The following is a 144,179-nucleotide window of genomic DNA, read 5'->3' as shown; positions in this document are numbered from 1 at the left end:
GCAGGTTCGAAGCCAGCCTCGCTGGCTTAAGAGACCCTGTTTCCAAATAAAAATATAAAAAATAGGTCTGGGAGTGTAGCCCAGAGGTAGAAGGGTTTCCAGGAACCCCAGTACCACCAATTAAATAAATAAATAAATAAATAAATAAATAAATAAATAAATCTTCCTGAGATTCTGATGTTCTAGTTTAGGGGACAAGCACCTCACTTTAGCAATTTGTGCTTCTCTCAACCTCTTTTTTTTTCCTTTAGCAATCTCTTAAAAATCCTGTCTTTTCCATATATTTTTGTATACATCCTCAATTCAACATGCAAAAATATAACTATGAAGCTACTGCTGATGTTTATTTTGCTAAATCTGGATTTGGCACCTGTTTATATATGTATTTTTAACTAATAGCTTAGGCAGTCTAGGTTTTTTTGTTTTTTTCTGATGTTATATCAATTGTGCTATATCATACACTAGTCTGCATAATGTACTCTGTTACTGCTTTCTGATGATGATGAACTATGTACATAGAGAGCCATAATATTTTGGGTTTCAGTGCAATATTAGATTAAGTTTAGTTATATTTAATCTCATTGAATTTACTCCTTAACCTTCATTGTTTAACTTCATATGGAGTTGCAGAAGCTTGTCTTGGTTGTGTATGTGCACAGTTGCATATACACATGTGTGTGCCCCATGTGCATATGTGTATTTGAATTCAACATTTTTAACTAAAACTGTTACTAAAAATTAATTTGTGGCAAGAATTTAACATTTCTAGGAACACCTACTAAGTAATTAGGAAAGATGCTTTAAATAAAAAATGCATTTAGCCGGGCGTGGTGGCGCACGCCTGTAATCCCCGCGCTTGGGAGGCAGAGACAGGAGGATCGCGCAGGTTCGAAGCCAGCCGCGTGCGCTGCCTTAGGAGACCCTGTTTCCAAATAAAAATGTAAAAGTAGGTCTGGGAGTGTAGCCCGGAGGTGGAAGGGCTTCCAGGAACCCCAGTACCGAAAAAAAAAAATGCATTTGATGATTTGTCTCTTAAGGTTATTATGGTTTGTGGAAAGCCTTATCCCTAAAATACAACTAAATAGTGTCGTTCCTTTTTTCGTGGTACTGGGGATTGAACCCAGGGCATCATACCTCTGAGCTACAACCCCGGCCCTGTTTTTAATTTTTATTTTGAAACAGGGTCTCACTAGGTTGATGAGATTCTTACTCCTTGCCGAGGCTGTCTTCCAACCTGTGAAGGTTGGGATTACAAACCTGCAGCACCAAATGAAGCTTGAATAGACTCTTTATAAAGTAATCTGAACGAAACATTAATTTTATTTTTAATATTTAATTTTATTTTTAATTCATCACGTGAAAAATCTACCTAAAACATATTAAATAGTAAGGCAGCTACATGTAATTCCCCTACTGGTATTGATTGCTTCCTTGAAAGGGCCAAAGGAGCACAGCCAGCCGGGCCAAGGAGCTACTATAATACAAAACAGAGCAACCTTTGTCGTCGGTGTTTCTGCGAGTAAGAATGTCATCAGCTCTGTGGTGCTGCTTTGCAGAGGCATCAAATGTTTGATTATTCTTTATTTTTTATATATTTATTTTTTAATTTAAATTTTTTATTGGTGTATGGTATTCATACATCATAATGGGATAAAAAACTTGTGTACACATATTGCACACATCGCCCAGTTAGCCCCTACCCAGTCCCCACCCCATTCTCTCCCTACCTTCCTTTCATGCTTGGCTTAGTGGTTAACATTTTTATGTTTAAGTACATCATGTGCTTCAGAGAGTTTCCCTCTTCCCCCCTCCCATCCCCTCTTTTAGGTTGCCTTATTTGCTGCTCTATAGGATCTTCTTTTTCATCTAGAGTTCCTCCTTCACCCATTTCTCCTTAGCTTTCACATACTAGGGAAAGCATCTGATTTCTTCTTTTGTGTGACTGACTAATCTTGCTTAGACTAATGCCCTCCTTATATTTGGCACAATTTGTTGTGACACACGATGCTGTGGTCATGGGTGGTTTGAGCATAAACTCTGGAAGAAGACAACTTTTTTCTCCAGGCTAGATCCTAGCGTTATCTTTTAAGCCACACTTATAATAAAGCTCCATCTCCCCCTCATTGAGAAGTGTGCAGAGGCTTACTTAGAAGGATCATTCTCCTAATCTGATTTTGTTCTATTCATTACTTTTAAACTCACATATGCCTTACATTTCCCTACAATGAAGAACTTCCCCTGTCATACTTTTTAAGCACTTAGATAGAATTTAAAAAATTCACCATGCAGTTTTTCTTAATGTTTTACTTAACATTGTCTTACTGTATCTTAATTTTTCTGCTTCTTATTTGCTACACTGATTAATGAATTTTCAAGGTCTGTCCTCCCTCATTTGACAGCAATTATCCTGCCTCATCAGTCATCTTTTCTTTCTTTTTTTTTTTTCTTGAGTGTGACCAGATATCTTACCCTTTAATCATGAAGCTTATTTTGGGAAACTTATATCGTTAAGAATTAAATTTAAAAAAAGATGTGAGCTCTGTGTCTTTCACTTTCTTAAAAGTTTCATCTCCTTACCTCTGCATATTGTCTCAAATGATAATTAAGCCTTGGAAACAGAGATCAATTTCTCAGTTCTTCACTGCAAGTTAGCAAGTTGCTTCTTTTGTGGGTATTTATAATGTCATCTAATTTATTTCTAAGAGTCTTAATTTCAACTTTACATGGTATATAACTTTTATATATTTGAGAAGTTGAGGCCCCAGTAAGGAGTTTATGTCATACAATAAAATGGTATACATAGCATTGGCACATACATTTTTTTCATATATAGAAATTTATGTATTTTTATGTTTTTCATGTAAATGACAAGTATTTTTCCAAGATTGGCATTTGCCATTTAATATTATTTTGGTTTTCATTTGTACTTTTATTGATGCACTGTAATCATAACATAGTTCTTAGTGATGGTGACACACATGGACACAGCACTTGATGGGCTTTCCCCGGGCTTCCTCCTCGCTTCCCCTTTACCAGCAAAGGGTGTGAGACTGACATTGGTATTCTCCCATATGTGCACAATGTCAGTGGAAGTGTTTCGTTCATTAATTCTCCCTCTTCCCACTCCCTCCCCTAAACTACCTCCCTGGCTCCACTGAAGTTTCTCTTTGTTTAATTAAAAAAAATTTTATGTGGAACATACTTAAAATGGCATACATTCAGACTGTTCTTGGTACCCTCCACCCTTCCCCTTCCCCCTCCCAACAGTGAGTGTCCAGGTTAACCATGCTATATTTATATTTTTACACAAATTCGGATTTAGCTCCTTCATTAATCAAACTCAGCCTTCTCCTACCCTTCCATTCTAGCTTTGCTGAGGTTTCTCCTCCATTTTCTGGAGTCCCCCTGATATCCCTAATACTCCCTAGTTTGGGCATATTAGAGAAAACGTTAGTCCTTTCTATTTTTGTGCTTGGCTGGTCTTCTCACTTAACATAATGTTCTCCAGGTCTTTCTATCTTCTTGCAAATGACATGACTTTGTTCTCTTTGTAGCTGAGTAGAATTCCATTGTGTGTATTTCCCATAATTTTGCAATCCATTCATCTGCTGATAGAGACCTAGGTTGGTTCCATATTTTGACTATTACGAATTGTGCTGCTATGAACACAGGTATGCATATGTTACTGTAGTTCTCTGATTTCAACCCCTTTGGAAAGATACCCAGGAGTGGTATAGCCAGATCATATGGTGGGTCCATTCCCAGCTTTCTAAGGAATCTCCACACTGATCTCCGTATCAGCTGAACTAGTTTGCACTCCCACTAACAGTGTAAAAGAATTCCTCTTTCCCCAAATCCTCACCAGCATTTGTTGTTATTTGAGTTCTTTATGCTTGCCAGTCTGATTGGGGTTAGATGGAATCTCAATGTATTTTTGAATCTCCCTGATGTCTAATGATGTTGAACATCTTTTCATGTATCTATTGGCCATTTATGTCTCTTCTTTTGTAAGTGTCTATTCAGTTCAGTGGCCCATTTCCTGATTGGGTTGTTTGTTTTGCTAGTGTAGAGTCTTTTGAGCTCTTTGTATATTTTGGATATTAGCCCTCTATTAGAGTGGTGGCTGGTAAAGATCTTCTCCCATTCTGTAGGCTTTATTTTTAGGTTCTTGATGGTTTTCTTTGATGAGAAGAAACTTTTTAGTTTAATGCCACCCCACTAGTTAATTCTTGCTTTAATTTCCTGTGCTTTGGAGGTCTTGTTGAGAAAGTTACTGTCTGTGCATATATGTTGGAGTGTTGAGCCTATGCCCTCCTCTAATAACTCCACAGCCTCAGGTCTAATTTCTAAGTCTTTGATCCATCTCAATTGATTCCTGTGCATGGTGAGAGGTAGGGATTTAGTTCTATCTTTCTACAAAGGGATAGCCAGTTCTCCCAGCACGATTTGTTGAAAAGGCTGTCTTTTTTCAACATTCAGTTTTGGCCCTTTTGTGAAAGATCAATTGACTATAGATGTGTGGATTTGTTACTGTATCTTGTATTCTATTCCACTGGTCAGTCTGCCTGTTGTGCCAATACCATGCTGTTTTTACTCCTATTACTCTATAGTATAACTTGAAGTCTGGAATTGTGATGCCTCCTGCCTGGTTTTTATTGCTGAGGATTGCTTTGGCTATTCTGGGTCTTTTCTTTCTCCATATAAAATTCATGACTGATTTTTCTAGGTCTATGAAGAATGTCATTGGTATTATAATAGGAATTGCATTGAATCTGTAGATAACTTTTGGCAGAATGACCATTTTGATGATATTTATTTTGCCTATCCCCGAGCAAGGGAGATCTTTCCATCTTCCAAGGTCTTCTTCAATTTCTTTCTTTAATATTCTATAGTTTTCATTGTAGAATTCTTTTAAGTCTTTGGTTAGATTTTTCCTAGGTATTTTATTGGTTTTGAGGTTATAGTGAATGGAATTGTTTTTTTTTAAATTTCTTTCATTGTGGATTCATTGTTGGCATATAGAAAAGCAATTGATTTTTTTAGATTGATTTTATATCCTGTTATTTTGCTGAATTGGTTAATCAGCTCCAGTCGTCTTTTGGTTGAGTTCATTGGGTCTTCTAGACCCAATGATCATGTCATCTGCTAACAAGGATAGTTTTAATTCTCTCCCTTTTCAAATTCCTTTGATTTCCTTTTCTTGTCTTATTGCTGTGGCAAGAGTCTCGAGGACCATATTGAAAAGCAGTGGTGATAGTGGGCATCCTTGTTTTGTTCCTGATTTTAGAGGAAATTCTTGCAGTTTTTCCCCATTCAATATGATGTTGACTTTGGGTTTATTGTATATTGCCTTAATGATGCTGAAGTACTTTCCTTCTATTCCAGTTTTCTGCAGTGTTTTTAACATAAATGGGTACTGGATCTTGTCAAATGCTTTTTCAGCATCTATTGATATGATCATGTGTTTTTTGTTCTCAGTTCTCTCTATGTGGTACATAATGTGTAATGATTTGCATATGTTGAACCAGCCTTGCTTTTCTGGAATGTGGTGTACAATTCTCTTGATATGGTTTTGAATGTGTATAGCTAGTATTTTGTTTAGAATTTTTGCATCTATGTTCATCACGCATATAAGTCTGTAATTTTCCTTTCTTTAGATATCTTTATTTGGTTTGGGGATTAATGTGATACTGGTTTCATAGAAGAAATTTGGGAGACTTCGATCTCTTTCAATTTCCCAGGACAATTTGTGAAGTATTGCGATTAGTTCTTCACTGAAGATTTTGTAGAATTCGGCTGGAAACCCATCTGGGCCAGAGGTTTTTTTTTGATGGAAGAATTTTTTTCATTGTTTTTATTTCTTTGGTTGCTATTGGTTGGTTTAGGTTTGCTATGTCCTCTTGGATCAGTTTAGATAGGTTATATGTGCTTAGAAATCTGTTTATTTCTTCTATGTTTTTCAGTCTTATTACAGTAGAAAATTTCAAAATAGTTTCTGATAATCCTTTGAATTTCCTCACTGTCTGTGGTGATGTCTCTTTAATTTCTGATTTTAATAATTTGAGTTGATTCTCTCTTTCTTTTGGTTAGAATGCCCAGGGGTTTGTCAATCTTATTAATCTTTTCAAAGAGCCAGCTTTTTGTTTTGTTGATTCTTTGAATTGTTTTTTTATTTTCTATTTCATTTATTTCTGCTCTGATTTTAATAATTTTCTGCCTTCTGCTGGCTTTGGGATTACACTGTTGTAGTCTTCCTAGGTCCTTGAGATGTGTCATTAGGTTGTTTACTTGGCAACTCTCTCTTCTTATGTGGGTAATCAATGCTATAAACTTTCCTTATAACACTTCCTTCAAAGTGTCCCATAAATTTTGGTAAGTTATTTCTCTGTTTTCATTTAGTTCCAGAAATTTCTTTTTTTCTCCCATAATTTCTTTCTTTTTTTTGGTGGTAGTGGGGTTCCTAGAAATCCTTCTACCTCCGGGCTATGCTCCCAGACATATTTTATACTTTTTCTTTGGAAACAGGGTCTCTTAAGCCAGCAAGGCTGGCTTCAAACCTGCACGATTCTCCTGTCTCCACCTCCCAAGTGTGGGGATTACAAGCGTGTGCCACCACGCCCGGCCATAATTTCTGAACTTATTTACTCGTCATTCAATAGTGTATCATTCAATCTCCATGGATTTAAATATTTTCTTTTGGGTTTCCTGTTGTTGATTTCTACTTTCATTCCATTATGGTCTAAAAAGATGCAGGGAATTATATTACATCTTTTGAATTTGTTGGCACTTGCTTTGTGGCCCAGGATGTGGTCTATTTTGGAGACAGTTCCATGGGCTGCTGATAAGAATGTGTATTCTGTTGTTCCTGGTTAAAATATTCTGTATATGTCTATTAGGTCCATTTGGTTTATAGTTTTCTTGAATTCTGAAGAGTCCTTACTCATCTTTTGCCTTCAAGATCGATTTAGTGGTGTGTGAAGTTTCTCTTTTATTGTCTAAAGTCCCTCTTGTAATCCTAGTTACTCCCTACTTTCTGCTTATGAGTGAAAACATATAAACCCTTATTTTCTCTGACTGGCTAATCTCACTTAGCATAATGTTCTCCAAGTCCATCCACTTTCCTGGAAATGACATAATTTTGTTTTTCTTTATTGCTAAGTATAATTCCATTGTTTATATATCCCATAATTTTGTAATCTATTCATCTATTGATGGACACTTAGGTTGGTCTCACAATTGTGGTGCTATAAACATGGATATGCACATATTACTATAATATTCTGATTTCAGGCCATTTGGAAAGATACTTAGGAGTTGTATAGATGGATTGTATGGTTGATTCATTCCATGTTTTCTGAGGAATCTCCTCACTCATCTCCATAGTGACTTTCTAATCCCAACAACAATGTAGAAGAGTTCCTATTTTCTCAGATTCTTGCCATGATTTATTGTTTGACTTCTTGACAATTGGCAGTCTGATTGGGGTTAGATGGAGTCTCGGTGTAGTTTTGATTTGCATCTTCCTGATTGGTAATGTTTAAGTTTTTCATGTATTTATTGGCGATTTATATTTCTTCTTTTTTAAAGTGTCTATTTAGTTTACTTGCCCATTTTTTGATTGGGTTATTTGGCTTTTTTGGCGGTAACTTTCTGAAGTTCTTTGCATATTCTGGATATTAGTCTTCTAACAGAGAAGTAGCTGGCTCAGATCTCTCATTTTGTAGGCTTTCTTTTTAGATTATTTATGGCTTCCTTTGCTGAACAGAAATTTTTAGTTTAATGTCATCCAATTTATTAATTCTTATTTTAATTTCCTGAGCTTTGGGAGAGTCTTATTAGGAAGTTTCTACTTGTGCCTATGTATTGGAGTGCTGGATGTATGTTCTCCTATAGTAATTTCAAGGTTTCAGGTCTAATCTCCAGGTCTTTGATCCATGTTGAGTTGACTCATGTGCAGAGTAAGAGGGAGGGATTTAATTCCATTTTCTATAAACAGATGTTTTCCCATCATCAATTATTGAAAAGGCTCTCATTCCTGTAATGTATATTTTTGGTAACTTTGTCAATTTGAAGTCAGGATTGTGATGTCTCCTGCATGGTTCTTATTGCTGAGAATTGCTTTGGCTATTCTGCTATTCTGGATATTTTTTCTTTTTTCCCATATGAACTTTAGGATAGATTTTGCTAGGTCTGTAAAGAATGACATTGGTATTTTTATAGAGATTGCATTGACTCTATAGCTCACTTTTGGTAGAATGGACATTTTGTTAATCTTTATTCTGACATGTACATTTATGAAGTTGTTTTGTACTGCTATTTGTTGTTCATCAATTATTTTACAAATAGTCTTTGAACACCTCATTCTTAGAGAATTTTCTCAGGAACTGTGAGGGATGTGATGATAATTCAGGTAGGAAGGGTATCTTTAAGGTGCTTGCACTGAAGAAGGACAAATAAGACATGGCCACAAATAACTAGACTATGAGATTTAACAGGACAATAATCATAAAGGGAGAAATGGTATAATTTTTATGGGATTCTTAGGAGAAAGGAAGACAATTCTGAGGTGGAATAAGGAGTTAATTTTGTAGGGAAGGAGGCATTCACTGTGTTCTTCTAAAGAAATTAGGCTTGGTTGCTCCTTATAAATGGTGGGTGGAGAAAGCAGCAAGAACAAAACTGAGTTTTTCACCACGTTGCTGAGGTTGGCCTCAAAACGGTTTCAGCCTCCCAAGTGTTGAGATCACACGTGTGCACCACCACACCCAGCTGTTCTGATTTTGTTCTTTGTTTTTGATGATCACTAATAAGGTTGTATGTGAGGGAAGAGATGGGCTGTGCATTATTTACTTAGCTCTCTACACTCTAATTCAGCTTCACGCCCTGTCTTTTGTCATCCAAGTTGTTGGCCCATGGAATGACAGAATCGTAATGGTTCTTCTATATTTTATGATTTCAATGTTATCAGGGAAGCTTGTTTTGAATTCTCAGTCTCTAATACCTGATATTTTCTTATACAAATTCCTTAAGGACAAGTGATTGGTGGCTTGATGTATTTTCCCCATTAAAATGCAAAGGTCTTGCTGGGTATGGTGGTGCACACTTGTAATCCCCGCATTTGGGAGGCTGAGACAGGAGGACTGCACAGGTTCAAAGCCAGCCTCAGCTACTTACTGAGGCTCTCGGCAACTTAGACCCTGTTTCCAAATAAAATATAAAATAGGTCTGAGAGTATAGCCTGGAGGTAGAAAGCCTCTGGGTTCCACCACCAGTACCACCAAAAAAAAAAAAAAAAAAAAAAAAAAAAGGCCTCTAGGTGTAGTTTCACAGTTCTTTTTAGGGAAAGGATACCTGTAAGGTGAAGCATGTGTCTGGAAGAATATCTAGGCTGAAACAGTTGTTTAGTGTGGGAGACTGACCCTTGAGCCTCACACATGCTGAGAACATGGTGTGCTACTAAGCTTGTGTCTTGGACTCAAGTCCTATATATGTTAGGCAAATGTTCTTACCCCTGAGCTATAACCCTAGATCTATGATTTTTATTGTATTACTGACTATAATTTTACCTGCCCCATTTTGGTATATATTAGAGATATATTAAACTTAAAAATATGTATATAAAATATATAAATATAACACAATCTTCATTGGTAGTTTGTATATACTTCTGTTTAACAAAAATTAAATAAATAATCAGTGTTTCATGCCTAAAAGTTGTTTTCTAGCACATGAAATTAGGATCTATACCCGCAGTAGGTAGTTGCATGAGGGATTCTTCTCTGGAAGAAGAGTGGCTGTGGTTTCTTAATGAATACCTTTATTTCTGTTAATGAGCTATTCAGATGTATAAAAGAACAATGAAACTTGCTTCCAGCCTTCTGGTATATTATTTCAATCATCTATAAATAGTTTTTAATAAAGGCATTTTATTCTAAATTGATTTTATTTTATGCAATGCTGGCTTTTTACTTGGAAAATGCATGAAGAGCTAGCATATGGTTACCGTATGCTGCTCTTCTCTCGCCTCCCCAATCCCTGTAGTTCATGCTCCTCTCTGGAGTTGTTTCCGCCTCATTCTCTATTATTCTGTCTTGTAAGACTCATAGTCTGCACGCCTTTCTTGGTTGCTTGGGCTCCCCTCACTGTCCTGTCTTACCTGGGCCTATTTGTCTTCAGTCTCTTGTCTGTTCTTATTCTTTTTTTCTTTTGCAATACTGGGAGATGAACCCAGGGGCATTTTTACACTGAGCTACATCCCCAGTCCTATTTTTATTTTTTATTTTGAAGCAGGGTCTCACTAAGTTCTCAAGGGCCTCACTAAGAAGCTGAGGCTGGTCGTGAACAAGTGCTGGGATCACAAGCGTGAGCGCCATGCCCGGCTCTGTTGCTCCTGATAGTGCTTGTTTACTGTCCCTTTCCTCCCTTTCTTCCTTGTTCCTTGCTTTCTCTCTGGTGTTCCCTAGAATCTAGAGTTTCAATATGTGTAAAGGACCAGCTTTGTTTTTGCTGACAGTCTCTGCAGTGCCATTTTTTGCAGTTTTCTATTCTATTCATTTTTTGTCTTATCTTTATCAGTTTCTGTCTCCTACAGTGTTTGAATTTAATATATTTTCAGTTATCTCTATTAAAGTTGAATGTTTATTTTAAATATTTGTGTTTTTTTGGTGCAGAGATTTTCCTTATATCTTCTGCTCCCAGACATGAATAGTTTTTCCTACTCTTAACATCCCCCACCTGACTGATCCATTTGTTACAATCCATGATCTGCAGTGACACGTCATTGTCACCCAATGCTCATAATTGACACGAGAGCCCAATACTGATGTTATACACTCTGTGAGTTTGGAAAATTACACACTCACATGTATCCACCACTATAGAGTATACTGCCCTAAAAATCATCTGTGCTCTACCTACTCATCTCTCTTCCCCTTCACATTTGGCAACCAGTGATCTTTGTACTATTTCCAGAGCCTTACTCTTTTTAGAATGTTACATTTGGGAGCATATGCCTTGTGGCTTTTCCAGATTGGTTTCTTTCACTTCTAAGTATGCATGTAAGTACTTTCCATGATTTTTCATTTCTTTTTAGTGCTGAATAATATTCCATTTTACTGAAGGAAAACTTGGTTGCTTCTATTTTTGCAATTACGATTAAAGGTACTGTAAACATTCAGGTGCAGGTCCTGGTATGGATGTAAGCGTTCAACTGCTGGACCATATGGTAATAGTATCTGCCAAGCTATCCTTTCAAGTGGCTGTACCATCTTGCACTCCCACCAGCAATGAATGTGAGTTCATGTTACTCCACATACTTTGTGTGTTATTAGTGCCACCCATGTCCTGGATTTGGGCCATCTGGAGGGTGTCGTACTTGTCCTCCTGGTGAGTGGTATTTCCTGATGACACATGACATGGAACATCTTGTCATGCTCTCATTTTCCATTTGTGTATCTTCTTTGGTAAGGTATCTGTTAAAATATTTGTTCCATTTAAAAAGTGGGTTTTCTTATTACTGAGTCTTAAGAGTTCTTGTATGTTTTCGAATAATAGTAATATATAAACATTGTCTCCCAAACTGTGACTCGTCTTCTCATTCTCTAGACAGCATCTTTCACAGAAATGTTTTAAATTTTAATGTAGAGCTTATCAATTATTTTCATAGACAATGCCTTTTTATCTAAATATCACTAAACTGAAGTTATCTAGATTTTCTTCTAAGTTATCTAAAAGGGGTTTTATAGTTTTACATTTAGTTTTATAGTTTTCTTTTTTAGTTAACTTTTGTATATGGAGTAATGTCCAGTTGTATTGCCTTTGCTACTTTGTCAAAGGTTAGTTGACTATGTGGGCCTGGCTTTGGGATGAAGAGCATGATCTTATTTGTGATTTAATGGGGTAATTCTGGTTACTGGGTTGAGAATAGACTGTAGGTGGGGGTAGGGAGTAAAATTAGAAAGGGCCATTTGGCAGCTACTCTAATAATCTGAGAGATAATGTTGGTTTGAGCTAGAGTGTTAATAGTAAAGGCAGAATTAAGCTATCAGTTTCTGATATGTTTTTAAGGTAGAGCTGGCAGGCTTTGCTAAGGAATACATGTGGGATATAAAAAAATGTGAATAGACAAGGACGAGTGTTTGGTCTAAGTAACCAGCAGAGTGGAGATACCATTTATAGATGTTGGGAGCAGTCTTGGAGGGAAATCAGGAACTCGGTTTTGATGTGTAAAATTTGAGATGGCTTTGTAATATCCAAATAGAAACCTGAAATAACCAAGGGTAAAGGGTCAGCTTGAAAAAAAGTGTTTGCCAGTTATTAGCACAGAGATGATACTTAAAGCCATGGGGCTAGATGCTATCACAAGGTGAATGAATCTGATAGAAAAGAAAAGAGGTCAAGATTTGAGCTCGAGGCATTCTGACCCGTTAAGTTCAGTGAGAGAAGAAAGAACCAACAAAAGAGAGTGAGATGGAGTTTAAGGAAGGTAAGAGAAAACCTAGGACAGTGGAACTTCCTGGGAGCCGAATGAAGAAAATATTTCAATAGGAAGGCAGTGGTAAAATATCTAGAAAGTTCTTAACGACCTTGATAAAAAGGAATGGCAGGTGTTTTCTCTGGGAAGCACAGTGTGGTGAGAGTGAATAGGAGGCTCACTACTGAGTGCTGGGATGGCAGCCTTGTGGAAGGGTTGGCAGAGGCTGAGCGGGGTTGTGATAGTCCAGGGCAAGCTGAAGCAGACCCCAGGAGGAGCTCCGGTGTTGGGATGGTCCTTCACAATAGTGCCGAGTTGAGACAAGTTATCCAGGCCTGCACAGCCCTGGGTGACTAGTGACTGAAAGAGGACCGCCGGGTGGAGGAGCGTGGTTTTGGTCACGGTCAGTTCTGAGGAATGTTCATACTGGAGGGCTGCAATCTGTCTAGCAGCTGGGGAACAAGTTCTTCCAGGGGTCCTGGGTGGTACTTCTCAGTGTCCACAGAAGCAGTGTAGATGGAACAGCAGAGAAAAAGTCCTGAAGAGACTTCAGAGAACAGCACGACAGGAACTGGAGGCAAGGAACTGGGATGCTGTTTTCCTCATTTCTGTGGTTTGTGATGAAGTGTCTCAGTGTATGGATATATATTTTTTATTCTTGGGTGGCTTCTGGAATGTACTTTTAGTCTCAAGAGTCACATCATTTTTAATACATTTTAAATATTGCCTTTTCCATTTCCTTTTTCCTTGGAACTTCCTTTATATAAATGTTATAATCTTTCAATCTTTCCTTTATATCTTCTAATTGTTATGCAGCCCCCCCCCCGTCTGTTTTTACTGGCTTCTGGAAAATTCCTTAGTGTTATCTTCTAATTCACTAGTTCTCTTATACTATGCCCAATCTAGATTTTAATCTGTATATTGAACTTTCATATTTTTCAAAGCATATATTTTTATTTCAAAGGTTCTGATATCATCATATTCCTGTTTCCTATTTCTGTTTCATTTATGGCTGCTTTGTGTCATACTTTGGCATTTATTGTAGGAATATTTCCTCCTGTCTCTTAGTGAACTCTTATTTTATATTCTTTTTCTTACTCTTTTTTTGTTTTCATTCCCTATGAAGTTTGTTACTATTCTAATTGTTGACATTATTGACTGTCTGTCCTAGTGTTTGTTTTGGATATGTTTTGTCACTTTAAAGTTATTTTTATAATTTTAAGGCTTATGTAGAGTAGAAGTGTTATTACATTTTTACATTTTATTTGCTTATACTTATCGCTTCCTGATTCACAGTATTATAGTTGCCACCATGTTTCCAAGTTCAGAACCAAGCCCTTTCTTGGCTCCTTGAGGCGTCTGCCCCTTGTCCTTGCTTTGAGGATATTTCACATCCTGTTTCTGAGCCAGCAGCTGACGTGGCTGGGTCCTGGTGGTGAAGCATGGGTGTATTCTATGTCTCTCCACATAAGGAGCTTCTGATGAGCTCTTGCCTCAAGCAACAGTTGGAAGTTGTATTTTATTTTTTTTAATAGAAAAGAAATAATACGTACTTGTTTTATTGCCATACTAGGCTGACACCTGTGTTTAACAAGCAAACCCCATAACAGCAACCTGGTTAGACTCTAGCTTGCTTTTCATGCCATCATTTTACAACTTCTTGAGCAAAGAAGGGCTCAAGTGTCTCTCACCCACCGATAAAACCTTTTTAATACAAACAGTTCTAGTAAGTCTCACTTGGAATAGCCAAATATCTTTCAGCAAAAGCTTTAAAGATGAACTCATGGACTTAGTTTAAGTTTCACCAGTTAAGTTAGGTCCAATTGAAGGAACTCAAATGGGTAGTTGCCTAATTAGAGGCCATTATTTTTAAGTCACCAGTTTACCCCTCTTCCCAAAATAAAACCCCTTAAAACTCCACTTTTGACTTAATGATTTAAAACTTATATAAAACAAAGTGAAAGGGTTATATTTCATTCCATAACCTCTCAATCCCAGATTTTCAAAGGAAAACCTATCAGAGGAATATTTACCAAAATCAGACTGGAAAATTAAAGCCTGCATAGTTACGAATCAGATCTATAGGCAACTAGGCTGCCTACAGTTCTATCAACTGGTTCTGTATAAACATCAGAACTGACCAGGACAAACTTTAGAAAACCTTTAAGAATTATATTACTAACTACAGAAGTTGTGAATTACAAAAGGGTATGAAAAAAATCTCATGTAAATTTGGGACCTCCTTCTCTTTACGTTCAAATAGACTTTTTAATAAAAATATATACAATTTTACAGATGTTTACAAGTTACTTTTGTCTTTTAAATTAAGGACGTTCCATATCTGGGACTAGTAAGCCCAACTGGAACAGGTATAAATCCTGGACACTTGGGTTTTCTGTTCTGAAGTTATACCTAGGAAAGTTAATTACAGAGAAGCTCCCATCTCACACTCCTGTGCAGTACTGGGGCTTCTAGGCCTTGTGCAGCTGCTTACTGGTAGCTTAAATCCATTTTCTATAGTTCGCCGAATTGTAAGTGCTTCTCTTTTAACACTAGGAAATGAATTCGGTGGGCATAGTTAATGAACTCTATGACTAGCCAGGATACAGCCACACTTCTGGCTCCAGGTGAGTGAATCGCGTCTTTCCACTCTACCACCTCCCTAAGTCCAAAGATCCTGTTCCGTGGCCTCCCAAAGCTTGCTGTTGCTAAAGGCCAACCCTGCTTCTTTCTTAGCGACTCTTCAAGGGAGACCTCTTTCCCCATGAATTTATTCTTGTTCACCACAGTTCTCTTGCCTCTTTCTTTCAGGCTAAGTTACTAGAGTGGAGCTCTTGGAGGTTACAGCCTAAGCAGCTTGAAGCCCAACTTCAGAAACACATCTGCTGTCACAAAAGTACGTGGTTTGGTGGCTGGAGTTAGTTAAGACTCAACTCTTGAATTTACAGGGCTGTCTTAGGGGCTGTGCCAAACCGGTGCCACTCCAGCATCACCGGCAAGAGCCGGCACCGCAGTTTTGACATGGCCTTTCAGGTCCTCGTTGTGGAACAACTCCACAGACCGTCCCAGACGCTTTGGCCAGCCCTGCTTTTATCCTGTGAGATCACCTGTGATATTTTCTGCTAATGGTTTGGTACAGATTTCTTGGTTTATGCTCTTCAAGTGGCCACAGAGACACTAAAAGAAATTAGAGTCACAATCCTGCCCCAGTTTATTAAGCCATCACTGAAAACATGGACCGTCACCCGACACAAAGACTTGAGATTGTCTTAGTTTCTGAGGTCGAGTTTCTGAAGCAAGCCCTGGAGGCCAGCAAGGGTTTGCGGTGGCTGCTCGCCTCGCAGCCGGAGGTCCTGAGCACCCCTGGGCTTCGCTCCTGGCGGGTCTCCTGCTCCTGAAGGCTGGGTGATGCTCCCCAGGGAGGCGGGCACAGCGGTCCTCCGCCTCCTCCGACCCTGGGGCCCGCTGCTGGGCTCTTACTGGCCTCCCCACCAACTCCAGCGAGGGCAGAGAGCGGTGCTCCCGGGCGCAGCTCCCAGGCCCAGCTCCTCGGGATATGTGATGGCAGCAGGGGCTTCCTCTGTCTCCTCCGCTGGGCGCCAAGAACGGCCGCCTCGGGGTCGGTGACGTGGGGGACCTGGGAGCCAATGGCCTCCCACCGGCCTCCCCGCCCCGGCCTCCACCTTGGAGGCCACAAGCCGCCCTCCTGGGTGGCAGTGTTGCGGCCGCCCCGGCCCGGCCCCCCGAGGGGGTCGGTCCTCCCAGCGAGCGCGTTTGAGGCCGAGCATCGCCAGCCGCCGTCGCCACTCCATGAGAGAAAGAGCAGGCCCGACTCCTTTAGGAAGCGGAAGTAAGGGCGAAAGTTGTGTTTCCTGCCTCTTCTCAACCAGTGGCTTTTTCTAGGCTCGTGTTGGAGCTGTCCAGGTGGCCTCTGCCTGCTGCTAGACTGGGGTTACATCTGCATTTTAGTCTCAACAACTTCTGCAGTTATTTTCTGTTTTTGGTCCTCAAAGATGACTAAAAGTTTATCTGTACCTTATTATCTCTTCCTCATTTCTTAGGGGGCGCTTCCCCTCACTTTTTCTTTTCTTTGCTTTAATTCTTTATTGGTCAACTTTGTGTCACAGTGACCAAATTAGCTGACCAGAACAACCTAGAAGCTAAGAGAAGTGGTGCATACCAAGAATCCCAGTATTTGGGAGGCTGAGACCAGAGCATCGCAGGTGAGGTCAGGCTCAGCAACTTAGCAGGCCTCTAGCAACTCAGTGAGACCAGGTTTCAAAATAAAAAATAAAAGGGCTGGGGTATAACTCAGAGGTAGAATTCCCTTGTGTTCATCCCCAGTACCCAAAATAAAATGAAAACAAAAACAACACAGAGGCATAACATCTTGTTTGGGCTTGGCTTCAGAGGAATCAGTTCATTGCCCTCTAGCTCCATGCTCCAGGCTTGAGGTAAAACATCATGGCAGGAGGCTGTGACAGAGGGAAGCCACACAGCTCAGGGTGGCTGGGAAGGGGAGGGGATTAGCACCAAGGGGCCAGGGAAGATAAACCCTTCCTAGGTGGTGCTCAGGGACCTGTTTCTTCCAGTGTCTGCCAGGAGTCCACCCAGCGGTCAGTGAGTGACTGCTGATAAGGTCAGGACCCTCCCTGCCTGAACACATGAGCCTTTGGGTGACATACCAGTTGCAAACGTAAAAATTTGTTATGGGCCCATGTCTAATTGCAGACTTAGGAGAATTTAGTATTGTGCTAAATTAGATACTAAATTAGGAGAATTTAGTATCTAGTGCATGGCCCTGGAATCCCCTTGGTTTCCTGTCTGATTATGTTGACCAGTATGGTCTCCTGGCACTGCTTCCTTCTTTTGTATTCTTTCTTTCTCTCTTCTTTTTATCCTGTTCCACCTTCCTTGAGTCTGTGGCTTATCCTATTCCTCAGAGACCTCATTCTTTCTCTTTGCTTTACATATCATCTGTTATATCTCCAACATGAGAAGAAGGAGAGAAAGAGACAGATATGGAAATGAGCGCTTCCTGGGCCAGGCCCAGACAACCTGCTGCGTGTTTTTATATATTTATTTCTTTGGCTTCAAAATAGTGCTTTTAGTAATAAGGATTAACATAGTTTAGGCCAAGAGAGTTACATAGGGAACTGGATTAATTTGTCTGGGACCAAGGTGGTTCCCAGGGCTCAGGGTTCTTAGTTTTAAGACCAGGAATGTCTGGAGAAATGGGGATAAATTGGTGACTCAAAGCCCAAGGTCGATGACAGAAAGTCAGGAACCCTGAGCAGGAACCTAGGCCTATCTCTGTACAGTCTTTCTTTTCATCACGATGTCATATTGTTTCTATTAGAACGAAGCAGAAAAAAGGTTAGTAGCATTTGGGAGACTGAGATAGGAGGTTCACGGTTTGTGGTCAGCCTCAGCTACGTGAGGTCCTTTGCAACTCGGAGAGACCCTGTTTCAAAATAAAGAATAAAAAAATTGGGTAAGGGGTGTATCTTGGAGGTAGAATGCCCATGGGTTTCCTCCCCAGTACTGAAAAAAAAAGGTTAATTTAGAGAGTAGGGAGAAGGTAAAGAAAGACATGAAAGAATTCATGGAGAGGAAATACTGATTCTTGTAAGAAATTTGTCAGGGAACATTGTACTTATCAAGAGTCAGGAGACCAGAACTCTGGTTCCAGTTCATTCACAAGCCCAGTGTTAAGTTGAAATCATATTTCAGTCTGCTTTTTCCTTACCTGTAAAATGAGCAGCTAACAAGACAACTCCTAAGATTCTTTCTGATTTTAAAATTGTATTATTTAAAACTGTTCCTTAAATTTGAACTTTCCGAAACCATTTCAAAACCCATAAAAGTAGTTTTATTAAGGTCATTGAGAAAAAAGAAAACTGAAGTAGAAGGCAGGATTTACAATATTTCATGAAATGCTCATATATCTAGATCTAGCTACTTAACATCAGTTAGTATTTCTGAACACGTCATAATTCTTTTGAAACAGTTCAATAGTTTTTGGCCTTTAATTATATTTAATTTGTTATAATTAACTTTACAGTGTTTTCATTGTTGTCTTTAACTGTTTACATAGTGTCCCAAACATCTCAGTGGGGAACTGCTTTATAAATCAAGTTTTCACTTTTTATTGTTATTTATAAAACGTTAATGACTTCTATTTAAGGCAAGTGTGATTAATAGCTGAGAGAATGTACTTTTATAATGGCGCTATTTTAATCTGTGAAAATCACAAGAAAAACACAGTCACAACATGCCTCAGCTATCATTGAAGGCATAGTTACATGTATTGATACAGGAATCTTCATAAAATATTTTGAAATCATTTCTGATATATTAGAATGATTAGGAAACAAGGGAGTATTACTTTTTTAGTTCCTGGACATGTGTTCTTACTGATAGATTTCTAATAAAAATTTATCAGAAGTAAAATTTTATAAGCATAGCTTTCAAATATTTTAATATTTTATTAAAGAAAAGCCTGACCTTCTTTGTTATCTCCATCTCTTCCTCTTTTCTACCAGCATCTGAAGGTGGAATTCAGAGATTAAAATAGGAATTTGAAGTGAGAATAATGTAAAATAATTTTTCTGAAACTGGTAAATAAATTTTCTGAAACTAGTTTTTGGTATGTGTATGTGTGTGTGTGTATGTATGTATGTATGTATGTATGTATTTATTTATTTATTTATTTATTTATTTATTTATTTGTGGTATGGGGATGGAACCCAGGGGCATTCTACCTCTGAGCTACATCCCCAGCCCTATTTTTTATTCTTTATTTTGAAACAGGGTCTCACTAAGTAGCTGAGGCTGGCCAGGAACTGTGATCCTCCTGTCCCAGCCTCCCAAATGCTGGGATTGTAAGTGTGTGCCACTACACCCAACTCTATTTTCTAATTGGGTGCATTGTAAGTTTATATCATATTGGAGTACAGAGCTGTGTGACTCTATTCACACAACTCTTGTTGCCCACCATACCGGGTCTCCCCCTTCATCCTCAACCCAGAGACCCCTCAATCCACAAGTCTTCGAAATTTGAGTTGGCAGTTTTGTATATGTTCATGGCTTAATTTCTGCTGTGCATTCTTTGACTTTGTCTCCTCCCCCTCTTTCCTACTCATCCTCAGTCTTACCCCTGAAGTCCCTGCTCATCTGATGTTGCCCTTATTTCTGAGAATCTCTCTAGCTTCTGTGTATAAGAGAGAACACACATCTGCTCATTCTTTATGACTGGGTATGCTCACTTCGTATAATATTCCCGGCTTCATCCGTTTTCCTGCAGATGGTGTAATTTTACTCTTATTTATGGCTGAGTAAAATTTCATTGTGAGTACACACCAGGGTTTTGTGATCCTTTTACCCGTTGATAGACATCTAGGCTGATTTCGTGGTTTATCTGTTGTAAACTGTGCTGCTATACACATGGATATGCAAGTGTGATGACAGTATTTTGATTTCATTTCCTTTGGGAAGATCCCCAGGCGTGCTATTGCTGGGTCATATGTAGTTCCATTCTCAATCTTCTGAGAAATCCTCACGCTGATTTCCAAAGTGGTTGCACTAGTTTGCAGTCCCACCAACAATGTAATAGGGCTCAGATTTCCCCATATTCTTGCCAGCATTTATTATTATTTGTATTCTTGATACTTGCCATCCTAATGGGAGTGAGATGGAATTTCAGGGTAGTTTTGATTTGCATTTCCCTGATTGGTAAAGATGATGAATATTTTTCATATACTTGTTGGCCATTTATATTTCTTCTTTTGAAAAATCTCTATTCATTTCAGTTGCTCATTTAAAATATTTTTTTACTGTTAAGCTTTTTAAGCTCCTTATAATAATTCTACATCTTAGACTTTGTCAGATGGGCAGGTGGTGAAGATCTTCTCCCACTCTGTAAGCTCTCCCTCTACAATCTTGATGGTTTTCTTTGCTGTGCAGAAGCTTTATTTAATGTTATCCCATTCATTAATTCTTGTTTTGATTTCCTGGGCTTTCAGGGTCTTACTGAGGGCATTTCTGTCTGAACCTATACATGTTGGAGTGTTGGTCCTATACCCTCTTCTAGCAGTTTCACAGTTTCTGGTCCCAGTTTCTAGGTCTTTGATCCATCTTAAGTTAACTTTTGTGCAGGATGAAAGATTAGGGTTTAGTTTCATTTTCTATATTTGGATGGCTAGTTTTCTTAACGTCATTTGTTGAAAAGGCTGTCCTTTTTCCAGGATATGTCTTTGGCAGTTTTATCAAAGATCAACTGGCTGTAGATATGGGGCTTTGTTTTGAGGCTTCTTTTCTGTTCCATTTTTCTGTGTGTCTGTTTTTGTGCCAATACCATGTTGTTTTATTATTATCACTTTGTAGTGCAGTTTGAAGTCAGGTATTTTGATGCCTCTGGAATGGTTCTTATTGCCAAGGATTGCTTGGTCTATTCTGGGAGTTTTGTTTTGTATATAAATATTATAACCTATTTCTCTAGAAATGTGAACAATGTGATGGTATTTTGGAGGGATTACATTGAAGGTATAGATAGCTTTGGTAGGGGGCATTTCGGTTATATTTATTCTGCTTATCCAGGAGCATAAGAGGTCTTCTAAAATCTTTTAATTCTTTCTTTGGTTATAATTTTTATTATAGAGGTCTTTACTTCCTTGGTTAAATTTACTCCAACATATATAAGTTAAGATAGAAACATCCTCAATAAGATTGAAAGCCTAGGATGAAGTCTATTTGGTTATGATGAACTATTTCCTTAATGTAGTTTTGAATGAAAGGTGATAATATTTTGATGAGAATTTTTGCATCTATGTTCATCAATGATATTGATCTGTAATTTTCTGTAATTTTATTTTCTTGTATTTTTATTTGGTTTGGGGACTAAGGTGGTGTTTACTTCATAGAATGAATTTGATAGATTTTCTTCTTTTTCTATTTCACAGAATACATTGAGGAGTATTGGAGTTAATTTTTCTATGAAGATCTGGGAATACTTCTGGGCCTGGACTCTTATTTGATGGAAGACTCTTTATTACTCTTTGGATTTCTTTGCTTCCTATTGGTTTATGTTTAGGTTTTCTGACCTCTTGGTCCATTTTAGCTAAAAATTTGTCAATTTCTTTTTTTTTTTTTTACTTTATTGGAGTATAAGTTTTTAAAATACTTTCTTCTGCTCTGATTTTGATTGTTTCTTGCTTTTTGGTGGCACTGAGGTTAGTTGGTTCCTGTTTTACCTGAGCTTTGAGGCTTTGACAAACCGCGATCCTTTGGTCTCAGCCTCCCGGATGCTGGGATTACAAGCGTGCACCACCACGCCCAGTGTTTCCTCTCATTTTGAATAGTTTTACCTGAGATGATAATGATTCTTCTGGCTTAGCTATTCATGCCTTCTTTGGTTTGGATGTTTGTTCTTCATTTCTTCCTCATGGTTCATTTCTTTGCATGTTCTCTCAAATGTCAGAGTGCTGCTTCTGTAGAACCAGTGAGCTGGCTAGGGAGCCTGCAGCCCTGCGGAGGTTCAAGGCTGTGCTGCCTTTGCAGCTGGGAATGAGCCAGGTGGCGTCATGAGCCAGCTGGGGCTGAAGGTCCCTCTGCCTCCCTGTGAGTGAGGCAAGTGCAGTGGAGCTGTCCACAGCTTTGGGGAGCGCTGGTGCTGGGCTCAAGCCAGGCCCAACCCGCTTCTGGTGAAGCCCTTTTGTGAAGGTTTTGGGGAGCCCCTGTGGGGTTAGTGGCAGTGCGGGCTAGTCCCCACACTGGCTGGGAGTGCAGGGCAGGGCTTTCCTGTGGCCTTTGTTTGCTCCACCAAGGGGCAACAGCACTAGTTCTGGTTGTGATTGTGGAGCTCAGTGACCCCAAAATGGATGGGGAAGTTCCGTAACAGCCTGGGACTGTGGCGCTAGCTGCTGGCCTGCCCTGTGCCTGCCCACTGCTCCCTTTACCTTAATGCACTGTCTCTATAGATCAGAGCTTGTCAGCTATCATACATGATGAGAAGTTGTCACTTGTTCCCAGCGGCTCACTTACCTCAGAAAGGCTAAGGGAGGCTTCCTTCAGTGGAATTTCTTCTGTGTCTCTCCTGCGCCATCCTAAGCCAACCTGTCTGTATTTCTTTACCATTCACTTTGCACCAAAGTACTGTTCTTATTTTAATAAGTGTAGTGTTCCTACCAGAATAACTAGATGAATAAAATTAAACAAGCACAACCCATTAGCCACACTGCAAAAGTTCATGGCAGGTACAAGGAAATTTCAGGAGTGCAATTTCTAAATATATATTAGGAACTCTGAGAAATTTCAGAAAACTGTAAAGCTTTAGGACATTCTTACAGGAATTCAAATCAACAGTTTGGCTAGTTATGTGCTTAGCCTTAAGGAAGGCATAAAGGAAATTTAAAAAGCTAGTTTCTGCTTTGGTGGGCTTATAATCCAGCACTGATATTGGTGGCTTTTAGCAAAGCTCTGTGCTTCATTTGAGAGAGAGTTAAAAGAAAAAAATGAAACTATCTGTAGTCACTAGGGTAATATTTTTAGAATTTTAGTGAGTTACTTTGAAAAAATATGATGTATGTTATTTTTAAGTAAATTTTATTTGATGCATAGCATATCAGAAAAGTATACAAGTCTTTAATGTATAGCTTAAGGAATATTTAAAAAATGAACAAACCATGAAATCTCCATCTCATAAAGAGAGAGCATTCTGGACCCCAGAAGCTATACTGGTGACCCCGCCTGAAACATGGCACTCCTTCCCCAAATGTTGCCATTATTGTGTTTTCTGTTGCTGCTAGTAGATTATTCCCATTTTTGAACTTTATATTAACAAAAGCATACATTATATCCTCGTTACACTGATTTCTTCCTTTTAAGACTATATGTGAGAATCATTTATACCTTTGTTCTTAGCAGTTCATTCTCACTGCCATGAAATATTCCATTGTACAAATAAAATACAAATTATTTACCTGTTCTATTAGCAATGGATATGAGATTGCTTTCAGTATTTGGATGTTACAGTGATGTACTATGATCATTCATATATGTCTTTTGATAAACACTATTAAGCCTTTATGCTGCAAGTCAGAAGGGTTGGTCATAGTTATAGATTGAGTTTGTAAAAAATTTTTATTGGTGCCTTATAGTCATACATCTTAATGGGGTACAAGATGGTGGAGGCATACATGCACACATCACTCATTTAGCCCTTCCCCAGTTCCCACCACATTCCCTCCCCCTCCCTCCTTCTCATTCATGATTGGCTTAGTGATTGACTTTGATATGTTTGTGAATTACATCATGCACATTAGGGAATTCCCCCGCCCCCTGTTAGGCCACCTTATTTGCTCATCTATGGTTTTTCCTTTTTCATCTGTAGTTTCTCAAAATTAGTTTCCCAAAGATTACCAGTGAACACTTCAATAGATAGTGAATGAGTACTGCAGAAGCTCTATATCCTCACTAACACTTGGTATTTTTAAAAAGCCATTTGTTTGGTGGTTATGATCTTACTGTGTTTCCTAAGTGGAAGACATTATGCCAAGTGAGATTAGTCAGTCACAGAAAAGAAGAAATCGGATGCTTTCCCTCATATGCAAAAACTAGGAAGAAGTGGGTAACAGGAGGAACTCTAGATGAAGAAGGAGATCGAATAGAGGAGCAAATGAGGTGTCCTAACTGAGGGGATGGGGGGGGAGAGGGAAACTCTCTAAAGCACAGGGTGTACTTACACAAACATATCAAAGTCAATCACTAAGCCAAGCATGGGAATGAGGGATGGGGAGGGAATGGGGTGGGGACCGGGTAAAAGCTAATTGGGTGATGTGTGCATGTGTGTCTCTGCAAGTCTTTTATCCCATTAAGATGTATGACTACAGTGCACCAATAAAATTGTTTTTAAAAATTGTTTTTAAAAAGATATGAGTTTTGAGCATCTTTTTACTTTATTTCCCATGTGTCCTGTCCTAAAGTATCTACTCAAATATTTTGCCTGCTTTTGTATTAGATTTTCTGCCTTGTTCCTTGGTTTGTAAGTGTATTTATATTGTATATTTTATGCATGTGCTTATAAATTTGAATGATGTAGGGACTCCCTTCATCCTCTGCTGGTGATCTTTGATTCTCAATGCTCTTCAGTCTCCATGTTCATTACTGTCTGATCATATTTTATACATCGCTGTATCGAAATCCTAAAATAAGATCACAGAAATACTTGATGGCTTATTGAATATGACAGAAAGTATCAGTTTTCTTTTATCCATTAAAAGAGGTAAAGGTAAAAAGAGTATACTTTAGCTAAGTAGCATATTTGAGAGAATTTTAAAGTACAATGGGAGAATTTCTCAGTTTAGCATCTCTTTTCTGATTGAGAACTGAACTTGTTGTCTTTTGTGATGTATTTTATATAAGACTGGAAATATTTGGGATATCTTAATTAATGTGTGTTCTCAGGCTTGACCACAAGAGAATAGAACCTAACACCTATGGTATGAAAGAGCCAAGTCTTAAACCCAGAAAGCCCCTGTGAAACTGAATTTCTCTGAGCCTACAGTGTTGGGATTGGGAGTAGGTGAAAGTGCCGGGGCTGTGGGGGCGGGGGGGGGTTCAGGGAAGGCTCTAAGACCTTCTCTAATCAGAATAGCCAGATGTTCATCTAATATTCTCATTTTCTTCTGAGAATTCATTTATGCATGGGGTGAAACTGTATTTGTTAAACTGTGCTTCCATTTTATATCTGTCACTTCCAGTCAAGGACACAGGCCTCAGAGAGTTTGAATGGTGTGGCCAAAATCACACACTTTGCCAATAGCAGGACTGGGGCTAAAATCCAAGTTTTCTTTTGCCACAGTGCTCCTAGACTCTGATGTTTTGTGTTAGAGGCAGTAATATCCTAATGACTCATTTATATTATTTTTGTTTCTACCTCCTTGCTCTGGATAATATCAACCTGAGTTACTTGGAGAATCAGAGTGTGTCTCATCAGGAACGGTGTTCTTCCATGTGTTGGCCACTGTTGCATGTGAGCCCTGGGCTCCCATCTTATTTGATATTCATGATCACAAACTCATACCCTATCTTCTTTCCATTTCATTTTATAGTCCTCTGAATGATTTGGTTCATAATTTTGATTAAACAAATATAAAGCTATTCTTCTCCGGTAGTTTAGTATACCTCTGCCTATTTTAGGGAGCTAATATGGCCCTGTTGCATTGGCCATAGTTGCGACTCGATTATGTTTGGCTTCTTTGCCCACTCTGCCTTTTCTTTTCTTATTTCTAGTGTTTGCATCTATCAGGTATGATGGCCAGGTCAGAGGGACTAAAAGACTTGACAGAGAGGAGTCAGTCATGCAGCAAATCTGGAAAATAATCTACCCGGGAGTTCTTGTTTACTTGAAGAAGAAAGAGTAGAGGGGTGTCATCCTTAGCAGAGCATGGAGACAGTCACAAGGACAGGCCCTGGAGAAGGTCCAGCTAGTACAGACTGGAAGAGCAGTGATCAGGCCACAACTCGGGACCTGACCAGGGAGGCCTGATCTGGCCTGCTTCCTTGGTGTTCTGCTCCAGACCTGCCAGAAAGTGGCAAGGCAGGAGCTCTCTCTCTCTCTCTTTTTTTTTTTTTTGTGGTAATGGGGTTCCTGGAAGCCCTTCTACCTCCGGGCTACACTCCCAGACCTATTTTTACATTTTTATTTGGAAACAGGGTCTCCTAAGCCAGCACGCACGGCTGGCTTCGAACCAAGGCAGGAGCTCTTTTAGGGGAGGGGTAGTGGGGACAGGAACCAAGGGCTTTCTACCTCTGAGCTACATCTACAGCTCTTTTCATTTTATATTTGAAACAGGTTCTCACTAAGTTGCAGAAGTTGGTCTTGAATCTGTGATCCTCCTGTTTCCCGAGTACTGGCATTACAGGTGTGTGCCCCCATGCCCAGCCGAGAGGCAGGAATTCATCTTGACCATGCAGTTGGTTCCTGGCCAACAAGTTTTTAGTATGCTGTACAAAAGCGATGTACTAAAAGGGTTTTAGAAACAGATGGGGCCTTGGCAGTCTTCTTGCCCAACAATTTTAACATGTAAATGATGAAATAGAGGCCAGGAGAAGTCCAAATAAGTCCTTTGGCTCATTCTGGGAGGAACTTTGGAATGCCAGCCCTATGCTTCTCATACATAGTTACTCTGTTAGGTGAAAGAAGAGACTAGTGCAAGGGACTGGGATTTATTATAAATTCAGTCAGAAGCCATGAAAGGGTAAGGATATAATCAGATTCCATAATTAAGATAGTTCAGCCAGGCGTGGTGGTGCACATTTGTAATCCAAGTACTTGGGAGGCTGAGACAGGAGGATTGCAGGTTAGCAGCCAGCCTCAGCTAGTTAGTGAGGTGCTCTGCAACTTAGTGAGCCACTGTTTCAAAAATATAGAATAAAAAGTAGGGCTGGGGAAGTAGCTCAGAGGTAGAATGCCCCTGAGTTTAATCCCCAGTACCGGTGGAAAAAAAATAATCCATTTATGTGAAGAATTAATGGGAATAGGGAAAGAGCTGAAGTCAGGAGGCCAGTTAGGAGGTGATTTCAGTGGTCCAGGTATGAAATGACTATATCTGGAAGGGAGAGAAGGTGGGGATACAGGTGTATTTTGAAATTAATCCGTCTAGTAGAAGACTTGATGGATTGGATGTGTTAGGAAAAATATAGAATGAATCGAAGGCTCATGACTTAAACAACTGGGTGAATATTGGGAAAGTTTCTGAGATAGAAAAGTGGAGAGGGAGCCGGCGTGGTGGTGCATGCTTGTAATCCCCGTGCTTGGGAGGCCGCGACAGAAGGATCATGCAGGGAGACCCTGTTTCCAAATAAAAATATAAAAATAGGTCTGGGAGTATAGACTGAAGGTAGAAGGGTTTCCAGGAACCCCAGTACAACCAAAAAAGGAAAAGTGAGGAGGGGTGAAAATGTGATTGAAAGTTAGGAAGGTTTGGAAGAGTGGGAAGAAAATTTGGGGTTGAAAATAAGATTTGTTCTTATTTGTCCTTATATCAACTGCTGATACTGTCTGAGAAAATCCCTGGAGCATGATCTGTTTTCTTGTATCCTACTACATACCTACCACAGGGCATTTCTCTGCCACCGGCATACTTAATTATAAAAGATACTGCAATATTTAGCTTTCTATTGCTGAGACAAAATAGCTGAGCTCATAGTCTTTAAAGGAGGTTTTTATTTTGGCACAGTTTCATGGGTCTCAGTCATGGTTGTGTAGCTCCATTGTTGTGGGTCTGTGGCGACACAGTAAATCTTGGTAGACGTGTCTGGTAGAGGAAGTCTGTTTACCTTATGGTGGTCAGGAAGGAAATGAGAGGAAGGGGGTAGGATCCCAATATCTCATTTAGGGACAATCTTCTTCAGACAAGATTTCGCCACTTCCCTGTAGCTCCACTGGCTGGGGACCAGGCACTTTGGAGTCCACTTAAGATCCAAATTATAACAGATGCCATGATAAAGTCTTATCAACAGTCTACTTTAGGAAGGTCAAGCTAAAAAGATAAGGTAGGAAATAGTTTTCACTTCTGTTTGCCTTTTATCCATGTAGAAATGGAATTAGAAATCTCTAGCATTCCTATAACTCAGTTTAGGAGCCTTAAGCTGCATCTACCAGAGGAGAAAGGGTGAAGACCTCTTTCATAAACCTGCTGATGGAGGCAGAGGAGGAAGGGCAGCCCTCCAGTGTGCTCTTGTCACATGTACTCGTTCAACAAATGTATTGTGAGCTACTTTTGCATGTCAGGCCCTGATCCAGACTGTAGGGGCATGGTAGGGAGGAAAATAAAGTCCTTGTCTTCATGGGAGTTACATTTCAGAAGGCTGGTCATGTCAGCACCCTCTTCCAAAACTGAACAGTTCACTGTACATTTCAGGGGCAGAAAATTGAATCCTCTGTTCAACTCAAACAGAAACACTACGTACTGTTCCCCAGACCCTGTGCATCTCCAGTCTGTGTGTTTGCTGTGCGGTTTCTTTCACTGGCCTGCCTTCTGTGTTCTTAGGTCATCCAGTCTGTCTTACCTACTCAGGACTGCTATTCAGTACCATAGGACGTGTTGGCTCCTGTCTGGATCTGATTGGTCCTTGCCCTGTTCTCACTAATACCTCTGTGCCCACCCTCCCAGGTATAGCTCAGTCCCTCTCGAACCTTCTTCCATTGCAAGCTTAGCTTTCAGTGTTGAAATTTTCATTTGAACTCATGGGACTCAGGTTTATAGTCTGTCTCACAAAGCTCACAGGCCTTATTATACCTGCATATAGTTGTTTGTACCTTTTTCTTAACATTTGATCATATATATCTTTGCCTTTTCTTTCAATACAGATGGCAAGTCCCTTGTATAACTCAGGTACCATTTAGGCATTTATTAATTGATTCACTGATCAGGAGGGGCTCAGAATCTCCAAAGTGTCTGTGGGGGGCTTAAAGTGGAGGGGGAATCCTATTTCCTCATACTCTGTGTCACTGTGCCTATCTCTAAGTAATTCAATTCTCTCTGGCTTCCACCCTCCCCTCCCATCTCCTGTCTCAGAGTTCTCCCCTAATACCTCAGGTTTTCAGGGCCACTGACATCACCCCTTAGGATGCTTGACTGGTTTTCTGCATTAAAAGGACAGTGGGATGCCTTGCTTGCCAGCCAATTTAATGCAAGATGACACTCCTGGCATACCGAATTAAGATGGAGGAGCCAACAGCCCTGGAAAAGAGTCTATTTCTATGGAGATTAATGCAAGAAAATGATGGAGTACAAAACATTTTATTTTATTATTATAGTTGAATGCAAGAAGACAGTAATTAAGCCAAACTAAAAGATGAGTTCTGATTGTTAAGTGCTGAGGGAAGTGCTGTGTTTTAATTTATCCAGGTTTATTTGCAAAACTAGGCAGACAAGGTGCATGTTCTGTGCTCTTGCCCTTGCTGTAAGTGCTGACAAGATGAGAGTTAATCTTTTTGGGTGTTCCTGATTTGTTATTTTAAAACCATAATTGCAGTTAATCCACCCTCCTGCCTGTGCCCCATAGAAGCTGAGGAAAAGTGTTGCAGACCTTTCCCTAAATGAGCAGGCCACTCTATTCAAGGCAAAGCTGGCTTAACATCTTCACTCTAATAATCCCCAAATTATTTAACAAGTCTTCAATATTTCAGTCATAATTTGTTGCCTGAGTCAGCCAACAGAACAGTTTTACTTAGAGTTTTAGAATGAGAAGCTCCGTGGGGCTACTTAGAGCATATAATATTCCTGTTTCTAATTATAAAGCCCTGTGAGTGTGCGGTAATATGCTTCAGTGTAACTGACTCCCTGGCTGCAGAGACATTTGATGTATTTCAGAATTACTATTTGGAAGCAATGGTTAATGTAAAATGTAGGAGGAAGGGCTCAGCTTAGTCAACCCATTAATCAGCCCTTTACGGAGCACCTCCAGAGTCTGATGAACTGAGTTGGGAACCATGATGGTTGAGGTACAAGGCAGGAGTTTTCTTATCCAACCGAATATCTAAGCCTTCTGGGAAACTTTTAAAATTGTGGACGCCTAGGCCCACCATAAATTTTGATTGATATATATATATATATATATATATATATATATATTTAAACTTCACAAGTTATTTTAATATTCATCTAGGGTTAAGGACTGCTGATATAGTATAATTTTGATTTCAAGGCACTTGGAGTCTATTTAGGAATATATGACTTTTGTAAATAGTTATCACTTTGTCTTTTTATTTTCTTACACAAAGAGACTAAAAGTTCAAGGGAGTTCTATGGGCAGTATTACTACTATCTTCAAGGAGAGCCAGATCACTAGAGGCTGAGGTGATCATGACGGAGGTAGGATTTGTACATAAGCTTAAGGACTGGTGGGGTATCACTAAATAAATGGAAGAGAACAGAGCATTCAGATAGACGATTAACAGAAACCCAAGCTCAAAGGGAATGTATAAGGTTCATGTCAGGTGTTAGGCAGATATTATTTGGAAAGTAGTGAGAAATCAGATGAGCCTCTGTAGGATCTTAGGCACAAAAGCCTGGATTTGAGTTCTGTACATACTACTAACTAGCCGTTTATGTTGACAAGTTAGTTCACTTATCTCTGAGCCCTGGTCTTCATATCCGCCAAATTTGGGGCAACAGTTTTTATCAGGCTGTATTAGTCCATTTTTCATTACTGTAATAATATGTCTGAGGCAGGCTAACTTGATAAAGAAGAGAGATTCCCTTGGCTCACAGTTTTGGGTGAAGGGCACAGTGCTGGTGTCAGCCTAGCTCTGGCAGGGTCCTCTTGGTTGTATCATATCACTATGAGAGTGCAGGTGAAAGCAAGAGATCACTTCCTAGACACGAGAAGTCAGAAAGGTGGTAATGCCTCAGTCCCATTAAGTGGCATTCTCTTAGCTGGCCTAGGCACCTCCCATGAAGTTCCACCTCTTAAACAGTCTACACCATCATTACCACACTAAGGATCAAGCTTCCAGGATACAAACCTTTAAACATATCCAAGTCATAGCACAGTTTATTCGGAACAAGTAATGTGTAATCAAGTCGCCAGTAAGCTCTGGAGCCCAGTAAGCTCTGGAGCCCTACCAATGCTAATTATTGTTACTGTCTTTTGAAGGGAGCAATGTACAAAGTTCTGGAGTACAGTAATGAAATAAAAGTGTTAATTGTTCATCTTAGTCACTTATGAGTGAGTGAAAGAAATTACTAAAAATAAACATTCATCATCATTGAATTACTTCCTATAACTGTGTTTAAGGACTTGGAGCTCGCTCTTCAAAACAGAAGGTCACCATAACTGACCATGATGGCTACTGTAAATGTCATGCCTGAGGAAGCAAAATGTGAGTATCCATGCTTACCCGAGTGTTTGATGTACAATGTACCATACTCCAACTGTTTTAGAGAATCTTTTCTGTTAATTAATGATCCCTAAAGCACTATGCTTATTGCTGTATCTTACAGAAATGCACTCTATTCTCTTTATTTAAATGTAACCAACATCTGAGAGATCTATGTAGAGCCATTTTTATTTTAGCATGTTATCAAATTTGTTATCTGCCAGTCATATATAGCTACTCCATGTTTGAAATGTGGTTAGTGAAAATAAGAAACTGAATGCTTAATTTAATTTTAATTTCAATTTAAAAATGGATGATTCAGTTGTTGGAAAACTTCTAAGTATTTTTGGAACAACTTGACTATGTGAATTTACTTTTCAAATGAACATGTTATAAAATCAAATTATAATTTATATGTTTCTAGTAAAAAACACGAGTTGAGATATGTGTAAGCCAAATAGATTTTGAATTGAGAACCAAAAAAGTTTCTCATTAATTTGTAATATCAATGTCAAAATGACATTTGTATCTTTGTATTTATTTAAATTAAACATTTCATTACAATTTATTTTTAATTAAAATTTTTTTATTGGTACATTGTATTTAGACATCATAATGGGGTAAAAACTTGTGTAGACATACAGGCACACATCGCCCAGTTAGCCCCTACCCAATTCCCATCCCATTCCCTCCCCAACTCTCCTTCCCATGCTTGGCTTAGTGGTTGACAACTATATGTTTGTTTTAAGTACATCATGTGCTTTAGAGAGTTTCCTTCTCCCACCCCATCTCCTCAGTTAGGTTGCCTTATTTGCTCCTGTATAGGATCTCCTTTTTCATCTAGAGTTCCTCCTATGACCCATTTCCTCTCAGCTTTCACATATTAGGGAAAGCATCTGATTTCTTATTTTTTGTGACTGACCAATCTCACTTAGCATAATGTCCTTCAGTTCCATCTATTTCCCTGAAAATGATTTCCCTGAAAATGATTCTGATTTTTTAAGATTGATTTTGTATCCAGACACTTTGCTGAATTTGTTGATCAGTTCTATAAGTCTTGGTTGAGTTTGTTGGGTCTTCTAGTTATAGTATCATGTCATTTGCAAATAGTGAAAATTTTTCTTCTTTTTCTCTTTGTACTCCTTTGATTTCCTTTTCTTGCCTTATTACTCTGGCTAGAGTCTCAAGTACTATATTGAAGAGAAGTGGTGATAATGGATATACTTGTCTTGTTTCTGTTTTTTAGAGGAATTCTTGAAGTTTTTCCCCATTTAATACGATGTTGGCTGTGGACTTACTGTAGGTTGCCTTTATGATGTTGAGATATGTTCCTTCTATTCTGATTCTCTGTGGTGCTTTTATCATAAATGGATGTTGGATTTTACCAAATGCTTTTTCAGCATTTATTGAAATGATCATGTGATTTGTCTTTGGTTCTGTTTATATGATGAATTACATGGATTAATTTTCATATGTTGAACCAGCCTTGCATCTCTGGGATGATGCCTACCTGGTCATGGTATATAATTTTCTTGATGTGGTTTGAATGTGTGTTGCTAGTATTTTGTTTAGTAGTTTTGTGTCCAAGTTTATCAAAGATATAGGCTTGTAGTTTTCCTTCCTTGAGCTGTCTTTATTTGGTATTGGTATTAATGTGACGTTTGCTTCATAGAATGTATTTGGGAGAGTCCCGTTTCTATTTCACGAAATAGATTGAGGAGTATCGGGATTAGCTCTTCTATAAAGGTTTTTATAAAGTTCACTTGGGAAGCCGTCTGGTCCTGAGCTTTTCTTTGATGGTAAGGTCTTTATTGCTGTTTCAATCTCTGATTCCTATTGGTTGGTTTAAATTTTCTATGCTTCCTTGATTTAGTTTAGGAAGGTTGTATTTATCTAGAAAGTTGTCAGTTTCCTCCAGATTTCCATTTTGTTGGAGTATAGTTTTTCAAAATAATTTCTGATAATCCTCTGGATTTCTGTACTGTCAGTTGTGATATCTTCTTTTTTATCTCTAATCTTCAGAATTTGGGTTGATTCTCTCTTTTTTTGTTTTAGTTAAATTGGCTAGTGGTTTATCTATCTTGTTAATTTTTTCAAGGAACCAGCTTTTGGTTTTGTTTATTTTCTGTTTTTTTAATTCTTCATTTATTTCTGCTCTGATTTTAACAATTTTCTGTCTTATGCTAGCTTTGGAGATAAGAGTGTTCCTGTTATTCAAGGGCTTTGAGGTGTGTCATTAAGTTATTTATTTGATAATTTTGTTTTTCTTATGTGAGCATTCAGTGTTATAAATTTTTCTTTTAACACTGCCTTCAATGTGTCCCAGAGGTTTTGATATGTTATATCTCTATTTTTGTTTGTTTTTTAGAAATTTCTTGATTTCACCCCTTACTTCTTCTATGATCCATTCTTCATTTAGAAGTGTGGTGTTCAGTCTTCACATGTTTATGTGGTTTCTCTGAGTCTTCTTATAGTTGATTTCTAATTTCATTCCATTATGGTCTGAAAAGACACAGGGAGTATGTCACATTTTTTTAATTTGTTAGTGCTTGCTTTGTGGCTCAGGATGTGATCTATTTTGGAGAAGGTTCTGTGAGCAGTTAAGAAAAATGTGAACTCTGCTTTAGTTGGGTGAAATATTCTATATGTGTCTAACAGGTCCATTTGATTAATGGTGTTTTATAGGTCTAAGGTATCTTTACTGACCTTTTTTCTAGAAGATCAGTCTAATGGTGTGAGAGGTGTGTTGAAGTCTCCCAGTATTATTGTATTGGGATTTATATGTGACAATATCACAAAGAGTTTGTTTTATGAAAGTAGCTACACCTAAGTTTTGGGCATAAGTGTTGATTATCGTTATTTCCTCATGCTGGATTATTCCTTTTACCAGTAAAAAGTGACCTTCATTGTCTTTTCTAATAAGCTTAGGCTTGAAGCCTAACTTATCTAATAACATAGTTACAACTCCTGCTTGTCTTCAAGTTCTATTGGCATGGATTACCTTGCTCCAGCCCTTTATCTTAAGTTTGTTTCTATATTTACTTGTAAGATGTATTTCCTGCAAGCAGCATATAGATGAATTCTGGTTTTTTATCCATTTTGCCACTTTATGCCTTTTTATTGGGGAGTTGAGGCCATTTACATTCAGTGTGATTCCAAACCCTCTCCCAAGCTTCTTCCTCCTTTACATACCAACTCTCTTCTCACTATTCTTTTTCTTTTTTTTTTGCTGCTTTTTATCTCTCCCTTGTCTTATATTAAATATACCCCATATCATTATACCACAAACTCTACATTGGTTACTAGAATACTACTTCATTCTTACAATCTCTAAGCTCTAGTATATACTACTTTACCAAACTCATACTCTCATTCTATTCAACTCCACCTGAGATTTTATCCTATTCTTCCATTTACTTCTGTACTTTTCTCTTTCCTCCACCTTCACTGTTGAATACAATACACACTGCCCTTGGATATACCAGCTGACAACTAGAGACTGAGGGAAATCTATCAAAAGCAACAGAGGCAAACTTCTGATATCATGAAAAGGAGGAACAATAAGGGAGTAATGAGCTTTCACAACTCCAAAATTACAGAACCTGATAACACAGAATTGCAGAGATCTCCAGAAGGTTAAACCAGGAATGTAACTATAGAAATAATACAGGAATTCCAAAAAGAATTTGGACAGAAAGAAATAAAGGGATGCAATCATTGAAGTAAAGGCATCTATTCAAACTATAAACAATCGCTAGATAACATGGAGAATAGAATCTCGCTCCTAGAAGATGATCACTCTAAAAATGAACAAATAGTTTATAACCTAGAAAAAACAATTTGACAGCTGGAATTAGACATTAAAGAAATATAGGCACATCTCACAAGAGCTAACCTAAGAATAATTGGCATACAGGAGGGAAAAGAGGGTAAAACCCAGGGGCTCAACAATCTTTTCAAAGAAGTAATAGCAGGAAATTTTCCAAACATAGAGCAAGAAATTGACACAAAGGTACAGGAAACTTATAGAACCTCCTTTAGATGAGACCAGAGAAAAGGTTCCCAACGCCACTTTATAGCCAAAATGACCAACGTAGAAGCCAAGGAGAGAATCTTAATGGCAACAAAAACAAAAGACAAATTGACATTCAGAAGGAAACTAATTAGAATCACTCCAGACTTCCCAAACCAATTCATAAAAGCCAGAAGGGCCTGGAGTACCATATTCCATACTCTGAAAGAAAACAACTTGCAGCCAAAATTTTCCTACCCAGCAAAACTATCTCTCAAATTAGAAGGGGAAATAAAATTCTTCCATGACAAATAGAAGCTGAAGGAATTTAAGTCTTTAAAACCAGCACTAGAGAAAATACTCAGAGAGATTAACTACAAGGAAGAAACATGTAATACACACCAGAACAAGAGAAACAAGAATTTACATCCAACAGACAACTAAGAAGAGAAGAACAAACAGTATTTCAAACAGAAGTAAAATCTCAACATGTTAGGAATTAAAAGTCATCTCTCAATAATCATTATAATTATTATGTTGTGAATTCAATTTTACCTTTTCCTTACTTTTAATATGTCTCCTAGAAAAATTTAAATTACATACAAAACTCACATTTTCAAAATCTTCATTGATGTATCATTAACAAAAATTTTATGTATTTAAGTTATAAAACATGATGCTTTAGATATGGGTGAACACTGTTAAATTATTACCATAATCAAGATAGTGAACATACCCATTGCCTCACATAGTTATATTTGTGTGTGTGAGTGTGTGTGTGTGTGTGTGTGTGTGTGTGTGTGTGTGTGTGTGGTGAAAATACTTTAGATCTATCCTCTTGATTTGGCAAACAATGGAACCAGTCTGACATTTAGAGTTAGGTATATGAGAAACACACAGTACTACACATACAGCTGAGAGTGCTACTCTTCTACTAGCTTCTCATGGCTCTTGTGCCCCCAACAGTACAAGGTACCAACCTCCTGTGTCTCTCCAGGGATGCCTGTAGAGCCCAGTGAGGATCACTTCAACTTTTTTCCATTTGGATAATTAAGCACACTGTTGAAGATGGAGAGGGGAAAAAAGGGAGAAAGAACATGGAAACAAAGGAGGAATGTTCTCACGTTTCATTTTGCCTTCGGGTCATGCCATAATTACTTAAATTATATTTGATGTCACAATGCTTTGAACTTGGAATTTCTCTACATTTTCTTAGCAAACTACCCTCAGCCTGAACAATTTCATAGAGAGATTTGGGGGAAGGGTATACTGTGAAATCTCTCTGAGGTGTGTAGGAAACCTATTAATCATTTTTGTTGCCTAGAAGGTAAGATGCTTTGCTAAAGATGGCCAGGGTACTGAGGAGGGAAAATGTGAGGAGCAGAGTGTCAACGCAAGAGTACACCTGTAATGTGGAATTGAAGAGTTAGGTTTTAATGCAGAATGTATTGTCGAAAAGAAAATGTTGAATATGTGTTTTTATTTATTTATTTATTTATTTATTTATTTATTTATTTTGGTGGTACTGGGGTTCCTGGAAGCCCTTTTACCTCCGGGCTACACTTTAAGACTTATTTTATATTTTTTATTTGGAAACAGGGTCTCCTAAGCCAGTGCACACGGCTGGCTTTCAACCTGCGCGATCCTCCTGTCTCCGCCTCCCAAGCGCGGGGATTACAAGCGTGCACCACCATGCCCGGCTTGAATATGTGTTTTAATGGAAGATTAATTGTATGCCCATTAGAATTTTGGTTTAATTTGATTAATTTTGGAAAGAAATTAGAAATACTTCTTATTTTCTTCAATTATGTGTACATAAAATTGAATATAAACTATATTATTTGAATTTTTTGTTTATAGAGCTTTTATTCACTTCCCAGTCTCTACCTTAGAATTAATGACCTTAGACTCAGCTTCTCCTCTCTGCAAAGTCTCCTCTAACCATAGCTTCTCTACACAATTCCTTCATATTTCTGACCTTCCTCACCATCTGAACCTGAAAATAAAAGCAAATTCTTTTTGAAGATCTCGATAGGAAAAGATCTTTCTGTACATGCACTTATATTTGAACTTTTGTTTACTTGTCTTTTACTTGTTAGGTATATGTTTGTTATTTTTAGCCAAGGAATTCTTTCCTGCAAAACAAAATTTAAGAAGAGCTCAAATATGTAAAACAGAGAAGGTCTAAGCTGTTTTGATTGAAAGAAGGAAGAGCCCCCAAGGCACATGAAATTAATGAAGCACAAATTTAAAACCATTACCTTAGCCTGGATTTGATTCACTGTATTATTTCTCTTGGGATATTTCTGATTTTAAACCTTATCTCTAATAATACAATGTAAAGCTTTATCTCTTTAAAGAGACATTTATGCATTAGTGGGCTGGATGGTGGTGGTTTATGCTATATTCTGTTTTGGTATGTTTCTTACTGAATGTTATGGCATGTATTACAGATGTTACTGGCACTAAATTGTTAAGTACCTCAAAGATGGAATAGATAGTATCATATTTATTTTAGTACATTTAGCATCAAACAGTACCTACTACTTAGTAGATTCTTAATGAATTTATGTTGATCTGAGTCCCATGGTACCAGTGGGGGAGGAAGTTCTTAATTTGCGAAATCAGACATCAGGTAGTTAAATGTTTATTCTGCTTATATGTATGAGAATGGCCTTACCCATGTGGCCATACATCTTGGTTCAGAATTCTCTTCCTAGCAAAATTTTGCAGAGCCGTTATAGAGAAATACAATTTTTTTTAATGGGAACAATGGAAACCCGGCTGGGCATGGTGGCACATGCTTTTAATTCCAATACTTGGGAGGCTGAGACAGGAGGATTGTAGGCTTGCAGCCAGCCTCAAACAACTTAGTGAGGTCCTCTGCAAATTAGTGAGACCCTGTTTCCAAATAAGTAATAAAAATCGGGCTGGAGGTTTAGCTCAGAGGTAAAATGCTTCTGGGTTCAATCCCCAGTGCCATACAACAAACAAACAAACAAACAAAAAAAAAAAAAGAAAAGAAAAGAAACCTTCTGAGTTATTTGTTATGATTATGAGAAACATATGTTGCAAGCCTCTGGGTCTTTCTGAATGCAAACAAGTCTTGCTCAATGATTATAATCAAGAGATGTCTCATCCCCTGTCTTAGTTTCTGTGACTTGACTCTCCTTCTGTAGCTTCACTTCAGAGGTTTATTGGACAACTATCAGAACCCCTAAAGCAGTAAGAGGAATCTTCAGTTTATGAGCCATCATAGGAATAGCATTAAAGTAACAATACATAAAGAATGAGTTTTTCTTTACAGATAAATATAAAAATTACTTTAGGCTTGTGAAAGCCTTTGGGATTAGAGGTACTCACATTTTCTTTCCCTGTGGAAATGTTAATATTTGCAGTCATTTTTAGGTCAGTTTAATATGACCATTTCAACTTCTTCATGAACTTCATTGTAAAACATTTGTTATTGCTTATAACAGTCTATAGAGATTTAGTAAATGAATAATCTAAAGGATAAGGATATTTTATTACCTATTAACATATTAATTAACTACTTTTGGCTAAACAAAACTGTAATAAGGCAGTTTGTTCAGAGTAAATTGGGAAATCATTTTTCTTTTTGCTATTAAAATAATGAGATTGACTAATGAAATTAATTATATGAACACTCTTGGGGAAAATTTTATTTCAATGATTATAATTCAATAATATAAGTAGTAATAATAATAATCGCTCACATTTATTGAAAGCTTATTATATGCTGGGTGCTGTTCTGAGTATTTTGTAATAATATCTAAATTCATCCTTTCGAGCCTCTACACTATATATTATTATTACTATTATCCTCATTTTACCAATGAGAAAACTAGGATTTAAGATAATAAAATAAGCTTCCTGAGCAAACTTGAATACAAACACAAAATAGTGTGACTCAGGAATGAGGTTCTTAAGCATTCTATATGCTATGGAGCTACGTATTTACAAATAACAAAGCCTTATGTATAGGTGCATTCATGGAAAAGGAGCAGGCGTGGCAATTTCCTTTTAATAAATTGTTATGTCCACTGGAATGTAGAAAAGTTGTGTGCTCATCCTTACCTCGTTATGAACAAAGAAACAGAAGCCTCAAAGGTTAGCTGGATGAAACCTTAATATCGGAGTTACTTAATTTCCCATAATTTTAGTCAGAATAGCTCCCCGAGCACATTATATGACAAGGATGCAGGAGTGCAGACTTCAAATGCTCGTGTCAGTGAAATATGCTTCACGGGGTGACCAGCCAAGCCTCAGAAGATCTCCCGTACTTTAGGGAGTAAACACCATCAGGAAAGGCAGTGAGTGCCCCAGGAGAAGAGAGCCCGGGCAGGACCGCAGCCCAGCTGTGTGGACTTAGCAGGCGCTCGGCTTCTGCATCGCAGAGCTTTTCCTATAAGTAGGGACCAGATCACCTCTGCAGTCGTGACTGCAATGAAGACAGCATGCTTTTCACAGGGCTGTATTTTCAACCAAACTCAGCAACTTAACATTCATTGCATTGCTTGTCAAGTGCATGACAGTTGACAATATTATTATAAGTAATTATAATTAATTATAAGGGAAATTTGATTAATCAGAAGAAGGGAAGTTGAGGAGGAAAGAGTTGTCATAAGAGAAGGAAGAGAACAGGTGGAAGCCACATCTGGGAGTCGCTCCTAGCCTTTCCTCCAGGAAGGAAGTGCTCTACCCGGAGGCCTCCTCAAAGCAGAATTACATTTCGGTTGAAACTTGATTAAACGGACAGTTCAGATTCTTAACTCTCATCATTTCCCTGTGAGGACAGTGCCTCTTATAGCTCTGAACTGGGGAATCCATGTAAACCACTTTGTGATACACATGGAGAGTTAGCTCTTGTTTCTATACAAAGAATACACAAACTTCTCCAGAAATATGTGCATCAAGTCTTGACAACCATTCTTTTACTGAAAAGAAGAAAAATTCTACCAATCCATATACTTGGAAATATAGGCAGCCCTGAATGTGGGGCAGTACAACAGCAAATCTGGGAGGACAGGAAGATCTGAGTTTGGCAGTGACTTCAAAGCACTACCACTGTTAAGAGTGGAGGGAAGAGAGGAGCCAAGGATCAAAGGAGGCGGTGCTCTTCCATGTCACGGAGGAGCGTCTCCGATGTTGTGCATCTTGATGGGCATCTTTAGTAGCACTTGTAAGGTAGACTGGAGACTGTCCTTCTGCTCCTTTATTGCTGGGTCTCCTTCCTGTTCATTCTTCATGACCTCGTTGTGATAACCTCCTGAGGCCTGAGAGTTTATGTGGTGAAAAGCAAGGGGATATTTCATGCAGAAATGAGAACAGAGTTTTGCCCGAATACTTTATTATGGAAATTTCAAACAAAGTAAATGTGGAAGAATTTTAAATTAATACTCATAGACCAACCACACAGTTCATACTATTAATATTTTACTGTATTCAGTTGGCCACCTATCCACCTATCAGTCAAAATTCATCCAGTTAGAATTCAATATTTGCTTATAGTTTAAATATATATAGAATTTAGCTATAATCATATAACATTTTACCTTATTCCTATAGCATTTTATATAAAGGTACATAAATGTAGAAACCTTAGGCGTACATTAATGAGTTCTATTACTTGCCTGTGTAATCCATGTTTCTGTCAAGCTATACAACAATACTACTATCATAGCAGAATCTTTTTTCATCTTCCTTCTCAATTAATCTTTGATATACCCAAACAGAAGAATCATTGTTCTGTTTTTTTTCCCTATCATAGGTTAGTTTTGTCTGCTCTAGGATTTCATACAAATATATACATACAGTGTATATTTTTTGTGTAAAGCTCTTTTACCTTTTCCAAACTTTGACCTAGTTTTACATTTCCATGTGCAACACCAGAGTAGCTCCACAGGCTCACCAGCATTTCTTGTTATCAGTTGTTTTTAGTTGTTCCGGTGGGTAAGTGGAAGTATCTCATGGTTTTGATTTGCATGATGATGCAGTTTGTACTGGCTTAAAATTTGAGTGGATAAAAGGAGAGAATCTTAAAGGAGGTAGAGTTTAAAAAAGTGGGAAGCCCACTGAACACACTGAAAAAATATGAATAGGTATTAAATACACTTAAATTTTACTGAGTTGAGGTTAAGAGGAGGAAGCCAAGAAGCATGTATAAATATTAAAAGTAGTAAATAATAAAGGGAATATATAGGGAAGAAATCTTAGGAAAATAGAAATGATAAAGAGTTTTTACTATGAAACTATTTATTTGTAGGTATGTATATTTTGTATTTTTTTTTTGTACTGGTAATGGAACCCAGGGGCATTCTACCTCTGAGCTGTACCCCTATTATAATTTTTTAATTTTTATTTTGAGACAGGGTCTCTCTAGGTTGATGAGAGTCTCATTACTTACTGAGGCTATTCTCAAACCTGTGATTCTCCTATCCCAGCCTCCCAAGAACAGAGATTACAGGCATGTACCACCATGCCAAGCTGTATATATTTTACTTCAATAAATTCTTAGTAAATTTATCAAGATATTTTATTTTGAAATTGTAATTTTATTAACAAGTTTTAAGTTAAATATTCTTGAAGAAATATACAGCCACATGCCATAATCATAAAGCTCAACAAACACAGGAGGACTTTTTAATGACTTTTGTGTCCCAAATGCATTGTTGTGTCTTCTAAAAAATAGTATTTAATGAACTTTCAAAACCAGATGGGTATTTCAGTTTTGTATTGACTTTGGTTTCTCTGGGCTTTAACAATTTAGGGTAACCTATCTCATCACTCTGATTATTATGAACTGAATTTTTAAGTAACAAAATATTATATTAAAAGATAATTTTATTAACTTCTTTTGCATCTACTTACAGTGTTTTCTTACAAACTTCACTTTTATAATGCCCTGCAAGAATTTGCATATTTAATCTCATAGTTTCATCATTGTGATAGAAAAAGTACAAGTAACGACTTAAAAAAACCATGAAGTATTTCTTTGTTTCTTTTTAGGTTCTGCATTAGAGATCACCAGGCAAGATTTTTTCCAAGAAGCAAAAACTCTCATTGCCCAACATTATGAGAAAATAAATGAGGCTAGTGCTTTGCATTTGTCTATCTTTGTTTTTCAGAAAATGAGACCTATATTTGTATACTACAATGGTTATTCCAAAAGATTGCATGAACTAGGGTGATAGGTTCTGAATAGAAGAGAAAACGAAATTCTTAATTTCGCCAGGTGTGGTGGTGCGAGCTTGTAATCCCAGTACCTTAGTAATTCTGAGACAGGAGGATCACAAGGTTCGTGGCCAGTCTTAGGAACTTAGTGAGGCCATCTGCAACTTAATGAGACCCTGTTTCAAAATAAAAGAATAAAATAGGGCTTAGGGTGTAACTCAGGTTAGAATGCCCCTGGGTTCCATCTCCAGCACCACACACACAAAAAATTCAGATGTCATTCAAAAATAGGATTTTTCAGTTGGACAAATTAATTGTACACATGTATGTAGTTTGCACATTTAAGATAATTTTTATGTGTTCTTTTGAAGAATTATAGCAGGATTCTTTAACTTCATCATATCAAGCAGATGTCTCTTTAAACACTATCTTTAAGATAAAGCTAAAGTGAAAAATACCATGAGCTGCATCTCCTTGCCCTCAGCATGACATGCTTACCTGTGTCTTCTCCCGTGTCACTTTGCATTGGAGCTGTCTGCCTGCAAGTCTGATGGCTCCTTGAGGGCAGAGACTGGCTTTTTTGAATGTTGCATCTCCAGCAACAAGCATTGTGCCTGGCTCAATAAATATCAGCGCAGGGTAACATTTTGGAGGAGAGCATCTACAGAGCAGGAGGAAGATTTGGGGATGGAGTAGCTATTGTGGCAAGTGGACTTTTGGGGAATCAGGTGAGGAAGAGGAATAGCAGGATGGTTACTGCTCTTCTATTTTGCTTTTGAACACCTAAAACTTTTGAAACAAAATTTTAAATGTCTTAAAATACTTCTTTTGGGGAGGAGGAGGACTGTAATATTATGTTTCTTTTGAATGGTGCTCTATGCTGACACTGGCCATAGGTGGTTTTAATCTTATAATCAATGTTGTTAATATAACTTAGCTCTTTTTCCATAACAAATTTAAAGTAGTTTTCAGTTGTGCTGGTTTTACTAGTAGGCATGTGGAACGGAAGCTTCACTGGGTTCAGTTAGACACATTTACCTTAGAAACTTGACCTAAGTTAAGAATTTTGGTAACAGCCTAAGATTGTTTGGCAAAGCATATTACCAGCATACTAAAGATTTTCTTGTTGGCACCTTGAATTGGAAACAATTCGAAATGGCAATGATTTGAATTTTTCTAGATTTCTTTGGGGGGTGGTAGTGGGAGGAGAGAACTATAGTTGTATCTATAGAGCAATTATAGTTGTTTGGATAATTACGTATCAAAGACCTGGAGCTGTATTAGTTTGCTATTGCTCAAGTCAATCAAAATAAGAAGCAATTAAGTGACTGAAAGAATCTGAAATATGTATCCTATTATCAGTATGGTTTTATTGAGATCTACCTTTATATATGTGCAGTTATTTCCAGTTTAACAGAGAAAGAGGTCTGGGAATGTTAGCATGTCATAGACATTTAAATGTTCTTCAAAGATGGATGAAAATAATCAATGGCTTCTATACCTATTTGAAAACTCCCGATTTAAAATGGACTTTGAACTTGTATTTAAAATATCACATTTGAAGAGAATGTTACTCTTTAAGTTTAACATTTCTTTAAAAGTGGAATATAACCCTGTGTCTTGGGAAGGACTTTTGCAGAGCTACATAAAATACCAGTTGATTTAGCTGATTACTGTTATGTGCTTAACGGTGAATTTCTTATACAATAAGGTACTTTGTCAAATGTGTTTAGTGCAGATTTTATTATTTACTTAATTTTATAAAATTTATTATGAAACTCATTTATTAATAATTTTTTGGGTACTGGGGATTGAACATAGGGACATTCTACCTTTGAACTATGGTCCCAGTCCTTTTAGTTATTATATTTATCTATTTATTTTAATTTTTTTTATTTTTATGTGGATCATATTGAAAATGGCATACATTCAGACTGTGCTTGGTGCCCTCTCCCCCCCAAGTTTGTCTCCCCCCCAACAATGAGTGTCCAGGTTGACCATGTCACATTCATACTTTTACACATATATTAATGTAGCTCCTCCATTAATCAACCTCGGCCTTCTTCCTCTCCTACCCTTCCATTCTAGCTTTGCTGAAGTTTCCCCTCCATTATTTGGAGTTACTCTGGTATTCTTCTCCCCAAGTTCTAGGGTCACAGGGCTATGCCATAGATCCTGGCTATTAAACATATTCTATGGGGATGGTGGTGCACCCCTGTAATCCCCAGTACTTGAGAGGCTGAGACAGGAGGGTAGCAAGTTCTAGGTCAGCCTCATCAACTTAGTAAGGATCTCAGCAACTTCCAGAGACCCTATTTCGAAATTTTAAGATAAAGGACTAAGAGTATAGTCTGGAAATAGAATTGACCCTGAGTTCTATAATTATTACAAAAAATCAATATTACCAGGCATAATGGCACATATTTGTAATTTCAGTACTTGGGAGACTGAGATAGAACAATCATAGGATCAAGACCAGTCTCAGCAATTTTACAAGACCCAGAAACCTAGTGAGATGCTGTTTCAAAACAAAAAATAAAATAGGACAGAGTGTAGCTTGAAGATAGAATGTTCCTGCATTAAATATCCAGTACCAGAAAAAATATATTATACAATTTTAATACTCTCTTGATAAAATTCATATATAATTCTATTAAATAGTGAATGCTATAATTAATTTTTTAAATCTTATTTTTTTCTTATTTATAGAATAAATTTCAAGGTCCTTCTATAAATGTTTTTAGAAATAAGCGTCAAAAACTGAAATCTGGCAAATATATACCTTTGGAGATTAACAAAAAGGAAGATCTTGATGTTGTCCAAGAACATCGGACAGCACTTAGAAATATTGGTTTACCCAAGAAGCTTTCTAAAAGTGAACAATCTGAGGAGCTCTCACAACAACAAACTCCTTTGAAGATGCCACACGTTTTTAATATAAAAGAAAAATACCAGTCCATCGATCTTATTACGAAAGGTAAGTTTTGAGCATAGTCAAGAAATTCAACAAACCACCAGGCAAAAGTGTTTGATTCTCCTCCAGTTGTAGTGAAATTTTCTTGGCTAGATAATACCCTAAATTTTAAATTGTAGCAATGGAAGGGAGGAAAGCATAGTTAATAGAGCTGCTAACTGCTGGGAGCCACCAGAAATGGAGAAGAGAGCATCCTAGTGGGAAGGGGAAGTTTAGGGGACAAAAATTGGCTAGTGTGTCTTCCAGCAGTGATATTTTTTCTTGTACAAATTCTCAGAAACTGAATTTTACTGCTACTGAAGTGATTATCAGTTTACAGATTATAGTAAACATGAATCCTATGGTTGAGTGTGATAGTTAGGGCAGGCAACTCATTTATAAATGTGTTTCCCCCAAATCCTACAAATATTCTGGGGACCTATAGAGTTTTCTTTCAGACATTTTGTAGTAAAGGTATACTATGCAACAGAAACTTAGTAAGGTGGAAACTGAGGGTTTGTTTAAGCAAAATGTTCTTTTTTTTTTTTTAGAGTAATGGCTTAAATAAATGACCTCCTGAAACACATATGGCTTTCAAAGCTTCATCTTAATTTTTTCCTCTTATTTATTTCTAAGGATGGCAATTAATTCATTGTTCATTTATTCAATTTTCATTTTGTTTACTTAACAAAAAATACCTGCGATGGTCCAGGAGCTGTATAAGTAACTGGAGAAACAAAAATTGAAATGCTCAGATGGTGGGGTTAAACACAGGGTAATTTCTTATACACAATGTGATAATTGCTAGGTTAGAGGTAAGTGCAGAATGTTAGGGAAGCACTGAAGAATAACCAACCAAGGGCCAGAATGAAGATTTGTCAGAAGAGATCTCATTAGAAACGGGTTTTAGGAGAAGTTTTAGAGGTAGGGCAGGAATTAGAGAGGCCATATTGAGTAGTAGAAGCAAACTGCATTGAAGGTATGAGAGGTAAAAGATCATAATATATTTTATGAAAGAAGGGATGTGATAGAAAATGAAGGTGTGTATGATTAGGTTTTGTGGGAACATAAGCAGGTCTAGGATTTGAACCTCTATGTGATGAAAAGCCCATGATGACTTCAAAGCTGTGGGTAAGAAGGGGTGAGCATGACTAGATGTTTCTGTTAGGAAAATAAAACTAGTAATAGAGGCTGTGGAGAGAATTACGACAGAGAGAAAAGTAAGGAGGCTGTTTGAGAAAGACATAGGGCAGCTAAGAGATGACAGGGCCTCTGCTAGGGCATTGAGAAGCATTATGTATGGGGGAGAGGTGGCCCATCAGTATTTCTCCAAGTGTAGTCTTCAGAGCACTAATCCTGAGTGATTTACCTAGACAACATGTTCTTTGGATAACTTTAAAAACATCCATATTATATACCTTCTTTGAGATTCATAATTATTAATATATTAAAAGCCAAAGAAGTATCACAGAAACGATATCTGTTTATGATTTTTAACCTGGATATCTCCAATTCATTTGACCAAAGAATACCCATTTTTCACATTATACTAATTAGTATCTTTGAGACTTGTGCTGCTTTTAATACATTTTGGTAAATTCAGACTTAGAGGGCTAGTTTATGATGAAAACAAGTTTTTGGAAGATCAACTGAGTAAAGCAAATGAACATGTTGAGAAAGTTATTGAAGTTTCTAGACTGAGAAACTTGAGTTCAGATGGGTAGTCATGGGGTGTGATAGTCCCTGTCTCTGCAAACAAAACAAAACAAAACAAAACAAAAAAACACTTGAGATTGAGTAATATATGGATGTTATAGATTTATTGATCACAGTTATAGAGGCTGGGAACTCAAAGATCAGGGCACCAAAAGGCCTTGGTGTCTGGTCAGGGCCTGATCTCTGCTTCCAAGCTGGTGCCTTGAACACTGCAGTCTCTGGGAAGTGAAAGCTTCATCCTCACATGATAGAAAGGATGGATGGAGAAAAGAGCCAGGCAGCTCTCCGAAGCCACTTTTAGGAGGGTATTAGTCCCTTATGAGGGCCTCATGACTTAATTACTTCCCTAAAGGACCCAAAGATTGGATTTTATATTTCAAAGTTAGTTTTGGAAGAATACAAACATCAGAGCAGAAGAAACAGGCATTGAGCAGGCGGTAAAAGAGATAGAGAAAGTTAAAATATTCCATTTTGGACCTATTCAGGCATGCATATGGAGATAGCCATTGGAAAGTTGGGAAAGAGATACAGCACTTAGGAGAGAATCAGAATGAGATCGAAGACAGAGGTGTGTGTGTGTGTGTGTTTGTGGGGTTACTACCATGATGAAATTGTGAGGTTCAGGCATTTGTTCAACCATAGCCACTTATTTATTATGTGAGGTATAGACACAAAAGATATGCTACTTCCCCTCAAAAATTTCAAATATTTTTATATTTTTTTCTGGTGCATTATAATTAGTTATACATCATATTGAGGTATAGAATGATAGGAATTTACATGCAGAGGTACTTGGTATATTTCCATATCATTGAAATTGGCATGGATAACTTCTTATAATTACGCAGTATTATTTAACCTGTTACCTTCTTCACATCTTTATCCCCCATCTCTTTCCTTGAACCCCTCCACTGCTCCTTTTCAGTCTCTGCTCCTTTATCTGAGGTCTCTTTTGTTTCTCAGTTTCTGTCTAGCTTCCATGCATCGTAATCCTACATCATAATGAAGCTCAGTGTGATAGGAACATAGATGCATCAGTACTTGGTGAAAAAGTTCAGGTTTTATGTATATGATTTTTATGTTGTAGGATGAAGAAGGATAGATAATTAGTATAATAGTATGATTTATACACTATACAGAAGCAAGCTCTGTGCTTTGAAATCAATAAGAGACTACTTCATTCAGACTTAGGAGTTGGAAATGGATTCCCAGGGAATTTTAAATCCTTGGTAAATTCTGAATGGTGAATTAACTCAAGAGAAAAGGAATATTCTTTTTAGTTAGAGAGCCTATTATTTGACTAATGATAAACATATGAGAACATTGTGATGGTATATTTGAAAGAACTAACATGAATTATGTAACTAGAACATGAGAATTGGGGATGTAGTTAGATAAGATGTAGATAAGAAAAGATACTGAAGAACATTGAATTTTAACCTAAAAGTATAGGAACCACCCACATGTTTTCAAGGAAAGTTATGGTGATCACATTTGCATTTTAGAATGTTTACTGGACACAGAGATGGAGTACAATGAACTTTGGAAGCATAGAGACCACTAGGGAAGCATTAATTCACAAGAGAAAGGATGACTTAAATTAAGGCAGTGATTCTGGGTGTGGTAATGCACACTTGTAATTTCAGTACTTGGGAGGCTGAGACAGGAAGATCACAGGTTCACAGCTGGCCTCAGCAACTTGTGAGGCCCTCTGCAACTTAGTGAGATCCTGTTTCAAGATGAAGAATAAAATAGGGCTCAGGGTATAGTTTGGAGATAGAATGCCTCTGGGTTCCATCCCCAGTACTGGAAAAAAAAATTAAGGCAGTGTACTGAGGATAGAACTATATTATAGGCATTAGTGAGGTAGAGTGATTTAGACTTGGTCAACAAGAAAATAGAGCATAATAAATGGGGGAGAGCTGTGGCATTGGGCACAGTGGTTTCTACCAAGAGGCAGCAGGGGGCTGTTCACATTTATATAATATGCAGCAATGTAGGAAGCTGGAGATGTATCCTATGTAATGATAAAACTGCCACCAGGAATCAATTGGAATGTAGACCTATGTGTATGTGTGTGTGTGTGTGGGGGAGGTTACTACCTACTGAGCTTTGTAGCTCTAGGTGAAGAAGTTCAGAAATAGTATAATTAACATACATTGATGATTTCTGGATGTGTTTGAAAAGTATTGCTAGTTTGTAACAAGAAATGAAAATGCACAGAGAGATACCAGGTCTTTGGGCCTTTGTTTTTCAGCAAATATCCACCACAATTTAACACAGCAGCAAAAATCATATTAAGGATATGTTTTTTTTTTTTTTTTTTTTTTTACCTCCTAGCTCATTATCTCAGATAACCACAGGTCAGTCACCTTTAAGAGACTAAGTCAAGGGGCAAGAAAACAGAGACTTTCAAACAGTATTTTAAAATTTTACAAATTATTTTATTAGTACACTGCAATAATACATCATAGTGCAGTTTAGTGAGATACAAACATACATGTGCACAACCCTTGATGCTATTTCTTTCTACATCCCTCTCTGTACCCCTTTCCTTCCTCCCCATGCATATTAGTTTTTTGTTTGTTGTTTGTTCATATGTTGGTATTGAAGATTTTACTGAGGGGCTATCTACCTCTAAGCTACACCTCTAGCTCTTTTTAACTTATTTAGAAACAACGTCTCGCAAAGTTGCTGAGGCTAGCCTCAAACCTATGATCCTCCTGTCAGCCTCCCAAGTACTGGGGTTATAGTCATGCATCACTGTGTCCAGCTTATAAAAAAAAAGACGTTAAACATGGTTATCAGCATGTAGGGTTAATTGGAAGCAAATAGGTTTTAAAAATACAGAACCTTTAAGAAGATTCCATTGCTTTAGAAACTGTGATCTTTGATTTAAATGAGTATTCAAAAAGTAAAATAACCTTCAGGAAGTAAACAACCTCCAGGGAGCATCATGCTATGATGTGAAAAAGAAGCAAAAACTTCCCAGGCACCGGATCTGGAGGACATAAAACAAAACAGCAGCAAAGGGTGCACTTCCCCGAGCAGAATCACTGTCTGTTCAAAGAATTTCCCTGGGGGTTTTCTTGGTGACTTCCCAGCAGCCCAGAAGAAGCAGTACCTTATTTGGACAAGTGATTGCTGGGCATCTTTTCTTCTTCCTTTTCCCTAATGGAGTTTGGTGAGGGTTTTCTGCACCTTCTTCATTACAGTTATCGAGTGCTTTATCTGTGTGTGGGGGAGTTGGAGGTAACTTTTGTATTTGGTTCATATATTATTGGAGTGGAGAAGATTAGAAATCAACCAGACATCCTGGAGTCAGAGCTCAGTGTGGTGCTGGGACAACTTTGGGTTGTCTTGCTGGGGGAAGGGAAATGTGTGTTCTGTCAGAGGTGGAAAATGAATGGATATTTGGTGTCCAAAGGGAAAACTATGGCAGAGACTAGACACATGCTCATCAGACTTTTATTCTTTTCTGTGTTGGTATTTGGTTAACATGCATTTATCATGTCCTTTGTAGTTAGGTGCGGCTATGTGACAAGTTTTACTCAGTGGAATATAGATCTAAGTGATGTGTACCCATGAAATTATCTTGGGTTTCCAAAATGTGGCTCCCCACACTTTTAAGTATGAGGAATCCTGTTCAATATTCTTAAGACAACTATAGCTGAGTGTGGCGGCACACTTCTGTAATCTCAGAACTTGGAAGGTTGAGATAGGAGGATCACAGGTTAGAAGGTAGTCTGGGAAACTTAGCAAGAACTAGTTTCAAAATAAAAATTAAAAACTAGTTTCAAAATAAAAATTAAAAGCTAGGCATGGTAGTACATGCTTGTAATCCCAGTACTTGGGAGGCAGAGACAGCATGATCACATATTTGAAGCCAGCCTCAACAATTTAGTGAAGTTCTCAGCAACTTACCAAGACCCTATTTCCAAATAATAAAAAAAGAATAGGTCTGGGGGGTATAGCCTGGAGGTAGAAGGCTTCAGGGTTCCATCCCCAGTACCACAAACAAACAAACAAACAAAATCTAGGTATGTGGCTCAGTGGTAGAATGCTTCTGTGTTCAATCCCCAGTCCAAAAAAAAAAAAAAAGAAAAAAGAAAAACAAGTATAGTTTTAGTCACATGAAAATAGTAATAATGCTTTTAATATATGTTGGTTTCAAAACTTTTGTTCAGACATTAAGTAAATATACAAATATCAGCATAGAGAATATAGAGAAAAACTGGAAATGAATTGTAATCTCCTGGAACTTGTAGGCCACTTGTAGAAACAGATATCAATTACATAATCACATATATACAGACCAAGAGTGTATAACAAGTGAACTGGACCTGGAATGAAGGTCAGGAAAGCCTTCCCAGAGGAAATAACATTTGAGCTAAGATGTCAAAGTTGAGTGGGAATCACCTAGACTAGCAGTGGAAGTTTCTATGCAATGGGAAAACAGTTTGCAGTGAGCCAAGCTGGGAGACACTCAGAAGTGCTGTCAGAGTGAAGGAAAGAGTTAACGTGGTTGCAGTCCTGAGAAAGAACACAGTGAGCCTTTTGTAGTAAGTGGCCTGCTAGTGGATGTGTCACAGCTGGCTCCGTGGAGGCAGGGAGGAGGCTTTGGTTTTGGAGCATTGCTGATGTCCGTGGTGCAAATACTCATAGCTGCCAATTACAGATTTTCAAGGTGGCATCACTGGTGGTAGGAGTTGGGAGGCGATGCCTACAGCCAGCTCTGCTGAGCAGGTGAGAGCTAGCCTCAGCACAGCTCTGCATGTAGGGTGTAACGTCCAACATCTTTGATACACAGCATGAAACCCTCTCAGCCTCACCTCTTATTCCACCTATTCTAGCCACTGCTGTGGTGCATGGTTTTTGCTTCAGTTTCCCTGACTCCTTCCTGGCTCGGGATACTTGAATTTAGCCCTGGCACATGAGCAACCAGAGAAGGGAATTACAGCTGATGGATAAACGTTTCCTCCTTTCTTTCCCTGAACAGAATGGTCTCATTAACATTCCATAGAGCTTCTCAGAAGGTGTCAAGTAGTTAAGCAACCAGTGTCTTACCTTGACCAACAAAGACCCTAAAATTAGCTCCTCTTGCCTTTCCTACTATATTTATCCCCCCTTTATTCTTGTTTGTTGAGATGACTTCTTTAAAAGACCGACTTAAAATATCTTGATGGTGGAATGTTGTCTTTACTTGCTAGAAAGTTTAGGTGTGGGGTTTGAAGGAAAGGAAGAGTCAAGGGTGATTTTTAGTCTTTAGGCCTGATGAACTGGAAGATGTTAATTGCTACTTTATGATATGAAAAAAAGAGGGAGATGTAGCTTTGATGGGAAGAAACCCAAAAGTTAGGGTTTGAACATGATACATTTGAGATGCCTATTATATAAACAAGTCAAAATGTTAAACAGGTAGTATGTATTATAGGAATGGGTTAATAGGAATGGTTGGAGTAGTTAATGCATAAGTCAATATTATTCTATAGAAATACAATATAAACCACAAATTTCATAACTGAAAAATTTCTAGTGACCACACTTGAAAGGTAAAAAGAAAAAGGTATAATTAACTTTAATAATATACTTGTTTAGCCTAATGTAAAATTGTGTGTAGATTATTGAAATGGTAAAATACTTAAAAGAAATTAGATTTAAAAATACCAAATTTGAAATGATAAAATATTATAATTTAATAGTCACTATAAAAATTATTGATATGTTTTACAGTATTTTCATACTAAGTGCTATAGTTGAATTTATTACCCCAAAAGCATGTTAGAAACATAATCCTCAGTACAAAAGTGTTGAAGGTGGGACCTTTGAGGAGTGATTAGGCAAGGGAGGCTCTGTCCTCACAAATACATTAGTGGCAATTATGACAGGGATGGAGGCTGCAAGTTCTGTCTCTTGCTCTGTGTCTTGATCAACATGCTCACTGCTGTAATCCAAGACAACTGATGGCACAACTTGAAAATTTGTATACTCGCCTAAGATGTGTTTAGAGATGTTGAAGTTTCAGTCTGTGTCAGGTGGGGTCTGTGGAGCTCAGGGTGGCAGGAACCAGAGAGAGGAAGAGCAAGGCTCTGTTCTCACGCTGAGGAAGTCCTTGGGATTCAAAGACACAAGCACATCACCACCGGAGACCCATCTTTTCCAACAATACCCCACAGGCCTGGATGTCCACACAGATTAGATAATATCATGTAGGGAGTAAATGCAGGTGGAAAAAAAATCTAAGGACTGAGTTCCAGAGATTGCTAACATTTACAGGGCAAGTAGAGGAAAGTTCCCAGCAAAAGAAGTAGAAAATAAACAGCTATGAGAGAAGTCAGAGGAGCATCAGTCTCTTGCTTGTATTTTAATAAAGACAGAGCAATGCTTGGAATGTGGGATCACATGTCAATAATCACAGATACTTGGGAGGTGGAGGCAGGAGAACTGCAAACAGGTTCAGGGCCAGCTTGGACCACGTAGCCAGGCTCTGTCTCAAAAGAACAAGGGCTGGGGGTGTAGTCAATGGTAGAGCACTTGCCTAGCATGTAAGAGACCATTGGCTCAATCTCCAGAATGAGTGTTGGGAGGAGCAGTGCCTTAGGGGCAAGGACAGTGCACCCCTCGTCCCAGGAAGAAGGCAAGGGCATGAGCACAGAGGCAGACAGATTGGTAGATTAGGTGATGGAGTTGCTTCTGTTTTTCTCAGTGAAGTTAGAATTGAGGGTGGGATGGGACTGGAAATAGAAGAGTTTTTGAGAAACAAAGATGAAGGTAAAATAATCTGGAAGAGCATGGAAACAAGAAAATAGTACATTGTGAGAGTTTTTTTTTTTCAGAGAAAAAGATAAATCTTTGGAGAATGTCAGTTAGGGTCAAGGAAGAAAATGACCTTACCTAAAGCCCTAGAGCCTATGAAAGGTGGGAGAAAAGAATAAACCAATCTAGGAGAAAACTGCCAGAATAGCTTTGTCCTTAGGAAAATAAGGGTAGTTATAACAAGAAGATGGGAAGAGAGATATAGAGAGAATGAAGTGAGAATATTAATTTAGCTGATGAAAAGTCTTGAGTTTCTTAGGGCATAGGATAGAGTTTGAGGAGTTTATTTAAGAATGGATGAAAATTATGGATCTATGAAGACTGAGGTAAATAGTAAAAAAAAAAGAGAGAGAGAGAAGACAAGTTTTAAGGGTTTCTTAGAGGTGAGCCTCTTTTAGGGGGATTGTTCTGTTTAGCAGTTTGTATTTATGAGGCCAAGGATGTTGAGGATGAGGGATTTGAGAAGGGAGTGCAGGATTTATCAAGAGCATGAGGAAGACAGTGTCCTTCTGAAAATCCTATTATAGGCTCTGTTGAGGTCAGAGACATTTTATTAGGAAACTTAATATGTGTCCCACCAGGCAGCTATGAAGTGCTAATCTTAGAGTTTATATGTGAATTAAAGTTTCAATTCATTTCTCAAAGTTCTTATCTTAGAAGGCATATATTAAGTGTGTACCTTACATCTATTTTTTAAACATATTCCCAATAGTCACTTCAGGGTGAACGGAAGCATGATCTAAGATATCAATGGCATTAATTCCAGAACTTGATTAAAATTTGTGAGATTAGAACGGAAATTATGTCCTGGGTGTGTTACGTGCTGCATGCATTCTCTCTCTCTGCAGAGGCTGACAAATTCAGTTGCATTTTCTCCTGTAACCTAAATATGTTATTTGAGGACAGGTCAAGGATTCCTTGAGTTTGATCAAAGCATATCAACTTTAAAAATACATTGTAACAACTATAATGATCAATTATCTTTACTAAATATGTTCTTTATGCTTGCCTATTTGTAACAAAGTGAAATAAGAAAAATATAATTTCTTCTTTCAAGTATATAAATATTCTACAGTACTGTTAAACCAATTTCTATTTAGTTCAGTCAAAATTTTTGAATCTGGACTATTAGAAATAAACAGAATTGGAAATTATTAGGTCACCAGATCATTGAATATTAGAAATTAGAAATCAGGTAAAATTGTTTTTGTAACAAATTAATATTAATGCATAGTTATCAAGACATATATTTCTCATCGCTATGCATTCCCTTGGGAATAAAAATATTTAGGTTTGGTGTTGTGCTATTTAAATTGGAAAATAGTCTTTAATTAAATGAGATTTCATGATAGCTATGTTAATTTAAGCACATATATTTATGGCTGATATTGTGTGTGTGTTTGTGCTTAGTCTCCCAATCACAAGTCTTTTTCTTTATATATTAAATGAAATCAGAGTGAATTTTAATGCTTTAAAATCACTGTGTACCTAGAAAGCACTGAAAAACCTTTCAAGAAAAATGAATTTGTGCTGTGCTTATTTCTTTGCCCATATTCGTGACAACTTACCAAATGGTTTTTTGATCAATGATGTTTATAAAATATTCTACTTTATATTTTAATGATTTCAAGAACACATATGATAGTAGCAAATGTTTTAACTATTTTTTACTTATTTCCACAAAATTACTTGGAAGAATTTAAGACTGGGATCCATAACAATTTATAAGAAAAGTGGAAGATAGAGATTTTTTTCAATGAAGTGGAAAATTGCATTTAATTTAGTATCACAAAATAATTTGATTTTTAATGCTTTGGAACTTGAAACATACTGATATTTCTCTAGGCATAAAACAGACCCTTATTGTGAAATTTCTAAACGGAGGGATAAATTTAGGGTAATCTCTTAGGAGATCATCACACAGTATTTTACAAATTTTTTTTTTTTTTGGTCCTGGTTTGGATTGCATTGTTTCTTCCCATTTCTTGTTAGGAATTTTCTTTTTCTTGCCCATGTTCTGGCTAGTAGAACCTAAAGAGAATCTCAAAATTAGCAAATAAATAGAATTTCAAAAGTGAATGACATATGTCTGGATCACAGTCTTCCTTACCCTTTTTTTCTTTCCTTTTCATATTGACCTGGTAAGCTCTGAAATAGAAGGATTCAGGATTTATGACTCAGAGTAAGATGGGAGATACCTTGCTTTTGTAGTAACAAGGATCTTTTTAAAAATATTGAAGTGGTTGAAAAGTTTACTAACTTTTAATAAACCAATAGGATTTTAAGTATGTAAAATATCACAAGGATTTTAAAACAGGCAATCTGCCATCTACCAACCTTGGTATTACTGACCCAGAGGACAATTTAGGAGAATAAAGTGGTGCCTTTCACCTCAGAGGTTTTCTGAGTAAGTACATTTGTTCCATTTGTTTTCCACTTAGTGAGAAAAAGAAGCATGAGAGAGTTAAGTTTATCCAATGTTTTACAGTTGGGTCAGAGTCATGCCATGAGCTTTATACATGAGTAATAATATCAACTCTTCAACTCTTCCTAGGAAATAAAATGAGTGGTACTTTCCTAGATAGGATTTTCTATTTGTAGTAAAAACCTTCTTCAGTGAACATTTGTTGCTTTGGGCTTCCCAGTATCCTTCAACCTTAGTTCTAGTAACAATATTCTGATTCAATTTGGAGAAATGCCTGCCCATTTTGAGTCCATGAAGTTTGGATAAGGTCTGTTGAACTATCTCTGAGTTTCAGGCATGTGATTCAGGCATAGCTAATGGATTATCTATTCCCTTGACCTAGTGATGGGCTAAGATTGTTCTGATAGCAGCAAGTATGGCATGAGCTGGGAAGTACCAGAGTGGAATCCTAGAATAAAGTCAACAGGAAGAAGGAGCAGAATGATGGAGAGATGTCAAGTTCTGATGACAGTACTTAGGCACTTTGGACCAAGCGTTGCTGAAGACAGTTTACTTGGACTTTCCAGTTTATGTGCATCAGTGAATTCCTCCCTTTTGAGCAAGCAGTAAAAATGGCTCAAAAGATCAAAGTTTGACTGGGCTCAAATCCCAACTTTGCCATTTGGTACTTTCTTCTATTTGCTAAAGCTCATTTTTTTGTTGTTGTTGTTGTTATTGATGATTGTCACTGGAGTTCTTGTGGAAGCATATCATTATAGGAAAAATTTAAAGTGTGTATAGCAGACTAAGAATGGCTACATAAATATATCAAATTGTAATTCTGAGAATCACTCATCTTTATTTCCAAAAGAGATCTTTCCAGATGTGATAAAGTGAAGGATACTGGGGAAGGGCAGGCTATAAACACTTTCACAGGTGTCTTTATAAAAGACACAAGGGGTTTGCAGAAACAGAAGAGGAGAATATAGTATGACCATGGAGGCAGGGTTGGCATGAAGCAGACATTAGCCAAGAATTTCTGGCAGCACCAGAAGCTGAAGGAGGCTAGGTAGGGATTTGCCTCCAGACCCTCTGAAAGTGAGCAGCCTCCTAGCACCTAGATTCTGGACTGAGGATATCCAGAATTGTGAGAGGATGAGCTTCTACTCTTTTAAGTCACCAAGTTTCTGGTAATTTGTAACAAAGTTTTAATTAATTTGTTAAAACTAATATAGTGTACTTCCAAAAGTAACCTTCAAGTATAGACATCATTTTCCTAAACTGTTTCTTCTTGACCAGGATAGGTATAGATGATCAGTAGGACAATTGTTTTACTTTTCATTTTTCTATTTGTATTTCTGTGGAGTAGATATATTGAGACTGTCTACCATAGTCATGGAATTTTTGAGCTAGATATTTCAGGAGTTTGGGGAAGGAGGTAAGGGTCAGGATTATTAAAGTAACATCACATTTTCTGAGTTTGTAATCAGTTGAATTGAGAAGTAAGACACAGGAACTAATTAGGTGGAGACTAGTATGTTTATTTTATAATGGAGAAAGCTGAGAGGGAGCTGCTCTGGATAAGTGACTTCATGACCTGTCAGTCCTCTCCCAGAAGAAATTCCTCTCGAAGCTATAGACTAGAAGGGCTTTTACTCTCACCAGAGACATGAGCCTTTCTAATGGACAATAATGTTTTTTTCTTCCTGTATCTTTGGAACAAGAGAAAGTATATACATATCCACATGCTCCCCAGTGATATGAATTCTGTTCCCTAAAGGCCAGTGTTTCTTAAGTACTTGCAAGCGCTGGGTATTCGCCTATAGTCTGAGGTTTATATACATTTTGGAGGGCTTGGGAAAAGAAAAGTCGTAAGTTGATTATTGCGGTAATTAAATCTTTACTGAATGGTACATAAATTTCCTACTAGTATTATTAGGCTCTTTGGGACATTAAAACTGTGTGCCATGGCACACATTGTTCATCTTAGTGAATTATATGTAACCATAGAACCCATAATTACTTTTGCCCTTTGTAGAAGTTAGTCAACCCCACCCATTAACATTAGTATTACTTTAAACTTTTTCAGGCACAAATTTGATCTTTAAGTACTAGTTAATACATCAAATATAGTTTAACTTTAAACATTTGAGACTGAACTTATTCGGATTTCAGTTGTCTTCATGGGATAATACTGTGGTGAGAATTTCATATGCTCTATTTAAGAAACAAACTGAGACTAAATTAATTGACTTTCCCTTTTACTAATTTTATAATGGGGTTCTGTGATATAAGAAAAAAATTAAGGTATGCTTTTTCTATCCAATATTCTCTAAAATACAGACTTTCTCTGCAACCTTTGGCCAACAAACTTCCTCCCTACTAGGTAATTTCAAAGCCAAGGTCAGTCAGTATGGGGGAGACCGTGATAGCTACCAATATAACCAGTTAGGCCCAACTTTTCAGCAGACTCTATAGACCAGTATGGCCAGGAGAGAGAGTCACATGGAACAGGAAAACCCAAACAAATTGTCTTTTTTTGATGATGGGGATCAGACAGGAAAAACCAAGATCTATTTCATTAAGCAAAAATGTTCTTGAATTTAGAAGAACATAAGTTTTAGTCTCTATATTTTTTACTTTATTTTGGTAGAAAAATCAGTAGAAGATAATCCTGTTACAATTAGGTAATATTGGTTATTTTGATAACTATCAAGCTTTGGCTGGCCTGTTTACAAACTTATTGCCATTTCCTCCTGATGAACCATTTATTTATACTCTCACTTATAGCTTGAATCAGAATATAATATTTTGAGTTACGCTTAAAAATTAAAGTACCTGCTACTTTAAAAATACTTTAGCCAGGCGTGGCGGCTTAAGCTTGTAATTCCCGTGCTTGGGAGGCCGAGACGGGAGGATCGTGCAGGTTTGAAGCCAGCCAGCCATGCTGACTTACGAGACCCTGTTTCTGAATAAAAAAGTATAAAAATAGGTCTAAGAGTGCAGCTCGGAGGTAGAAGGGCTTCCAGGAACCCCAATACCACCAAATAAATAAATAAATTTAAAAAATACTTTAAGGCCAGGTGTGGTACCAGATGCACCCTCGTAATCCCAGCATTCAGAAGGCTGAGACCAGAGGACTGCAGTTTGCGGGCAGCTCAGCTACTTAGTGAGATCCTCTGCAACTCAGTGAGACCTGGTTTCAAAATAAAGAATAAAAAATAGGGCAGAGGGTGTAGCTCAGAGGTTGAATGCCCCTGGGCTCCACTCCCAGACCTGCAAAAATAAATAAATAAATAATAACTAAATAAAAATACTTTAAAAAACCTTTCTTCAGTACTTAGAAGATGGAAAGATCTCCCATGTCTTTGTATAGCAAAATAAATTTTAAAAAGGGCATATTACAAAAAGTGATATATACATTCAATGCAAGACCTATCAGAATATCAATGTAATCCTTTGCAGGCCTGGAAAAACCATTAAAAATTTATCCAGAAATAAAAAAAAGACCCAGAAGAGCCAAAACAATTCTGAGAAATAAGAACCATGGTAGAGGTATCACAATACCTGATTTTGAATTATGCTACAGAGCTACAATAGCAAAAATAGCATGGTATTGGCACAAAACAAACAAATAGGTTAATGGGATAGAATAGAAGATATAAAAACAAAGCCTCACACTTATAGCTGTTTGATTTTCTTTATAAAGAAGCCAAAAACATATGTTGGAGCAAAAGCAGCCTTTCAACAAATGGTACTGGGAAAATTGTATGCAGAAGAATAAAATTAGACCTGAATCTCTCAACCAAGAGTTAGTTCAAGATGGGTCAAAGACCTAGAAATTAGACTAGAAACTTTGCACTTACTGAAAGAAAACATAAGACCAACTTTCTAATATATAGGCACTGGTGAAGACTTCCTTGATAAGATTCCTAAAGCCCAGGAAATAAAACTGAGGATCAATAAATGGGATATCAAGTTGAGAAACTTCTATGTAGCAAAGGAAACCATCAAGAGTTTGAAGAGAGCCTACAGAATTAGAGAAAATCTTTGCCACCTATTCCTTTGATAAAGGACTAATATATAGAACATATAAAAACCACAAAAGACAACACTAAAAAAAACCCCAAATAGGTCACAGTTCTGGACTGAGTACTGGATTGCATCCCTAGCCTGGCTAGTCTGTTGACCCTAGCCTGGCTAGTCTGTTTTTTTCTCGTGGTTAAATAAACTGATCTTCCAAGTTAAAACAAACACCAAATAACCTAATAAAAATGGGCACTTAAATTGAATAGGCACATCTCAAAAGAAAAAATACAAATAGCCATAAGTATATGAAGAAATGTTCAGCATCATTAGCAATCAGTGAAATGCAAATCAAAACTACACTGAAATTCCATCTAACTACAGTTAGAATGGTAGTCATCAAGAACATAACTAATAGTCTTTTTTTTGGGAGGGGTGCTGGGGATGGAACCCAAGGGTACCTCCAAGCTACATCTCCAGCCTTATTTATTTTTATTCTTTATTTTGAAACAGGGTCTCATTGGGTTGCAAAGGGCCTCACTAAGTAGTAGCTGAGGCTGTCCCCAAACCGTAATCCTCCTGTCTCAGCCTCCCAAATGCTGGGATTACAAGTGTGTACCATGTCCGGCTTTAGAACACAACCAATAATAAAAGCTGTTGAGGATGTCGGAAAAGAGAAATTCTTATATACTGTTGATGGTACTGCAAATTAGTACAGCCACAGTGGAGGTCAGTTGGAGATTCTCCAAAGAAGAGGAATGGATCCTTCATATAACCTGGCTATACCACTTGATAGCCTTCCCAAAGAATTAAAATCAGAATACTATAGTGATATTTCAAGTATCTGAAGAGAGTGTTTCTAGCAGCACAATTCACAATAGCCAAATTATGGAACCACCCTAGATGTCATCAACAGATGAATGAATAATGAAAATGTGTTTATGCACAGTTATATTTTACTCAGCCATAAAGAATAAAAAGCTATGTCATTTGTAGGAAAATGGAAGGAACTAGAGGATGTTGTGCTAAGTGAGATCAGCCAGTCTCAGGAAGTTAAGGGTCATGTCATTTCTCTCATATGTGGAAGCTAGAAAAGAAACAGGAAACATAAGGGACTTGAGGTAAATGAGGAGCGAGAGCAGTAGAATAGTGGAAGGGAATAGGAGGAGGGACGCGGGGAGGGGCAAAGGCAGAAGTGACAGCAGAGACAGTTGCGATTAATGCTGTATCCATGCTCAAAGATGTGACTGCTAACCTCACTGTTATATTACGGGGCGGAGGTGTGGCAGGGTGGGACCTGAAGGGAAACACACCAGACCTGGTGCATGTTTGTTTGTATGATTTTGAACCTCACTATGATGTATCTTTACAATGCAACAGTAAAAAATAAAAATAAAATCCTTCTTCATAGTGCTGTGCTCCGGGGGTAGTGATTAAACAGGCACTGTAAGAACTACTTGGACTGAACTTCATGAGACAGTGATACTTTTCTGAAACATGTAGGACAAGATTCTTATCACCATTTTTGAGAGATGTTAGGTATTCCTGATTTCTTATAACTCCAAGAACATCTTTTATAAGATTGGTTTTCCAGTGCACTGATCTCTATTCCTATTTATTTATTTATTTATTTATTTATTTTGCGGGTTTGGGGATGGAACCCAGGGGCATTCGACCTCCGAGCTATACCCAGAGGCTTTCTACCTCCGAGCTATACTCCCAGACCTATATTTTATTTGGAAACAGGGTCTCACTAAGTTTCCGAGAGCCTCACTAAGTAGCTGAGGCTGGCTTAGAACTTGTGTGATCCTCCTGTCTCAGCCTCCCAAGTGCAGGGATAACAAGCGTGCGCCACCACTCCCGGCTTATATTCTTTATTTTTAAACAGGGTCTCACTAAGTTGCAGAGGGCCTCCTTAAGTAGCTGAGGCTGTCCGTGAACTGCGATCCTCCAGTCTCAGCCTCCTGAATGCTGGGATTACAAGCTTGCACCACCATGCCCGGCTCTCTATTCCCTTTTAAAAAGTACTCCTTTACAGGGGAGGGGCTGCTCTATCTTGTTTGCATTCATATCATAGTGACTACTTAGCAGAATGAAAATGCTCACTGAGAACCTGAAAGATATTCTAGAAATGATCACTGAATGATGAAGCCAAGAGTCAAGTGTGTGTTTAAATTTCTAAGTAGGTTGAAGCAAACCAAGTGGCTTTCACTCTGTTCTGTGTATCATGAAGGAGATATTTCTATTTTAGAATGCTGATCCATGAGCTACATGTTTAGAGGAGTGTTTGTATGTGCCTGTGTGTGTGCCCATGTGTGTGTGTAACCAACAGTAATAGTATGATAGTTATTGCTTAGAATAAAGAGATCTTTCCTAATCACTGTCCAGTATAAAACAGCTGTTGCCTGAGCTACTGAGTGCCTAAGATAGTTATTCATTTTTCTGGCCTGCACGGATACTTCCAAAATGATTCTGTCACAGCATGTGTTTTCTGGCATTTCCTCTGAACACTGGGAAACCTGGAGCCAAGGATCTATTAGTGCCTGAAGTGTGGAATGTGAGACATTGATCATCCCTTCCCTGAGTTGGCACCACTCTGAAACAGCCTGAAAACCAGGGGAACAAGCCCACTGCCAAGTCCTTCTGGTTTTGATCCCATTGCACTTAATGAATCAAAACATTATTTTCGAGACACTATTTTTTTAACTCTTCCAAAAGTCCAGTGAGTACTTTGTACTTAGTGAAGATGGATCAAAGTAGCATTTTGTGTAGTCGTGGTAGAGATATTAATAAAGAAATATAATGTGTCATCACATGTTGAATAGGCGCTCATGCGGATTTCCAGTGCAATTGAGTTTCTACCAAAGTTTCTGTTTTTTGTCTAAACTCAATCACTAAGTTCAGCATTCAAAAACAGATGGAAGTATCCGGTTTTAACTCTATAAATTAATGATATGTGCTTTTTATTTCTTCATGAAAGTTTGAAAATATATCAGCAAACTGATTTTTAGTTTAAAAATTAAAATACTTCCATATTCAATGCTTTCATTTTTAAGAAGAAAATTAATGGAGAAAAGAACATATTAGCTAAAGGATCATATACTGAACATTTGCTACCTTATCAAGCACTGTATCCTGCCATTATTCTCAAAACCTCACAAGATATACATATTATTACCTGCATTTTGAAGACAAAACTCAGGCTCAGAAAGACATCTGTCCAAGATGTCACCAGTAAAAGACAGCAGAACCAGGATTTGAAGTCTTTCCGAATCTAAAGTTCCCACTCTTTCAACTCATGGTTTGAGTAGTGTCACGGTTCTTGAAACGAGGGTCTCCCAAACGATTTGTGAGTAGAGAGGTGACAGGTTCTTCCCCTTAAGTCATTGTTAGACCTTGAGCAAATTATATTTCTTCTCTACATCTCAGTTTGCCTCAGGAAACTGATTCAATCTTTTCTGCTTTGGAGGCTATTTTATTTTCATAAATAACTATGAGCTTTTAGAAGAAAAGTAGCATTTGAAGTGCCTGATATCATTCTTAGATAATGATGAAAACTGCTGCCCACTGTCAGCTTTGTGCTACAAGAAGTGGATGCTTCCCTGGTTCTTCCAAAGATGTTCCCAAGTGGCAGAGTCATTTTCAGTAGTTCCTCACAGAAGCAGCCCGTGGACAAAGGGGAAGAATGGCGGGGAGTGGTGACAGCTAGGTAATTCAGCGTGGACTGCAAGTACTAGTCAGTAGTGAAATATCTGACTACAGCTGCTGCTTCTACTTTCCTATCTGAGCAGAGCCACAAAGAACAGAGACGTTTCCAAAACACCGCTAGACAAGAAATGATATCTAAGGGGAATATTGTGCTTTGGGTTGGGGATCTTAAGCAATCCCAGGAAACAATATATATTTTTGCTAGTACAAATGAAAAACGGAGCCAGTGTTATACAGGTATTTTACGAGTTAGAATATGAGCTTTGGGATGAGCTTTGACAGTCACTTTGTTTTTCCTCTTTATTGTGAAAATGATGACTTTTTCTACATCCACCTGGAGAGCCCTTTCTAACAGTACTACATTTATTAATGGGAGCACAGATGGTTTCCTTGAATGGGAGGAACAGCAAGAATATGGGGATAGATTGACTGTTTCTGAAAAAGAGGCGAGAGCAAGATTGCCTTGCTGGGCAACAATAATGAAGTACCCAGAATGACTACAAAGGTTATGTTGGTGTTCCTAGGAACCAGTGCTATGTCTTAGACTTTATTTCCCAAGGAATTTCTTTGCCTGCATTTTAGGCGAAGCCTGATTTTAATGTGTATAGAGTACTATTTTTGTTTAAGATAAAAGACAACAATAACTGAAACCCCAGTTTACTCAGATCTGCCTTATGCAACTGATTTTTTAACTTTATACACATAATTGCATTTAGAAAGACTTTGATGGTATCAGCTATAAAATAATAAGTGTATAACTTTTCTACTCATTTATTTTCTATGGAAATTTTAATATGCTGATCATCAGATTTGGATCATTCTTCCAGGACTGTTAGCGCCAACCTGTTGATTTTCACAGTTATAAGCAAGTGCATTCTTTTGTTGTTAGTCACTGAGTTTTATTTTGTTGAATCTGGAGCACGTTTCTTATCTTCCTTGTTCCTGTGTTTGTAGTTCTGGAATAAACATTGATTCCAGGAGACAATGCTTGCCTTTGTAAAGGCGGAGCTTCTGTAGCTTTGGAGGATGAGTAACAAGAAGTCCTTGCACTTTTGCTTCTGTCTCATGAAATAGTCCAGAATGATGGTTGGTTCGTGGATGATAAGGGGAGTTTAATTAAATGTTCCACACTTAATAAACTCTCTGTATCTGCTTAAAAAGAATCTGGGATTTGGGACTAAAGATCAAATATCAAAGTCTGGTTCTTTTACTGCTTCTTCCAGTGGCCAGATCATTTAATATATGGCATGACCCATTTTCATTTTTGTTTTTTTTATTCTTTTGGTGCATTGTAGTCATGCATCTTAATGCAGTACAAGATGGTACAGGCATACATGCACACATCACTCATTTAACCTTTCCCCGACTCCCTTCCCCTTCCCTCTTCCTCATGTTTGGCTTAGTCATTGACTTTGAAATGAATGTACATCATGTGCATTAGGGAGTTGCCCTCTTCTCCCCTCCCATTCCCCTGAGTTAGGTCGCCTTATTTTTTCATCTATAGATTCAACTACTTCGTCTAGAGTTCCTCCTAGGGCCCGTTTTTTTTCCCCCCTAGCTTCCACATATTAGGGAGAGCATCTGATTTCTTACTTTTTGTGACTGACTAATCTCACTTAGCATAATGTCTTCCAGTTCCATCCGTCCATTTCGTTAAATGGCAATGATAAAAATAATTGCTGCCTATATTGCTTCAAAGACCAAATTATATTTGTGAGTGAAAACACGATACGGACTATAAAGTCCTAGACATATTATTGATTGTAAGTTGAAGGAAATCTGAGAGCATATATGCTGATATAGGAAACTGATGGCCCTATGTTTAAGTAAAGTAGATACATAGTGCTTTTGTAAGAAGAGAATTTTATTGGAAATATATATACGCCTCATGTACTATCTTTCTTTACTTTCCTTCAACCAACAGATTGTATTTAAACATTACTCTTAGTGGTAGAGAATCTAAGGCTGAATATGATATATTTACACGGTATTTATTTAAAAAATAATTTTCTAGTTTTATGTAACAATGTTCAAGCTATGTTGATATCCGAGTATAGCATGTGGCTTTAAAATTTAGTGTATCTTGTGGCTTTATAGAGTTAATAAAACCTTAACTACTTAATAAAATGCCAGGGAACAACTGTGACAAATGTTTTGGCAATCAAATATACTGGGAAATAAGGCTTTCAGCAGAAGTGTCTTAATTAGGAATGTAGCCAGGCTTCATCCTTTATTTCACCTTGGTTCTGATTCTGCAACGAGTCAGAGTCACAAAACTGGTCAGATTTACAGCCTACGATTTGTGATTGGCTGCAAAGGAGTCAGATTTCTCTTCTGTCTGGCTGTTAATACCATTGGCAAGTCTATGTCAATAAACAACAAAAAGAGTGCCAAATCTATTTGAGGACAAACAACACATCATGATTTGGCGAGCATCATATGTCCTTTTATGTGGACTTAGTTTTAGGCATGGGAAATATATGACCCCCACTGCAAGGTGAGAAAGTGTGTTAAGGTGTTTGAGATAGAAAGTGAAAAGTTGGTGAGAAAACAAAGAAATAATCATGCACAAATAGCTGTTTACCTTACTTGAAAATGATCCTAATCGGGAATTTGCATTTCTTTAAAGGCCTTTCTGTTAGTGATAATATCTCTATCCCTATTTCTCAACAGGCAATTATCACACAAAATGGTTTATAATAGAAATGTTATTGCTTTCCTGGTGTTGAGCATGTAAGATTTTTATTGGCATACTTGTCTTTTTAAATTTTTTCTAAGCACCTGCCATTATATTTACAGTCTAACAAAATACAGTAGAGGTGACACTTAAATCTTAAAGTTCCTGTCTAATATCCGAAGCAATTTTACAGTCTTTTAAAAAAATCCCTACCTGTTTCTATAAGAATGTCAAGTGCAATCAAGGCATAGAAGTATAAATTGTAAAGTTTCAACAAAGAAAATGTATTTTCAATTTTGCTAAGCAATTATAACTTGCTTTATAATTAGTGTAGCAGATCTTGGATTAGCTCAGGATCAGATGAACCTTAGAGGTGAGGCTGTAAGATCTTGATTTTGAATGTAAGAAAAATTCTAATTGTGTGAAAATAAAGAAGAAGGGGGTTGAGGTACTGGCATTTGTCGTCAATAATGTTGAGTGGTTGGCAAGGTGGGATGTCCATGGTATGGCAATGAATTACCTAACTGGTGACAATTTGTGAGAACCAGGAATAAGGAAGATCATTCCTGCTTCTAATTTAGGTTATAGGACTGTAATTTATTCTACCACGAAAAGGCAATAAAATACATATGAGATGCCCTAATTTTTATTCATCAAGCAATTCTACATTTACTAAGCATCTTTACAAGGGCCATGGGGGATTGTTATTGCCCTGTATTTATGAGTTGAAAAGTTAGCACTGACACATTTTCATGTATGCAGGCAGAAGACACAGAATCAGGACTTTTCAGAGACAAGGATCTATTACTTACAGCACAACAGGCGGGTTAAGCTTCACATCCATATCAAGTCTCCCCAGGTTCCATTGGGAGTGGTGCAGAGGAGCTCAGGAAGATGTTGCACACACAGTAGAAGAGTCCCGGGCTTGGGGAACCTGCTGCTTTGTGAGGAAGCTTGCTCATTCCTCAAGGCCGGTTGCTGCATAGACAACCTTGACAAAAGGCCTGGGTCAAGAGCAAAGAGTAGCCAGAGCCTGGCATTCTGGACTTAACCAGTATGACTGTCAGGGATGCTCTGATCCGACTCAAGAAAATGATCTAATAACATGCATAAACTCTGTGCACACAAATTTGTAGTTTCAAAGCATTGTTATTCTAATTTTAGTAAAGGAGAAGGTTGAAGCATAGTGTGATTATATAAGAAGCTAAAACCACAAAGAAATGGCACAGCATGTACTACATCACAGTATTCTTAATTCATGGCCTGATGTTATTATTATCACTAGAGAGTTTTACATTACTGTTGACAAAATTTTAGGCCGTATTTGCTTGATGTGTTAGCGTGCACTTTTCCCATTATTTATGGTCATCTACTGGCTTTTGTCTGTTCCTCTGTTGCAGCATTTTGAATGTCAGTCCACTGTGTTTCAACATTTTTTTTTCTCTTTTTAGTTTAGAAAAATGTTTATATTTCTTATTTCTAAAGGTCGGTAGCTTTCATAAAATTCTAGGAAATAGGGTAGAAACAATGAAATTGCCTGTTATTGTAAAATTGCAGAGTTATAGAGATAAAATGTACAATAGACACAATTTAGTTCATCCACTCCACCTCCATTTACTAATAAGGAAGCAGAAATCCAGAAAAATCTCAGTCAATTGCCACTGAAGGTCACTGGTCTTATTAGTGGTAAATAAGATCAGAAGCCAGTTTTTTTTGGTGTGTGTGTGTGTGTGTGTGTGTGTGTGTGTGTGTGTGTGAAATTCAGCGGTTTTATTATTATATATAATACATTGCATTCTGAAAGAAAAATGATTCAAAGATATTGGCAGAAATTTAGTATCTTCACATTTATGTTTTGAAGTTATGTTTAGTAATAATAATACCTCTATTTTTCATGTAAATATTAATAATCTGGCTATTAAATTGATAATTCTTTAAATTATGGGTTACAAACTCAAATGTTTTTCTAAGATCTGCAGATAAAAAATACATTGAATAGCTGATGTGATCAATAAAGTTTATAGCAACTAGCAAAGGAAAAATCATCTATATACATTCTGATTATATATACATATATGTAACATATTATATACTATATGTTATATACATATATTACTAGGGGTTGAATCCACGGCCTCATGTATACTAAGCAAATACTGTACCATTGATCTGTGTCCTAGCCTTTTTTATTTAATTTCTAAATTTTTAAAAAATTGAAGCTGGGTGTGATGGCACATGTTTGTAATCCCAGTATTTGGGAGGCTGAGACAGGAGGATCACAGGTTTGCAGCCAGCCTCAGCTACTTAGTGAGGGCCTCAGCAACTTAGTGAGACCTTGTTTTAAAATAAAAGATTAAAAAAAAGGGCTGGGGATGTATCTTTGAGTTAGGATGACACTGTGTTCAATCCACAGTACTACAAAAAAAAAAAAAATGAGATAGCAGCCTCTGGCTATTTTGCCCAAGCTGGCCTTGAAGTTTGAATTCTTCTGTCTCAGGCTCCCATGTAGGTGGTGTTATAGGCATGTGCCACTGCACCTGGCCTCATCGTATTTTTTGAAAATCACACAGCCCCAATTCCATGTCTGCTTCTAAATTTGGCCCCCCTGCTGTCATTTTGCAATACCTGACTTGAGTAGTGGGATTTAAAATATTTGGTATTTATGTGATTTTTGTCACATAGACTTTTAGAGCTAAATGGGATGTTAGTTGTCAACTTCTCTAACCTATCATTATGCTGAAAAAGAAATAAAGAAGATTCAGCGACTCGCTCAAGTTCACAAGTCAGCTTGCCATACCCACTGTGATAGAAGCAAATTTGCACACTCCTAGTCTTCTGACTGTCTACTTCATCATGAAAGACCTCTTAAAAAGAATATTCCATTTTTTAATGAAAAGGAGAAAATCAGATTTGACATAATTTGTACATCACTTCTTAGATCAGTATGTATTGTGTGTTTACCAAGTGACTATGCTAAGTGACACCGGGCACACAAAGCTCTAAAGACATTTTTGTTTCTTCCTTTCTGTCTTCTCTAGTCAAGGAAGTCGAAACTAATAGAGGAGAGTAACTAAATGCTAGAGTACTTGACATCGACTTTAAATGTAATAAGACTTAAAAAAAGAATTGGTGGTTTGACGGTCTTAATTCTCTATATTCCAGCAATTATTTTTTAGCAAAATATTTTACAATACCCTCTGTCATGGCCAAATGAATATTACAATATCTGCTGTAGGATGCCAATTCTAGAATTGTGTGTGGGCATGTATCTGTGTTAGATACTGAGTTGAAATCTGTGCTGTTCATTCTTCATACTAAGAAGTTTTGTCCATTGACTCTTATCTGCTTAGCCCTTTTTTGAAGTCTATGGTAAATGCTGAAATGAATAGAAAAGGTATACCAATTAAGGTTGTGATAGGATGGAGAGATGTACTTGCCCTCTGATCCAGGTATTAAGATAAGCATCATTAGAAAATTACCACCACTACAATTATGGTCCTGTGTGATCATTGATTTATTTTCTTTTCACTGGCATTAAAATTCTGTTTTCATACTCAATGATATAGTAGGGTTTACCCTAATGGTTTTAGCTATGAAGAAAATTCCTCTCCTATGTCTGCGATATTAGGATTCTCCATGGCAACAGAAACATACACATATCACATATATAGCATATTGTTTTATAAATCCCATATATGTGATTTATTGTGGGAATTGGCCCATGTAATTTGGAGCTTGAGAAATCTCAACATATGCAGACTATAAGCCTGCAAGCAGGAGAACCTGGAAAGGAGGTGATGTAAGTCTGAGTAAACAGGCCTGAGAACAAGGTAGCCGGTGATATAACTCTATATCTGAGGCCAGAGACATTCATAAAGCGCTGGGGGACATAGAGTGTGCTGGTACAAGTTCCAGAGCCAGAATCCAAAGGCTCAAGAATCAAAAACTCTGATGTTTGAAGGCAGAAGATGGATGTTCCAGCTCCCAAAGAGAAAGAGAATGCCCCTCCCTCTGACTTTGTGTTCCCTTCTGCCCCTTAGTGATAGTGCCTGCCTATCTTGGAGAGGGTGGAGCTTTGCTCAACTTACAAATTCAAATGCTCATCTCTTCTGGAAGAATGCCCCTGCAAACATACTCAGAAATCACATTTTCCAGTTACATGTGCACCCTTAGCCCAGTCAAGTTGGCATGACATTAACCATCATACCTGTTTTGCAACTTATTTGGGATTCTCAGTAGATTTTGCACTTCTGCCTTTTTCTTCCTTTCTGTTTCCTATACCCAGTCTTCTTGTTCTTGTTCTGCCCAGCGTGCTCTTCAGTGCCTTGAAAGTAATCATCATCTAGAGGTCAATTTTTTCTATGCAGGGCCAGACAGTAAGTATTTTCAGTTTTGTGCATCATAAGGTCTCTGTCACGATAACTCATCTCTGTCCTTGCAGTGAGGAGGCTGACATATATGAAAGGCAGATGAGTAGAAGTAGCTGTGTACCAATAAAACTTTACATAAAATAAGTGGTGGCCCGGATTGGGCCCTGACTGGTTTGCTGTGTGAGTCAACCATTTTTTTTAAAAAACATGGATGAGGGAATTTTGTCTCTTGATTTCAGAGGTTTCCCGCAGGGTCACTTGTCACCATTGCCCTGTGATGACACAGTGGGTCCTGACCTGGAAGCGGACCTCTTCCATCACATGCTCTACCGTAGGCCCAAGGCAGTGGTACCCTCAAGGACATGTGCTGCATGAGTCCACTTCCTGCTGTTAAACCCCCTCCCAAAGGGCCCCCACCTCCTGGTAGTGCCACGCACTGCCACAGAGCCTTGAACACGGTCTCAGGAGTGCTTCCAAACCATAGCATTGCCAGCCCTGCTCTAACCCACTACATCATGATAGCAAGTGCTCATTCTGGGGTTGAGGTAGATGACACCTGACCATTTATGAAGAAGCTCTTATGTTTTTTCTCAACCTTCTGATTAGAATGTATATTTGGTGTTTGTTTTATAGTATATGAGATATAAATAAGTTAGAATGTGAATATAATTTACAGGTAAATAGCTTTATATATAGGGGCATCTACTCAAGTATTTTTTTTTTTTTGCAGTCATGCCAATATGCAAACAAAGAGAAAAATGGGAGATTCCTGCCCCACCTTTTTGAACTCTTTACAAAGGCTACACATTTGAAAATATGCATCTCCTGTGCTTATAAAAAAGAAAGGCATTGTAAGCACAGGGAAGGCACAGGGAGCAATTTGTGTGGAGCTGTGAAATAGGGGCAGGGTTCTAAAGAATTTTAGGACCTTATTAATTCTGTCTTTCATAGGTTTTTTGTTTTTTGTTTTTTTTTTTTTTTGGTGGTACTGGGGTTCCTGGAAACCCTTCTTCCTCCAGGCTACATTCCCAGACCTATTTTTATTTGGAAACAGGGTCTTTCAAGCCAGTGAGGCTGGCTTTGAACCAGCGCGAGCCTCCTGTCTCTGCCTCCCAAGCGCGGGGATTACAAGCGTGCACCACCACGCCCAGTGTATAGTTTTTTTTTTTTATCTCACTTACTTACTAGCTCACCACTACTTTAGTTTCCCTTTAGCAGTAATTATCTTTCTTTTGACAGTCACAAGAATATTCTGAATTAATGCTTTCTAAATTTTTTAACTGGAGATTGAACCCAGAGGCATTCTACCTCTGAGCCACATGCCCAGCCCTATTTTTTATTTTTTATATTTGAAACAGTCACTCTAAATTGTAGAGGCCTCACTCAGTAGCCTCCCAAGTCCTGGAATTACAAGCATGAGCCACCGTGCCTGCTCCTTCTAAGTTTTATCAAAATAAATTCTTATTTTATATAAGATATTATTCTCTAATTCTATTAATGGCTCAAATTGCAATCACCTATTTTACAGACATTATGGTTTTGTGAATCCCATAGAATCTGATAGGATGTTTGATACACAAAGGGAAACATGTTCATAACTAGATTAAAAAGTAAACAAAACATAGTAGAGTGAGGGCTCTGCTGGTCCCCAGAGCCCACAGTCAGTGGGCTTTCACCCACTGTCTGTACCAGTACTTCTGGCCTCTTTTTGGATGTTATGGTTGTTGTAGTTTGCATGTGACTTTTGATCCATTCTTCTCACTTCACCCACTTCTAAGTGAGCCATTGGGAAATGTTACTTTTAATTTCCACTTGAATTTATTTTGAGAACTTTTTGATAATTTCACAAGGATGTTTGATTCAATTTTAGTCCTTTGGGGCTACTGTAAATCTAAAATCAGAGTGTCTAGTTGGTGAAATTAAATCCAACCCTTCTGAATAGTGTAACATTATTGCTTACTAGTCCTTCTGTCTTTACAATAAGGACATCGTTATGGTTTTTGTTGTTACTAAGCATTTAATTCTGAATGCATATGAAGAGAAGGTTGTAAATCTAAAGTATAACAGAAACAGTTTTGCAGTTTTGTGTGGCCTTGTCAAGTTAGAATTTAGATAAAGTTGAGAACACAGAGTAGGCCATGCTAGCATTGTCTAGATCAGCTTTTCTTACATCTTTTTGTGTCAGGTTGGCCCTGTGTTCGTTCTCTCTCTCTCTCTCTCTCTCTCTCTCTCTCTCTCTCTCTCTCTCTCTCTCTCTCTCTCTCACACACACACACACACACACACACACACACACAAACACACTTTCAGAATTATCCTGCTAGAATACTTGAAGCCAGAGGAGGCCCTGTGTACTCTACTAGTGCTGTCAACACGTTAGCATAATTAGTCATTCTTTGTTTCTCTGTGAAGTATTAGATCTCCGATGGAAAACTTGAGTCTCTTTCTGTCCAGTAATTAATTATAATTTTTCTGAAAAAAAGATTGTAAGCTCAAATTCCCTATCTCTAAGTGGAAAAGTTCTTTTAAACTGTCTGAGGAAAAGAATTTCAGATATTAAGATCTCATCCAGAGCAGGCCTAAGAGTGTTAGCCTTTGAGTTCCCATTTGCACTTACCTGCTCCTCTTTCTGCTGTTTTCTGGGCTGACCAGTGGCTTTCAGTTTCTTTTCCTAAAGAAACAAACCAGATGACTGAACTTGAGGAGGCCTCTTAAGAGGTTTGAAAGACAAGAAGATGAAAGGGTTGGATCTTTTCCAAGTTCCTGATTTGTCCTTGGTGCTCATTCTGGACCGTTCTTCCTTTTATGAGTCCTAATAGGCTCATCTTTGTTTATTTATTTGCTTGTTTATCTTTTTTGGCTGCTGGAAAGAAAATGTGAGTAAATGAAAAAGACATGCCATTTTAATTTAATTTTTTTTTTTTTTTTTTGGTGGTACTGGGGTTCCTGGAAAACCTTCTACCTCTGCGTTATACTCCCAGACATATTTTGTATTTTTAATTTGGAAATAGGGTCTCTTAGCCAGCGCGGCTGGCTTCGAACCTGCTCCATCCTCCTGTCTCCGCCTCCCAGTGCAGGGATTACAAGCGTGTGCCACCACACCCGGTGACACACCATTTTTAGATAGATGCCAAGGTCTTGTGGAGTGTGTATCTGGAATTAAAAGCTAGAGAGTCAGCACTAAGAGCATCAAGGAGCATATAGGAAGTCATCACGTGTGCTGCGCCTTACACAAATTAATGGCAAAATGCCTTCCATTGCTAGACATGGTGGCACACACTTGGAATCCCAGTATTTGGGAGGCTGAAACAGGAGGAACACAGATTCCAGGGCAGCCTCAGCAACCTCGTGAGGCCCTCCACAACTTAGTAAGACCCTGTTTCAAAATAAAACATAAAATTCTTGAACAACACTCAGGGTGTAGCTCAGAGGTAAAATGTCCCTGGGTTCAATCCTCAGTAATACACACACACACACACACACACACACACACACACACACACACGCCTGTCATTATCTCTGTAAGCATTATAGAATATACTACACAGTGCATTAGATTGATTTTAACACATTCAACGGAAACATGCATGGAGATAAACACATAGAAATTCATTCAGTATTTATATTGGATCAAATCAGGTGACTGGATTGAGGCTTTGGGTTTTGTTGTACTGAAGCATATGGACAAGTTGTTAGGCTAGAAGAGATCTATGGTGTTTTGAATTTCCTTTAATTATAGAATCTCATCTATGGGAATAAAGGTTTATATGTAGCTTTATAAGAACTGTGTGTGGTGATAAAAATAATTGTATGCACCATGCATCTGTAAAACAAATTAGATTTTGATAAAAAGTGGATTGACTCTTGACAGAGTTCTGAATGTTAATGGGACAGAATTTCCCATTCGACTATTTTTCTATTTTCACAGTATCTTTAGTGATATAGGCTGGATTATTTTTTTTTATTTGGCACCCACATATAGCCAATAACTGTGAAACATTTCAAACCTCAAAATGACACTAAAACTGTGAAGTATGAAATAGAGGTGCTAGAGCATGTGAGACACATTGCACAGCCCTGCGCAGCAACCCAGTGTGTGCATTCGAGGGCGACACACGCACATGCGGGTAACCGAGTCAAGACGCTGCCTTTTGCAGAGTCTCTCAAACCTTCCCATTCCCACGGTCTCAGTTCAGCAGCTTGACCTAGTAATTACATCTTTATCTCCCCTGAGTATCTGCTTGAGGAATAAAATTATAAATAAATATCTTGCTATGTCAAGGTTACTAAGTGGTTATCTTAAAGAGTTGTGGTCATTTTGGCTTTACCTTGCTTGCTTGTATTTTTCCACTCTCACACCACATAAATATAATTAGTTTTGGTCTTTATTCATTTCTTATGTCTGTCACTTACCACTGATGGTTGTGGTAGGTGACAGGTTTCTTCAGAGAGTATTCCACCTTGGGTGAAATGAGTCCTTTGACATCTCAAAATTTGCTTGAAGGCTTATGTTAGAGTGTCCCTATGAAATTATCCACTTTTGAGGCTCAACTTTTATATTTTTATGCCTCATTTGGGGGAAAACATATTAAGGATTAGTAGTTACAACTTAAATCTCTGGGCACTCTGGGAAGGAAAGGTGAGTTCTATAGGGTACTTGTGGTGGTATGCTTAGTGAATACAGGAGTCTTGCCAGGTAAAACAAGAGCCGAAGAATTTATGTTTTGTTCAGAGAAAATCAAAGAAGACGGTAAAAGTGCCAGTGATATTTAACAGTCCTGTGCTTCCTAAATGTTATGTGCTCAGTGCGCCATATGCATTTATTTTATAGCTTTTTAACACAACATGATTAATTTGTAATGCTCAGAGGCATCACCCATTGATTTTGAGAAGAGGCCATTTTTGCAAGGGGCCAAGTGGCTTTCTGGAGGACAGGGATCCAGCAGCCCAAACTCAGCCTGTGATTCTAGTGCCCATGCTCCTTGGCTTAAGTGCATTGCATGCATGTCTTAGAGTTGTTTTCCACTGAAGCTGGAAAGGCACAGGGGACATCTTCCTTCCACAGTGGTGAAGGAGCAGGGGGATGGGCAGGAGGGTGGCAGCTTAAGAGCTCTACTTGAGGAGCCGCTAAAGCAGGAATAAAATTGAGGCTTCAGGAATTGCCCAGAGCACAAGAATCATAAGGTGTTTAAGCTTGGAAGAAGTTACAAGGGGCCAGGCTTACTGTTGGACTGAGGGCTTAGGTGTCTAGACATCAGTTCTCAACTCACCTTTATGAGAGTCATCTGTGAAGGAAAGGGGTGAGTTAGCTTTGTTATGTTAAGCTTATGTATGCATGTGGATTATCTATCTACCTATCATCCATCTATCTATCATCTATTTGTCTATTAATAAAATCTAATATAATCTGTCTCTACATCTGTCCATCTTGGCAGGAACCCCAACATTTGTAGATCAGAGATAGTATTTAAATTATTCAGAGTATCTTGCCTCAGTTTCTTTATGCCTCATTTTTCCTTGGAGCAATGTAATAAGGGCAGATGTTATCCATACTGATAATGGAGTTACTGTTACAGGAGAACTCTGAAATTACGAATCTAGCTCTTCCTTAGGACATTTGGCATAATTGTTCCTCCTCCACTGAAAACAGTGATGGCAGGGAGAGCAAATTTATGGAAATATAAGCAAATACAATCTGGAAAGAGAAAGTGAAGATCCCTAGAGCTTTGAAAGGTAAAAAATGGGAGCTGGGTAAGGTGGCATACCTAAAATGCCAGTCCTGGGGAGGCTGCGCTTCATAACTTAGTGAGACCCTACTTCAAAATAAAAAAGAGATCATTTCAGTGGTAGAACCTTCAATTCCTAGTATTCCCACCCACACACAGTAAATAGCTTCAGGGAGGTGCCTCTAAATCTGCCTTGAACTCTATCTTTATTTTTTTTATTTTTATTTTTTTATTTTTGGTGGTACTGGAGTTCCTGGAAACCTTTCTACCTCCGGGCTACACTCCCAGACCTATTTTTTACTTTTTTTTAAAATTTGGAAACAGGGTCTCTTAAGCACGATCCTCCTGTCTCTGCCTCCCAAGAGTGGGAATTACAAGCGTGTGCCACCATGCCCGGCTGACGTCTCTTTCTTTAATTCATGGATTTCTTGTCTTTCAGTCACTTTGCAATCCGGATACTCGATTTCCTTTCTCTGAAAACTCTGACTATACAGATAAGTGGAAATATTTATGGAAATTTCCTTATATCTATTTTAATTTCATTTAAGGCAGAGGTCAAGATTAGCTGAGTAGGTTTCTATACCAGTATTTTTCCTATAGGTGACAAAGTATGTCTGAGTAAAGGCTGAGATTTGGGAGGTCCATTGAACGGTAGCCATATCTTTGTTGCTGGAGAGGATGGTCTAGCAAAGAGTATTTTAAACTCAATTCTGTGCAATTCGGTTGAAACTTCTGGCAGTGATGCTTGTTTGACACTGATTCAGGTCTCTCACTAAGGGATAATTGGTATCCCAAGTACAAAGTTAAAGGATGCATTTCATTCTTTATCTTAAATTCATGGAAGAATGAAAATAAAGCTTTATAGCACTGCAGTTGGAATTACTTAATTATTTGTAGTTAATTTTATTCTCCAGAATGTGGGATTTATAACCTCCAAGTTATTTCTTACATTTCTAGTACTTTCCAGACTGCCTGTCACATTGTAGGTATTCAGTCAATATCTGTTGAATGAATGATTGAATAAATGGATGGATGCATAAAAGCACAATCCCTGTCCTCAAAAAGCACCACCAAGTTCACAGTATAGTGAAGAGTTGGCATTGTGTAGAACACACATGTGCTGGAAATTCCAACAGTGGAAAATCATATGACATCCACTCAGCCCACACACTTGAATGTGAAATGTCAGTAAATTGCAATCTGTTGTTCTTGACTAATGAATCTGTCTATAAATTTGCAACATTTTTAAGTTTTAAATTTTATTATAATTACTTTATATAATTGGGATACAATTTAAATAGTGGGTCTTAAAAAGAGAGAAAGGAGAAAACCACTTTATAATCACTCTCTATATGAAATCTCACTTTTGAATGAAAAAGATCTGAATTTAACTGATGTAAAGCACTTTCATAACATCATCAAGTGCCTTGTAGAAAACACCTTAATGCTCTTCTAGCCCAACCATATTCACAGCATAAAGTCTGCTCTGCGATGCCCTCCAGAGAGTTCCTGTCTAGTCTATACCAAGAGGCAACTATGGAGCAAATACTCTCCTTTATGTCATCCTATTTTATTCAAGCTCGAAGTTTTAGAAAACTAATTCCCAGTTTGGAATTAAAACTTAAGGAGTCTAGTTCGACTCCTTAAGATTATTTGTACAATGTGAATTAGAGTCCCTATTTTGTTGTGGATTGGAACCAGGGGATAAGGATTCTTCACAAAGGTCAAAGGTGAAATGGGACTTTAATCCCATTTGAAGGAGGTTGAAGGAGATATGCATATAGTATCCAGGATATCTTAAAAAAAAAAAACTTCTTGCCACTTTCTTCTACTAATTATCCCAATCAGAAGTGATTTGTAATTTATGTTACAGAATAAAATTCTAGAGCTTTGTGAAATTGGCTTGGAGACTAGATTTTACAATAAAGGAGCATTTTTAAACTCAGAGACACTGTAAGTTACTCAGTGACATAGTGAGTCTCATTCATTTTCCATCTAAAGACTGAGCTAATTAGAACCAGTGTTGGAATTTCATGTTTTAATTGGCTTTATAGACATTTCCTTTAATTCTTTATTGTTATTTAGGGGTATAGCTGCATTTATATTGTATTTTGGATGCAGTCCTAATGGTTTAGTTAAATTTAGCACTTACATGTATTATGCTTAAAGTTTTTAAGAATTTTTTTCAAAAGGGGATATCTTTTGTTTTAATATAGCAATATAGGCCATTAGAAACCTATAAAAATGCAAACATATATAATATTGAGAGGAAGGTCTCCCTAATACTAATCCCCCCTTCTCTCCAAAGGTATTATTAATTATAGTGTGGTGTAAGTATGCCAGCATAGGTTGGGCTCTGTTGAGTGACAGGAAGCTTCCTATTTGGGTTTGAATGTTCCTCTACCTACTGCTAGTTATACATCCTTGGGAGAGTTCATTGCTGCTCACTAGTTTTCTCATCTGTAAAGTGGGTATAATAATAGTACACAATTTATGGGCTGGTTACGAGAATAGACTATGATAATTCATATTTAGAATGAGCACACTGAGCATATGGTAAATATTTTCTAAATGTTTCTCTTTTCTTTGCCTTTCTTTTATTTCTTCTTTCTCTATGATACTGGAAATTGAACCCAGAAGTGTTCTACCTCTGACTTATGCCCTCAGCCTACTTTATTTTAAAACAGAGTGTTGCTAAGTTACCGTGTGCTGCTGGCCTCATGCCTATGATCTTCATGTCTCAGCCGCCCAAATGCTGGGGTTACAAGTGTGCACCATCATGCCTACCTGGCTGTTTCTATTTTTAAGACAAACTTAGAAAGCTTTCTCCAGAAAACAAGTTCTATAGTTATATTATTTCTCCAACCTACCATATGTCTTTATATGCAAAGTGTCTTATAAGCTCTGTTGTCAACGTCTGAACCAAGTAAGGTAGAAATAGCCTCCTTTCATGATGAGGCATTTTGTTAGAAGTCAGTGATGAAGAATCGCTAAGCCCTGGCTCTTCACCGTCCAAGATCTTGAGAAAGCTGCTTCTCCTCGTGTGTGGTAGGGAATAATCACAGTACCCTGGCAAAAATTACTCTTCTGAGGCTTATGTGATAATTCACAGCGTATGCTAACAAGTTCTTCCGGTACATTATAAATAGGCAGTAAATATTAATGTTCCATTTTTTCATATCTCCCAAAATTTGTATTTTATGTTATACATTGAATTCTAAATTACATAATACTGCCTAGTGGCCTCTTGTATTGTTGGCATTGAGACCCCAATTAAAACAGAGGGCCTCATCTCATTTTCTCTGTATCTTGTAGTATACCTGAATTAGGAGCTAGAAGTTGCTCAATAGAATCCCTGATTTAGTGTTTTTATTATATCAGACTCTATATTCATTCTATTATCTGCACAAGATAGAAGCTAACCAGTATTAAGAATATGTATATAAATTTCTCTTGCAACTCTAAGAACTAAATTCTTTTAAAAGCAGGACCTTTGCCTTTTATGGACTTTAGCTTACCGTCTATTAAATGATGAAATTTCTAGAAAATTTAGTGCTCCTATTTGCATTAACTAATGATTTGCTAAATTATTTTAAAATAGCACACCCCCCTATAAAAACTAAGCTTTATGATGATAATGTAGATAATAATACCGAGCTGTATGAATGAGGTCATTTCTATTCATTGGTGTGCGCTATGTAGGCGTTTTTCTGGGAGCTATCTCCTTTCTGATACATGCAGTTCATTTACTCTGTAGAGTTTTCAGTCCTAAATTTTAGTAATTGCAAAACATCTGAGTATCATGGGGTGGGAAAAATCTCAGATGTGTTTTTTGAGTATCTCCGTGTTAGTAATTTTTTGAAGAATATTGTACCTCTTTTTATTAAAAGACTGTGATTTGCAATTTAGTTTGAAAAGTGCATTTGGAGCTTGAAAACTCATAGTAGCATTCACTTTAGCTCTTCTTTTCTTGAATTCCAGAACAAGTTAAACTGGGTAAAATAATGACTGATATTGAATCTGTGAGTAAAAAAATGGAGAAAGAAAAGCAACACCTTTTGAAGTCCAGGTAATATGTAATTAACTAACCTATAGAAAAATACATATTTTTTATACTTTGTCAACATTCCCTTACCAACTGTCATGGTTTCTCAAATTTAACTATTAATACACATGCATGAGGCTAATTTATCTTTTTATTTGAGTCCTTCAAACATATCAGTTATCAAAATTTTAGTTTTCAGTTCAATTAACTTTTGAACTGGAAAACGTCTGAGTAGTTAAGCAGACCATCTGGGTTTTATAGTGCATAAGCTCCAACCCAATTCGTGTCTTTCTTGAGAAAAAATGCCATATTTTATGATAATATTACATAAGTTTGGAATTTTAATAACTTTTCTGCAGCAATTATGGAGCAGAGTAAGTTATAATTTTCCTTTTTAAATCTAATAATTAAAGGTTAGTCTTTCCCTAACAGAAGGTGAGGCTGGTTTCACAGAACACAGTTTGAATGCAGGAATCCTGAGCATTGCTTCTGCTTTCCAAAAGTGTCTGGAGAAGGGTCAGTTACCTTTCTCTCTCTTCCTCCCTCCCTTTCTCTCTCTCTCCCTCTCCCCTCCTCCTTCTCTCTTTTGTTAGAGCAGCATATTTATTTTATTACCGGTGCATTGTAATCATACATCATGATGAAGTTGTGGGTGATGGAGACATGCACAACACTAGCTTCCTCCTAGTTCCCACTTCACTCTCTCATGGTCCCCGTGCATGCATTGATGGATTTGTGTGTGTACATCATGTTCATAGAAGTGTTTTCTTCATGGAGTCTCCCTCGCCTCACTATCTCCCTCCCTCATCCCCTTCATCACTCTGCTAGGATTTCTCCTGCTTTGATTAAAGTCCCTTCTGTATCTCAGTTTATCCCTAGTGCCACAGATGAGGAAAAACATTCGACCTTCCACTTTTTGTGACTGATTATCTCACTTAGCATAATATTTTCTAGTTCCATCAAATTCCATTCCGTTTCCATGCAAATGACATTTTTTCTTCTTTATGGCTAAGTAGAATTACATTGCACGTCTATCCCCTACTTCTGTAATTCATTTATCTGTTAATTTACACCTAGGCGGTTTCTATAATTTTGCTCTCTGAATTGTACTGCTATAAACATAGATACGCATGTTTTACTATGGTGATCTGATTTCACTTCCTTTGGGTAGACACCCTGAGTGGTATAGATGAGTCATAAGGTAGGGTCGTTCTCATTCTTCTGAGGACCTTCCACATGGATCCCCAAAGTGGCTGCACTGATTTGCAATCATACCAACAATGCGTAAAAAGTAGAATCTCACTTTCTCACCTTGCACAAGAGTCAACTCAGGATAGATCAAAGACACACAATTAGATCAGAGACTTTGCAGTTACTAGAAGAGGGCACTGGCAAAAACTTCCTCAATAAAAATCCCAAAGCACAAGAAATTAAAATGAGAATTAGTAAATGGGATGGTATTAAACTAAAAACTCTGTTCAACAAAGGAAACCATCAAGCATCTGAAGAGAAGCTGCTGGGTGTGGTGGCGCACACTTGTAACACTGCATTCGGGAGGCTGAGACAGGAGGATCACGGTTCGCAGACAGCCTCCACTACTTAGTGAGGCCCTTTGCAACTCAGTGACACCCTGTTTCAAAATAAGGAATAAAAAATAGGGCTGAAGGGTGTAGCTTGGGGATAGAATGCCTCTGGGTTCCACCTCTAGTACCAAAAAAATAAAATCTGAAGAGAAAACCCACAGAATGGGAAAATATCTGTGCCATCTACTCCTTTGTTACAGGACCAATATCCAGAACATGAAAAGAACCCAAGAATCTGCAAAAAACCTAATCAAAATGGTCAAGTAAACTAAATAGACACTTCACAAAAGAAAAATATACAAATGGCCAATGAACATAGGAAAAAATGTTAAACATCATTAGCAATTAGTGCAAATTGAAATTACTCTGATATTTTACCTAACCCTAATTAGAATGGCAATCATTAAAAATATAAATAATAATAAATTCTGGTGAGGATGTGGGAAAGTAGTAACTCTGATACGTAGTTGGTCAGCTACTTTTTTGAATTTTTCTGTAAAAATGCACGACCATCTTCAAGATAACTTTAAAATTGTGTACAGAGTTGTTGGCCCTAATGCTACAGATAAAACCACTAACAGCCCTCAGCCCTTCAGCACACATTTTGTAAGAACGTCTCTACTTGTAGAATGTAAATATTACTCTCTTAAATGGATTTTAGCATTGTTTTACATTAATTCATTAATAAAACATGGTCAGAAGTTTGGGGTGATTGGTACAGCTTTGAATAACGGAAATCTGAGCACATGCTACCATGAATATAAAAAAAATTTTGTCTCCCATCATTTATGTTGTGAGTGTGAAGCAACATTTATGTTGCTTAGCACTAGCGGATCCGTGCTCAGCATAACCACCTCGGTTTAAGTGGAATATGATTCTTATACTGGAGGTTTTATCTCTGATAAGGGAAGATATTAATTATGGAGGGAAAATTATTGTATTGGGAATTTAACAGATTAAAAGAATGCTTTTCTGTTTTCATTGACTTTAATCCAAGACCTAGAAAAGGTTGGTCTAGCAGAGTGGTAGCTGTCAAAAGAGTAGTTAGTAGAGCAATTTAACCAAATATTCTAGAATCGCAAGAAAGCTTTTATTAACTAGAAAATCTAACTGAACTTACTTTAAATCCATTTTCAGTATTTTGAGGTGAGACTTGTAATTCTGGGAAGAATCATAATGATTTAGGGACAAATGGAGCACTCATTAATAATAAATCTGATCAGGTATAATATCTTTCAGTATAATGTCTTTCTCAAGGGGGCTAAATACTGCTCAGAGATTTGTTTCTTTTGCAACCAGTTGAAGATAAAGGTCTCTTGATATCACAACATCCCATTTCTAATGAAAATATGTCCTGTTTAATGAGGAAGAGCAACACCATTTTAAATTAAGAGCAAATACATGCACTTCAGTGATAGCCCCCGGCACATAAAACCTGAACTTCAATCCACCTGGGCTGGCTTGTCTTTATTTATAGCTAGTTTATGGCAGTAACTTGTTTCCTCCCTTAGCAGTTAGCTTCATTTCATTAATGTGAGAAGTGCGATGGGAATGTAGAAAGAAAGATGAATAAATGGTCTGGGACATGGCGACTCAGGTTTTTAAAAAACCTGTGCTTAAGCAGACAACAAAAAAGTCATCAAACTGAAATTTTTATTGAAATCTAGTTTCTTTTTTAAGGCAGATAAGAAGACTTAGAAGGAAATAGATTTAGTCAAGAAATCAGTTAGGGAATTAACAATTAGGCCTTAAGACTAATTATCATGAATTACCCAGCTCTTTGTAAGACTCTAGAAAGGTTTCTGTTCAAGTCACACAGATCCCTGTGAAAGAAATGTGTGTAAACTACATTTCCCCTAAAGATGCTTTTGAAAGTAGTAATTGTTACAGGGATATAACATTTTGAGACAGACCATGAAAACATTGGCCAAAAAAAAAAATTCTTGGGAAAATATGAAGAAATATGTCCAAATCTTGTAAATGTATGATTTCCTACCTACCCCCCAATTTCTTTACTTTTAACATGCAGAGAGAAAATCAAATATGATATTTTCAAATTTGAGTCTAAGAAACTAGAGTTCTTCAATGTACCTTTGAATTTTAAAATTCAAAGATTATCATACATTAAAGCACTTTGTATGACAATAATGTTTAATGAGAGCACATTGTAAACGTTAATTTTCTATAAACAAATTTTATTTATTATTCACTGATTCACTAGCGCTGAATTTTTAGCTGATAATACTTGGCACATTTCAAGTATGACAGCTCATTTTCTGTAAATGAACTTTGTAACTCGGGCAAGTGAACCTGAACTTCTTTCCCTAGTTTTGTGCTCAGTGGGAGTTACTGTTACAGGACAATTTATGTTTAGGTTATTCTGATCAATTTACTAAAAGAGTGAGGATATTATAAAATAGAATCCCTTATGGCATTTCACATTTGTGTTGAAATAACTGAACCATTTTACCTTAATGTTTGTAAAGTATTTTGTTTAAGTTGATGAATTATCTACTTCTATTAGGACTTTTTGTAGTAGGAAATCATTGGAAAATGCCTGCAGTTCAAATTTGGAGATTAAATAATACTTAGCCATGGACCACATATTGGAAAACAGAACAAACTCTATCGGATTAACGTATCTTTGCCTTATTCTTTGTAGCATGTAAATAAATTCTGAAGTTTCATGTTTAATTTTGCAAAACTGCCTGCATATTTTCAAGCCATGTATATTTCTGCTGACATAGTTTTAGGGATACTCCAGTCCTTTGGCCAAATCCATGAGCATGCCACATGAGTGGCAGTTAAATCAATGGACCCTCTAAATTAAGTCACTTGTTTAATATTTTTTGAGTGATTACTCTTTACCTAATATACAAGACAGTTTTTTTTTTTTTTGAGTGCCTACTCTTTATCTAATGTACGAGACAGTTCTGAATCTCCTCAGGCATCAACCCTGGTTTTTTGGTAAGAAAAGAGTTTTTAAGTACTAAAACCTTTTTATAACTTTTGAATCAGCAATTCCATTTTTAGGGACTTATGGTAAGAAAATAAAATAATTAGATGGATATATAAATTATGAACGCTCAAAGATTTTCATACTTATTTACAAATAAAAAGTATAAGAAACCCAAATATCTATTGAGAAGGACAGGTAAATAAATCATCAGTATATTACATCCATAAAATGTAATGCCAAAATATAATGGGCCAAAATTACAGTGTGTATTTTTGTATATTTATAAGGAAAGGTATTCATGATATAATAATAAGTGCAAAAATTAGAAAGTTCGTATGCATTTATGTACACATAGGCATAGAAAAGATATGGTATATGTAATATAAATGCTAAGGGCAAAATGAATTAGTATAAAACATTAATATAATTTCTGAAGCCCTACTGCTTGACTTCAAATCCTACCTGAGATTATCTGAACTATGTACTACTTAACCCCTACATGGCTTTGTTTATTCAGTTATAAAATGGATATATAATAATAATAATAATAATAATAATAATAATAAGCATAGTACTTAGATGCTTGTTGGGAGGATTAAATCAGTCCAGGCATGTAAAAGGCTTAGAAACGTGTCTGGACCATGAAAGCGTGAAAGTGTTTGTAATTATTAGTGAAAATTAAAGAGATACAGTTAGGGGTAATTTTTCTTTCCTTTCCTTTCCTTATTTTCATTTTCTAAAGTTTCCGCATGGTATTCAACTCTTGATGCTGCTGACTAGATTGAGGCTCTCCAAGTCATGTTAGGAATGCATGTTGTTTAAAATCTCTTGTAAGATATTTTCCTGATTTTTGTTAGATAAGGCTCATTCAGAATGCAGATATCCTTATCATTCATGCTCAGAACCAGCAAAATTTGATATTATTTTGTCTACATTCAATAAGAAATATTTGCTCTGCAGGTCAGTGAGGTTTTAACAGGTTTGTGACCTATGGACTAGAGACTCTGAGCCTAGCACTTAGGCCTGTAACATTAACCTTGCAGTCAGTCCTAAGACCTAACTTTATCTTTTGGAAACAGAATGTTGGAGTCGTTAGACGCCTTTCCCATCCTTCCCAGTTTGCCTTTTCGACTCCCGACTTCTTCTTCCCTGGGACTTTATAAAGAACCTGGTGAGTTTTACTATGCAAGTGCTGGAATGAGCACAGTGATTTCATACTTTGTGTTTATTTAAAATCCCAAATCCAAACCCCATATTTATCAGAGTTAGTTTCTTTCAAATAAGACAGATAAAGATAAAAATATTTTAGAAACAACTGTTGATAACTAATATTTGTTCCTTTATTTAACTTGAGAGATTGCATTTTTTAAAATATGTGTGAATACTGACGGTTGTAGGAAATTATGAAGATAAATTCTTATAATTTAAAAAGTTTCTCTATCGTTGAGTTATTGTTGTTTTGAAAAGTACATAAAATTCTTCGAAAGAAAATATATATGATTCTTTAAAGTCCCTTAAGTGTGATTGAGAAACTCTCTGGAACTTGGGGAACTACTTGAAGACCTCGGGGGCTATTGATTCAAAGAAACTATTTTGTAGTTTTGCCTCTTTTTAACTTGTTACTCATGTTCTTGAGCTTCAGGCTGCCATTAAGAGAAAACTCTTCTTGTAGAGTGAGACTCTGATTGATTTTGGAAGAAAAATTTTAAGTTTGCAGTAGAAATTCCTGCTTGGATTCTCAAGGCACTGCTGTATAAAATGTTCCTTACCTGGCTTCAATTTTACAATCCTTTGGATTATTATAGAAGGAATTCAAATAGAGGCTCCTACCCGAACTTAATTTCTATGAAATGCATTTTCATTAATCCAAAGACTATCTACCCAAAATATTAAAATGATGAATATAATGTCAGAATCTTGAAGACATGAATTGGGTCTATTTTGAAATTTTAATTGTTACATTGGTCTGTAGTTTAAATTCTGAAATATTCACTAAAAGAATTACAATTTGTGGCTGGGCGTGGTGGCGCATGCTTGTAATCCCCGTGCTTGGGAGGTGGAGACAGGAGGATTGCGCTGGTTCGAAGCCAGTCTCGCTGGCTTAAGAGACCCTGTTTCCAATGTAAAAAATATAAAATGGGTATGGGAGTGCAGCCCGGAGGTAGAAGGGCTTCCAGGAACCCCAGTACCATAAAAAAACACCCACTCCCCAAAAAACAAAAAGAACTACAATTTATAAAAGTGACAATAATCCCTGTATTACCGTGTTTGGAACATAGTGGGCATTACTAAATGCCAAGTAAATGAATCAATTTAAAGTAAAAGGAGAAGCCACCCAAATGAAGCATATTTTAAAAGCATATTTGTGTGCTTTTTGCATAGACTAAAATGATATACTTGCCAAAAACATGGAAGATAAAATACTGGACACTATTTTGATAAGCTTTTATTTTCTCTCTTCTTTTTATTTTTGGTGATAGCACTGGAGATTGAACCCAGGGGCATTCTACCATTGAGCTATACCTCAGGCCAATTTTATTCATTATTATTACTTTTTCTTTTGAAACAGGGTCTTGCTAAATTTGTGAGGCTGGCCTTGAACTTGTAATTCTCCTGTCTCAGCCTCCCAAGTACTGAGATAACAGGCTTGCCTTCCAGGCCTGACTTTTAGTATTTTTTAAAATACTGACTATATATACACAGCAAAGATGCAGTACCATCAAATTAAGTAAAATATTATGTAACTTACGTGCTTTAAAATCTTAAATTGTTGATCAGACTTTTAGTTTTATAATATTATATCTCTCTCAATACTTATATAACTTCGTGGAGGAACTAGAAGGTTGAATGTGCTAAAATATTTTAAAAAACCAATAAAAATAATTTCCAAATGCTAGCTCCCTTTTCCTTTAAAATTAAAAGTTATCTTTAGCTGGGCGTGGTGGTGCACGCTTGTAATCCCAGTGCTTGGGAGGCTGAGACAGGAGGATCGCATAGGTTTAAAGCCAGTCTCAGCTACTGAGTGAGGCTCTCAGCAACTTAGTGAGACCCTGTTTCCAAATAAAGTATAAAGTAGGCCTGGGAATATAGCCCAGAAGTAGAAAGCCTCTGGGTTCTACCTCCAGTACCACCAAAAAGAAAAAAAAAAATTAAAAGCATCTTTAATCAAATAAGTATTTAATCATCACTTTGTTATAAATGAAGTTTTTGTTTTCAGCCAAACATTTTTGTTTTGTTTTCAGCCAAACCATTCTTTTGTAATTTCAACCACTTTTTTTTTCTTTTTAAGAAAAGAAAATAAGGTCAGAAGTATCTGAAGGCTTGTGGCCAGAAACTTATTTTGTAAAGCTTGAAATGTGAAAATGTTAATCTTCTTTTAAAATAACCTAGATGCATTCCTTACTTTGTGTCTTGAATGAAACTTTTAAACTGCTTTTTAATTTTTTAGTTCATTTAAGTCTATCATCTAAAAAGTCTGCGAGACAAAAGCTTTTTCTCTACATTATTATAACTCAGTTTAGTTTAGTAGACTATAGCTTGGGTGAACGTGTGATAAAGACACTGAAGTCTATTATATAACAGAATATAAGTTAAATAGTAAGAGAATGTGGATCTTGTGGTTTTCTTGGAGGTACATGGTAATTTACCTGGAACCTTAAATTTAAATTATCCAGTTCTTTTTCAGAATAAATAATTGTTTTTATTCAAGGAAGAAGGAAAAGAAATTAGAACCTAGGAATTAAGACCAATCTTGACTTCTATCCATGTGATTATTATATTTAAAAACAATATACTGTTAGTATTTAAAACATATACTTTATATGTGTTTATGTATATAGTATGTATGTATCTATGTATACATATACTGCCTTATAAAGTAGTGTAGCAGAGTGCTCAAGACTGAGGCCTGGAGTGACTTTAATGAGGTTAGAATTCCGATTCTGCCAGTTTCAACCTGGAAATCTCATCCAAGTTCCCGTGACTGTTTCTCCCCTGGATGGATGTGGGATAATAACAGAAAAGAACTGTGTTTCCATAATGCTTATCGAGCACATCATATCCATCCTGGTGCTTAGTAAAGCTGAACTATCATTATTAACCATAATTTCCTAGATACAAATGAATTGTAAAGCACAGTAGACTCAAAACTCTCACAGGCAATGGCCTAGGTTTGACCCTCTCTGGAACCCAAAGGTGCACACCTCATTACGGTACTGGCTGCCTTACACACTGTCACAGGCTGAGCAGGTGTCTGAACAAGCACTGGCCCTTCACAGAGTCACCTGTTTGCCATTGTCACTGCTACCACCCTGTTCAGGACCTTTCATAGCCTTGTTTGCCTATTCTGATACATTTGGTAGTTGATTCTAAACTGATATTCCTTAAGCGCCCCGTTCCCTAGTCATTTTACAGCTTTTCCCTTATCTTTATGATTCTAAGGGAACAAAGGCATGGTGGAAATTGTTATTTAGGAAAGCATTTGGCAGCCCTTTTCAAAAGAAAGTCCCTTGAGGGGCAGAGGTCAAAGAATGCAGCACGGCTCTACCTACAGCCAGCTCTGCAAGCCCTGAGACAAAAGTAAGATGTTCTGTGTATATTCTAGATATTAGTCCTCTATCAGAGGAAGAGTTGGCAAAGATCTTATCCCATTCCATAGGATTCCTCTTTAGACTCTTGATGCAAGTTTACTTTGATGTACAGAAACTTTTTAGTTTAATGACATCCCACTTATTATTTTTTTAATCTCCTGAACTTTGGGTGTCTTGTTGAAGTTTTTCCTGTGCCTATATGTTAGAGTATTGGACTGATGCCTTCCTCTAGTAGCTTCACAGTCTCTGGTGTAACTTAGAGGTCTTTTCCTATTTGAATTATTTTGATATCCTTCTCTTGTTTTATTGCTCTGATAAGAGTCTCAAGGACTGTATTAAAAAAAAAGAGTAGTGATAATAGGCATCCTCGTCTTGTTCCTGATATTAAGAATTCCCACAGGTTTTCCCTGTTCTATATGATGGACTTGCATGATATGTCTTTTTTCATCCTTTTACCTTTAGCATATCAGTATCTTTGGTTGTAAGGTGAGTTTCTTGCAAGCAGCATATAGTTGGATTATGTTTATTAATTCACATTGTCAGTCTATGTCTCTTAATTGGGGACTTAAGCCCTTTGACAGTGTTATTTTTTACATTTTAAAGAATTTTATTTTTAAAAAATTTTTGGTGTGTTATACATCTTAATGGAGTACACAATGGTAAAGGCATACATGCACACATCACCCAATTAACCTCTACCCGATTCCCACCCCATACCCTTCCCCCTCCTGCCTTCTTATGTTTGCTAAGTGATTGACTTTAATATGTTTGTTAATGTATATTATGCACACTAGGAAATTTCCCTCTTCACCCCTCACAGACAGTGTTATGATTGAAATATGATTTTTGTTTCCTGTCATTTTGTGTTATTTATCCTGTTTGGTGTAATTTTTTCCTCTTTGCTTAGTTGCCCACCTAGTGGAATTCACTGCTTATTTAGTTCTGGAATTTCTTTTTTCTTATTTATGATTAATTTATTTAAGTATTTTCTCTTGTGCTGGCTTGGTGGTCATGATTATTTTAAGTTTCTGCTTATCTTGGAATGTTTTTATTTCTCCATCAAATTGAATGATATCTTTGCTGGATATAGCAGCCATAGTTGGAAGTTATTTTCTTCCAGGGTTTGGAGTACTTCATACCAGTTTCTCCTAGCATTCATGACTTGGGTAATGAAGTCTGGAGTGACTTTTATTGTTTTGCACCTAAATGTCATTGTTCTTTTATTATCACTGCTTTTAAGATTCTTTCCTTGGCCTCTGTGTTACTCATTTTGAATATTATGTGGTGTGGGAAGAGCTTTCTTTAATCTTTGATTTTGTCTTAATGGTGTTCTGTATGTCTCGTGCACTTGGAAGTCCAAGTCTTGTTCAGGTGATGTTGTTGTAATGTCTTCTTCACATTGTTCATTGTGTTTTCAGTTTTGAGTGAACTGCCTTTCAAGAATGAAACCAAGCCAGTCATGGTGGCATACGCTTGTAATCCACACGCTTGGGAGGCTGAAACAGGAGGATCGCACAGGCTCAAAGCCAGCCTCAGCTACTTAGTGAGGCTCTCAGCAACTTAGTGAGACCCTGTTTCCAAATAAAATATAAAGTAGGTTTGGGAGTGTAGTTCGGAGGTAAAAAGTCCCTGGGTTCCATCCCCAGTTCCCCAGTACCACCAAAAAAAAAAAAAAAAAAAAAAAAAGAAAGAAAGAAAAAAAGAATGAAACCCTGTTTTCTATGTGGTCTAGCCTGTCAGAGTTGGTTTCTATAGCAGTCATTAATTCATTTATTGACTCTTTTATTTTGCTCAAAGCTTCTTTTTGGCTCTTTTTTAAGGCCTCAATTTCCTTCATTTCTGTAAACTTTCTTTGAGGAACTTCATCATATTGAAGATCAAAATTGGGAATTCTCCTTCTTGCATTTCCACAGATCAGTATTTGTGACTTCCTTGTTGCTGAGTTGTGAAAGTTTATTGTTTCCTTGCTGTTCCTCATTGTCATATTTTCAGAGCCATCAGGTTTGTATTTCTGTTGCCTTGGTATCTTTGTCTTTATGTGTGGGTTTTTTGTCTATTTGTATATGCTGGGCGTATATATTTGCCTCTACCAATATGACTCATATAATCAATATTTTGAGTTTTTCCCCCAGACCTTCTAACTAGATATAGTTATTAGTGTAGGCAAATGGGAATCTCTGATTGGCTGCAGGCCTCCATGCTCTTCAAGGCCAAACTTTACAGGGTCTGTTCTCTGAACAGATGTTCTGTTCAAATCGCCGGTAGGGATTTAGTACCCCAAAGATACCACTGCTGCTCTGCTGATTGTGAGCCCTTGATACTGCAGAATGCTAATCTCTGGATTCTGTGGCCAGTGGGCTTAGGCTCAGGAAGGCCAGTAACTGCTGTGTTCTTTGCTTGTGCCTTGGTTCACTCAGCTTTGATGGCCCCTGGGACACTGCCCCTGATCTGCTTGTTATAATCACATGAGATACTGTCAGTCACTAACATGCCTACATGCCAGGCCCAAATTCTTCTGGCAGAGAGTGTGTTGAGTTGCCAGCTTATAGCTATGATCAAGTGAAACTCTGCCAGGTCCTCTGCCTCCTGGCCTTCAGGTGTTGCCTAGTAAAGATGTTGCCCCCACTGTGGTCAGTGTCACTGCTCTCCTCCCAAGGCCCAAGCTCTGGAGGGAGAGATTGTACTCTTTTAAGCCTGGGGCTTGGTTGGCTCAGTTATTTAGCCCCAGTGACACTACTACCTTTCTGGGCAGCTGCAGTCACATGAGTCTTTGGCGTTGGTGCTTGTAGCACCCAAACATGGTGAGGCTTAAGTTCATTGCCTTTTCAGCCTGCAACTCGGTAGGGAAATATCCCTGACAGATTCCATGGCTGGGTGTTCTGTGACGATCTCTGGAGACCCTACAAAGGCTTGGCAAACTGGGGACTATTGGTCCTTCCTGCTTGAATGTTCTAGGGCACTGCCTGCTAATTCATGTTTCTGCTATGTCTGACTGTAGACCCCACCCCAAGTTCTACAGGAGTCTATTCCTTGCCACACAAGTTCGGCTTGTTAACTTAGGATCTTGTGGAACACTGCTCTGGGTGTTTGCAAGACGAGATGCGTTCAGCTGCAGCCACAGGGTCTGGCTGGGTCCCTGCAGGAAGAGATGGGTTCAGCTGTATCCACAGGATCTGGCGGGGTCATCTGGGTAGCCAGGTCTTTGTTGAGCATGGAGTGAAATGCACACTGCTGTCGATGGTGGTCTGTAGTCACTGGCATAACAATAATTTATTGCTTCTTTGCTGGCATTCTCCAGGAGCCATGGTGCCAGCAGCCACCAGCTGGCCTGGTCTGGCCAAGATACTTTTTTTTTTCTTTCTTTCTTTTTTTGGTGGTACTGGGGTTCCTGGAAGCCCTTCTACCTCCGGGCTACACTCCCAGACCTATTTTTACATTTTTATTTGGAAACAGGGTCTCCTAAGCCAGAGCGCGGCTGGCTTCGAACCTGCGCGATCCTCCTGTCTCTGCCTCCCAAGCGCGGATATTACAAGCGTGCGCCACCATGCCCGGCCGTGTGGAGCTCTTTACAGTTCTCTGCTCTCTCTTCTGGCTTTGATTCTGCCATGTTTCTCCTTTTGTTGTTTTGTTGAGATTTTTGCTGCTTTTCTTTTCTTGTCAAAAAGTGATCTTCCTGGTGGTTGAGTTTCAAGTCTCAGAGCGAATGAAATATGCTGTCTCTCTCTATATCACCATCTTGGAATCTATATTATTTATTATTATGATGATTGTATACAATCTCATGCGACAGCAAAGGACTCTAACATCGATAACAACATGTACTTGTGTGCCCACACATAATTCTATCCATTTGCTGCCACCTAGACTTGGAGTAATAGTGAATTTCTTGCTATTAGTCCTTTGTCTCTTCATTTTACATAAAGTGTCTTTGATAAACAAATGTTCATTTGAGTATAATATAAAAACATTGTGATCTCTCGAACAATACAATGACTATTTTGCTTTTTTGTTTTAAGTTCCTTACTTAAAAAATATATTGTTGTCCAAAATTTCAATTTTGTCTTTTTATGATCTTTAAACTAACAAGGAATGCCATATCATAATTATTTTACAAACATAATGCTTGTTTAGACTTACTTGTTTTCAGGTGGATTAAGAATTTAAAAAAATTAGAAACTTTTAGAATGACATATCGATGGATATGATAAATTCTTTTCTTTTTCAGACTTGTTAAAATTGACTCAAAATATTTTATAAGCTTTTGCATTATTAAAATATTTATTCATTTCATATTTTCATGCTGTTTTAAATAGGGTTCTTATTTTTTCCCCTATTTTATTAAAAGGGTCTCACTAAGTAGCTGAAGGTCTTCGCTGACCTCAATCCTCCTGTCTCAGCTAGGATGACAGGCGTGCACCACCATGCCGAGCCTTAAATAGGTTTTAAAGTTTATTTTTACTCACTCCTCTTTTCTGAATCATAATACCAGTAGTCTCTTTACATGTATCTTTTATTCTATGACCTTTCTAAATTAACATATTCTAGTATTTTATGTCTTTTGGACATTCAGTACACACCATCATGTTGTTCATGTGTTATGACAGTTTTTGTTCTTTCTGCTCCTCAGTTTTTATTTATTTTTCTTACCTTATTTCATTGGCTAATTTCCTCAGCACAGTGTAAAACAAAAGTGGTAAAAAGCTTTCTGTGTCATTAACTATCTCAGAAGAAATTATTTATGTATATTAGCATTAAGTATAATGCATAATGTTTGCTGTAGATTCTTTTTATTAATGATAAAAAGTTTCTAGTTTACTAAGAGTTTTTATCATAAGTCAGTGTTGAATTTTATCAGATTTTTTTTTATTCCTTAACATGATTATTTTTCCTATTCTCTTAATATAGTGAATTAAAGTTATTGATATTCAGATATTAGATTAATTTTTTTAGTTCTGGCATTTAATTTGCTTATATATTTTTGAGATTTTAAAATTTTTATGTGTTTTAGAGAAATTGATGTATAATTTTTTGTTTATAATATTCCTGTCAGGATTTGATATTGAGATGATGGAATTTTGTAGTTAAATTGAAAAATATTTTCTCTTTTTTGTTGCCTACAAGAATTTGATTAAGATTATGCTATTTCTTTCCTTAAATATTGGGGTAAAATTTTTAATAAGGCTACTTTGCATAGCTTTTTGTTTAATTGAAATTTTAAAACCATAAATTAAATGTTTTTTAATGAAATTAGATCTGATGAGACTATTTTTACATTCTATTTGTTTTAGTAAGTCATATTTATAGGGTTATGTCTAAATTTTCAAAAGTATTGTGACAAAATGTGTAATAACTTCTGTATTGATGTTTCTTTTTTATTTCCAGTGTTGATTATTTGGGTTTTTCTTTCCTCTGTCCTCTTTCTCTGTGGTCAGTTTTGCTAAGAGACTGCAATTTTATTGTTTTATTTTTAGAACCAATTTTAATTTTATCAATTTTATCTATATTACATTGGTTTATACTTTATGAATTCCTGTAAGGAATAAAAAATAGAGCTGGACATGTAGGTTGGAGATAGAATGTCCCTGGGTTCCATCCCCAGTATCCTCCCACCCCCACACAAAGCCATTGGAGTGCTAGGCATATGGAATCTAAAAAAATACGTTATAAATGGCTTCTGTTCCCCATGGAGATATTCTAAAATAAAATACTAATCATTAGATTCTTATTGTAGTAAGATCAATAGCAAATTTCTAGATTTCATTTCTTTCATTATAGAAAATGCATATAGTTATATTTTAAATACATGCAGAGAAAAGAAAACCTTTTCTGTTAATGCTACCCTCCATTCACAGCCATGGTTAACAATTTGATTTATTTGCTTATGATTCTGTCCCCTTTGCATCCTTTTTAAAAACCTGCATCTATAAAAATTTAAATGTTTCTTCTAGTTAAGGCTACTATAGTGGTTTTTCTTCATTCATTTGACAAAAAAAACCCCATTTCATTTTCTCCTCATGCTTATAAGATAATTCTCCTTTTCTATGATGAGTGCAAGGGAACCTTCAGCTTTAGCACCTTCCTGCCACACAGGGGTCAGTCAGTACCAGAGGAAGAAGGGCCATGGTCTATCACTGCCTTCGTGCACTGGGCAGAGGCGGAAGTGGAGGAAGGAAAAGGAGAGGATTCCCTACCCATCTTGGAAGTAAAATTCAAATTGTTTAAGATAATAGAATTTAGGCATTTTAAGTAAGTTGAGTTTTATGCAAAAATCCATTTTATCCTAACAGGGAGAGTAGGGAGTGGATAATGCTTGCTCATGTACATTCAGACTGTTACTATTCACTTTTATAATTCTCTGATCATCCAAAGCCTTCTCATGCATATTTTCATGTATTGGTAATAATTTTAAATCAAGACAGTTATAATGATTTGAAAAAGCTGAAATTTTATGTCTTTTATTTTTATTAGTTTTTTGCTACAATTGCTACTCCAAACAGTAATTAAAGGTAGTTATAATAGAACAAATTCATTTTTAATATGATAATAGCATGTTTTATGTCACACCTCACCACTAACAAGTCCTTTTGTGCTCTACTTTTACTTTTATAGGATCTTTAAGCACTGCCTGTCTAAATCCTATTTTTAAGATGGGAAGCTAAATAGCTTTAGGTTTATGACCAACTCAAGCTTAATAACAAATATTAGGCTTCTTTTTATTTTATTTATAATTTTTGTGGGGTGCTAAGGATTGAACCTAGGGCAAGCTCTCTAGCACTGAGCTACTCCTCTCCCCCTAAGTCCAAGTATCACCCTTCTGATGACTATTTCTTTGCTGATTCCATTTTTCTGCATCTTTTTATATTTGTTTAGATTGTCTTATATATTTATAGTGATTTTGTTCTTTTATTATTATAAAAGTGAAATATTTTGAAGCAAAACAAAGCAATTCAATGTAGGAGGGGCTTATAAAGAATTTTGTGGCACATACAGTGCTATGAATTAAAGTGTAGTATATGCATGATTTTTTGATGGTTTTGGTCAGACACTTTGTTTATATGTGGTCTCCCTTATTACTTTACATATTTTGTGATTATATTTTCACTCAATCTTATAAATTTTACCAATATGGCTATTGCATGTTATGAACTTTGGAACATTAGCTTTTATGTTAAATTATAAATTGACTTGTTCTTTCAGTTTTTAGCAATGTAATGGGGAAGATACCTTTTTTATGTTTGATTCCCTGCTGTTCACACTAATAGATAGCTCATAAAAGGCAAGTTTTATTATCTGAAAACATATCTTTGCTCATCCTCTTTAAGAAAGCATAAAAATATTTGTAATGTGCCAAATTCTAAACACTTCTTCCATGGCTGGAAGAAGTGAATGATACGAAGTTAAAAGTGTTTAGCAAATCTCTAAGAGAGACTTGTGAAATGTGTTTTAAAATGTTTTCAATTCATTACAACACGATCTGTGTCTTAATTGAAGTAGTACTTTGCTTATTGTATACTTGTCAAAGAAAGAAAAAAAAAAACAGCAGTATTTAGCTAATTTCATTTAAGCTATTTTCTGAAATTTTTCCTTTCATTGAAAATTTCAATTTTTCATTGAGTGTATATTTTTATAAGGCACTTTAAATTCTTAGTGGAAAAAAAGGAGCCAGATATGGAAGGAAGTAAGAAGGAAGGAAGAAAAGAAGGAAAGAAGAAAGGAAGGAAGGAAGGGAGGGAGGAAAGAAGGAAAATAGATACATAGCTAAGAAAATGGTCAATCAATAGATAGATGAAAACAAGGAGGCAAGCAAGAGAGAAAAAAATAAAATCAGCCATTTTCCAGAATTTTTGAAACCCAGGTTACTGCCTCTAGGCCAAAAGACATGGCACCCCTGCTCTCTAGAATTGTTATTATTCCTGGAGGAAACCATCAGTACTCCAATTGCACAGAAACCCGTAAGTGACGTCTTGCTCTGTTCTCTTGTGCTACGATATCCCAGGACTCTGGAGACTGTAGTGACTAATGTAATCAAAGTTTTAATTTTTAATTTTTTTATGTGGATCATACTGAAAATGGCACATTCAGACTGTGCTTGGTGCCGTCTCCTCCACTCACTCCCCCCAACAATGAGTGTCCAGGTTAACCATGCTTTTACACATATTCCATTAATCCACCTCAGCCTTCTTCCTCTCCTACCCTTCCAATCTAGCTTTGCTGAAGTTTCCCTCCATTATCTAGAGTGTTCCTCTGATATTCCTAACACTCCCTAGTTTGGACATTTTAGAGAAAACTTATGTCCCTTCTCTTTCTGTGCTTGGCTGATCTCACTTAACATAATGTTCTCCAGGTCTTTCCACCTCACAATGTAGCTGAGGCTTTCCATGAACCTATGATCCTCCTGTCTCAGCTTCCAAAGCACTTGGATTACAAGGGTGGGCCACCACACCCAGCTATTATTTACAATAATGTAATAATTTAAAAATGTATCAGATAGCCGGGCATGGTGACACACGCTTGTAATTCCCCAACTTGGGAGGCAGAGACGGGAGGATCGAGCAGGTTCGAAGCCAGCCGTGCTAGCTTAAGAGACCCTGTTTCCAAATAAAAATGTATAAAATAGGTCTGGGAGTGTAGCCCAGAGGTAGAAGGGCTTCCAGGAACCCCAGTACCACACACACACAAAAAATTATATATATATGTATATATATGTGTGTATATATATCAGATAATTAATTTTTATATACTAAAGTAAGATTGAGAGAACACCTTTATACCAGTAATCTATAACAGAAATAAAATGTATGAAACAACTTATATTTGTCTTTTAGCCATGTAAAAACATATAACAACCAAATGAAATAAATTTTAAACATACATTTTCTCTAACAGTATATCCAAAATATATCATTTTTATATGTAATCAAATGAAAAATTATTATTGACATATTCATATACTTTTTTCTTACTAAATCTATGAAATATGGTGTATAATGTCACTTACAGAACATCTCAATGCTGGACACTTCAAGTGCTCATAGACGTATGTGGCTTAGAGTTTTCCTTGAGATTTGTGCTCCCAAGAAACTTGATCACAGACTGTGTCTGTGTTACCCATCATAACGGCACATCACAGATGTGCAGAGAATATTTAAGAAAGGAAGAAAAATGACAGCAAAGAAAGGTGGTAGAGCAACTTTGTAGTTAGGTGGATATAAAAACCTTAGTTAGGATACTGATCCCCTAAGCTGAGCTCTTCCTAGAAATGAAAATATTTATATCTGCTTTTCAGAATTATTGTGTAAGAAGTAAATTGTTATAATATAGATAAAACACTTACTGGTTTCATCTCGTTTTTATTCTCTGTAACCTGGATTAGGTCATATATTAGATAATTTAATCTATTTGTGCACATTTTTATTGGATTTTATAAATTGTTCCACCAAACATGGTACTTTTTCCCCCGCTTACAACCGAGTGGAAAGAAAAACTAGAATCAGAGAGTAGGAGGTTCTTGGCACCAAGATTAGAGCCAAGGACAATTATGTTAAATTGCTTAGCATGCTGTGGAATTAATTACCCATGATCTTAATTATAAATTCTTAATTTATAAAACATCCTTTAAATGCACAGGTCCACATTTAGTTATATGAACATTTGGGTTAATAAGTGTCAGTCTGGTATCTAACATAAAATGTTAATGTCACCCTCAATTCAGATCTTCTCCACTTCCTGTTTACTCAGGCTTGACCGGTAGTTCAAGGAACTCAGAAGAAAATAGGGCATGATCTGTTCTTTTTGTCTTATACTCATATATACACATTAAAAGTGAGATGCATAAATGTGCAGGAAATGTGGTATGTGTACATAAAATGTAGGCTGGCTTCATGCGTGTGTGGCCCTGCAATCACCTAGGACCTTACCTCTAGAAGGGGCTTAATGCTCTGTGGTCAGCTTCTTAGAAGTTTTAATGACTTTGTCTTTACTTTTGTGTTTTGCATGTGAGTTTGAGGGAATAGTGGAACGTGAACTAGAGGCTGGAGCTTTGGCTTCCAGTAGGTCCCACCTCCTGCCAGGCTCCTGCTTCCAGGACAGGCTATGGACCACCTCCTCCTGGGTTCCAGCCCAGTGACTTCAGCTGCTCTCTCCTGGTGCAGTAGTAAGGAGGATCCAAGGTGGGTGTTGGGGTCTGCCTGGAAAGGTTCTCCAAGTTCAAGGCAGCACAACATTAAATATAAAAATAACATCATGGCAGGTTGAGACAGACTGCTGAATAAATGAAAAAATTTCTTCTGCTTTTTTGAACAAGGACTTTTCCATTTTTATTTTGTATTGGACCTTGCAAATTATGTAGCTGATCCTGGACTGATGCCATGAATAATTACAAAGGAAGTCCTGTGTGAGCAGCACATAGGCCATAAAATAGAATACTGTTTTCACTCGCCAGTACCTTACCCTAAACCTGTCTCTCCCCATCTAAAACACACTCATTCACCCCTGAGTTGACTGCTAGCTTTAGCAGTGGTTGACCACGAATAGATAATAATTTCTATGCTTTTCTCTTTAGTTATAGCACCCAGAGTGATGTTAAATAGTTTTTGCTTTTTTTTCTTTTGTTTTCTACTTGTAGTATGTTGTCAGTTTCTATAGCAGTTAACATTTCATGAATAGAAGATATATTTTATTTTTTATTTATATATAACTTTGATTCTGTCTCATGAATGATAATAGAATTTTTATCTCTATTCTTTCTACCCCTTCCTTGATCTAGCACCCTACTTAATTGGATGTTATTTCTATTTGCAAATATCTTTGTAGTTGAAATGTATTTATTTTTATCCTGTTCTTACTAATTTCAAACAATATCTTTGACTCATCTGTAAATGGTGCAAGTAGAGTGGCGCTTTGCAACATTTACCAACTTCTTTTCCTCCAAATTTTGGCTGGTTGTTGTTTATGGGTTGTGTTACCTAGGATGGATAAAAAAACAACAACAACCTTGTGTCATACTCATTCTTCTTGAGTCTTTTGTAGACATTTCTCTCTCGTTTTGAAGCCTGGGTCTTTGCTTTTTAAAGGCAGATTGTTCTTTCTGACTGCCCATTCAAAGCCTCCTTTATTTCTGAATGCTCGTAATAATTCTGAAATACAATTTGGTGAGCATCAATATGTGGCAATTTTTTTCCTTTGGAGAGAAGGCATATCCTTCAATTTGAAGATTCTGCTCTTTTATTTCAGTAATTGTTTCTTAAACTATGTCTTTAATATATTTTATCTATGTTGCTTCTTTTCTTTTTCTTGTTTACGATGACTATCATTTTTCTTGTAATCCTTTTGAACTCTTTCTTTATTGTGTTTCCTGTTGTTCATGTCTACCAATCCCATTTTCATTGTTCTATCTTCTGTCTTCATTTTGCAAAGGATTTTATTTTTCTCTTTAAATTCTTTATCAAACTTTGACAGCTCAACTGATTATCTCTAAGGTCTCACTGTATTTTTTTCAGATTTTTAATAGCTTTATTTTTCTTTTCAGTTATTTAAATAAGGCCTTTACCTTTTCCCCCAAATACCTGTTAGGCATATGTTTATTCAAAATATTTATATTATTTGTGGCAACATGTTTTTATTTCTAGCAACATTTTCCTAATAGTACTTATCTGTCATAACTGTTTTATAACTTTTCCATTTTGTTCCTGCAATATTTTTGTATACATTATATATTTGTTCATTTTTGATTACTCACTTGGAATGTAGTGAATTCTTTCCAGTCCAACCATTTGTAGAAAGCTTCTATTTGAGAATATAGAGTACGGAGTATAGTGTATAGAGTATACACTACTAGGGTAGTGTTCCAGGTTAATGGGAGAGATTTTAATGACACATGTTTGTGTGTGTACAGGAATTCCTTTAGCCTTTATTATTATTCCTAGCCATTTTATTTTCATACTGAGGGAAATAACATTTTTAGTGTATCTTCTTACCTTTGCCTCAACAGAAGGCTAGGTCCTAAAAATATTTAATTTGTTTTATAGTTATAGTTAGTCTCCATGCAACCCTGCCTCCCAGTGTCCCAAGACCTTGTGAAAATGTTAACCAGGGAACTTCTGCTATAAAAATGAGCACCTTATTTCTATCTTTCCAAGTTCCAAGTGGATTTGCTCTTCAAGATGTGGCCACTTGTTTTAGAGAGCTGTTCTCTGCTTTGTCTGAGCTCTGCTAATGTGGGAATTTCTAATTTCCTTTTCTTCCACTTCCAGTTTAAATTTACACTAAAATTTTATCTCACTCCAGTTAGAAGTAAGAATGACAAGAATCAGTCCAGGGGTAGTGGTGCACTCCTATAATCCCAATACTTGGGAGGTTGAGGTAGGAGGATCACAGGTTTGAGGAAAGCACGTGGTAACTTAGGGAGACCATGTTTCAAAATAAAAAATAAAAAAGGGGCTGGAGGTGTAGCTCAGAGGTAAAATGCAAGGGGACCAGTAGAAGGAAAGAGAACAGGACTAGGGAAGTATTAGGGAGTGAAATTGATCAAATAATGTTTTTATGTATGCACAAATATGCCACAATGAAACACACCATTCTATATACACCTATAAAAATTTGTTTTTCTGATTTTTATTATTGGTTTTGGATTTTTTCCAAGAAAAAAAGAGAAAAGTATATAGTTTTTCCTTCAAAATATACTAATCAGAAGGCGTGGTAATCTTTGAGGAACTGAAATAAATGGCAAGAAGCTCTGAAAATATTACAGTTTATGTGAATAATTCATAAAACGTATTACACATATATACCTTTCTGTTAAATGATAGTTTATAACTTCCTTAAATGTTACTTATGATATATAAAATTTAAAATAGCATTTTAGTAGGGTATATTAATTTCTTAAAAGTTACTGTAACAAATTGCCACAAACTAGGTGGTTTAAAAACAACAAAGCCAGCCAGGCATGGTGACACACGCTTGTAATCCCCGTGCTTGGGAGGCAGAGACAGGAGGATCGCGTAGGTTCGAAGCCAGCCACGCGCACTGGCTTAGGAGACCCTGTTTCCAAATAAAAATGTAAATATAGGTCTAGGAGTGTAGCCCAGAGGTAGAAGGGCTTCCAGGAACCCCAGTACCACCAAAAAACAAAAAACAAAGATAAACCAAAAAACAAAAAACAAAGCCGGGTGTGGTGGTGCACACCTGTAATCCCAGTGGCTGGGAGGATGAGAAAGGATTGTAGGTTTGAGGCTAGCTTCAGCAACTTTGTGAGACTAATTTCAGTAACTTTGCAAGACCTTGTTTCAAAAATAAATAAATAAATAAATAAATAAATAAATAAATAAATAAATAAATGAAAAGGGCTAGTGGTGTAGCTTGGAGGTGAAAGGCCCCATACTAAAAAGAAAAGCAAACCAGAAACTTACGGTCTTGCAGTTCTGGAGGCTAGACAAGTCAAGGTGTTGGTGGGCCACGCTCCCTCCAACCATTGAGGAGTGAACCCTTTCTTGTCTTTTCAGTTTGCATATTTGCAGGGGTCACTTGGCTTACGGTGGCCTGAGCCTAGTCAGTGCCTCTGACTTACCTGCGGTGTATCGTCTTCCTGTGTCTGTGCCTCCTCTTGTAATAAAGACATCAGTTATCTGAGATTGGGGCCCACGCTATATTTCACTTCTTTTTATTTTAAGTAACTGCACCTGCAATGGCCCTATTTCTGGGAAAAATACACTCTTAGATATTAAGAATTAAAACTTCAAAATACCCTTTTTGTCTGAGACATGATTCAATCCATTACTCAGGGCCTACAGTCTTTCCCCCAACCATGGCTTGAGGATCAACCCAGGGCCTTGTGCGTGCCAGGTAGGTGCTCTGCCACTGACTTACATACCTAACCCCCAGGCCTGCGGTCTTTTTGTAGCGAATAGATTAGCTGATTGTTTCAATCACTCTTAATCTATTTTAACAGAAAACATGATTTTTGAGACAACTTTTGAAACATACAAATATTATGTTTCATTTATATAGAACAGCTATATAAAACCATTGAAGTGTGTCAATTCCCTTGTTTTAGTACTTGTTTAAATTTCTGTCTCTCTTAATGGAGTAAAAAGTATTTGAGCCAGGCGTGGTGGCGCACGCTTGTAATCCCCGCGCTTGGGAGGCAGAGACAGGAGGATCGCGCAGGTTTGAAGCCAGCCGCGCGTGCGCTGGCTTAGGAGACCCTGTTTCCAAATAAAAATGTAAAAATAGGTCTGGGAGTGTAGTTCGGAGATAGAAGGGCTTCCAGGAACCCCAGTAACACCAAAAAAAAAAAAAAAAAGTATTTGGAGATTTTCAGTTGCTATTATATCAGGAGATTAGAAATAGTTTAACACTCTTAATTATTTCTTTCCTGAACAAATACTTATGTGAGTCTGCAAAAATTGTTACCATGTAGCCAAAAAATGGAGGCATTGACTTGTGAATAAATGAAATATATTAAACTCTGGCTTTAGTAATTTGGCAATTCTGAGGGGACATTCATTTTATTAAATGAAGGGAAATGTTGTTTGTGTAAGTTATCATCCTGAAATAATAAAAGTAATTTCACAGGTCAATATTTGGTCGGCTACTGTGGGAAGCAGAATCTTAGCCTAATGTATTTGTGGCACAAAGGGATCGCTGAGGCTGCACACTTGGAGAATACAAGCTTGTGGGCAAAGTGGATTAGGACCTGTCCATATTATAAAAGGCCCTCCCTACATAGAGGGAGGGAGGCGGAGAACAAGCTAGAATGAAACCCATCTCTGCTCTATCCGATGACAGGAACTTTTTTTTAAAAGTATGCATTGTTTTGCTGAAGAGGAATATTAGAGGGAAAAATCCCTTAGAAGTTGTGACCAGGTACAGCATGAATTTTTATCTTTTTTTTTTTTTTTTTTGGTGGTACTGGGGTTCCTGGAAGCCCTTCTACCTCTGGGCTACACTCCCAGACCTATTTTTACATTTTTTATTTGGAAACAGGGTCTCTTAAGCCAGCATGTGCGGCTGGCTTCGAACCTGCGCGATCCTCCTGTCTCTGCCTCCCGAGCGCGGGGATTACAAGCGTGCGCCACCACGCCCGGCGAGTTTTTATCTTACAGTCAGCCTAGATTGGTCAGAGAATCTCAAATTATGACTTAAAGATGACTTTCAAATGGAAATGCATCCAGGGGCTTGCAGAAGAAAATGTGAATCCCATAAGAACTTACACCAATTATGTTTAAGGCTTACACCAATTTATGTTTATTATCTGATGACCAGTGAGTCCATGATAGGTAAACACATAAAAAATGCAGAAGGTACTAGAACACAGAATACTAACACTAACCAACCCAGTCAGACTCAAGTATTATAACCATCAGATTTAGATACTTAAGCTGTTACATTTCAATAAGTAAGTGAGTATTTGAAACTGTGGAGAAGAGGAAATGACAAAAAGTGACAAATTTGAAATAGAACTACAAAACTTCCAGAAATTAAAAATTATAACTCTGTTGTCTATAGATTTGTCCAGGAACATATTGGATACAGAAAAGATAACTACTGAATTGGTAGAAAGGGTAAAGGAAATCACCTAGAATGCAACCCAAAATGATGAGTAGGAAAATATGGAACAGAAAGTTAAGAGTGCCACTATGAAAAACTATGGCTAGATCAAACACAGCTATGGTCAGAGTCTCAGAGTCCCAGGGAGCGTCTAAAGAGGTGAGGGCTGAGACCAGGACTAATGAAAGACATCACTTATATTCAAGAGACCCAATGATTCCAAAACTGCATTAATAAAAAAATACAATTCAAAGTCATAGTGAAGATAACCATGTGAGAGAGAGACACACAGAGAGAGACAGAGAGAGAGACAGAGAGAGAAAGATAGAGACAGAGAGAGAAAGACAGGCAGAGAGAGAGGAGAGGAGAGGAGAGGAGAGGAGAGGGAGGGAGGGAGGGAGGGAGGGAGGGAGGGGGAGAGAGAGAGAGAGAGAGAGAGAGAGAGAGAGAGAGAGAGAGAGAGAGAGAGGGAGAGAGAGAGAGAGAATGAGAATCTGTCGGTTATTTCCAAAGTAAGGGCTGTTAAGATAACTGATTTCTTAAGAGTAATAATGAAAATCTGAAGATAGTGGTATAATAAATTCCATGTGCTTAATAAACATAACTATCGATCTAAAATTCTATATGCATTGCAAATATCTTTCAGAAAGTTAAAGATAAAATTAGATAAATAATACTGAGGGACAAAGACAGTGATCTTAGAAGAGTGAATTGAAATTTAGGGAGAATGCTAATGTATAAAGCCACAATTATCTATGGGAAAGTGAAATAAACTGATGATATATAATAGTAATAATAATGTCTAGTGGGTCTATGGTTAAAATTAAAATATTAAATGATTATATTCTATTGCCTAAAATTGACATATAATTTAAAGTATTATAGGATGTTTGTTTTATTCATAAAGGTGATAAATTTTTAAGTAAATACCTATAATATTTGGAATTTTCTTTTAAAACTATATAACTGTCAAGATAATACAGCATTAAGAATGATAGTAGAATTTTTTTTAACACAAATGATAGTGCAAAGTGTTGGTGAGAATGTGGAAGGCTGGGGATGTTCGTCTGCTGCTGGTGCCAGCTAAACTTTTATTTATGTGATTGCATTTCTTATACTGTAGGGTAGTGCTTCTTATACTTTACTGCAGATATTATTCACAAAGACTAATATACAAATGAACATTGATAAAATGGAGGTTCTGGTTCAGTGGGTCTTGGTTTGGATCTGAGTATGCAGTTCTACAAGCTCTTTGACGTTGGGGATTCTGTTGATATATAGAGAGCTTCTTGCCCATGTGTATGAGGATGAGTAAGAATGTTCACAGCAGACTGTTCTGTAATAACCTTAAACTGAAAAAATGCAGAAAATAAGCAGTACAGTGCATAAATAAATGAATGGACAAATAAAACATTCATCTAATTGCAGAGTATAGAGCAAAAATGTGTATACGTCTATATGGAACGATTTAGATCAGTTTTATAAATGTGGTGTTGACTAAGGCAGAAGACAGTATTTTGATAGTTCAAGGTCAAATTAAAGTTAAAATTGAGCTTTATAGTTTAATGTCATTGAAAATTTTATATAAAAACAGTATTTACAAGTGTCAGCAAAGTAGTTAGTTGTTGGGGGAAGAAAGTTCCTTAATTGGAAAGCAAGGACCCTAGTGGGTTTTTGTTTTCTGCTACCAAGTGGCCCACTATTTGCTAGAAACTATGTCTGACTAGTTTTATGTGCTTTACTTCATGTTTCATTTTACAACAGTAGATTTTTAAAAGAACATGTCACCACGGGAGAGGCAATGGAAAAGGTCTGAATGTCTCATCAGTTACTGTAAAATTATGATAGGAAACATGTCAACCATAGAAATGTTGAATTTTTTTTTTCTTTTTTCGGTAGTGGGGATGAACCCAGGGGCGTTCTACCTCCAAACTACACCCACAGCCCTATTTTTTATTCTTTATTTTGAAACAGGTTCTCACTGAGTTGCAAAGGGCCTCACCTAAGTAGCTGAACTGTTACGTGAACTGTGATCCTCCTGTCTCAGCCTCCCAAATGCTGGGATTACAAGCGCGCACCACCATGCCTGGCGATGCTGTAGTCTTTCAATGAGGGTTTATAGCAAGAACCAAGGCAAACTCATTGGAGAGGTGTATTTGAAGTTTGTACTTTCAGAATCTAGACAAAGGCCACAGTTCTTTGTGAGAAGTTCCCAACTGTCCAGTCATGTCCTGTGTATCCAACCTCTCTGAATATCATGGGCAACGTCTGTATTTTGACTGGTAGATCAGTCAACTTTTCATCAGTATCACAAAATTACTGAGATAATCAACTTATCAAGGAAAAAGTTTATGTGTAGCTTCCATTGTTGGAGGTTTCAGTCCATGAGTTTGTCCCATGATTTGGGGCCTGTGGTGAGGCAGCACATCTTGGCAAGAGTATGTGGCAGAGAAAAACCACTAATTTCATGGCAAAGAAGTAAATGAGAAGATAGAAGACAGTGGGGTTCCAATACCTCACCTTATTTCTCTAGGTCTCACATCCTAAAAGTTCCACCGCCTCCCGGGAGTACCACCTCGGGTCCCAAGCCCTTAACATATGGGCCTTAGGGTCACATTCAAGACTCAAACTACACGAAATTAGTTATCTCATTTAGACCTTCCTGTCTAGACAAATAGTGCTGTTTGTTTAAATCACAGAGGGCTCAAAAAGGATATGAATTCTGAAGACACAGAGTCTTTGCTACTGTCCTTCTCTGAGGGACAGAAATGCTCCTATATGCTGCCAGATGTACTCCTTGGATACCCAGCTTAAATGTCTCATCACTTGTGACACCATCCTTGGACTACTTCCAGTGGATTTCCTTTGTCTCTAAGTGAATCTCACATATAGATCTATTATGACATTTACCACAAAGTGGCAGAGAGTTTCTTTTATTTACTTTTCTCCCATTAGACCACACTTTTCAAAACCTGGACTTATGTCTTATTTATCTTGTATTCTCAACATTTAACTGGTGCCTGATGCATAATAAACATTTAGTATTTAGCTGTACCTAGTAAATAGGAAATAAATACCTGCCGAGGTTATAGGCAATAAATCCATTGACCTGAAATACTAAGATATAGTTTGGCTTGAAGAAAACCATGCTTTGTGTTTATTCCTATAGCTACTTAATTATTGCTTTCTTGACCAGATGTAGCTGGGTTAAGTAACATTTTTATTTAAAAAAATTTTTTTTTTAAAATAGAAAATGATCTGGGCATGGTGGCACACGCTTATAATCCCAGCATTCGGGAGGCTGAGACCTGGAGGATCCCGGTTTGCGGACAGCTTCAGCTACTTAGTGAGGCCCTCTGCAACTCAGTGAGACTAGCAAAAAGTGATATAAATTTTATGAAACAGTAAACATGCTGTGTCCCTAAGAGTGTTTTTGAATCTATCTTATTTCTGAGGAGAACTATTCATTATTGTTCCTAACTCACAGGGAAGGCAAAGTCAGTCATTGTTTGAATTTAATATTCTGGAACAATATTCTAGTGTTCTAAAATGTACTTTAAACCAGTGCATGGCTGAGCATTGAAGGAGCTCCAGATTCTTCTGTGTGGACCCTGAGATGAGCTTGTAGTTTAGACAGATGACGGCAATAACTGTTGAGATCACAGAATACCCCTTCTTTGCTGAAGGGGGAAATACTTTTTGCCATTCCTGACTGCTTTGCAAGAGGTAAAATATTTTATTGCTTTTAAGTCGGAATTAATTTATAGCAACTATTCAGAGGATGTATTCAATTACACACGAATGGGTATGAAAATGGATTTCCTATTTTATGACCCCTCATTTGTATCAGTTTGTCCTAAGATCTGTCTACTGGGAAATAGAAGTGGATATATATAAGCAATGTTTCTTTCAAGCATTACATACATATGAATCTTTAAACATGAGATGCTGAAACTGTGCTGGCAAAATATACAGTTCTATTGCTTTAAAAAAAAGCCAAAATGGGTTGACTTGAAGGTTTACTGGGGCTTATCAGTTCTCCAAAGTGTCATGTATTAAATGTCATACCAATTACTTATACGATCAGTCCTACAAAGCGAATACCAGTGCAAGTACTTTCTGAGGGCTTTTAATCACCCTCTCTTCACTGTCTGGAATATTTCTTCTTGAGTATACATATTGAGAATTTAATTTCGCCCCAAGACATATAAAATATAAGTTTATTTAATTGGCTAATTTATTTAGAATGACTTTGAGCCAATTGTCAGAACTTAAAAAGTAAGATTTTTATTCCTTAATTTTCTTGTTTTAAAAAATGTATTTGTGAGCCGGGCATGGTGGCGCACGCTTGTAATCCCCACGCTTGGGAGGCGGAGATAGGAGGATCACGTGGTTCAAAGTCAGCCCCACTGGCTTAAGAGACCCTGTTTCCAAAAATAAAAAGTATAAAATAGATCTGGGAATGGAGCCCGGAGGCAGAAGGGCTTCTAGGAACCCCAGTACCACACACACACACACACAAAAATGTATTTGTGGTACTGGGGATTGAACCCAGGGGCTTCCTATACTTCCAGCCCTATTTTATTTTGAAACAGGGTCTCTTTTAAGTTTCTGTTGCCGAGGGTTTCACTAAGTTTCTGAGGCCAGCCTCAAACATATGATCCTTCTGTTTCAGCCTTCCAAATATTGAGATTACAGGCAAGTGCCACCACCACACCTAGCATTAATTTGCACTTTTTTTGTACTAAGGTTGGAACCCAGGTTTATTCTACTTCCAAACTACACCCTGAGCCCTATTTTATTTTTATTTTTTTAATTAATTTTTTATTTTTATGTGGATCATATTGAAAATGGCATATATTCAGACTGTGCTTGGTGTCCTCTCCCACTTTCCCTTCCGCCCTACCAGCAATGAGTGTCTAGGTTGACTATGCTACATTCATACTTCTACAAATATTAGAATGTAGCTCCTCCATTAACAAACCTCAGCCTTCTTCCTCTCCTATCCTTCCATTCTAGCTTTGCTGAGCTTTCCCCTTCATTATCTGGAGTCCCTCTGGTATTCCTAATACTTCCTAGTTTGGGCATATTACAGAAAACATATGTCCCTTCTCTTTCTGTGCCTGGCTGATCTCACTTAACATAATGTTCTCCAGGTCTTTGCATCATCTTGTGAATGACATGATTTTGTTCTTCTTTATAGCTGAGTAGAATTCCATTGTGTGTATTTCCCATAAGTTTGCAATCCATTCATCTGTTGATGGAGACCTAGGTTGGTTCCATATTTTGGCCAAAATAAATTTTGCTGCTATGAACACAGGTATGCATATGTTACTATGGTTCTCTGATTTCAACCCCTTTGGAAAGATACCTAGGAGTGGTAGAGCCGGATCATATGATGGATTCATTCCCAGTTTTCTAAGGACTCTCCACAGGGCCTGAACTAGTTTGCACTCCCACCAACAGTGTAAAAGAGTTCCTCTTTCCCCACATCCTTGCCAGCATTTGTTGTTACTTGATTTCTTTATGCTTGCCACTCTGAGTGGGGTTAGATGGAATCTCAGCGTAGTTTTGATTTGCATCTCCCTGATGGCTAATGGTGTTGAACATCTTTTCATGTATCTATTGGCCATTTGTATCTCTTCTTTTGTGAAATGTCTATTCAATTCAGTCGCCCGTTTCTTTTGTGTGTGTGCGTGTGTGTGTGTGTGGTACTGGGGGTGGAACTCAGAGGCTTTCTATCTCTGGGCTATACTTCCAGACCTTTTTTATATTTTATTTGGAAACAGGGTCTCACTAAGTTGCTGAGAGCCTCACTAAGTAGCTGAGGCTGGCTTCGAACTTGTGGGTTCCTCCTGTCTCAGCGACCCAAGTGTGGGAATTATAAATGTGTGCCACCACACCTGGCAAATTCAGTTGGGTTATTGATTAGGTTGTTTGTTTTGCTAGTGTAGAGTCTTTTGAACTCTTTGTATATTCTGGATATTATCCCCCTATCAGAGTGGTGGGTGGTAAAGATCTCCCATTCTGTAGGCTTTTTCTTTAGGTTCTTGATGGTTTCCTTTAATGAGAAGAAAGTTTTTAGTTTGATGCTATCCCACTTGTTAATTCTTCCTTTAATTTCCTTCATTTTGGGGGTCTTGTTGATAAAGTTACTGCCTGTGCCTATATGTTGTAGTGTTAAGCCTATGCCCTCCTCTAATAACTTCACAGTCTCTGGTCTAATTTCTAAGTCTTTGATCCAACTCGAGTGGATTCCTGTGCATGGTGTGAGGTAAGGATTTAGTTCCATCTTTCTACAAATGGATAGCCAGTTTTCAGTCAATTAATTTTGACAAAGATAGCCTTTATTTTTATTTGGAAATGGTCTCACTAAGTTGCTTAGAGCCTTGCTAAGTTGCTGAGGCTGGTCTTGAAACTGGGATCCTCCTTTCTCAGCCTCCCAAGTACTGGGGTTACAGGCATGCACCACCATGCCTGGCTCTTATTTTTGTTTTAAAAAGGCAATTTCCTGAACAGATTTATATTGCCTTTTATATTCCAGGTAATTTCTCCAGCATAACTTTTATAAGTTGTAGTTAATAATTCACAGCCATTGTAAATTATAAGTATGTCATATATAACACTTAATAAACTTATGTGATGTATGGAGTTAAAGCCTAAAGCATAGAAGATAGAAAGAAGGATAATTACTTTTTTCTGTTTTTCTAATTTTTTTGCCTTCAATTATTTTGTAGGGAAAAACTTGGCAGAAAAAATATATTGAACAAATATTTAAATAAATAATACTGTCGCTCTTATTGTGGTTTAAAAACAAGACTGTTTTCTTATTCCAAAAAATACTGTAAGCATGTAGACTTCAAAAAATTTTTATTTTTTCATGATCTTAAGTGCCCCTTAATCATTTTCCCCTAATCTTTTATGAATGAAAATATTTTTCCATTTTTAACCTGTAGAGCTTGGATTTTTAAAATGATATTAATATTCTTTCAGTTTTTAGTGTTCTAAGACAGTACATAATTAAAAATAGGTAAGGATATTTTAAATGATTATATTATTGGTCTTTTAAAAACAATTTCCAGCTGGGCGTGGTGGCACAGGCTTGTAATCCCCGTGTTTGAGAAGCAGAGACAGGAGGATTGCACAGGTTCGAAGCCAGCCATGCTGGCTTAAGAGACCCTGTTTCCAACTAAAAATATATAAAATATAGGTCTGGGAGTGTAGCCTGGAGGTAGAAGGGTTTCCAGCAACCCCAATACCACAAAAAAAATTCCATTAGAAATTTGAAATAGGTGTAGAAAAACACTAAGTAAAATGTTTAAGTACATTATAGTTGTCTTATTTTATTCCTTTTAGTGAGAATTCTTTCCTATTTTTCTATTGGTTTTTTTGCCAAATTTAAGTTGACATTTGAGCTTTAAGAACAAATATTTTCTGAAGTGTGCAGTAAGGATATTACCTGATTTTTAAAAAAACTTTTAATATTTTCTTTGCTCCATTAAATTGCCTTTATATCAGGAAAGATAAGGAAGACCAAGAACAGAAGAAAAAACCAGAAATCTTTATTTTGTTCTATTCTGTTTGTATATCCTTATGATAAAACCACATCGCTTACCATTGTTGCTTTATAGTAAGCCTTGAAGTCAAGTCATATAAGTCCTCTAAGTTCTCTAATTTTGTTCTTTTTTTTCTTTTTGCAATAGAACCCAGCAGCATTCTACCTCTGAGCTACACTCCAGCCCTATTTTACGGTCTTTGTTTTTATACTTTTTTATTGAAAATAAATGGTATACATTTAAATTGTACTTGGTGCAACCCTTGTTTTCTCCCAACCCTTGTTTTCCCTTCCCCACCTCCCACCAAAGATTGTCCAGGGTAACCATGCTATATTCATACTTTTAAACATATTTGGATATAGACCCTCATTAATCAAGTTCAGCCTTCTTCCTCTCCTATATTTCCATTCAGACTTTGCTGAGATTTCCCTTCCATTATCTGGAGTCCCTCTGGTATCCCCAGTGTTCTCTAGTTTGGGCCTATTTGAGGAAAGATATGTCCCTTCTCTTTCTGTGCTTGGCTGATCTCATTTAACATAATGCTCTCCAGGACTTCCCATCTTCTTGCAAATGACATGATTTTGTTCTTCTTTATAGCTGAATACAATTCCATTGTGTGTATTTCCCATAATTTTGTAATCCATTCATCTGTTGATGGGAACCTGGGTTGGTTCCATATTTTGGCTATTACAAATTGTGCTTCTATGAACATAGGTATGCATATGTTGCTGTAGTTCTCTGATTTCAACCCTTTTGAAAAATACCTGGGAGTGATATATCTGGATCATATGGTGGATCTCTTCCCAGTTTTCTAAGGAATCTCCACACAGATCTCCATAGTGGTTGAACTAGTTGGCACTCCCACCAACAATGTAAAAGAGTTCCTCTTTCCCCACATCCTTGCCAGCATTTGTTGTTATTTGATTTCTTTATGCTTGCCACTCTGACTGGGGTTAGATGGAATCTTAGTGTAGTTTTGATGTGCATCTCCCTGATGGCCAATGATGTAGAACATCTTTTCACGTATCTATTGGCCATTTGTATCTCTTTTGTGAAGTGTCTATTCATTTCAATTGCCCATTTCTTGATTGGGTTGTTTGTTTTGCTAGTGTAGAGTCTTTTGAGCTCTTTGTATATTCTGGATATTAGTCCCCTATCAGACTGGTGGCTGGTAAAGATCTCCCTTTCTGTAGGCTTCCTTTTTAGGTTATTGATGGTTTCCTTTGATGAAAAAGAGACTTTGTAGTTTGATGCCATCCCACTTGTTAATTCTTGCTTTAATTTCCTGATCTTTGGAGGTTTTGTTGCGAAAGTTACTGCCTGTGCCAATATGTTGTAGTGTTGAGCCTATGCTCTCCTCTAATAGTTTCACAGTCTCTGGTCTAATTTCTTAAGTCTTTGATCCATCTCAAGTTGATTCCTGTGCATGGTGAGAGATAAGGATTTAGTTATTCCAGCACCATTTGTTGAAAAGGCTGTCTTTTCTCCAGCGTATGACTTTGGCCCCTTTGTCAAAGATTAATTGAATATAGGTGTGTGGATTTGTTTCTGTATCTTCTATTCTGTTCCACTGGTCATTATACCTGTTATTGTGGCAGTACCATGCTGTTTTTACTACTGTTGCTCTATAGTATAATTTAACATCTGGAATTGTGATGCCTCCTGCATGATTCTTATTGCTGAGAATTGCTTTGGCTATTCTGGGTCTTTTCTTTCTCCATATAAATTTCATGATTGATTTTTCTAGGTCTGTGAAGAATGTCACTGGTATTTTTAATGGGAATTGCATTGAATCTATAGATAACTTTTGGCAGAATGGTCATTTTGATGATATTTATTCTGCCTATCCATGAGAATGGGCTATCTTTCCATCTTCCAAAGTCTTCTTTCTTTCTTTAATGTTTTATAGTTTTTGTTGCAGACATACTTTCTATCTTTGGTTAGGTTGATTCCTAGGTATTTTTATTGGTTTTGAGGTTATAGTGAATGGAATTGTTTTATTTCTTTCTTTCATTGTGGATTCATTGTTGGCATAAAGAAAAGCCACTTATTTCTTTAGGTTGATTTTGTATCCTGCATCTTTGTTGAATTTGTCAATCAGCTCCAGAGGTCTTTTGGTTGAGTTCTTTGGGTCTTTCAGATAAAGGATCATGTCATCTGCAAATAAGGATAATTTTATTTCCTCTCTTCCTATGTGAATTCCTTTGATTTCTTTCTCTTGTCTTATTTCTGTGGCAAGAGTCTCAGGGCTATATTGAAAAGGAGTGGTGATAGTGGGCATCCTTGTCTTGTTCCTGATTTTAGAGGAAATTCTTGCAGTTTTTCCCCATTCAATATAATGTTGTCATTGTGTTTACAGTATATTGTCTTAATGATGTTGATGTATGTTCATTCTATACCAATTTTCTGCAGTGTTTTTTTAACATAAATGGATGTTGGATTTTGTCGAATGCTTTTTCAGCATCTATTGCTATGATGATGTGGTTTTTGTTCTTGGTTCTGTTCATGTGGTGAATAACATGTATTGATTTGCATATGTTGAACCAGCCTTGTTTTTCTGGGATGAAACCAACTTGGTGGTGGTGTATTATTCTCTTGATATGGATTTGAATGCATATGGCTAGTATTTTTTTTTAGAATTTTTTGCATCCATGTTCATTAAGGACATTGGTCTATAGTTTTCTTTCCTTGAGGTATCTTTATTTGGTTTGGGGATTAATGTGATACTGGCCTCGTAGAAGAAATTTGGGAGAATTCCATCTCTTTCAATCTTCCAGAACAAGTTGTGAAGTATTGGTATTAGTTCTTCACTGAAGGTTTTGTAGAATTCAGCTGGAAACCCATCTGGGCCTGGGATTTTCTTTGATGGAAGAATTTTTATTGCCATTTCTATTTCTTTGTCTGCTATTTATTGGTTTAGGCTTGCTATGTCCTCTTGGTTCAGTTTAGGTAGGTTATATGTGCTTAGAAATCTATTAGTATCCTCCATGTTTTCTAGTCTATTGGAGTATAAATTTTCAAAATAGTTTCTGATAATCCTTTGAATTTTTCCACTATCTGTGATGATGTCTCCTTTTTAATTTATAATTTTAATAATTCGAGTTGATTCTCTTTTTCTTTTGGTTAGGTTGGTTGGTTAATCAATTCTATTAATCTTTTCAAAGAATCAGCTTTTTATTTTTTGAATCTTTGAATTGTTTTTTTGTTCTCTGTTTCGTTTATTTCAGCTCTGATTTTAATAATTTCCTGCCTTCTGCTGGCTTTGGGATTAGACTGTTGCAGTCTTTCTAGGTCCTTGAGTTGTGTCATTAGGTTCTTTACTTGGTGATTCTCTGTCCTTCTTATGTGGGCACTCAATGCAATAACCTTTCCTCTTAATATTGCCTTCATAGTGTCCCATAGATTTTGGTAAGTTGTGTCTCTGTTTTCATGTAGTTGATTTCTACCTTTATTACATTATGGTCTGAAAAGATGCAAGGAATTATATTACAACTTTTGAATTTGCTGGTGCTTTCTTTGTGTCCCAGAATGTGATCTATTTTGGAGAGGGTTCCATGGGCTGCTGAGAAGAATGTGTATTCTGTAGTTCCTGGCTGAAATATTCTGTAAATGTCTATTAGGTCCACTTGATTTATAGTTTTCTTTAGTTCTACAGAGTCTTTACTTTTGCCTTGAAGATTGATGCAGTGGTAGGAGAGGTGTATTAAAGTCTCCCAGAATTCCTGTATTTGGGTCTATTTGAGATCTGATGTCTAGAAGGGCTTGTTTTACAAATTTGGTTGGACCCACATTTGGGGCATAAACATTTACTATCATTATATCTTCTTGGTGTATTGTTCCTTTTAAAAAAAAAAAGGAAGTGCTCTGTTTTGTCTCTTCTGATGTGTTTTAGTTTAAAGTCTGTTTTGGGACTTCCGGGAAGATGGCGACTGAGAAAAGCGGGGCTTAAGAGCCCCGCTAACAACCAATCTCCATTACCACAAAATTAGCACCTTTCATAGCCAGAAAACACCATCACTAGAGAAACAAAAAAAATCACCAGGCTCCAGAGAGGAAGGGGACTCAGAACGGAGCTCAGAGCCACAGAGGAGATACACCAGCCTCACGTCTGAGGACGCGGCAGCAGCACCTTACTGCCGGCGGCAGCGGAGAGTTCACCGGACGGCTACAGCGAGCCGAGGTGAGCCACTGCGGAACAGCCGGGCGGGATTTTTCAGCTCAGGGAGCATCTAAAGCTCCCAGTGGTTGAGCTCAGCACATGCTGCAGGGACTCAGAGCGGAGCTCAAAACCAGAGAAGAAATACGCCAGCCTCACGGCCGAGGGAGTGGCAGCGGCACCATATTGCCACCGGCGGCAGTAGCAGCGAATTCACTGAGTCCACTACAGCTCTATCTGTGTACTCAACAACAGTGAGTTAAATTGTGGGCCCCAGAGGAGAAATCCTAGTACTGCACTCCCAGGGACTTGACCCAGTGGGGGAGTGGAGGTGGCAGAGATATCACACCATAGGAGAACGCCCAACCTGGCACCCCCCATAGTCTAAAGCAGCCTCTATCGACTCCCTGGGTCTGAGACTCTGTGATACAACCCAGTAAAGGAGTAGTGGGGTCTGAGATACCACAGACTCGAGATCCAGAGCACCTTAAGTGCAGTCATAGTGACCCAAGGGAAGAACCCAGAGAAGGCACAAATTTCCGAAATCATGGGAAAGAGGAATAACAATGGAGCAATGAATGCCCACAACCCCACAACATCAGAACCCGATAAAACAGAAATTCAGAGATTTTTAGAAGATCAAATCAGGAAAATAACTGTAGAAATAATAGAGGTGTTTCGAAAAGAATTCAGAGAGAGCCAAAAAGAGATAAAGGATGCAATTAATGAAGTAAAGGCCTCAATTCAAAGCACAAACAACCGATTAGACCACATGGAGAATAGAATCTCACTCTTAGAAGATGATCAATCCAAAAATGAACGCAAAGTTTCTAATCTAGAAAAAAAATATCCAACAGCAGGAATCTGATATTGAAGAAATATGGGCCCATTTTAAGAGAGCTAACCTAAGAATAATTGGAATAGAGGAGGGAAAAGAAGGTGAAACCAAAGGGATCAACAATCTCTTCAAGGAAGTAATAGCAGAAAATTTTCCAAACATATAGAGCAAGAGGTCGATACACAGGTCCAGGAAACGTATAGAACTCCCTTTAGACAGGATCAGAGAAGAGGATCCCCACGCCACATAATTGTCAAAATGACCAATGTGAAAGCCAAGCAGAGAATCTTAAAGGCAACAAAAACAAAGGGCCAAGTGACATTCAGAGGCAAATGAATTAGAATGACTCCAGACTTCCCAAACCAAATCATGAGAGCCAGAAGGGCTTGGAGTAACATATTCCAAACTCTGAAAGAAAACAACTTCCAGCCAAAAATTTCCTACCCAGCAAAACTTTCTATCAAATTAGATGGGGAAATAAGAAGCTTCCATGACAAACAGAAACTGAAGGAATTTATGTCTTCAAAACCAGCACTAGAGAAAATACTCAAAGAGATTAACTACAAAGAAGAAATAGGTAACACACACCAGAACCAGAGAAACAAGAGTTTCCATCCAACAGTCAACTAAGATTGGTTATCTGCGGAGATTCATTACTTATGTTAGTCTTTTACCTATCTCTAAATGGTATTGTTTGCCTTTATTGTTGTTAATTTTTAGGATTTCTAATTGGAATATTAATATACCTTCAGATATAGCATTTAGAAATATTTTATCCCATTCTATCAGTAACTTTTAACTCTGTTTACATTGTCTTTGGAAATACAGTATTTTTTTATTTTTTAGGGAGTTTGTTTACTCTTCTGTTGCCTGTGCCATTGAAATCATACCCAAGAAATCACTGACAATTTCAATGTTGTGAGGTTTTATGACCCAGATTTTCTTCTAAAAGTTTATAGTCTTAAGATTTATATTTAGGTCTTTCATCTATTTTGAGTTAATATTTTTATATGGGATTAAGTAAGGGTCCAATTTTATTCTTTTTCATGTAATTATTATTTTTCAACAATATTTAGTTAAAAGATTATTATTTCTACCACCAAATGTTCGTGGAAACCTTGTCAAAAATAACTTGACAATATATTGAAGAATTTAGCTCTAGGCTTTTATTTAACTCCAATGGTTTATATATCTGCCTTTAGAACAGTACTACATGGTTTCAATTATTGTAGCTTTATATGGTTTGAAATCAGAAAATATATATCATCTAGCTTTGTTCTTTTCCGAGATCATTTTGGGTATCTAGAGTCCATATTCCATATTAGGATAGATTTTTTTTCTGAAAAATAAATATATAAATATATGATAGTTTCACCTAAAAAAAAAAAAGAAAAAAATATTCTCTGGTAAGAAAGCAAAAAGAAATATTGAAGTGTTATCTTTAAGTTATCAAAAGTTTGGTATCAGACAACTGAAACTGTTATGTGAGATTGTCAACGTTAATATTGGATAAATTGTTATAATACTAGATGTCAACCACTAAGCCAAGCATGGGAAGGAGGGATGGGGAGGAAATGGGATGGGGATCAGGTGGGGGCTGACTGGACGATGTGTGCATGTATGTCTACAAAAGTTTGTATTTGTATCCCACTATGATGTATGAATACAGTGCACCAATAAAAAATTTAAAAAAAATTATAAAAATAAAAAGTAAACTCAGGCTGGGGGTATAATCAAAGGTAAAATGCTTCTGAGTTCAATTTCCAGTACCACAATAAATAAATAAATAAACAAATAAGCACATAAATAAATATATAAATAATCTAAAAAAAAAAAGTCTGTTTTGTTGGATGTCAGGGTTGCTACCCCCGTTCTTTTTGTGTGTGTCCAATAGCATGGTATATCTTTTTCCATCCTTTCACTTTCAGTCTGTGCATGTCTTTGGCTGTAAGGTGAGTTTCATGCAAACAGCATATATTTGGATTATTTGTTTTAATCCACATTGCTAATTTGTGTTTTTTGATTGATGAGGTAAGTCCTTTGACGTTAAGAGATATTATTGAAATACAATTTTTCTTTCCTGTCATTTTGTGTTCTGTCTTGTGTTTGGTAGTTTGGTCTTTCCTCTTTACTTAAATGGCCCACTTTTCAACTTCCTCTCTTCTCTTGTTATGAAGTCTGCTTCTTTTTTCTTCTTTATGGCTTATTTAAGAATTTTCTCCAGTGGTGGCTTTGAATTCATGAATTTTTTGAGATTCTATTTGTTGAAACACTTTTGTTTCTCCATCAATTTTGAATAGTAGTTTTGCTGGATATAATAGTTTTGGTTGGAAGTTATTTTCTTCCAGGGTCTCAATCACATCATACCTGTCTCTCCTCACATTCATGATCTGGGTTGTATAGTCTGGGGTGATTCTTATTGTTTTGCCTCTATATGTCGCCTGTCCTTTTGTTCTCACTGCTTTTAAGGTTTTTTTTTTTCTGGGCCTTTATGTTGGTCATTTTGACTATTATGTGGCGTGAGGAGGTCCTTCTTTGATCTTGTCTTAATAGTGTTCTGTTTGTCTCCTGGAAATGAAGATCCACATCTCTTTCCATGTTTGGAAAATTCTCTGAAATTATTTCTCTGAGATTATGGATGCCCTTCTACAATGTCTTCTAGCCGTAAGTTAGGTCGCTTCACGTTGTCCCAAATTTGCTGGATGTGTAGGTTTTGTTGCTGTAATGACTTCTGCATGCTGTTGACTGTGTTTTCGGTTTTGGATGAAATGTCTTCTAACAGTGATATTCTACTTTCCATTTCATCTAATCTCCCAGAATTTCTTTCTATTGCTGTCTTCATTTCATTTTTTGACTCTTTTCATTTCAGACCTCTTTCTGATTCTTTCTTAGTATCTACCTTGTCTTTCATTTCCTCTAGACATGTTTTAAATCCTTTCATCATACTTTAGACAAGATTCTGATCTCCCCTTCTTGCATTTCTTGTAAGTCAGTATTTGTGACTTCTGTCATTTCTCCACTATTCCTGGTTCTCATATTTTCAAAATTCTCAGGCCTGTTTTTCTGATGTCTTCCCCTCGTTTGTGGGTATTATGTTTGTCCAGTGCTAGTAGTAGGAATTTAGAGGAGTCAACAGGTAAGCAGTGCTTTTTCGAGTGGTGAGGGTTGGGTGATGGTGGAGTGTGGAGATTCTTCTCCGGGACTTGGGAGGGAGAGACCTGAAAAGGGAAATGCTGGACAGCTGCCTGATGAGCAGCTGCCCTGAAATGAAAGCACAGACAATTACCTGATGAGCAACTGACAATTTTATTCTCTAAAACTAGGATTCTTATATCCTTTTCCCAACTAGGTTAAGTTTTACATTTTCATGGGAAAAAACAAACATCACAATGCCATTTTGAAGGCTAGAGATTAGGGAGGATGTCATAAGTCACTAAGAAACAATCATCAAAGGAAACTAACAAATCAAACTCAGGGCTGGGGAGGCCAGAACAGCTCAGTAAAGGATTAAGATAAGCTCCCTCTATCACTGGGGGGTCTTGAAGTGAATTCCAGAGGGACTGGAGTTCTCCCTGGAGTCTTGGGGGAGTCTGGCCTTTCGCCAGCCCGCCTTTTAACTCCTTCAGAATCTTTCATTCCTCAGGCTTCTTCCATGTCCCCCGTCAGTGGAGTAGCTAGGGTGATGGGTGCAGGAGTTAGGTACGGTAGAGGATATAATTAGGTTGTGGAAGACTTAAGTATAATAAAGTTGAATCAGGTTGAGAATGGGAGAAGTTTAGATAGTAGGACTCTTGTATTTATTAGAATATTTAAGTATGGAGATGTGAGAAACTTTGTGTGTTAAAGAAAGAGATACAGTTAGGGGACAAAAATTTTTGAGGAAAGATAGTTGATAGTCTAAATTGTAGACTTTTGTAGATGGAGTGGGGGAAAGAGCAATCACAAACGGATAAAGTAACAAAATAAGGTAGAAAGACTATTATACATCAAATATAAACAACAACATCGACAAAACAAAAATGGACCGCCAAGAGAGAACATAAAGGGTTAAGAGAATAAACAGGATAAACATAAAATAAAATAAATCGAACTAACAACCATGTGATATGAAGTGAAAGATCCAAATAAAGAAGAAACCCAAAAGTAAAAATAAAAGAAAAAAAGAAAAAAATCTCCCCACAAAACCAAAAACCAAAAACCAAAAAACCCTCCAAAACCCCCCAAAACAAAATAAAACAAAAATCAGCAAAAAAAAAAGAAACAGTCCTAGTATTTTACTAATATACACTGTATATGCCAATGTCTCATATTTGCTTGGAGCGACCCCTTGTGGCCCTGTGCAGGTATCACGCCTTAAGCGCCCTTGCTGTGTCAATGGAGTTGAAGGTGGCCCCCTGGGTGCACATTGGCACCTCAGTTATCTCCGTGTCTGGTGGCACTCACTTTGTGCCCACTGGCTCCCATGGCTCATCTGAGTTCACGCTGTTACCTGGCAGCCCAATCTGGGGCTCTGAAGGGCTGGCAGCTCTTCCATGTAATGCTGATTCAGCTGATTCAGCTGGGGCACGTCTGGGTTCGGGTTTCTGAAGGTTCCCAGCGCCTTTGCGGATGCCTCCTGTGGTGCCCAAACTATGCTACTCAGGTGCTTGGGTGAACTTAAGCTTAAGATGTTAGAGCTCTATGGCTTGCCAGGAATGCAGCACCCAAAAATCCTTTTTGGGGTGGCAGCTCGATATGGCGCCAGTGGCCGTTGCGTCTGCATCTGGCTTGTGCCTCTTTCGTGTGTGTTGTGATGAATCTCACAGGTCAGAGTTACTGGATTTCTTCTATTCCCAAGTCTGTTTTGGGTCTTAAGCTGGGCCAGGCCTTGCTTTCTTGTGGCCAGGCCTATGGTCTCCCGGGTGGGAACACGCAGGCTCTGGGTAAGTCTCCGGCGTAGGCTCAGGCTGGAGTCAGGGGTGGCTGGGGCGGCGCCGGGCAGAGTGGAGCCCGAGCCTCCTGTGCCCCAGTAGGCTTTCTGGCGACAGGTGGCCTGGTGCAGTTTTGGCTAGGCAGTTGGTATCAGTCAGGTCAGGTCCAGGGATTGCGGTTTGGGCTGGCAACCCGCGCTGGTGCTGGCGGCCCGGCTGTTTCTGCAGCAGATCTGATGCTCAAACTTTTTTTTTTTTTTTTTTTTTTTTTGGCGGTGGATCTCGCAGTTCAGGGTTTCTGGATTCCTTCCACTGAGGTTTCTGGATTTGTTTTGGTTTTTGAGATATATTTTATTTTGTTATTTAAGACGCTGCCTTCTCGGTAGTTGAACTTTTTATTTCAGCCAGTGAGAAGTGCTATGTCCCGTAGTCACCATCTTGAATATCCTCAATGTTCTATTTATTTATTTATTTATTTATTTATTTATTTATTTATTTATTATTTATTTTGTGGTACTGAGGTTCCTGGAAACCCTTCTACTTCTGGGATACATTCTCAGACCTATTTTTTTTATATTTTTATTTGGAAACAGGGTCTCTTAAGCCAGCGCAGCCCTGCAGGTTGCCTAAGGAGGGGTGAACCGGCCCAGGTTGGAAATGGAGCAGGTCAAAACTCCCGTGCTGATCAGTCTTTTATTTTTGAAACAGGGTCTCACTGAGTTGCAAATGGCTTCACTAAGGAGCTAAGGCTGTCCACAAACCGTGATCTTCCAGTCTTTGCCTCCTGCATGCTGGGATTACAAGCGTGCGATACCATGCCCAGCTAATTTTGTTCCTTTTTTATATTGTTTTAACTTTTTTTGCTTCTTTTACTTTGCCAAGTAAAAAATTGAAGTTATCTTGTCAACACACAGAAAAAAAAGCCTGCTGTGATTATAATTGGTATTGCTTTGAATCTATATATCGTATGAGTGATGTAAAACAGCAATTTTAAAATTGTCTTCAATTCATGAGCATAGTGTATCTCTTTATTAGGTCTTCTTCAAACTGGAAGCAATATTTTGATTATAAAGTTATTACATACTATTTATTAGGTTTATTTTTACTACTTTGAAGTTTTAAAACTATTACAATTGATAATGAATTTTAATTCCTTTTTCCAGTTCATGCTACCATATAGAATACAGTTGACTTTTTAATCAACTTTATACATTGTAACATTGCTAATTAACTTTATAGTTCTGTTATTTTTGTATTAATTAGGATTTTTTCATATATAGTAATTTCAGCTATGAAAAAAATACAATTTTTTCCTTCTGAATTTTGTTTTTTATATTTTTTATTGTTGTGTTTTGTTTTATTGGACTGAATAAGAACTCCAGCAGAACAATGGATAGAAGCATTGATACAGACATCCTGTCTTGCTTTAAATCTTAAGCAAGGCATTAAATATTTTGCAGTAAGAATGATTGTGACTTTATATATTTTCTGTACTATTTTTGTAATATCTATCTTTTCTAGTATTTTTTTAAGAGGCATCAAAATGTATTTTTTAATTTATTTTTTATTGGTGCACTGTATTCATACATCATAGTGGGATACAAACTTTTGTAGACATACATGCACACATCGCCCAGTCAGCCCCCACCCGATCCACACCCCATTCCCTCCCCATCCCTCCTTCCCATGCTTGGCTTAGTGGTTGACATCTAGTATTATAGCAATTTATCCAAAATTAAAAATGATAATCTCACATAACAGTTTCATTTGTCTGATACCAAGCTTTTGATGACTTAAAGATAACATTTCAATATTTCTTTTTGCTTTCTTTCTTACCAGAGAATATTTTTTTTCTATTTTTTTAGGTGAAACTATCATATATTTATATATTTATTTTTCAGAAAAAAAATCTATCCTAATATGGAATATGGACTCTAGATACCAAAACGATCTTGAAAAAGAACAAAGCTAGAAGATATATATTTTCTGATTTCAAACCATATAAAGCTACAATAATTGAAACAGTGTAGTACTGTTCTAAAGGCAGGTATATAAACCATTGGAGTTAAATACAAGCCTAGAGCTAAATTCTTCCCTATATTATCAAGTTATTTTTGACAAGGTTTCCACAAACATTTGGTGGTGGAAATAATAATCTTTTAACTAAATATTGTTGAAACATAATAATTACATGGAAAAGAATAAAATTGGACCCTTACCTAATCCCATATACAAGTATTAACTCAAAATAGATAAAAGACCTAAATATAAATCTTAAGACTATAAACTTTTAGAAGAAAATCTGGGTCATAAAACCTCACAACAATGAAATTGGCAGTGATTTCTTGGATGTAATTTCAATGGCACAGGCAACAGAAGAGTATACAAACTCCCTAAAAAAAAAATATTGTATATCCAAAGACAATGTAAACAGAGTTAAAAGTTACTAATAGAATTGGATAAAATATTTCCAAATGCTATATCTGAAGGTATATTAATATTCCAACTAGAAATCCTAAAAATTAACAACAATAAAGGCAAACAATACAATTTAGAGATAGGTAAAAGACTAACATAAATAATGAATCTCCACAGATAACCAATCTTAGTTGTCTGTTGGATGGAAACTCTTGTTTCTCTGGTTCTGGTGTGTGTTACCTATTTCTTCTTTGTAGTTAATCTCTTTGAGTATTTTCTCTAGTGCTGGTTTTGAAGACATAAATTCCTTCAGTTTCTGTTTGTCATGGTAGCTTCTTATTTCTCCATCTAATTTGATAGAAAGTTTTGCTGGGTAGGAAATTTTTGGCTGGAAGTTGTTTTCTTTCTGAGTTTGGAATATGTTACTCCAAGCCCTTCTGGCTCTCATGACTTGGTTTGGGAAGTCTGGAGTGATTCTAATTGGTTTGCCTCTGAATGTCACTTGGCCCTTTGTTTTTGTTGCCTTTAAGATATTGGTCATTTTGACAATTATGTGGCGTCTGGATCCTCTTCTCTGATCCTGTCTAAAGGGAGTTCTATAAGTTTCCTGGATCTGTGTATCAACCTCTTGCTCTATGTTTGGAAAATTTTCTGCTATTACTTCCTTGAAGAGATTGTTGATCCCTTTGGTTTCACTTTCTTTTCCCTCCTCTATTCCAATTATTCTTAGGTTAGCTCTCTTAAAATGGGCCCATATTTCTTCAATATCAGATTCCTGCTGTCGGATATTTTTTCCTAGATTAGAAACTATGCATTCATTTTTGGAATGATCATCTTCTAAGAGCGAGATTTTGTTCTCCATGTGGTCTAATCGGTTGTTTGTGCTTTGAATTGAGGCCTTTACTTCATTAATTGCATCCTTTATCTCTTTTTGGCTCTCTCTGAGTTCTTTTCGAAGCACCTCTATTATTTCTACAGTTATTTTCCTGATTTGACCTTTTAGAAATCTCTGATTTTCTGTTTTATCGGGTTCTGATGTTGCTCCAGTATTATTCCTCTTTCCCATGATTTTGGAAGTTTGTGCCTTCTCTGGGTTCTTCCCTTGGGTCACTATGACTTCCCTTAAGGTGCTCTGGATCTCGAGTCTGTAGTATCTCAGACCCCACTACTCCTTTACTGGGTTGTATCACAGAGTCTCCGACCCAGGGAGTCGATAGAGGCTGCTTTAAACTATGGGGGGGTGCCAGGTTGCACGTTCTCCTATGGTGTGATATCTCTGCTACCGCCACTCCCCCACTGGGTCAATTCCCAGGAAGTACAGTACTGGGATTTCTCCTCTGTGGCCTGCAATTTGACTCACTGTTCTTGAGTTCGCAGATGTAGCTGTACTGGACTCATTGAATTCGCTGCTACTGCCGCCGGTGGCAATATGGCGCTGATGCTACACCCTTGGCCATGAGGCTGGCTTATTTCTTCTTGGTTTTGAATTCCACTCTGAGAACTTGCAGCGTGTGCTAAGATCAGCCACTGGGAGCTTTAGATGTTCCCTGCGCTGAAAAATCCCACCTGGCTGTTCCGCAGCTGCTCACCTCGGCTTGCTGTAGCCGTCCGGTGAATTCGCCGCTGCCGCCGGCAATATGGCGCTGCTGCCACGTCCTCGGGCGTGAGGCCGGTGTATCTCCTCTGTGGCTCTGAGCTCTGTTCTCAGTCCACTTTCTCTCTGGAGCCTGGTGATTTTTTTGTTTCTCTGGTGATGGTGTTTTCTGGCTATGAAAGGCGCTGATTTTGTGGTAATGGAGATTGGTTGTTAGCGGGGCTTTTAAGCCCCGCTTTTCTCGGTTGCCATCTTCCCGGAAGTCCTTTTCTAGTATTTTTGTAGCATCTCTTTTTAGTATTTTTGTTAGTATCCATTTTTTAGCTCTATTTTTGTAGTGTCTTTTTCGTAGTATTACTTAGTAGTATATATTTTTTTTGTAATATGTAGTTGGAAGCTCCATTTTTTGTCCTATCTCTTTTTAGGATAAGGAAGTTTCCATTTGTTCCCTGTTTGCTGGAAAAATATTTTTATAAATTGCAAATATATAGTTTTATAAAGGTTTTACACACTTTTACACATCTATTAAAACATTTTGATGTATTTAGAAGATTATTTAGCTTTTCCTTATACATGTTACCATAGCTAATTATTTTGATTAATTTTAATATGAGAACCATTCATGCATTCTAGGCCTAAACCCAATGATCATGATATATTACACTTTTCACATGTGGATGGATTTGCTTTGCTAGACTCTGTTGAGGGACTTTTATATTTATTTTCACCACGATCATTGATCTGTAATTTTTCTTTCCCATAACTGTCTTCTCTAGCTTCTGTCAGGCTTATAATGGCTCAGTAAACTGAGCTGGGTTTCCCATCTCTCCTTTAGCAGCAGACGGATGCCTGGTATCTGTGTAGAGAAAGGGCCATCAGTGGATTTTAGGATTCTTCCCTGTAGCAGCCAACCACAACCCTGTACTTTTTCAATGTCTATATTGGAGATAGTCTTTTCTAGGTCCTTCTGCTCCACCTTGAAACAAAGGTAGGATCCAGATACCTCTAACATAGAAGTTGTCTATCTCAGGTCCTGCTGCCAGCCTTTCTCCTTGGCACTCTGGAAACCCTAGATAAAAGAAGGAGAGTTTGTGAAGATGTCCCTTCTCTATGAGGCTGTTGGGGATTCTATAGTTCAACTTGCTCACAAACAACCTCATAGATGTCAAGTTGTGGCAGTTTTCTTCTTGCCTTTCTGTGTAGTGGCTGTCTTCTCTTCTGTGGTCTGCCCAGTGTGATATAGTTTTGGGTTCTCTCTCTCCCTAGAGGAGCTTATGAACAATATATGGCAGCAGTTTCTCAGGTTGCTTTTTGACCGTAGCTTTCTGTTTTATGGACCAGCAGGCTTATTTTCATCACTATTGTGAGAAAGCTTTTCTTTTGCAGGCTTCTATTTCTGAGGCAAAGGTAGAACGACATATTATCTTTTAATAGTTTAAAATGATATTACTTAGTACTATATCTAAAGTCTTATGTAATGGGCTTCATTTTCTATCCCCCATTCTTTGGCTTTTGAGCTCAACTTCTCAGAAACTTATTTCTTTTCTTACTAGAATTATTCTGGAAATGTTGAATTAATGTATTTATTTATTTATTTATTTATTTATTTATTTATTTATTTATTGTGGTACTGGGATTCCTGGAAGCCCTTCTACCTCCGGGCTACCCTCCCAGACTTATTTTTATATTTTTATTTGGAAACAGGGTCTCTTAAAGCAGCGCAGCTGGCTTCAAACCAGCACAATACTCCTGTCTCTCCCTCCCAAGTGTGGGGATTACAAGCATGCACCACCACACCCAGCAATGTTCTCTAATTTTAAAAGGATATACAAATCTATACAACTATTGCCCTACAATTGAAGGAACAAATAATTGTAAGTAAAAATATAGAGTTGGAATCTGCATATTATGAATATATTTTCAGATTCATTTTTTATTTTAAAATTGGGGAGGTAATCTTTGATTTTATTTATTTATGAGGGGATTGGAAACAAAAATGAGAAGGTATATGTAGAAGTTAATTTAAAAGTTTTAATATGTGAAATAAATGTAAGTTGCTCAGAGGCCATTTTCAGAAAGGAGCATACATAATTAAAATCTGATATTTGAAATGATTGTACTCTAATAGCTTAATATCCACAGTACATTATCATCTCTTGGCAGTAGATATGAGAGAACATATTTCATACATTGGAATCGACAAATTGAGCATCTGCTATATGAGCTAGATATATTTCTTGTTTAGACACTGATGAACAAAAATTTATTGACTTTATATTACTAGTAAAGCCGAGAAGATAGACAATAACAGGTAAACAATTTCCGATGCTGTACTCTACCTGGGATTTTACCATAGTCCAACAAAGCCAGCTTGTGTAACTTAGAGCTCTGCTTGGCGATGGCTGAGGTGAGGCTTCTTGTGCCTCTTTGGACAGATCTATCCCCATTTTTAAAATTATACATTACCACATAGAAAGGTTACTCATGTTTATCACTGAGACTAATCTATTTTTCTCATTATTAGATGTTTATTTGAAATCTTTCTTGGCTCCGGAAAACTTTATTAATTTTTGGAATAAATTTAATTTGTAACGGGAAATCTAAATATATATGAAAGTAAAGAGACTAGAATAATAAAAACACACACTCATTACCTAGCTTCAACCACTATGAACTCATGGCCAGTCTGATTTCTTTAATTCATGTACCCATCCAGTTCCCTTTTTAGCTTAGATTATTGGAAGAAATTTTCTTGCTATCCATCCATAAATATTTTTCAGCTTGTATTATGAAAGACAAATAATTTCTTCTTAAAGTTCAACTAAAATCTTATCTAAAATATTATATTATTAATATCAACTAATATCCACTAATTGTTCAAATATCTTTGTTTTATTGTATTTGATAGAGACCTTGTTTACGTACAAATGGAATTGTTCTACCTTTTTAATTTATTTTTGCTTTTTTTGAAGGATATAAAACATCTGGTGTAAGTATAGTGGAAGTGACAATGTCATCTGAATTTTTAAGGCAACGAAAACTGTACAAATTACTGAATTAGGTCTATAGGCATACAAATTTAGACATCAGCCATGTCTTATTAAGAACCTCATAGTATGTGGCTGAGTTGAAATACAAGAAAAGGTAACCCATGATATAAGACAGTGATTTGTTTTCTGTCCCATGGTGAAAACTAGTAGTTCTTAGACTGTTGATATTAGTATATCATGACCAGCGAGATACTACAGGGTGTGTTTTTCTTAATATTGAAAGAAAAAACGACTTTGAGAATTACTTGATTATTATAATTAAGAGTGGGTTCAGCGTTATCTTTGTAACCACACAGTCACATTTCTTTGAATTCCAATATGCTTTTATGAGTGGAGAGAAAAAGATGATATTGTTCATTTAGCCTTGAAATTTAGCTGTACTATGGGAAAGTAGAGATCAGGTAGGATGTGTTATTGTTATGGGATAGACAGATATGTAGAGATAGGCCTTTTGGTTAATTGCAAGCAGAGCAATTTAACTGGAGGAGAGGTTCACATATGAACATGGTAGTTAGTAAAACTAGGAAGGTGGCTTGAGAAATAAACTTGATATTAGCCTCAATTATTCTGAAAGTCCTACTAAAATAATTCATATTCTGTTTCTGTAAAGATCCAAATTTTGCCGAATTTGATCTGTTTGTGTGTAGGAGGTAGAAGACACAGCATCTGTGAAATATTTGATTAGTACAGTCAATGTTCAGAGATCCGCGATAGAGGAAACAGTCCTCATGCCTATGAGCTTCATAGACAGCATCTAAAGCATTAATATATACAATTTTCATTCTTTCAGGACAATTAATTTATCTACACTTATAACAAATAGAAAAAGTGATTTATATTTTATTTTTTATATTTGATGAAAGGGCTGAAAAGGGCAGGTAGAAATTACCTAATCCTAAAATCCAGTAGTAAATGTTTATCATAATAATAAACTCTGGGAAAGTTCTTGCCTTAGTTCATTTTGCTAATCTTGTTTGTAACATTTATGTGTGATATTTGCTGTAATTTTATAGACTTGGACTTTGTGAGCCTCTTAGTACATACACTGAATTTTAATTTAATTCTCCACAATACTGTGTCTGAAATTTAATTAAGTTCTCACTAATCATGTATAGTCTGCACCTTGTAAGGCAACAAGCTAGTTCCCTTCTAGTTTTGACTAGGAGAGTAAGAAGGAGTGGTGTGAAACTTGGGAATGAACATACAGACATAAGCAGGACTGAAATTCTGTTCTGTAATTACCCTTTTGTTTTTGTTACTAGGATCTTTTTTTCTTAAATGTATTGCTTTAATGAGCTTTTAGTGAAGATAATGATACATTAATGAATTTCAATCTTCTGACAAGCAAATCATCAAAAACAGATGGAAATAACAAACTTAATCTTTCTTATGGGATTAGATTCTTTTCTGTTGTTGTTGTTGTTTTCTAAAAAGACCAGCTCATTCCAGAATTTGCACAATAATTCTAGCTCATGCATAACTCTGCATAAATAAAATGCCAGAGATTTGCAAGTAAACATTTTATAGTTTTTGTTTTCTAAAGCTTAATCATTCTTTCATATTATAAAACAAACACATCTTCATTATTGAACTTCTGGGAAGTCAAATGTTCGGGTCATGTTTCTATAAAGCACATATGATTCCCTTTAACGTTTACACTGTTAAGAATCGTTTTTATCAGACTGTTTCTATGTGAGGTAGTGACCAAACTGGGTGCATTGGATCCAAACATGACCAACATATCTACCTCCCCATGTCCTGATCAGGTGGCTGTCTCATGCTCGGCTCATAGGTTGTTTCCTAACCTAGTCCTCTGAAACTCAGGATACAAGTCAGACTGCACAAATAAACTACAGTTTAGGTCCTGTGACCACTGGTGTGGGGGAAAAAATAATTATAATACTGTTCCTCAAAGGGTGGCTGCATACGCATAGGGTATTTAAGGTTTCCTCAACTCCACGAAATAGCAAGAGAGAGGCAGATTATAGAAAAAAAGTTTGTTCAAATTTGAAGCTATTACTTTTGACATTTTAGTACATTTTACTGAGTTTTTTGTTTCTAGAATATTTTGTTTATAATAAAAAGTAGATTCTCAGCTGAGTGTGGTGGCGCACACTTGTAATCCTAGCATTTAGGAGGCGGAGAGCTGAGGATTATGGTTCATGGACAGCCTCTGCTACTTAGCGAGGCCCTTTGCAACTCAGTGAGACCCTGTTTCAAAAATAAAAAGACTAAAATAAGGCTGGGGGTGTAGCCCAGAGGTACAATGCCCCTGGGTTCCAACATGATCTACCCGGTACCGCAAAAAAAGTAGGTTCTTATTTTTTTATTTTTTATTTTTTGGTGGTACTGGGGTTCCTGGAAACCCTTCTGCCTCCGAGCTATACTCCCAGACCTATTTTATATTTTTATTTGGAAACAGGATCTCTTAAGCCAGCGAGGCTGGCTTCCAACCTGCACGATCCTCCTGTCTCCGCCTCCCAAGTGCGGGGATTATAAGTGTGCACCACCACTCCCGGCTAGATTCTTATTTTTATATTAGAATTATAATGTAAAATACTTCATAAACATAATTTTTTAAAATAATACAATGCCTGATGTATTAAAATTTACTTAACCAATATCTCCTTACCAAGACATTTATTATTGCTTTCAATTTTATTTTTGTGTCAGGGTCACAAAGACTACCACTTGGCCTGATGATATGCTAGGCAGAACTCACAGAATTCAGCATATAGTTGTAGACATGGCCAAGCTTTAGTACAGTTTTAAAAAATAGAAAGCAAATCAACAAAAGGATACACATGGGATAAAGCTCTGAAGAAAACAGGCACAAATTTCCAATAGTCCTCTCCTCGTGGAGTCACATGGGATGCATTTCATGTCTCCAGCCATGAGTCATGACAGCATGTGTGCAGAGCTGTATCCCTAGGAAGCTTACCAGAAACTCAGAACCCAAGATTTTTATTGGGGCCTAGTCACAAGGGCACCTTCTGCCCCAACATTTCAGATTTCTGGAAGAAAAGCAAGTGTTCAGCACAAACGACGATGCTCACATAGTCTGGATATGGTGGGCTGGACTTGTCATTTAACAAAAGTTTTATATCAGCATAGACCCAACAAGTTCCTCAGTGCCAGCCGCAGGTCCGCCTTGCACGCAGATCTTGCAGGGGATAAACAGTGCTGGACACTGATCCTGCTCTCAGATTTTCAGCTTGCTGTCAGCATGTGCTGCATTTGTCAAAGTGCTTCCTGCAAAGTTGACAAGTGAGCTGCCATCTAAGAGGGCCTTGCAGATTACATATAGTTTCCCCTGCAATGCAGGAGTAATCTTTGATAGACTAAGTATCTGGGAGTCTTCACTTCTGAAGTCAAGACCAAAGTTGTTTTCTGAAGCGACTGACAGCAGGTTGCCTTTCTCCCAAGAAGAGAATATGACTCCTTACTAAAGATGTTGTGGAGCACCACCTTTAACAGCAACAGAAAGCTTGTGTCTTTAAGACAAACTTAAAGAAAGTTTTTATTTCTGTATGTGTATGTCAAAGGAAGCTTAGACAAACTGTATTTTCGCCTTTTTAAGTACAAAATGTCCTCATAGGAAAAAGAAGTGAAATTTGGGTTTAAATCTAATACCTCCCTAAAGGCAAACATTCAAGGTCTGTGCTAATTTCTTCTTGTTTTTGCTCATAATTTTAACTTCATTTTGCCTCTTATACTCCAAATTACATAGATTTATTTTTCCTATATTTTCTCTAAGTTTTAATAATTATGACTAATTGCAGAAAGTTTGGAAGATGCAGAACACTATCACAAAAAAAAGAAAGAAAAATAGCCGGGCCGTGGTGACACAAGCTTGTAATCCCCGCACTTGGGAGGTGGAGACAGGAGGATACTGAAGGTTAGAAACCAGCCGCACTGGCTTAAGAGACCCTGTTTCCAAATAAAAATATAAAATAGGTCTGGGAGTGTAGCCCGGAGATAGAAGGGTTTCCAGAAACCCCAGTAGAAAAAAAAAAAAAAAAAAAGAGGAAGAGAAAAGAAAAAAGAAAAAAGAAAAGAAAAGAAAAAGAAAAAGAAATGACAGCCATCTAGTATTCCATTACCCAGGGATATGCAATGTTAAATTTGGGGTTATTTTACTCCCACCTCTTTTCCAGGTATTTATTTTCTCCTTTGGTAAAATACACAGCGCCATAGAGCGCTCAGAGGTTGTCCCCAAAGTACAAGGAGAAACTTTGTGCAGGACAAGGTCATGATGCAGGTGACTGAGTTGTTAAGAAAGAGAAAAATCACTTATTCCTCTCTTGCTTATTGGAACTTTGAGTACATGCTCTAACACAAAATTTTTAGGCATTCTAAGCATTGGACAGAACACCTTGATTATTGGTTTTTGCTAATCATATAACAAGATTCCATTTAAGAGCTCATTTCATTTTTACTGTGATCTCAAGTTTATACTGAAGGAAACATGGTTTGGTTCCTGGGAAAATATAATGTGTAGAAAAAAAACTGCATCTTAGAGCCAAGCAGGACCATGTTGAAAGTCCACACTGTAGAATCTGTGTGATCACATGTGGCCACATAAGAATTGAATATCCTGGTTATGGGAAAAATGCTGGTATTTTTATACAGTGAGTTTCAAGAATCTTTTATTCTTAATTTTGATTCATGTCCTGGTCTTTAATTAAATGTGTTTATTCAAATAAAAGTCATGATTTTCTGAGCAGGTTTCGGAATGTTGACATATTTGAGAATTTTTTTCTTGGCTTTTACATATTGAAAACTATTTGGTTGTAAAATTTCTATTTGTTAATTTTCTTTTTTTCTGAAAATTTTATTAGTGTTTAGTAACAATTGGTCCTTTGGCTACTTTACAGAAGAAATTTGAAAATATCTGAGTTATATACCTTTGTAGATTTTTGAATATGTAAGAATTATTCCTTTTTAAAGTTTTTATTGGTGCATGTAGTCACACATCTTAATGGAGTACAAAATGATAGGGGCACACATGTACACATCACTCATTCTTATGGTTTATTTTTTTTTTATTCTTGTGATTTTGGAATATCTAATTGAAGAGAAGTCTTTTTCAATTACCCCCATCTCAATTCAATAAACCTAAGTAGCTGGAAGATTTAGATCTTTTTGGCAACCCTGAAAATATTACATAATGTATTTTCTTCATTTCTTATTCTTTTTTTATCCTCACTGTTGTGTATGGTTTTTTGATATTTCTTTTCTGTCTTTTTAATCTATAATCTCTCTTATAAGTTTTGTCTGGATGCTTTTCTTCTCAATTGGGAGCGCTTGCCAAATTTTGATATTATGTGTTTTCATTTATACTCCAAATAACTCTGAGGTAGATTTTAGTTTTGCCATTACATTTTGTTTTCTTTATATATCTTGCCTTTTAAAACATACTAGTTTCCATTTTTAGCTACCTTACTATTATTATCATTATTATTAAAATCTGAGTTTATTTTTATACTTATTATGTGAGAATGGCAAACTTTTTTTCTAAAAACATTATCTGGTTCTAGTGGAATATTTTAATATTTACATTACTATTATTAATAATTTATTATTATTATTATTATTATTATTATTATTATTATTTTGTAGTACCAAGGATTGAATCCAGGGGCATTCTACCTCTGAGCTACACTCCAGCCCTATTTTTTTGTTCTTTCTTTCTTTCTTTCTTTCTTTCTATTTATTTATTTATTTATTTTATTTATTTATTTGGTGATACTGTGGTTTCTGGAAACCCTTTTCTGGGCTACACTCCCAGACCTATTTTATATTTTTTTATTTGGAAACAGGGTCTCTTAAGCCAGCGAGGCTGGCTTCAAACCTGTGTGATCCTACTGTCTCTGCCTCCCAAGCGCAGGGATTACAAGCAAGTGCCACCACGCCCGGCTGTTCTTTTTATTTTGAAACAGTCTCACTAAGTTGCAGAGAGTCTCACTAAGTAGCTGAGGCTGGCTGTGAACCTGAGATCCTCCTGTCTCAGCCTCCCAAGTACTAGGATTACAAGTATACGCCAACATGCCTGGCTAGATTTACATTGTTTTATTGGATTTTTAGAATCACAGGCTGAATTAGTTTCCTGATTGCTGTAACAAATTTCTACATATTTGTAAAACAAGCATCATCTAGTTTACTTCAAATTCAGAATAACTCTTTTCTGCATAGTTATTTTCTTTTTTTCTTTTTCTTTTCTTTTTTTTTTTTTAGTGGTAATGGGGGTGGAACCCAGAGGCTTTCTACCTCCGGGCTATACTCCAATATAATGCACATATTTTCCCTCAAAGTTCAGGAGGCCAGATGTTTGCAATCAGCGTCACTGGACTAAGTGGAAGTGTCTGTAGAACTGGCCCATTCTTGGGATTCGAGGGAAGAATCTGTTTCTTTGCCATTTTAACTTTCTTGATGCCATCCGCCACTTTCCTTGGCTTGTGACTTCCTTCCATCACTCTAATCTGTGGCTTCTATCAACACAGCTTCTCTTCTTATTATTCCAATCTTCTTCTGCTTCCATCTTATAGGGACACATGAGATTACATGTTGATTACATCTCCATCTGGATAAACCCAGACAACTAACTTTCCCATCTCCGGATCATTAATTTAATCATATCTAAAGTGCCTCTTTCTCCATATAAATTAACATTTGAAGGTACCAGACACTAGAACATCGGGCATGTTCAGAACCACCGTTTAGTCAGCTTTGGGGACCTTTTCCCTTTTGACATAGTCAGGTAGGGATCAAATTCAGGTAGAACTGGGTTCACGTAGGCTCCTGACCACTCTCTGAAGTTGGGCGAGAATTAGGATACCACCAGAACCTGCCTCTTAGGGTTATTGTGCACATGCTATTAGGTAATGTTTCTAAGGTCTTTAGCAATCTGAGCTTTTACTACATGTTAACTTGCACTAATGTAGTTAATATAAGCTCTAGTTTGTTTACTCTGAACAAAAAGCAGTATTTCTGTGAAAAGCGAGTGTTTCAATCAGCATTAGCACCACTGTGACCAAAACACCTGACATATAAAACATTAGTGAAAGGAAGATTTATTTCCTCGCTGTACTGGAAATTTCAGTTCATGATGGGCCAGCTTCCAAGCAGGACCTGAGACGATTGGTCCTTAGGGATGAAGGCAGGAAGCAGAGAGAGAGAGCAATGAGGAGGCACAGGCCGTATCTAGCCCAACCCCTTCCGCCCAGAGACCTGCCTCCAGAGCATGAGGTCCAAAGGGACATTTTACTTTCCCATTTTTAGAGTGAATGAAAACAAATAGGACATGCAATTTTTCCCCCTCAGCTATGTTCCATGTTTATTGTAATGTTGATTAACATTGTTTTCTCATTCTCTAGTTGATGGGCAGATGTCAGTGCCCTATTCTCTACCTAATTCCAAACAACCTGCAGACATCCATCTGGAATACTCTACCTTTGCTGAAGTGGGACCTTTTTCTATTCTACTTCTTCATTTTTTATATTTTATTCTATTTTATTTTTGCAGTACTGGGGATGGAATCCAGGTGCATTGTACCTTCGAGCTATACCTCCAGCCGTATTTTAGATATTTTTATTTTTGAAACAGAGTCTCACTGAGTTGTAAAGGACTTCGCTAAGTAGCTGACGCTGTTTGCGAACCGCAGTCCTGTGGTCTTCACCTCCCAAATACTGGGATTACAAGCGTGCGCCACCACGCCTGGCTACTTCTTCATTTTTAATTATTTTATCTACTTAGCACATGGAAACTTTTAGTCATTATGATTTGCTAAGAACCCGCCAGCCTCTGAACAAAGCCCTTTGCTCACAATAGGACTATCGCTAGAGTCAGTGTGACTTATTTTCTGGCTATTTGTCCTGGAGTTGTGGCATTGAAGTGGATTGTGTTAGGTGGCGGTAGTGAGAGAGAAGCAGTGCTTCACTGCTGTTGTTGAAATGTTTTTGTTTTTTACACTTTTTCTTTCAGAAAATATTAAGCTTCTTTCCGCCATCTTTCAGGTTAAAAGAGGAAATTGTATCATTATGTAAAGATCATTGATGGCTTTCTTTAACCATATTCCATTATTCTAATTAAAGGGAATTTTTTCTCATCTGCAAATTGGTGAATTGATATACTTAATTTTTGCAATCTTGATTATCAACATAATATTTTAGTGGCAAAGTTAAAAGGGCTGCTTCACAGGTAAAGGTTACAAGCCATATTAAAACAGAAGTCATAGTTCTTTTTGAACATTATTCGCTATTAGCTTAGACGTATTTTTGCCAAACTTGCTCAGCTGCTTGGCCATTCAGAACACGTAACGCACCACGATGCCGCTGTTCCGTATTGTCTTCTTCCTGAATCGGGTAGAGTTTCTGTAGAATTTTTTAATTCACATTGAGCTCACCCTCCCTGATATTTGCTTTTCCTCTTTATTTTTGTTGAGTTTTTTTTTTAGAAAAAGGTCCTTATAAACAAAAGAAGCTAGATTAAGTAATTTTAGAATATACCGTGTTAATTTTGTATTATAAATTAATGCATCTATAAATTAACACATCTATAAATTAACTGGCCCTGTCAGATAGCCAAAAAGGGATAAAAGGTATGTCTCACCACACACACATAAATAAAAGTGTTAAATGAAACAGTACAAAAAGTTATCCATATTTCTTAGATGTTTTATAACATAGGAACAGGAGCCATGATTATTAATGGTGTTCAGTAGATATACATTAATTAGCATACATAAATTAGGGTGCAGAGTGTGATACTCTAATGGTATGGAACCTTGTCATGCTGACAGTTTTGAGATGGAAGAGATGAGGGGGGCGCAGGTGCAGGAAGCTCTCAGTGATCTCCCTCTGCCCTCTTCCCCCTTCTCACTGAAGCAGGTCATTAAAACTAGAATTCTTCTCTCTGGGAGCAAGCCATGAAACCTAGGAAGGTAACTCCCCGGCCCCTTCTCCCACAAAGACTCTTACGTGGTGGTTGTCCTCATACTTGGCCAAGAACAATCTAGAAACAGCTCACGAGATCATATCCCTTTTTTATTCACTCATACTTCTATTTATTTGTCGATTCTTCATGACACTTAAACATAGAAATGCACACTTTCCCTGGGTCCTTGGGTCTTTATTTCTGAAGGTTCCCATGTCACATAAAACTTAAATGTAACTTATAAATGGTAAGTAAATGTCCTTGCTTTTTTTTCTTACTAATCAGTCTTTGTCATGGGGTGTCAGCATGAACCTTTCAATGGGTGAAGAAACTGTTAATTTTTCTCTCTTTATTTTTGTTGGATTCTTTTGGAAAAAGCTTATTATAAACAAAACAAGCTAGATTAAATAACTTTAGAATATATACCTTGTTCATTTTGTACTATAAATGAACACATATGAATTTATTTAAATGGGCATTTTGACCATTTATTTTAAAATTTAAGCCAGTATTACAGATAGATTTCATCTACTCAAGCGAGTTTTTGATTTGACTATTCAAATGATTAAGATGCTATGTGTCAACTCTAGTGTATCATCCCTTTTAATTATATAGATAATCAAACTAAGAATTGCTAATTCTGTCTCCTAACTATTAATTGTTTGTAATTACCTACAGATTAAAACTGCATGTGCAATTAACTCAAAGAATTAATTGATACAAGGGGATTGATAAAAGGGAAATAGAATGAGCTTGGCATGAAAGAAGTTCTGGGGAATGGGGGTCACTGGACCCAGTGGTGTCTTTGATTCTGTTATGTACTAATAAAAACACAGCAGTTTCTTTAGGGCTTCCTTCAGCCCTTTGGAGGTCGTTGTCGATTTTTCTTCCCTTTCTTTTGCTTGCTTTTCTTTCCCATTCTGAGGATTCCATGCCTCAGAACCATACCGTCAGCGCTTTTATTTTTGAAACAGGGCCTTACTAAGTTGCTGAGGCTGTTTCTTGAACAAATTATAAAGTGGTGAATGTTGTAACTAAGAATTTTTCTTTCCTTCCTCCTTTCTCTTCTTTTATCATTTCCTGGCCATAGCACCTGTGGTGTGTGCAGTTTTGGATTAGTTTTCTGTGACTGATTTGAGAAATTTAAACTTCTAAAATAACTATGCTTATCAGGCCTTAGACCTGTGTAATGAATTGACTTATTGTTAACTGCATACATTTGGATAAAAATTGAGAATAAAATAAAAAGCCACCTTTAACTGAAAGGTATTTAGAAACTATTACCATTTTGAATATCAGAATGATACTAGAAAGTGAAGGAACATGGTCTGGTAAAAGAAAAATATTCAGTTCTGAAAAGAGTAGAATAAAAAAATCCCATGTTAAGGATTTTTGGTCCCATTGTGTGTATGTTGTTTGCGCCAGGAGGGGCCTTTTCTCTTTCAGTTTTGCTGGCTGGCTTTCACTCCATGCCAGGTCAGTGCTGGGATCCAGGTGCACGCACACAGACACACAGACACACACACTCACGTGCGCACACACACACACACACACACGCATGCACACACGGCGTTATTTCAGTTTTGTGGATAATACAAAGCAAGTGAAAGACTTAAATCTAGATATGGTTATGAGATATTCAGAAGCCAGCAAAACACCACCAACATGTGGTCAACAATATTTTTAAAAGAGGACCTAAAATAAGTGCTGAGGGAATGCAAAGTCAGGAAGACTTTATGATGAGTGGTTAGTTAAATTTTTTAATATTTAAGAATAGCTGCTGCTACTTACTCTTTGTTAAACTGATGTAACCATTTTGGTTTCTTTCCAAATCTTGATACTGCATTTCCCCAGATAGTTAAATCTCCAAGCTGATACCTGGGATTACTCATTAGAGATTTTATTCTCCACTAATCTATGTATGGCCTGGTTCTTTGCACATGTGTGTACACAAACATATAAACACACATACACACACCACTAGAATTCAAAATCTTCACTTTTCTATGGCATTATCTATGAAGATTGGTGACTGTGGGAAGGGTTTATGAAGATTTAGTCTGATATATGACTTTGGTTCTCTTCAAAGTATGAGCTTATAACTTTCGCGTGACTTTGTGGAGTAGAGTGGAATTTGCCGCATGTCACCTTGTGTACCTGTCTTCTGAGAAGGAGTCATTAGCATACATCAGTGTGTGAATGATTACCTTGAGGATTTTAGAGTGGAGGCTTTACTGCTTTCTGAAGTGGAAAAGTTATAGCTATATTTTCTAGGGTGATACCACTGTACTGAAGAAAATAATGCATGGCTTTCTCAACTGTATGAATCTCTTTTGTAGGTAAACAAGATAAAATTGTAAAAATAAGTTATGTAGCTTTTGAGTTTTATATTGGGTTTGGCTCCTTAGTGATCAGGAAGGTCCCTTATTTACCTATAAGATTTAGCCTTTTTTTTTTTTTTTTTGGTTTGGGGATTGCACTCAGAATTCTACCTCTGAATTATATTCCCAGCTCTATTTTATTTTTTATTTTGAAAAAGGGCCTCTCTGTTTTGTGGAGGCTGGCATCAAACCTGTGATTCTCCTGTCTTAGCCTCCCAAGTACTGAGATTACAGGCTTGTGTCCCCATGCCCAGCATAAGACCAATTCTTAAACTCCAGTGCTTACATACTATATTTGGATTACTAATGAACCAGAAACACAGAGGAAATTCAAGTAAGTTGTATCCTTGTCCCCAAAAGACTGTATGCATTTTAAAAGGAGACTGGATAGGGGAGCAGTTATCTGAAGTATGTGAGAATGCGTATTGTAGAGGTGCACTATGGGAAGTACGTAGGCCAAGAATTGTGCTTGTAGGTCAGAGAATGGTTTGAATTAGTCAAGAAAGCGTTGAAAGAAATGTGCGGGTCTACATATCTCTAATAACTCGTGTGTTATCCCTTTATACACAAAGGGTCCCTGCTGTATAAAGTCCCCAATTAAAACACAAAGTACATGGCCTTTCCCGCGCTGGCATCTTCTGAGGTGCCCTGCAAGCTCCCCAGTGTTGGCATCTGCTTCCACTAAGGAATTTCACTTATTAACATGAAGTTGTGATTGAAATAGATGATTTATTATGTTACCTTTGCTATAGATTTTGCCTTTTTCATTGAAGGCAGAGACTCTTTTGACTGAATAGAAACAATACATATAAAATTACAATATGGAGATATTGTGTGTATTGTTGGTATTTCTCTGAGATAACATTTACCTTTTATTATTCTATGTTAAGTCCTTGATTCCATAAAGGACACTTAATTTATGGTCCTGTAAATAAATTGAAACAAGTAAATGAGAGAGTTCATTCCTTCTGAGCTTTCAGTAAACTTGTATAAAATTAACTAGTCAGTGAATGACTGTTAAATTCAAGTTTTAGAAAAGAATATATGTATGTGAATAAGTATAAGAAGGAAAATTGGAAATGTAAAGTTTTAGTTCATTTGGATGTCATGATTAAAGTAAAATTTCCCTTCTTTAAAATAATTGGTATTTCTTTGAAATAAGGAGACAAGTAAATCTTAAATCTCTTCAACTTTACAAAAAATAAAAATAAAATAGTTACTGCAGAAATCCAATCAATGTCCATGTGACAGAAGGCATGTGGATATCTGCTGCTAACCTTTTGATCTTTCAGTCTATTTACTTTAAATGCTTTTAATAATTTCACTTACTTTGCAATTTTGAAACTTATGCATTGATAATAATTTTAAATTTTCTTTGAAAGTACTTGTGCAACAGAGATGTTTTCCTTTCATTTTAATAAGTGCTATTTGCAAATATTATTTTGCTTTCTATTATTTTAAAAAAGAAGCCAATATTCTTGAAGACAAAAGAGTGAAGGAATGAACCTGTTAGTTTTCTGATGGGTACACTGAGTGCAATAAATACACGAGAGCTTTACTATATGAAGAAGCTAATTGAATGAACCCCTTTTCTGTGCAACGCTATCATCTCTTCATCTCTCCTATTAGATGACAAGATGTGATTTTAACGCAGAATAATGAACCCATAAAGATGATTTGCTTTCCTCTTTGTAACATTAAGCAAAATGATCAATGTGTACTGTTCCTAGATAAGTATTATTTTAACCTACATCAATATATCTAACAGGCAGAGCGCTCTATGATTGGAGAGGAGTTGTGTCGACAAAATCTTTCCGTTTGTACCAAGACTCGGGTCAGAGTTTTTCTGGATCATCAGCATTATTTCAGGACTATTGTAATGTAAGTATTTGTAACAAATTGAACATAAAGTTGAACCGCAAGTTTTCAAGCACATTATTGGGTTAATTTTGATGAAAACACATTTTTTCTCGACCTCTTTTCTTCCTAAGATAATTCTCCGGTATAATTAATCCTTTTTCCCTTGAAGCGGTGTTTTAGTTCTTGTTACTGTCTTGTTAAAATCTTAATTTCAAAACACATATATAACTTTTTACTTGACAAACATGAATTAAAGTGATGATCATATGGTTTTCACCAAACGCGATAGTACAGCAACTGTATTTGTATTGAAGTAGATTTTCAAAAAAGTATACTGGAGGCTAACAGAATAGGAAAACATTCTGTTAAGAGCATGATAGCTGAAGGATTAAAAAAGCTTCACATTTGTTTATCGACAAACACTTGGTTACTTCTGCCTTTGGTGCACAAGTACAGTTTGAGTCTCTGTTTCTTTTCGTTGGGCATGTATCCAGAATTGGAATTTCTGGTTCCTACTGTATATCTTTGTGTAATTTTGTTGGTGGTACTGGGGTTCCTGGAAACCCTTCTACCTCCAGGCTACACTTCCAGACCTATTTTATATTTTTATTTGAAAACAGGATCTCTTAAGCCAACGAGGCTGGCTCGGAACCTGCGCGATCCTTCTGTCTCCGCCTCCCATCCGCAGGGATTACAAGCGTGCGCCACCACGCCTGGCTTTTGTTTAATTTTTTGATGAATCATCATATTATTTTCCATTGTGGCTGCACAATTTTACATTCCCACTACCAACACACAAA

Source organism: Muscardinus avellanarius, assembly GCF_963383645.1.
Source record: "Muscardinus avellanarius genome assembly, chromosome: 6".
Classification (NCBI taxonomy): domain Eukaryota; kingdom Metazoa; phylum Chordata; class Mammalia; order Rodentia; family Gliridae; genus Muscardinus; species Muscardinus avellanarius.
The sequence above is the reverse complement of the archived record's forward strand: the minus strand, read 5'-3'. Positions refer to the sequence as shown.